Genomic DNA, 144,179 nt, shown 5'->3' on the forward strand with positions numbered 1-144,179 from the left:
AGCTGCCCTGACTGACTGCAGGGGTATCCCACACCATGTGATGTCATGCTCAGCATATGAGCTGGGAGAAGAAGAAAGGGGGATGTTCAAAATTATGGCATTTGTCTTCACAAGTAACTGTCACATGTGATAGAGCCCAGTTTTCCTGGAAATGGCTGAACACTTGCCTGCCCATGAGAAGTGGTGCATGAATTTCCTGTTCCAGTTTGCTTGTGTGTGCAGCTTTTGCTTTATCTGTTAAATTGTCTTTATCTCAATCCATGGGTTTTCTCACTTTTACACCTCCTATTTTCTTCCCCACCTTGCTGAAAGGGTGAGTGAGTGTCTGTGTGGGTTAACCCCAGTGGCTTAGTTGCCAGCTGGGGTTAAACCACAAGAGTTGGAAAAACCTATTTGTACTGTAACTTCCAAGGAGCAGAGGGTTTTGGAAGTGCTGCCCAACAAACATAAGGGACGGCTGTCCAGAGCAAAGAGAGGTTTGTGTGCTGAGCACTGACTGATGTTGGTATTCAGGGCACTGTCCCTCTGAGCTCCACCCTTTGTGCTCGACTTCACTCCTGTAAATTGCAAAAGCTCTGTAGCACAATGTCAGCTATGGTAAAATTTTGCATCTTGTTGGACCTATGTGTAATTGTGGAATTTTTTTCACTTTTTCTCTAAATGCTCCCATTTTGTTTGGAATGCCAAAGATAGTTGTTGGAGTGGATTTATCTAACTTCCTGTCAAATCAGTGTTTATTCACAGAAATGTCTTTTGTTGGCGTGTCACAGAAAGTTACATAGAATAGTTCACTGTGGAAATTTAGCTAATCCGATTTAGCATGAAATGCTTGCCACATTTGCAAGCCATGGGACTTCTTGTTAGACAGTGGGTTTCAAGACCTTGTTTTACTTTGGGGGGCTTAGACTCTTAACAGGATAAAGAGTTTGTCTTCTGAATTCTACCTATTGCCTACCATGGAAAAAATCAAAGGGGCTTTATGTCTATTTATTCAGAAACATTCAAAGCTAAAATTCAGTTAGGAAATGGACTTCAGGAATGATGTGGATGACAGTTTCTAGAACTTAACTCTGATATCAATAAATATGTGCCAATAAAGTCAGCCTATTTCCTTTGCTCAAAACAGAAAATCGATAAAAGGGTTTTCCTATTTCCTCAACAGAGGAAAGAAGAAGTTAAATTAGGGCATACTGCCAGCAGCGTGAAGAAAGGGGATTCCTTGTTTTGATTTTACACTTATTTAATAGTTGTGTTGAGTGGCAGATGTGAGACAAATAGAAGAAAGTAACTGCATACCAAAATAAATAAAAGGCGTTAGAGTAGCATATTTATGCATGTGCACTAAGCTTTGACCCTTTGTTCTGACAGTCAGAATTTAGCAAAACCTCCAGTGTGTTTTTAAGTGGAAATATAAAATAGGTGGTTCGGTAACAAAATCCTTCAATCTGGCATCTCTTATAATAGGTGGAAACTGAGGATACCTTCATGCAATTATAAGTGATATTGCACTTGCCCCAACTTAATGAGAAATTATTAATCACTTTTGTATATATTAAGTTCTTCTGGGTGGATGCATAAGAAAGCTGGAGCCTGGCACATGAGAACCTTTCCTGAACTACCTTTATTCAGAAATGAGGGTGTTACAGCTTACTGAACTGCTTAAACTGAAAGCATGTTTATCTTATGAATTATGTTTCACAGTGGCAGTTAAAGGATTATGTGACTATCTGAGTCTCACTTGTGGCAGGAATGGAACAGAGACTTAAAGGAAGGTGGTTCATGTCTTGAAGAGCTGTTCAATAAATTCAGACGACAGGGCCCAGCGTGGAGAGAGGGAGGAATCACTCTCTACAACTGCCTGAAAGGAGGTTGTAGGCAGGTGGGCGTTGGTCTCTTCTCCCAGGCAATCAGCAGTAGGACAAGAGGGCATGGCCTTAAGCTGTGCCAGGGGAGGTTTAGGTTAGACATTAGAAAGAGATTCTTTACAGAGAGGGTAATCAGGCATTGGAATGGGCTGCCCAGGGAAGTGGTGGATTCTCCATCCCTGGAGGTTTTTAAGATGAGGCTGGACGCAGCACTTAGTGCCATGGTCTAGCAGCTGTGGTGGTAATGGATCAAGGGTTGGACTTGATGATCTCAGAGGTCCTTTCCAACCCATCTGATTCTATGATTCTATGATTCTATGATTCTATGATTCTATGATTCTATGAATAGCATCCCAGCAACATGGCATGTTTCAGTCTCCCTAAGAGCCCCTCAGCAGCTGAGCCAGAGAAGCACCACACCATGTTTGGCCCTTAGTCTGGAACTTTTGATTATATTTGCCTGTAATTAGGGTCATATGATGTGATTGACTTTAAGGGATACTGCCTTGAATATCCTTTGGGAGAACTCCTATACTAACAGGCAATTCTACTTTTAACCATCCGTATTTCTCTCCGGACAAAAATTTTTAATAAAGTCACTTATCTTTTCTGTCTCAGTAACAGGCAAAATAAATTTTATCTTTCTACTCTTCTGGTTGCCTTCTCTCTCATTCCTCTTAATGTCAAGAGGACTTTTAAGAGGAAGGAAAAAGGAAAAAAAACTCCAATGAACAACAAAAGAAAACCTGGACTCAGTAATGGAGAAACATTTAATGGTTCAGCTAACAGAAGGAAGTCTCAGTGGAAGAGAAAAATGTGGGTTGATATTAACATAATCATGGCTGTCAAAAGTGCACTTCTGGAAAATGAAAAATCTTCTTATGTGCAAAGGTTGATAAAATAAAAATAAATTATCCTTGCACCAAAACATTTCTTTCAATCTTTTATTTCCTTGCTTTTGCCTTTGATGTTGTCTGTATTTTAATAGTAATTTGCCTAGGGTTTTGGTTTATTTCCTGGGTTCAATCCAAATCCTGCTGGGCACGCTTAAAAATATCACCATTCTGCAGCCAGTTGTATCTGATCCAGAGCCTGAAATGGTTATTCATGCCTTTGTTACCTCAAGATTAGACTACTTAAACTCCTTGCTGGTTGGTTTCCCTGATAATGCCCTCTATGAACTCCTGCTGTTACAAAATATGTCTGCTGAAGTGATCCACTGACTGCAAAGTCACTGCAGGAACTATTGATTAACTGCTCAATTTATTAAATTTAGATTATTCCATGAACCTGCAAAAAGCATGAATCGCCTCAGCATACCATGTCCCTAAAAATCTGAATTTGTCAGTAGAGGGGTTTTGCCTGCTTCAGCAATACCTTCATCTAAGAATTGCCTCTGTGGTCTTCAGTGGGACACTACAGACTAAGGTCAGCAACAAGAAATATGGTAGATCTGGCCTACAATGAGGTAAATCTGTCAGATGCCACAGAGTTAGCTTTCATGAATTATATAAAGCATTAATTTTAATAGTGTTTTATACTCACTCCAGCTGTTGCAAGCCCACAGGTGGCCTTTAACTACTTACTACAATACAACAGAATGAATTCTTACTTTCAGCATTCAGTGTAGGTTTCAATAGCACCTTTACTAACACAAAATGGAACAAACCAGCACAGATTTTAATGCAGATGCTTTTCTAATTTACAAACCACATACATAAGAATCTGTAAAAAAACCCTTAAATTCATAGAGCTTCTAGCTCTGCATCCGTATGTGTGTGTGCTCATGAGAAACAGAGAAGCAGAGGAAGAAAGAAGTGCAAGGGAGGCAAGCACTGAGACATAGACTCAGAACTACAGATTGAACACTTAAGTGTCATCCAGGCTTAAGCCTGTTGGAAATACAAATCTACATTCTGACCTGAACAAATGCCTAGTGAATTGGATGTTGTAGATATGATCAGAGGGAAAAAAAATCCCAATGTCAACTTTTATTTAACATCTTCTTTTATGGTTACAGGACATTCTGACACTGTCTCACTTCGAACTGCTGACCCTCCACCATATCACAGCATTCATTCTCACCCTGACCTACTGCACTGGCAGCTCCATCTTTCATGGGCTGAAATCTGCCCTCTCTACTCACTGTATGAGCATCTGCAAATTGCCCCTTGATCTGTTATCCAAGCATGAAACTGCATGAGTAACCTATTTTTTTTAAAGCACAACCTACAAAAGGAGCATAAAACTTTCAGATAAGTCTTTTGGACAGTGCCTATGGAACTATGCTTTCCCAGTTTACCATAATCAGAGAGATCCTCTCTCAACACAGAAAGAATAGTGGGAAAGCATCCCTTGCAGCAAAAATTAGCAATGCCATCCTATATGTTCATTAAGTGCTTTTAAATTGTGTACCAAGCTATGTTGCATTGATTGTGTAAATGAAGGTAAAATCAAACCCATTTTAAACTTTTACATCTTTAGAATTTACTTGTATAGTATGGCTAGGGTATAAATGCTTTCATGTGATGTGCTTCATGCACATGTATGAAAAATTAAAGAAGGCTGAATAATTTCATTGAAACCACACAGAGTCCACTACTCTCTCCATAGTGAATGCAGCAGAGCAAAAGTCTGAATGAGTAACAGAGATTTATAATGTGCCCTGGAGGTCAAAACTCTCCAGCTTTGACAGAACAATGAAGGGATCAAATTGCAGTGGAAGTTGGCCTCCCCTGAGCTCTTCTGGCCTCTGGTCTCCCTGGCCATACAATGCAAGGGATTATTCACAAAAATACCTCAGTCATTCTCAAGGGGTTTTTTGTGGTTTACAGAGAAAAAAGCCCAGAACCCAACCATGTGGGAGTACACTTGCTAAATCAACACTTCCATTTTCACTCAAAACCAGGTGGGCAGCAAAAGTCTGAAAAACAATCATTATTCTTTCCATTATTGTGTCAAATTAATTAAAAAAAAAAGAAAAGAGAAAGAAAGATGAGCAAACAGGCAGCTGGACTTTCTGTAAAGGGTGCATTTAAATGTCAGCAATGACTCTCAGGAAAGGTGGTAAATTAGGATGTCATAAATGACTGTGCTGAGGAAGTACTACTGAAGATAGGATATAGGTCTAATTGTAAAAGCATCTTCCAGCTGACAGTGCCAAGTGGGACTTGTGATGAGTGGAAGGTCTGGAGATCCAAAACTAGATCCAGACTGGGCAACTTCTTGGACAAAGATGTTTGTTATCCCATTTATTCTTGACATGTTATTTCTATCATGAATGAAATATATCTTAGCACGTGTTCTTGTCATATACCTATCCTCCTGCCAAGGCATAATGTTACAATACAAAAAAATTGCAAAAATAGAAGTACCAGGAATTACAAATCTAAGAAGTTCTCACTTGAGATCTAACCTAAACTAGGAAAAGAGGTAACAGAGAGATTATCTTTTCTGTGCATCTGTAAAATAGGATACTAGGACCAGCATCTTTACAATAGTTTGGATCAAGCTTCTTTTTTGCCTCCTTTAAGAAAGGCCTTAAATTACTGTGGCAAAAAGCAATGGCTGAGTGACCTTATCCATTCCAGTTAAGACAATAAAATCTCATTTCTCAGTCAGCAATGTCAAAAGGCTGACTGAAAAAAAAAGTGTTTTATACTTACCCTTTCACATCATCTGCAAGGGTTGTGTTTGAAGTTATCCAATCTAACAGAAGCCAGCTAAAGTTCTTTAAATCGTTTTGTTAGTAATCCAGTGTTGAAGGTGGAGAGATTAATTTAGTAAGAAAAAAAGGCAATTGACACAGTCCAAACCCCTGCTGAACATAAACATAAGAAGTGTGACCTCAAATAGACAAAAATTAGTGTTTGGTAAGCAAGGTCTTATCAGTAAACAAAGTCGGGAGACAAAAATCTTGTCCAAATACTGTTCCTGTGACTTGTAAAAAAAAAACCCACAAAAAACAAATAAAAACCCCTTAACTCTGCCTTAGTGTTTAGTAATATCTGATCCTATAGAAGTATGCATAGCATTTAAACAGCAGCATCATGACCACTCATGAGGATTTGATATTTCATCCTTGGTCAACTACATCATACTTGTGTAAATTAACACAGGAGATTACATTCTGAAGCTATTGACAGTGTATTAGGCAGTTAAGCTGATTCATTTTGTCTTGTTCAGAAACCAGAGCAATATGCCTTATTTCCTGTCTAAGAAAATCAGCAGAGAGGACTGTGTCATCAACACGTTCTGGATTCCCAAGAAAAATAGCCATTCTCAGGCTAATGTCATCTGCAAATATATCTTTCCCCGTTAGCAATCAACCAAAAAGGATAGTGTTGAAAAATAGTAATGTAGTGCACTGTGGCTGCAGAAACAAGAGGAAACCATGCTGTGAGCCCTCCTTCAACTCAAATAAAACTTCCTGTCCCACTGAAGAGTTTTCTGGCAGTACTAGCCTTCCTGGGATATTGGCAGTCACTGGGGGCAGCCAGCACTTGGTGAGTGCACTGCATGAAAGGACTGAGGGAAGACAATGCAAAGTATTGTGCACAGCCTATTAATTCTTGCCAATCTCCTCAAATAAAAGTTAACTCAAGACAGAGGTCTGGCTGACAGCTGAACATGAGTCAAAAGTCTCACTAGGCATCTTGGACTTTGTCACGAATTGTGCTATAAATTCACTGAGAGAAACTTGTTCTTCTCTAGCAACATCTTTGGGATTTTTGTACATAGTACGACTTCCTTCCTGCTTACTTAAAATCTGGTGTCTGGCGTAGATTGAGAGTCACTAAATTTGTCTGAAACTTAAGACATGTAGTTCTCCTATGCATTTACTGTATAGGTAGAGATTTTGGAAACATGAGTATTTCTAGATTTTAATTTGACCTGTATTTTTATTTAATATAGGTACAAATCTAATGACATGAAATGGAGTTTGAAAATTGCATTTAAACAAAACATTTATTTGAGGGCTGTTTAGGGTACCTTGAAAGTATCTCTTTGGGTGACATGTAACCCAAATGTACTGACACTAAGAATAAACAAAACAGAGAGAAGAGTCAGCTATTGCTTTACATCTCCTAAGGGGAAAACAATTAAAAAGTAAGGAGTCTATAAATAACAGCACATAGATCAAGGAGGGTATTTAAAATCATTTAGGTATTGACTAAGTGAAATGCAATATTGAATTTATGGAGAAAGAATGTTTTTAAGATGAGCATAGGCCCTTTCTGGAAGCACCATCTTAAGCTGCCGACAGAGTCAGGACATATACACTAGAAATGAAGTCAGTGAAATCATGCTAGAAATGAATGACTGTAACGAGTAAGTGAGGGCTAAGTTCACTTAATGAATAAGTGAAAATTAGTAATTGTAAATGAGACAAACTGAGGTAGGTTATTCGATTAGTGATCTTGAGTTAAGGCTGTTATATAACACTGCTCTTAATTTCCTCTGATGATATGCATTGGGTAAGTCAGAAAGCAAGTATGTTAGAAAATGCTTTCAGCTGTGCAGAAGATAGAATATACTCCTATTGAGCCATACCCCATTGTTACATACAGAAGTGCTCTGCTGATGTATATGATATCTTTAAAGGAGATTTAAACACAGATTTTACTTCTCTAACTATCCCTTACTATTATGCTTATTCTATTTTCAATAAAGAAATAAAATACTTCATACAGGGATTTGTTTATTTTTCAAAATTATTTGGGGACTGTAGGCATTTCAAAAGAGGTAGAGAAAACAACAGGATCTTCTCTTAATCCAGAATATTAGCATTTGGCAAAGATGACTGCTTTTCTTTGCAGCAAATGCAGCATTAATTTTGAGTAAACTGGAAGTAATTTAAGAGAACATTACGAAAACCTCTTTTATTAAACTTCATGGTAATGTAAAAGGGAAGTCCAACTGACTTTATAAAACTTCCTTGAAAGATTGTATTCTGATACCTAGGCACTTAAGTGCGTAGGGAAGATATATCCAGGCACATGTGAGAGACAACACTTGAAGGAGACACAAGCCGTAAAAAATGCCAAAATAGGTTGGAAACAACCTTTCAGATAACTGAGTCCAACCATAAACCAAGCACTTCCAAGTCTACCATGAAACCATTTTCACAAGTGCCATACCTACACATCTTTTAAATACCTTCAAGGATGGTGACTCAACCACTTGCCTGGGCAGCCTGTTCCAATGCTTGACAATCCTTTCAGTGAGAAATATTTCCTAATATCCAATCTAAACAACTCCTTACACAACTTGAGGCCATTTCCTTTCATCCTATTCCTTGTTATTCGGGAGAAGAGACTGACCCTCATCTCACTACAACTTCCTTTAAGGTAGTTGTAGAGAGTGATAAGGTCCCCCCTCAGCCTCCTGTTCTCCAGGCTAAACAATCCCAGCTCCTCAGCAACTCCTCATCAGATCTGTGCTCCAGATCCTTCACTGTTGCCCTTCTCTGGACTCACTCCACACCTCGATATCTTTCTTGGAGTCTGAAGCCCAAAACCGGACAAAGGATTTGAGGTGTGGCCTCACCAATGTCAAGTACAGGGGACAATCACTGCCCTGGTCCTGCTGACCACACTATTTATGATACAGCCCAGCTCGATTTACCTCCATTTACCACCACTCTCTGGGCCTGGCCATCCAGTCAGTTTTATACTTAGTGAATAGTACACTCATGCAAGCCATGAGCAGCCAATTTCTCCAGGAGAATGCTGTGTGAAATGGTGTCAAAGGCTTTGCTGAAGTGTAGGTAAAAAACACCTTTAGTACCAGAATATACTGAGGTCATTTCCATGGTAATAGGCAGAGTCACATTGCAGGGTTCATATCTCTTGATCACCAGCTACATACATAAAATTGGAACTCTACCCAGCTCCTGGCCTGTCCAGGCTTGATTTTTGCAGAAAGGAAGGTGTAAAGAAGAAGAGCAGGCGTGCAGAGGGCAGAAAGCGGACCAGTATGTTCCTGAGTCTCTGCCCTCTTTGTTGCCTGCACAGAGTTGCAATTTGTGCTGTGCACAACCCTGGGGATCTGGAAGCACCCAGGGTTTCCCAAGTCAAGTCACAAACTAAACCTAATCTGCCAGAGAGAAAAAGATACCCATAAAGCTATTTCTGGGAATTCTGGCTTTTATGTGCTTTGTGTATACACAGGAGAGATGCCCTTTGGTTGAGACAAAAAGGTTGCTGGCCTGCCTGCAGGGCTCCAAGTCTACTTAGTAACAGGAGGCTAAATCTTAAAAGGTCCACATGAATGTGAGATAGGTTAGGCAACATTTTTCTGAGTCAATAAGAAAATCCCCAGCATAAAACATCCTTGTGTACAGCTGAAGGCCTGTGTTACATGGGTGGGGGGAGAGGGTGCTTTTTATTAAGGAGATGAGAAAACTAGGTTTATCAGCTTGCAACAGTAGTACACAGGGGCAGCAACAAACCTGGGGCTGCAAATGGCAATTTGTGTCAAACATTGTTGACTGTAACAGCAATGTTCTAGTACAGAAGTCTTACTACATGTGCCTTGTCTCCCTAGCAGTGAAATAATACTTTTGGTGAAGTTTAGTTTAGAATATAAACTACATGGTGCTATGTCTGCCTCATTTTGCAGCTCTTACCTGGTCTACGAAGGGGAGTATGCAGATATATCAAAGACTTTTTATGACAAGTCATTAGTTTTTCTTGTTTGAGGCATGACAGCTAACTCTGACTCAGAGCATTGCACTAAATGTCATGGCTTTAATGCCTAGGACCTCAGGAAAAGAAATTTTTTTGATAGATTGCTCCAGGTTTTGCTTCCATAAATCCACTTATCTACAGTCAGCTTCAATGGTGAAGGTTTTTGACTCATGCTGCATCCTGGATGGTACCAAAACACAGAGTCCCAGGGAAAATCAGTCATCATCAGGAAGTATGTGATGCAAAGAAAGGTGGGTTCTTGGATTTTATTATTGTTGGTTTGGTGCTTTTTGCAGGTGGAACATGGCCATAGCAGAGAGTATGAAAGCAGCTTCAAGTAGTCGATATTCAAAGAAGCAAGACCACCTGTGATGAATCTATTGACTCTGCTGTGTTGGAAGAATTTGCCTATGTGCTGTTTAATTTTTAGGTTAAATTTGAATCAGGCTGTAGGGGATATAATTAAGTTTAGAACAACATGTAGCAGCATTGGCATTGGCACTGTCATAAAACAAACATTTTGTTTTAGTAAAGGAGCATCTTGCTTTGCTTCATCTTCTGCAATAATCTACTGCTCAATCCTGTTGCCTTTGAAGCCAATGGGAAAAACACATGCTGGTCTCTGTGGAAATAAAACTGCATCTTCTATTTCTAGCATACTGACCACATTAGGCTGTTTCTGACACTATTTCTGAAAGTTTTATTGGTTTGTATGAAAAATAAACTGCTTTTTTCCCCACCCAGACATCTCCTTTAACATAGCCACTTAAATACCCAAATGAGCGAATGAGTAGGCCTGAAAAATTCCAAAGAATTACATCTGTATATGCTTCTTGGTTTTAAACTGGCTGTTGAATTTTTCAAATATTTTTTCTTTTAATTTACTGATGTCAAAATATTAGGTTTTACCAAGTTGCATACTATTATTAGTAGTATTATTATTATGAAAGAAGAAGAAGAATTGAGTGCCAAATTAAAAAAAAACAAACCAAACACAATACCCAAAAAACCCCAAACAAAAAAACTCCCACACAATCACTTTAAAGAGACTTCTTTTATTTTGCACCATTTCATTTCTTAGTTCAAAAAATGAGTACAACCTCATGGTTACAATCCTGGGCCAAGACTTAAATTCTGCCTTTAACTTTTTTACATTCTTCTTATGCAGGTTTGATCATTCCACTTAGTGACTCAATTTTTTCTGCATTACGAAGTGAAAAAAAAAGTTCTTTTTTTCACCCTATCAAACTCTTTCAGACAAAGGCTGTTACTTGCCAGTTATCTGTACACCATATAGCACAGTGAGGCCCCTATTTTTGTTGGAATTTAGTAAACGATTTAGCATTAATGTTTTAATCTGAAACAAAACTATTCCTGATGTTTTTATTGTTCTGTGTCTTGCATAATTGTCTCCTTCCTAGAAAACATTAAAGAGCTCATCCAGATTTCCAGGAGAATCTTCAAGCATAATAGCTGCTGACATTTGCTTAAATATGGTAATAATTTGCTCCTTATACAACAGCTATGAACCATATTTTCCAGGGTACATAAAGGGAAGATTCATCGCTTATCTTATCTTGACAACTGGAGGAAAGAGAAGATGCAACAGGGTTTGATGATAAAACACTGAAGGACACTGCAGGGCTAAAGTAATATAGTGCTTTTTTTGTGGATTCATTGCCATCATCAAAGACTCTCATATGCCATTATGGTTTAATGATTCACAATATAATTTGCAGAAACACCTGGGTAGCCCTGAATAGCTTTATTCTCATTATAGATTTTTCTTCCTTTAAATGCCCAAAACTACCTGACAAGCCTGGTTCCTGACAGTTCACTTACTGTGTGGTCTAAAGTGCCTTTTCCAGATCCAGCTCACCAGTTCTATCTAGAAAAGTGGATAAAGATACACATAGGTGAAATACCTCTTTTTGGGTCCAAGTAGGTAAGCTTCAAATACATTGCCATGTATTCAGTCCACTGTCACTGAAATTATGGGACCACCAAAAGACTTCTAACATGCAACCTGCCTTTCAGAGTACCAGATACAGTGAACCAACCTAATGCATTTTATACTCCACTACAGTTATTAGGATGACAGTATATCACCGATCTGCACATCTAATATATAACTACTATAACCACCATGTAACCACTACAATCACTAGCCTAAAGCAAGCATTTAATTGTACATTCAGCCAACTCACCTTGCCTTGCCTTTTATTCTTCTCTTTTTCCTTCTCTCTAGAAAGCAGATGTGAGTCTGAACTCCCAGCTAAGTGGTCCAGTGTTCCTCCACACATAGGAATACGTGATCCAACCAGTGCCACAGATCAGCAATCACAAGCATCATTCTGATTCAGTTTAATAAAAAGAGGGGCAAGAGTTACTGTGAGGTAGTTACTATGGGAGATTTTCCACTAATATCAAAGTGTGGATCAAAATCCATGTGCTTTAGTCGCTGTGGAACACAAAATCTAGAATTCGAGCTACCCTGTATCTGATGCTCTTAGTTGTGCTATTTTCTGTTGATGGTATAATGGTCAAAAGAAGGCTTGGAAGTGCTTTTTAGTGCCTTTGAAACATAAAATGTAGTTTGAAAATGAATTATTGTAAACTCACATTGTAATGGTAGAGGGTTTTTGAACTAATATTTGAGTTTAAGCTCTCCAATCTCCTACTTACAGTGTTGATCAGTGTATGTTCAATATTTTTTTCCCTTAAGGTTTTAACCAAAGAAGCCTAGAGCTAAGAACCTAAATGATTCCCTGTTTGGCTTATTGGAGTTTCAAGACACTGCCAAGGGCTCTCGAAGTCATTCTATGGCTCATTATCATGTCAATGTATAGCTTACTAATTAATGACCTTAGAGTGACTGAGATCTAATTGTATTCAAAATGCTTGTATCTTTTTTTTCCTTTTGAACATGAGGACATTATCAAATTGATTTTCTTTACAGGACTTATTTTTTTAGTTAGTGTTAAATAAACTCAATTCTTCTAGACAGAACATTCCAAGATGTAGAATCCCTTAGCCAAAAATTTGTACTTCATAGTTGAATATATTTACTAGTGGGCTATGTTTTCTGTTGTGCTTGCTACAACTGATACTATTTGTATGTACAACAGCTCTTTTTGTGACATGGTTCAGCTCAGAAGATTTTAATTTGATACTTCAGAGCACCAAGCTGGTTTGTTTAAATAAAGATAAGGACAACATGAAGTGTGTGTGGCATACCAATCCTTTTAAAACTGCTCTGCAGAGAAGATGCCTTTGAATATTTAAGATACAGTTTCAAAAAAAGTGATTGCTTGAAAGTTATGCATTAAATCCTACTTTAAAAATGACTGCAATCCCCATTGAATGCTCTGCTTCTTATTTAGGAAATCTGAAAAGGTTTTCAAGGCTAGGTACTTGGTTTACAGAATCAACCCCATTCCATTTGTTTTGCAGTATGTACTCACCACTTCATTCAGTGATATACCTATTTGCACATAACTTTTGCTAAAATATTGCTATCTGTCAGTATTTTCATGGACTGCAGTTTTAATTATCCATCCTCCTATAAATTATTTACATGGAGCCTTTTCTTGACTTCTCTGAAGTACAAATACTTTGAAGACACAGAGTGAATAAGCCATTTCATACCTCTGTGGCCATTGGAGGGGTAGGTTAGAGCATTTCTCATGCCCAGACATTTGATCTGATAAATCTGAGGGTGAGAGAAGACTTTTGCTTTGTCAAAGAAAAAATTCTTCTTCACTTCAAACTACTTGAGAGAGATTACTAGTGTCCCGTGGCACCGATGAGTTGATAGAAACCCAAAAGGACTCATATACCTTCTTTGAAAAGGAGGAAAAGAAGACTTTTGTAACAAGAAGGAGACATTCAACTTCTCCACATGATACTGACTATGGGAGAAGCACTCTGTGGAAATGAGCAATTTGGGGTGCAATTGGACATCAGCAATGTGTTCACAAAACATGTGATCTTGGTAATGGCTATGCAAAAGCTACTGTTCAAAACAATTTAGTTTAGGTTTTGCAGAATGGTTCAGAAACCTTGGTGATGATAACAAACTAATTTTACATGTTCCAATTTCCAAGGAGCAAGCAATTCTGAAAAAAACCTTTTGATTTCTCTCACTGTAGTCAGATTGCCCGCACTATGGGAGGCTATATATATACATAGATATTATACATGCATATGGTTGTGTTGCTCATGGGGCTTCTCCTGATACAACGCTGTTCAAGTGTGCAAGCTGCTTAGAAAAAACACAAAACCAAAGCAGGTAATGGCAAAAATATATATGCATGTATCTGTCCCTTTGGTGAGGCCCATTTCAGAAACAAAACAACCCTTTGTACCTTCCATGTACAGGAAGCCTGTGATGTAGCGTGGCAGAGAGTCACCAATCTAGTTCCAAAGTTCCCAGAATCTCATAATGACTTCTTTGTCTTAAAATTATGGTCCTGTTGACCCTCCTGAGACCTCTGAAGACAAATGTAGGCTGTTGCTCCCATATTAAGTTGCTTATATTGTTTTATTTCATGTTCATTGTCATTGTTCTCAGTTCTTCATATCAGAACAGCATTTTGCTATTCACAAGACCAAGGATCTCCCTGTTGAGTGAGATTATTCTGTTTACATTTGCCTTATCACTCCTTTTTCTCCCTTTTGTATGGAGTTTCCTAAAGACTTTCGTTGGACGCCTCAACGATTTACTTGCATTATGCACATACCCCCCTTCAAGGGGACCTCTGGTATCCTAGAAATTTTGCAGAGGTTTTGATCAGCTGATAGAAGCATTTGCCATATATCACCCCTCCCAACAATGTCAGATATTTCTAACATGTTTTGTCTTGCGTAACTCTGTCATGAAAGTTTAATAATTCTTTTTATTTAGAGAAGTGAAGAAATATTCTGGGTAAGTCATGAAAATTTGAAATGGAATATCTTTCTTACTGACAGAATTGATATTTTGCCCTATAAAATAGTCAGTAACTTCAATAAGATTCAAACATTATGATTTTTAAGGAAATTGGAAATTATAACAATGATTTACTAATGCTACTATGTATTGTAGCAGCAACTAAAAGTTATTTGACAGTTTTGAATTACTGGAGGGTATAGTTATCTTTGAGAAATACTCTTAAATTTAATTATTTTCAAAATTACTATTATTTAGCACCACATATAACATTTCTCTGTTGGTAAATATGAGCCTTCCTACAGACTGGACATACTATCCAGATCATAGACTTCTAATGTCTATTAGATTTCACAATAATTATTATCTCTGAGCACATAAAATGTAAAAGCGAATTCCCACACAAAATTTATCCACCTCTCTTTCAATGTGACTTCAAGTATTGTTTGTCCCTCCCTTGCGGATCCATGAACATCATGAACATTCCCTCCCATCCTTCATCTTGCTGGGCTAAATGCACACATGCCTCTAATCTCTGCTTACATCTCTCTCCAAAGAAGAGAGATGTTCTCTCAGAAAGCTTTCTGTGGCACCTTCATTCAGAAGTGTTTTCCTGCTGTAGAGACTATATTGTTTGACACAAGATTCTCCTATTTTTTTAGTATTTATTTACAAAAATGGGAAAGATAGATATCTGTTTGCTATAGAGCATTGTTTTACTGACTATCTGGTAAGTTTGTCCATTAGTTTATATGAGGGTAAGAATTTCTCCATCATATTCCACACAGTGTGTTTTGTGTGTAACCTGCTGTGTGCCTTACACCTTCTTATACACAGCTGGTGAGGAACTCCACAGCTTTTACTAAAAGCCATAAGAACATGTCCAAACAATGCAAATGAACCAGAAGATCTTCCATGTGTAAGTCCTTTAATAACTTCCCGAAGGTAGAGGAAACTGACTTCTGAAATTTATCTCTAAATTACAGCTTTTCCCTCCAATCTAGTGGATACTTGACCTTCTAAATTGGACCTGATAAATCTGAATCTAGATCCTCCTTTTTTTTTAGGGGAAAGAAAAACAAATCAACACAATGGTTTTTATTCTCCATCTTACACACAGAGAGGATAGCAAATTTCTACCTCTGTGACTAGCAGAAATCCTTGATGCTTTGTATATTAGCAGCCCAAGGACAAGGAGACCACTAATGGTGGGGTTTTTTCCATATTTGACTATGCCAACAGCTGTTTTCAGCTACAGGATATTTCTACTATCAAAGAGAGGAGTAAATCAAATTGGGCACTCATATTTATAACACACTTTTTCCTGTGGAGTTCTGTGCATACTTCCTTTGAAGTATTTTCCACACTTCTGATAGATTTTTCAGTACATTTTGATATGACGGGAGAGCTGACAGGATATGGAGAGTTTCAGGGTTTAAAACCTGACCAAATGCCCACAGAAGTCTGCGGGAGTCTTTCTGTTGCCTTCTGTGGGGTCTAAATCTGTTCTTTGATAAACTTCCCTGATGAAGCCTGGGATTTGCATACTCTCTGATTATGAGTACATTTGGTTCTTTTTCCTTTCATTTCTCTCTCACATTTTGTCAGCTAGACTTCCTCTCAGCCACCTCCTCATTTTTTCTTCTTTTATGATGTGAAAGAGCTCCTGTGTTGGAAATCCAGATCTCTCAGGTTCACACCAAATGTCAACCAACTCGTTTCGAGGCAAAAGCACACAATGGTGCCTTCAAGAAGAAATGGATAAAAGCTGATGCAGAGGTGAGGACATGCAGAACTAGCAAAGTAAACAGATTAATTCTAAATTACTGAAGTTATGCTTGTGATCCAGCCAGTTTAATAGTCAAACCAAAGAAACATGTCAGAAACTTCTTAAATACAGCACAGGAGGACTCTGTGGTCAGGACTCCATCATAAGTAGTTTTCCAGAGTAGGCGGAGTCTGAAGGGCAAGAACCTGAAGCAACTTCCCTTCTTGAATGTGTCCCTTGGCTGTCTCTGCTCCTGTCTCAGTTCTGCCCTGCCTGCCCAGGTCGTCTTGACTGGGGGGGGGGGCAGCAGCCCTTGATGTGGGGCTGCTGAGCTCTGGGAGGGCTCCTAAGCTGCCATCTCTGAGAAGAACTGACCTGAGAATGATCTGGCAAAAACTTTCCAACTTCATACTTGAGGAGAAAATGAAAAAAAAATTACTTTTTTTTAGTTTTTAATTGCAATGAGTGTGATGCACTTGTGTGTGCATGTATATAGGCATGTATTTTTGTAAACAGCTATCCCTTTGTTTTTCTTCCTTCCTTCCTTCCTTCCTTCCTTCCTTTCTTTCTTTCTTTCCTTCTTTCTTTCTCTCTCTCTTTCTCTCTTTCTTTCTATCTTTCTACCTTTCTTTCTTTCTCTCTTCCTTCCTTCCTTCCTTCTTTCCTTCCTTCCTTCCTTATTTCCTTCCTTCCTTCCTTATTTCCTTCCTTCCTTCCTTCCTTCCTTCCTTTCTTCCTTTCTTTCTCTTTAAAGGTTCTGGATGTTTGGGTTTCTTTCCATTGTTCTAAAAATCAAAACAAGCAAAAAGTGATGAAAGCTCTTCCTCTTTCCTTGTACCAATAGCATAGATTTAAAACTGTGAAGAAAAAAAAAAGAAGAAATTAGAAAATAAAAAGGTGACAATGGTTTCAGTTTTAAAAATGCGAAGTCAGAGGAGACAACTAAACAAGATAGGAAGACCTTTTATAGGAAGGATGTTCAATAGTCTTAGGAAATTCACAGTCTTGATTTTAGGGCAGAAAGTATTACTATCAGTAAAATATTCTAAAATTGCACAACATTTCCAGTTTTACTGTGAACGTAGACATATCCTGAATATATAATATCATGGTAGTAGAGGATGTGCAGGTATTCATTTGGTAAGGTCTATTTGCAGTTTTCTACTTTTGGTAACATGCTGTCCTAAAATTCATATAAAACTTTTATGTCATTTTGCGTATCACTTTATCACTCATGTATTAGTTATGACGATAAATGAGTGAAACACTGATACCCCTGGTAGTGGGAAGAAACATTCAGGACAAAAGTATGAAGCAATTAAGCTTGTTTTTTCTTGAAGTTAGATAGTGGAAACAACAGGAACCAGCAGCAAATCACAAATTTATTCCATGCCTGAGCAGAACTCCAATCTTTATGTGAGGGGAAACTGTGCTGCATATTGTTCTACCAGGGAGACATGTGGCTTGCAGAAAAATGTAGTGAGCACTATACGAAGTCATCCTTCCAGATATTCAAAAGCTTCCTGGGTAACAAGGAAGATGTGGTTGACTAGATGTGGTTGGACCAAATGATCTCCAGAGGTCCCTTCTTATCTCAGTTGTTCTGTGATTCTGTGAATGTCTACAAGAAAAACAAAAGAGCAGTAGGCATTGCTCCCAAAGCAGATACCAGAGCAGAACACTTCTGTCTTTTCCCTAGGAGTACTACCAGAACCCATAGTAGTAGCTCTGAAGGGCTGGGAATGCTCCACTTCAGCCACAATACAATAAAGCACAGCATCAAGACAGAGAACTTGCTTAGACCTCCACCTGTCACTTTCTGCACAACCTTGTAAGTTTTACATTTTTTTGTCCTCCACTTTCCTCATCTCTGATAAGTGATGTCCAACTTCAGAAATGTTTTAAAATCCACAGCTGAAAAATACTACTACTGCTATACTTGTTATTAGTCATTATGCAGTATATCTGACAGCTGTCCTGGGCCAATCAGTAAGCTCTGCAACAAAGGACAGAGTTAGACAAACCATGAGAAAATTGTTCTCTATGGTAGAAGAGTCTTTATGGCTTTGTGAAGGGAACTTGTGCTGCACAAACCTGTCAAACATCTTAGGAGGAATCAGTGGCTGTGAGAGAGGTATAATCTTGCCAAGATATGTCTTGGTATTTTTAAAGAGTTTTTGGCAAGGTTCCTCAACAAATTTAGAGAAAGAAGGATAGGAGTAATGCTCAGCCTTATAGTGGTCAAGGTCACAGGTGGGATGACACAGTGATACGCAGTAAGATTAGTGCTTTTCATATCATCCTGAGAGATCTGAAAGCATGGGCACCTAGTGAATTGACCAATGTTTGCTGGTGTTATAAAATTAGGAGTGATAATAAAAACTAAATCTGATTGGGAAGAATTAAAAGGAGACTTCACTGGTGAGCAAAAAAATGTTTAGTAAAATTCTTAGTTGATGAAAGTGATATACTAAGAAAAATAACTTCACTTGAATAATTATGAACTTTAAATGAGCAATTACAAGCCCACAGGTAGATGAAGGAATCACTGTGATCAGCTTGATGAAAACATCAGCTTGATAGACAGGAGGGGTCAAAACAAAATAGAACATTGGGGAAAAAGCAATTGAAGGGAAAAGCTAGAAATTATGTCCCTGTGTGCCTCCAGTATCACTCACATCTTCAAAGATGTGTAATTTACCTCCTCCTAGCTATAACCAGGTATAGTAGAAGTGGTGTTCACATTTCACAATGAGTGGATAACGCTCTTTTTTGGGGCAGGATGTCATTCTGTGGATTTACTACAGTGAAAGGATTCCCTAGAGCAGTCAGAGGTGATGACAGGAAAAAACCCTCAACTAAAACCCCAAAACTCCACAATACAAAAGACTCTTCTGTTTCAGAGGATTTATATAGAAGAGGAGGAGGTAATAACTATGCATATTTCTGTGAATGAAATGGAGACAGTGAAAAGCAAATTATTATGAAGTATTTCTCACAGAACAAGAACTGAAATCATCAGGCCACAACTTTGAAACAAATCAAAACATTTCTCTCATGTATACACTCCCCACAGTGCCTAATTAAACTTCAGAAACTCATTCTGTCTCTAACAGTGGCACAGTGGAGGCCTGTCACTAGTGTGTCCAACAAGGTTCAATATTGTGCCCAGTATTCTTTAACACATTCATCAATGACTTGGATGAAAGGACAGATGCCTCCTCACCAAGTTTACTGGTGACACGAAGCTTTGAGGAGTGGCCAATACCCCAGAGGGCTGTGCAGCCCTTCAGAAGGACCTCGACAGATTGGAGAGATGGGCAGAGAAGGACTGTCTGAAATTCAACAAAGGCAAATGCAGGGTTCTGCACCTGGGGAAGAATAACCCCAGGCACCAGCACAGGCTGGGAGCTGATCTACTGGGAAGCAACTCTGTGGAGAAGGACCTGGGGGTCCTGGGGGACAACAAGCTGTCCATGAGCCAGCAGTGTGCCCTTGTGGCCAAGAAAGCCAGTGGTATCCTGGGGTGCATTAGGAAGAGAAGTGCCAGCAGGTCAAGGGAGGTGATCCTGTCCCTCTACTCACCCCTGGTGAGCCTGCATCTAGACGACTGTGTCCAGTTCTGGGCTCCTCAGTACAAGAGAGAATGGGAGCTCCAGGAGCAGGTCCAGCAGAAGTTGTGGAGTCTCCTTCACTGGAGGTATTCAAGAACCATCTGGATGTAATCCTGTGTAATGTGCTCTAGGACAGCCCTGCTAGAGCAGAGAGGTTGGACCAGATGATCTGCTGCAGTCCCTTCCAGCCTTACCAATTTTATGATTCCCACAGGATCATGGAGCCTCCAGAACAGAGAATACCCATTGCTAAATATTAAGAGCACTGGCTCAAATACATCCTCTAGTATTGAAATCCTGAAGACACTAATTGCAAGAATCTGAAGCACTATTTCCCATTCTCTTATGTTTCTCCCTCGTATCACATGACAGTCTCAGTCAGCAGGGAAAACCTTTGGCAAAAGCTTTGACATCTTGTATTTTGTACAAAACCTTGGCAGTCCTTAGGTATTCTTTCCTAGATAAACAGCCAGACCCTGTACCCAGGTTAGCTATGAGGCTGTTTTCAAGATGCGTGAGCTTTTTATACATAAAAAAATGTTTTTCAGTACCTCCTGAACAAACATGAACTCCATGCTCCCAGCTATCCAGAAAGACCTCAGACAGCTACTGAAGCCATCTGAAAGACAGTAAAGCTGTAGAATCACAGAACAAAGGAACTCCACTTCCAGGTTGTTTTAACACAAGAAAACAATCTGCCTTAGGGAGCACTGTTGAGTGAGTCCAAGGACTTCACAGGCTTACAAAACTGGACACTTATTGGGACTCATGCCTCCAGGCAGATTTCTTTTTCACTGCTTGGTTTCAGGAAAGCAACCAGATATTGTCTGTTAGGAGAAACTTTGCTTAACAGCTTTAAAGATAAACAGAGTATTGTTATTATTTCAAAAATAATATTGCTACAGCAAGTGTCATGAGAATGGAAAATACCTTCGGCAAGAGCAGCTGCAGTAAACCCAGAAACTAAACAGATAAATTGTTCTTTTTAATTTGTTTAGGTGTAAAAATTGCCTACACATTAGCCAAATCTTTGACAAATAAGCTATGCACTAGTTGGTATTTCATGGATGAATTTCATCATGAATCTAAACTTTCAAAGAAAAAATTTTCACCTTTATCCCATCTACTGAGTGCTCTCATGAGTGAAGGTGAAGTAAAAATATGCAGTTAACAGGGTATTTAGATAACTTCATTATTCCATTTCCTCACCTTCTCCCAGATTCTGACTTTTAGTAATTTCTGCTGAATAAAGTGATGCAGAAGGCTTGCAAACTACTCAGCGTCATGGTTCTTAATGGGTTATGGCCACTACTGTGCTAGAGTTTTTCATAATGCTGCATGATTGATTGTCCTGAACAGGTCAGACTGCTTGTGTTGGATCAGAGACATGTAAAAAGAGCAAAGTTGAGCTGTTGGTGCATGAATTGTCTTGAAGAGAGGGAACTGAGTTTGTGGTGCTAGAGTAAAGCTCTGTATTTCATGGAGTGTTTAAAAGCTTTCCTTTTCTAGTAAAGCCTTTTACAGAATACCACAACGTAGAGGGGGGAGGAGAGGGGGGAACAGCAGCTCCTGTATTAGTATAGGCTGGGATGAGATTCAAATTTGATTGTTGTTGTATCACATTCACGTAAGGTAGTCACAAATGTCATAAGCATGCAAGACCCTATCTGTGTGAAGAGCAATGTAGAGTCATTACTGATTCCTTTTGGGCAAAGTTACAGACAAAAGTTCAATGTCATATAAAAAAATCACTAAATGGTATCAACGAGTTTTCCAATACACTATCCATATAATATTTCTTGGCTTTTTGACTTCAGCAGTATCTGACAAATTCTGAGCTTCTTAGTCATTTTATTACCTCTGTTCATAAAAAGACAAGAAAGAGAACACCTATTAAGATATTTTTTCTTTGCTGCCTTTCACTTAAAATGCCTTTTCACTTTCAATTTAGGTCCTGGGGGGAATGCTGACTCTTTTGTGCCGAAAGACTGTAGTTTTGGTCACAGTACTATTTGACCTTCAGAATTTAAAAACCATCTTTGCAAATTTAATTTGAATTAAATTAATAGATGTGAAATATTTTTATGACACTTTTGTGATCTGCTTAGTAATTCATTACAGAAATTGGTTACCAGGAAAACGATGTCCTGAAAAGCTACATACAGTGTTTCCAACTTCGTGATTTACCCTTCCTCTCCTGCTCTTAAGAAAATGCAAAGGTTGGTGGAAAAAGCTCATTAAAATTTCTAAAATGGATAGTCAGTAAATCATACAATACTGATACTTCAAAAAGGAATGTTTTCATACTTTTATTTTGCACAGTGTTCCATCTTCAACCTTCCTCAACAGCCGTTTTGCTCAGACAGGCCCAGAAGAACAGAAATGAAGACGAGGAACAGTACACCTCCTCCAGGTCCTTTCCTCTCCCCACTGGGCTTGTCCAGGATCAGCACAGCCCTATCCAGCCATCTCTGCCTGCTGCTCAGCCATCATTTCAGCATCTGTGGAAGCACCAAACTTCCAGTGCTCCAGTTGTACTACCAGGGCAGCCACGTCGCTGTGTAGACACAACCTTCATTGCCCACGTTCCTCTGAGCAATTAATATTTTTTTGTCAAAGCTCAGACAGCCCCCTGTATCTCATCCATTCATATAAGGATACCCACTTGCAATGCTAATGAGTAGTTTGTAGAAGGGAAAATGGAGAACATTGCAGTCCTGTTTGGCTGCTTGCAACTTAAGAGTTTGTTTTATTATCTATACCCCTTCCATTTATTTTATTTTTCCCTAAAGTGGGTTTGGATAAATACACACTGGAAATGAAAAGATTTCATAGACTTATCAAATGGTTTGAGTTGGAAGGAACATCAAAGAATGTTCCAATTCCCTGTCACAGGCAGGGACACCGTCCATTAGGCCAGGTTGCTCAAAGCCCCATCCAACCTGGCCTTAAACAGTTACAGGAATCCATATTTTCTATGGCCAACCTGTTCCAGTGCCCAACCACGCTCACAGTAAAGAATTTTTTTCTTATATCCAACCTAAGCTTGGCCTCTTCCAGTTTGTTCTTTGTACTTTTGCAGGGACAGCTGCCTTGTGAATTTTATTATTTACTGGAAAAAAAATATGATCTGTAACCTGAGAAAATAAGCCTTGTGGGAGCTATTGATAGAGCCTGGTCTAACTTTGAAGACTGGTCACGGGGAAAGAAAGAGGAGAAAAAGAAAGAAAGAGAGAGAGAAAGAAGAAAGAAAGAGAGAAAGAAAGAAAGAGAGAGTAAAAGAAAGAAAGAAAGAAAGAAAGAAAGAAAGAAAGAAAGAAAGAAAGAAAGAAAAAGAAAATTCATATTGCTGAAGATATTTCTACACAAATCTAAAACAAATTAAAAGAGGCTTCAGACTTGGACTGTTGGATTCAGCCTCATAACTCTTAAATTTTTATATGAAAGTGGTAAAATTTTTCAGCTGTTTTTTACATTAAAATGGATTGAGTAAGTTTCAGATACCTGCAAACTACTGATAGCCAATATACCATATTTTGATATTTTCTCAGAAATACTATCTTTTATAACAAGTAAATAAATGATACTCCTATTTCTTATAGTAGGAAAACAGAACTTCTGAACAAAGTCAAGTGCAATGCTCTTTCCCTGTATCCCAGACAAAAGTCAGGTAAAATACAAGTTTGAAGATGCAAATTCAATATGTTTTTGCTCTGGGACATAGTATTTTCATTTACCTTCTAGAATATTTCACAGCTCCTCGTTTTGTCAATTTCTTCCAGCCCAGACTGGACTTTGGTGAAGAACCAGCATCCTGTCACAACCTGATACTTGACTGCCACCAGAAAGGAAACAAATGCAGTAATAAAACAATTTATCTGCCCTTTTCACCCGTTGTTTCCTCTGTTATTTTGTCATAATTTCTATTTCTACAAAAAATACGTAACTTGGTGTCACTAGAGCAGTGTTTTCCCCCCTGTGGTCCATTAGCTGGTAATACTCCATATAACAGGGAAAACTCCAAATCAACACGCATATAGATATGCCTAAAATTTGGCTGTCATTCACCAGTAGCAGATGAAAGGGACTCCATCTTTTACTATTAATTTTTTCCTGTTCTATCAGTGAACATAAAACATCTTGGCACCCTTGCACTGTCCTATTAAATAACAAGGGTTTCTCCTAGAAAGGAAGCCCTTCAAACAGAATAGGCTGAAACTACTTATAAATACAATAATAAATTATAGGCCTAAGTATAAAAAGTTTGTCATACAAATTTAAGCACCTATTTTCCCCACCACTTAACATCTTCCAATGTAATAGACCATCCATGGTTCCTTTTCTCTCACATATACAGCAGATAATTTGTTTTTCTGTTCCACTTTTTCTAGAGACTATTAAGGAAATCAAAGCAAAAGCTTTGCAGTACATCGAACCCTTAAACTGCAGCAGTTACAGTGGAAGGGACAGGCATAAAAATCAATATGCTTTTCACTTATGTAAGCATTTTAACGTACTGTGAAAATTTGCTCATTTGGAGATTTTATGTTGCCATTTACATTGGTATGTTGCAACTCCAGAAAGAAAACCAAGAATAGACCAAGCTCTAAATTGTAGAGCATGGCACCATTAAAGATTTATCTACTGCTGCAACTACATTACACTTTTCCATTATGCAAAAGGTGGGTTGAGTCACAATAAAATTGAATGAAGTCTGGCTGTTCTGGTTGTGATGTCTAATGCTGCCCACTTGCCTCAGCACTGGACTTAGAGAAATCTTAATTTATTTAATGAAACCTTGGAAAATTCTCACCTGTGATCAAATTTCTGTCCTCCAAAAGCCCTAAAAGCCATATATTTATGGAGCATTCAACTAAGGGAATTTGTACATTATGTTAAAAAGCAGTCTTATTTGCTTTGGTTCTTCATCCTGTCACTTCTGTACCTGTGAAGATTTATAGATGTATATTAAAATGAGGAAGTTAAAACATGCTGTAATGTCTCTCCTGGTTGGAGAAATCTTCTGATTCCCATTTCAGCCAAGAATATGTAATTTGATCTCTCCAAGGGAAACCCAGAAGCCACTGAGCCATTCATCAGCAGAGATGGTCCATAATCCTGTGTCACGTGCCTTGTCTCAGAAGCACTTTGCCAGATGATTTTGTGAACTCTGTTCTCTGAACTGCAAGGAATAATTAACAGTTCATCAAGATGTGAAAGGAATATCGCATAAAAGATTACCTCTGTCACAAGTTATGTATCAGTATCCAGTGGCCATTAAAACATTTTTAAATAACATTTACACTGAAACTGAATGGCTGAAAGTATGGGAAAGCACCATGGTGACACTGACCCCTCAGTATCATTTTCTAATGGGATGTAGGCATGTATATACCTGAATCTCTTTGGAGTCAGAAAGCAAGCCCCAAATTCAGACTGGAAAGGAGAAACACAGCAATGTCTTGGAATATTTTAGCTAATGCTCCCAAGAGGCTTGGAGAACTGCTGTAAATAGAAAACTAACCTCCCTGTTGCACTGATGGAAGTACACAGTCATCTGGGGCAGAAGCAATGGGGCACATGGAAGAAATCAGGCTTTTGCAGGGAAGTTTACAGCACTGTGGTCTTGTTTGTTCTTACGCTCAAGACCACGCCGCTGTCAGTCAGTGACACAAGAAATGTCCTAACAACAGGCATCGGGAATATCCGTAGTCCCCAGCTGTGCTATGGAAAGGTTATCTATTGATCATTGTCAACTGATGTAGGAGCGTGGGGAAAATGAAGTCTAAAAGGGACATTTTGTTTTAACAACTTATTTATGAGGTAGTGCTTGCTGTTGCAGTAAGGTAAACATTAAAAGCACTAACTAAATTAAATTCTCAGATCCTGAAAGGTTTTTCTGAGTTATTCTGCATCCGTGAGCAGATGACTGCTTTTATTCTCAGTCACTTGGACAGTATGTTTTTACAGGCACAAGAAATGTGCGGATACAAGCTAGGGGAAATAGATTAACTATTCCCAGATCTGGTACTTTAAACTTTGTTTATTTAGTTTGGATGATGTGGCGTGTAATTACTTGCTTTTAAGATGGGACACAGTGTCCAATATGAAAGAACCAGAGAAAAGTTAAAGATGTTGGTTAAACAGTTTAAAAACGCACTTGAGGATATATTAAAGAAGTCAGAACACTTTGATATTTGCTAAAGGATTTTTTTACATTGTTTATCTTTTGTAAATGCAGCAAAAGCACATTATGATCCCACATTAACTGTTACCTGTGCAAGGTTTAAGTAAAATAATTTGCTTGTGCCAAGTGTTTTCTTGTCTGCAAATACTGGACTAATGAACAGCTTTCAGTATAGTGCAGTGAAATCATTGAATGGATTAATCATGCACTTGCTCCATTTTCAGAATGCATTGAGTTTGAGCTGTACTGGAAGCAATATTGAAATTCATGAAATACATACTGTAACTGTGTGAAAGGCTTGAGGAGCAGTTCAGAAACCTATTTGTCCAAAAATTATAAGATAGAAGCTGGAAATTTGAAGCCTTGGCAATTCAGTAGCATCTCCCTCTTGAAGGCTTCATCACTGGTAGTACTTGCTAGTGCACCCTTACTTTAAAAGCATGTGATTTCTATGGGAACTGCATGGAGTCTGTACACAAAGTAGCACATATTGACTGAAAATGCTAAGCATTGCTTCAAGAATTCCTTTTTTTTTTTAGAAAAAATGGGTATTTAAACAGTTAATAGAATTGTTAATAGAAGTGACAATACAAAGAAATGAACTCTTGTTTATTGAGGGAGGAAAAGGGAGGTGACAATACAAAGAAATGAACTCTTGTTTATTGAGGGAGGAAAAGAGAGACACTTCACATGCTTTTAAAGTCAACACAGGGATTTCTAGGTGATTACTTTTCTGACACACACATACAACAATTGGAAGAAAACAGTCACTCTGGTGACGGCTAGAAGAGCTTCAGTTCTCTTAACTAAAGTGCTCCGGAAAAAGAGATGACTGAAAGGCTGGATCTACATCAGCCAGCATCTGTGTTTTGTTAATAATACTGATATTTTCATAACTGTGTGCTATATGCAGCTTGCAGTCACCAGGTGGTTTCCCCTTCTGTACACCATACTTGGAAGACTGCTAGTGGTTTTGGTATTTTTGCTGACAGAGGTCTAAAGCTACTATGACAAATGGCTGCCCACTTCAATGGTTATTCAGTATTACTGAGTGTATAAACCCTTTCTCTAGTCTGCCATGTATTGAGTGTTGCCTTTTGCAAAGAACAACTTTGCTATTTACTCATAGAGCTACTTTCTGCCTTTTAAATATTTTACTAGAAGAGACAATGTTTTTTAAAGGTATATGGGATGTACATTTATTTCTTAAAGAGAATATTCCCTCAATGAACTTTCCTTACAGGTTTTGGGTTTTTTTAGTAGCTGTAGTAAGTCACTGCCTTATCTGAGTATTTCTTGGCACTTTTAATCCACAGTCGAGTTCACTGAGCAGCTAAGTTTGACTTATGACTAGTAATTAAAAAGAAAAATATTCAATTCCACTTGAGCTACAACTGAAAAGATATATAAAATGATTTAATTTATGTGATTGCCACTTTGAATTCCCATTTGGTGCAGACTTTCTGCAGCACAGACATGCAGCCAGCAAACTGAAGAGCCACTCACCTTTCCTGTCCCATTCCTGACCTACATTTGCAGCTATGAGATTCACCACGGGTCTGAAGAGAGAGATATCTTGACCGACACAGATGTTGCAGTGAATTTCTCCATTTCCTGTCACAATGTTTTATTTGATTAAAATTAATGAAAAAATGCTACCAGAAAAATCATTAAATACCCAAAACCAAACCAAACCAAAACCCAAAGGAAAACAGTTTTCAGCATGTAAAACCAAACCAAGAATTAAGGTCAATATATTATGATACAGTTTATAATATCTAGATGTCAAAGGATTAACCACACATTGGAATTTATGGAAACTTACAGGCAGAAGGAACTTTCTTCTTTCCCTGTGTCTCTACCAATGGAGACAAAAGAAATGAGAAACTTTTTTTAATCTAGAAATGTTCTAGGCAAAGCAGGCTTGGGGAGAACATAACTTGTAATTTGCAGCTTTAAGCAAGAAGTAATCTATACTACTAGCCAAACTGTAACTGGTATAGGAGAAAACAGTTTAATAAAAGGCCAGACAGTAATGACTTTTCAAAGTCAGCAAGTTATGAAATTAAAATAGAGTTGGTCACACATTGCATACTTCTGTCATTGAAGGCAACTGAAATGACAGTGCTGACAGCTTTGGTATGAAAGAGTTTCCTATTAACACAGATTTAATACTCTGACCAATGCACTATGTCAGTGGGGTAAAAACTTCTGTTGAATATCCAGGATATTCTTTGGGATATACTTAGGGTCTATAGCTTCATAGGCTTTGGGTTGCTGATCTCTGAAGGACATGTCCAAGGACTCCATAACTGGTGTAAATCCATCTTTTATTGCAGGACTGTACTGATTCAAATAAGCCAGAACAGAAAATGGGGGCCATAACACTGATAGGATGAAAACAGCTTGCCTAAACAATGGCAACCCTGAAAGCCCATCTCCTATAGCAGAGAAGATGAAGAATTCCACATACTCACTTTCCTGATCTCCTCTCTGATCTTTGCAGACATAAGATTTCATCTGCCCTGTGTCTGTACAACATGTGTCATTTGATCAAAGAATGCTGCTGGACAGCTGTCGCTTAAGTTGGTAGAGAAATCAAGATATAGTCCTGGAGATCTGGACAGAAAACTTCAGGCATCATCAGAATCTGGTTGGATACAGAGAACTTAGATTTATCTAGCCACATTATTGATAATTTCCTTGTTTTCAGCACTGGCATGTAAACTCTTCTTATTAAACCACTGTACCACATGGCATAAAAGTTAAAAAAAAAGCATATCAGAAATGTAACTGGCAGAATTACTGAAAGATGTGATACACTTGTGGGAACAGGGGTTGGATTTTTAATTCTACATGAAAAGGAGAGTTGTTGGCAAGTAAATGAGGTTTATGCATATGAAGCTGGAAACTGTTCTTTAAAATGGAATAGTTTAATGACTCCCTGTATTTGATGTTGATGGCAAGGTTTTGGCAGCAGGGGGACTGCAGCTGTGGCCTCTATGGGGGGAGGTCAGGTGCTGCCCTGTGCCAGACACAGAGAGTTCCTGCAGACTCTGCAACAAAATAGTAAGTAATATATCTGCCATTATCTCCACCCAGGAGCTTTTAATTCTTTTTTTTCTCTCCCTGTCCTGTTAAGGAATGAGAGGGATTGAGCAGCTGGGTGGGTAACTGGCAGCCAGCCAAGCTCAGCCCACCACACTGGTATCAAGGTGAAGTGATAAATATTGCAAAAGTAAGGTATATCCTTATTCTGGTTAGTACTTATATAACACTGTAGGGAAACTTCATTGAAGTGCTGTAGTGTCTGACTTCTCTTCCTTCCCCAGGGCCCATTCCTCTCCCTCTTACTGCTCTCAGCAGTACCTTTCCCTGTGAGTGTTTTATTTTCAGTTTTCTCTCAGAAATTGATAGGAGTGGTGCAGAGACAATATCAAACACAACCCAGCATGGCAAGCCCCCAAACAATATTGCTTGCTCACCATATGAATGCTATCCTGTCAATTTGAAGCTGGCTCTTTAGGCCCTTCAGTCTGCTGGGCTGTACTATCGCAGCCACTGCTGGCAGTCTTTTCCCAGAACCACTACAATCCCAGGATCGATTACTGCAAGGTAGAAATCCTGCATAAAGCTACTTTCTGCATTGAGGAGTGGGAGAGATCTATTACCATTTTTACATCAGACCAATGAGACCAAGGAATGGAGAAAGCCAACAAATTTGTGAGAGGCATCATGGCTGGCTTTATCCAACCATCCAGCCATTCCTCAGCCTTCCTCAGCAGGCACAAACCACTACCAGCCACCAAGGCTGATGAAACTATAGATTTCACGTTGCAAAAAGCAACATGTAATGATGTAGCCAAACACTTTATGTCACTAAAATGACTGTAGATGAGTGACACGAGCATCCTGTCTTTCAAGCATCTCCAGAATCTTCTGCTTTGTTTGCTGTGTATTTAGCAGCCACCAGTTTCACGATAACCTATTAAAACAGGTGAACACTGAACAAGTTAAAATCCATCCTTGGAAGGGAATGATAGTTATGGCCAGGGGGCTAGTGTTGCCAAGTCTGACAGCCAGGCTAATCTGCCTGCCCTCCTGGCTAGCTAAATGGACAAGCTGCTATAGCATTTCATCAGGCAGAGCCAGCAACAGAGTGATAGCGATTCAACCCCCATTGTAGAGCAAACTAGTTTTCCACTATGGGACCCCCTGATGGCCACCAGTTTCTGCACACCCACCAACTAACCAGTAAGAACATTGTTGCAAATAACAGCCAAATGATTCTTAGACAATTGTACTTTGCTATGATCCCATTTCATCTCTACAATCAAAGATGGTCTCTAAGACACAAGAATTTGTGTGTCTGTAGGGTATATAATAGGGTGGGCTTTTTTCATAAATATATAACTATTTTTGTTTTCAGAAAGACATAAGTAGTTCCTGAATTTACAAGTCTTCATTAAAAAGTCAATTTCCTGGCAAGATACAAGTTTATTTTAATATCTCCTTCTATATTCAGAACAAGATTCAAACCAAGATAGAAGATGCTAAAAGTGGTTGTCTAAAATGATGCCATTTATTCCCTGTTAGGCACTCGAATAATTGCTTTAATTTTCTAAAGCATTAAATACCTATCAGCTCAAATAAAGCAAATATCATCAACTTTGTTGCTAAAGTGCCAGTTTTGAAAAAGAGATGTCTCTGGAAGTATCTGACTATAGACTTAGAAGTCTGTCTCCAAACACATGTATTTTTCAGTCCGTACTTTTTTAATGGAGACAACTATGGATGTGTTGGCTGCAGTTAAATGAGAAGATTGTATGCTTAGCAAGGCAGAAAAAAAAAAAAAAGGTGTCTTAAACTCTCAAACTAACACATTTGGACTGCTATATGAGACAATTTATAAGTGTACATAGATACAACTGCTATATGAGACTGTTACATAATATCTCTTGTATGAGACTTACATGAGACTGTTATATCAGACTAAATACTAAATTAAACAGTTACTAGCAACAATAAAATTCCAAGGACCCTAGTATATCCACAAAACTAATTATCTTATGGAAGTATCTGTTTCTTTACAAGGGCTTCCTCAGCAACTATGGTTTTAAATAACTTCCTTTCCCTCCTCAGTGATTAAAAAGCATCACTAACTGTATAAAACATACCTTTTAGCTATAATTATTTGAACATAGAACCAACCTCATTCCTGACTCGCCCAGTAATTTCTGTCCCATGGAAAAAAAATAACAACATATATCTGTGTCATGTCCCTAACTGTCTCCAGGGATGTGAGCAAGGACTTGGACTTCAACAGACTGATAGGGTCTTCATGCTGAATTTAGAAAGTAGGGCCTCATGAACATCAAATTAATAATTTTATTGTCATGAAAATAAGGATTAGAATTTAAGTTGCTATGGAAACCCTGGCTCTAATTTTTCTGAGTTTGGAAGAACTAAATTGAAGGCATGTTGAAACGTGGGGAAAAGGGTATGTCCAAAAAGAAGGAAAAAATCACATGGGAACAATATATAATTCCAGTGGGCAGGAGGAAATTATTTAAATTTGTTAGCAGAAGTGAAACTTGTGGAGGACATAAAACTCCCTGTATTTGGCCAGTGCACAAGTATGAACATGATGCTACAGTGCTATCTCACTGGTCCCTTTCTGTAAGGCTGTTGTGCCATGATAACCCTTCAGACATATCTGGATCTTGCCATGCTGCCATGTAAGAAAGGACATTGCAAAACAGCAACACAACCAAAGCATGTTCTGGTCCCTCTCTGTAGAGGGAAACAGGTTGATCTGCCTGAAGTGGAACCCCAGCAGAAAGGTTTATGATGGAGCTGTACACCTGGAGTGGCCAGTGTCCAGCAGGGTCCAGAGACTCTGTGGGCTCCATTTTCTGTTGCAGTGCTGCTACAATTTTCTTCCTGTGCGTATTGTTTGCTTGAGAGATGAGCGAGACACATCTCTTGACTTCAACCTTTCCTTCCAAAAGAAGGAAAGTTACTGCATTCATTAACAAGTTATGGGAACTTGACCTCTTTGCAATGTCACATTTGTATGAAGCCAACCATTGACTCCAAATGGAGGAAGAGGTATATGTGGGAATGCACATGTGTGCACATCCACTTAGTACAATCTTAGAAACCACTTTTCCTTAAGTGTCTGCAGGTTAATGTCAGTCAGCCAAACCTGGGTCTCCTTTCTACATTCCCTGACAGTTCAAAGAAACTGATATAGAGGGACCCTGGGCTGTGCTTTTCACCACAAGCTCACCCTGCTCAGACAGGCGTGAGAACAGAGCCGCAGGGGGCTAGGAGGTGTTCATGAACCCTGTGCATATTCTTCACGGGTAGAATTTCAAAATTAGATAAAATCACTCTGACTCAGGGTTGCTTTCCAATCTGAAATCCCAAAGAGATCGATCTGTGAGGCATCTTTCCATATAAGATCTGTGGAAGGCAAAGGTTAGATGCTGAGCACACAAGGACTGGGAACTTTCCTTTTTTTTCCTTATAGGCTACTCTTCTTAACTCTGCTTTGTTTTTATCAGTATGATTCCCCTTCCTTCACTTAGATACCTTCTGTGTGCAGAATATGTTTTTTCTATTATACAAGCATTGTTTTCTTCCCCTTCCATATTACACCTGTAGCAGCCAGCAAAACAGTGTATATAATTTGTAAAAGTCCTATCTCCATCTTTACCAGTTTTAAAAGTGGTGTGTCTGCTTTGAATTTAAAATATATTACTTCCAAACTGTACACATACAGCTTTTACTTTCCACCTGCCCTTGGCATCTCCATTTCCACCTCCATAGTTTGCAACTACAAAGGACTGCAGAAAGCCCTTTCAGATGATAAGAATAAACCGGTGTATCAGAAACACTCACCTTTAGAGGTCATTCATTACTTGGGTTTTTAGACTGACAATGCAACAGGATTTATTAACCAGAAGTCTCATTTTGTCCAGTCAAAGGAAAATATGGACCAAGAAAATGTCATGAACAGGATCACACCCAAGCTCTGACTTAGGCGAGATGCATCCAGCCAGTCTTTTAGGTGAGGTGTTACACAGCTCTAGCAATGCCAGTGTTTTGTTAAAGCCACAGCTTCTGGAGGTTCCTCATCTGCAAGAATCTCACTTTTTAAAGTAGGTTTTGGTTCTTAGGTTTGTGGGGAAAAGCTTGAAGTCATAACCCAATTCAATGACTCAACTACAGAAAACAAGTAAACCTCTTTTTATTCTGGTGTAAGTATAATGGTCTCTTGTTATGGCTCCCCATGGTATAAATCCCCCACTCAGCCCAGCTGCAAGTGTGCAGCCATAGATTAATAGATGGATATTCAAACCAAGGGGACAAAGGTGGCCAAGTAGGAATTTTACCTGCCTCCTCTTTGTGAAACTACTTTTGTAAACCTGACAGAAGGACTGCCAGCTGAAGATAGGATGCATGTTCCAACAGACAAGTGCTCAATGCTTCAGGCAGGAACTGCACTTGTACCATAAAAAACACCGCAGTGCAAGGACAATATGAAGAGTACTGTAGACAACACAGTTCTTTCAAAACAATCTATTTTTAAAAATTTTATAATTGCAGTATTTTGTTTGAAATAGATCATGTCTGAATTTACTTTATTATTTTTAGCCACAAAATTTATTTCATCTCTTTCAGTAGAATTTTTCCATTAATGGCATAAACCACAAGAAAAAAAATGGGGTTTGCAGGTTTATTCAAACTCGTGTCAGATATGATGAATTCAGCAACAACAAATATTTTTCCCTTTAAAAGAAGGGGAAGGTTTTAAGGGAAGCATGTGTCAAAATACCTCAGACCTTTCCTACATGAAACTTCAAAATACAGTTTCCCTCACTGAACTGAAGGACTCTCATTTATAGCCTCCACTGTGAAAATAAGAACAGCTTATCTTCACTTCATCATAAGCTACACCAATCTCAAAAAGTGTGCACATACACGTGTCTGCTTTTTTACATACCTAGGAACTTTTACACAGAAACACATTCTCCACCAAAACTGGAGAAAGGCTTTTCCCTTTGGAATTTGCAACTTGGGTAAAAGAAACCTCTCGAGGCAAGAAATTCTGCATTTTTAAATTATTATTCTTTGTTCTTTAGAATAAACTAAAATAAGCCACAACACAGTAGCAGGCCATCAGGACTAACAGTCAGAATGACCACATCTTTAGTCTTCCTCCTTCCTTTCATGCCCTGCCCTCACCCATTCCCTCCATATCTCCCAGCACTAACAGGTCTCCCCTCAGGCTTGCCGATGTCTCAGACATCCTTGGGCCATCCACTGCGATGCTCACTCTTCATTGAACCTTTTCTAGGAAATAGCAACTTTTTCTTCTTCCTCCTCCCTGCCCACCATAAAGCCTGTCTTTGGCAATGTTCAGGCTGTTGCTTTGAAGAACTACAACTCTACCCAGGATGCTGTCCTGCCATCCAAGCCACATGCCCAAGAGAAGTTGAAATTACTGTTGGAATTACCATCCTTTGTGGGAAAGGAGCAATGCATGTGAATTCAGCTCAGCCTTGTTGCTGATTCCTATCTGATTAGCTGCCCATTAACTTCTTCTTTGTCATTATTCCTGCAAAACATAAGTCTCTCCTAGCACTGACTACCCTTGTTTGTGATTACACTTGCTCAGACTCATTAAGATTCCTGTTGTAAAAATGAATTTAATTTTGTTACATCCTGGAAGTACCATCTAAACTCTGATCTCACTGCTGCTGCATTTTGAGACCATGGCAGTCCTCTGCAGCAGTGTTTGACTTACTACCTTCTGAGAATTTAATTACAGAATCACAGATTCAAAAAATATGCTGAATTGGAAGGGAACCACAAGGATCATCCAGTCTAACTCTTAGACCTGCACAGGATCATCCCCAAAAGTCACACCATGTGCCTGAGAGTATCATCCAAACACTTCTTGAGCTCTGTCAGGCTTGATGCTGTGACCACTTCCCTGGGAAGCCTGTTCCAGTCCCCAACCAACCTTCTTCTAATATCCAATCTAAACTTCTCCTGACACAACTTCAGGAACTATCACACTACCACCATCTTTGCTTGAGATGACTGAAATAATCAAAACATGGAATAACTGAGTATTTTTGTTTACCTGTCTCTCTGCCCATGGAGGATTTCATGGGACCATGTAGTACCTCCAGTAATGGCAATTATACAATGGGGAATGATGATGGTCGGGTCAGGTGGGAACAATGTCATAGTGATCGGAACTAAGACCCACCTACTGCCCTGCACTAGGGCTGTGAAACCTCTTGGGAGAAAGAAAAAGCAGGATAACTGCAAAGTAGCTTGTTCTTTTTCAGATTAAGTTACCTTTCCCCTCATCCACATATTCTTAGCTTGCATCACCAAAACGTGTGTTCAGTCCTCTAAAACACCTACCATATTTATCAACAAAGTATCAGTAAGTAATATGACATGGGTAAGGGTTATCTGACCCTTGATTAAATGTTCAACATGAATCATGGGAATGATATTTCACTTGTATTATTTATAGGAGGGGATATTGCAAGACATGGCCTTGCTACTTTCTATTTCTTCATTCTCTGATGGACATTACATACTGTGTACACATCCAATAATAGTCAATGCACTAGTGCTCAGAAATGAAAAGCTCACATTAGGGAGAAGTTTGGGAATGGAGCTTTTGAAAGAGCAATGTATTTTTGCACTGAAACACAAAATAAAAAAAGAGAAGAGCAGGGCTTCAAGGCAAAAGAGAGAGTGTGTGTTTATGACCTAGTTACTATGAGGTACCTTTCTCTTCTGCTAAGTGCATTGATTTCTTGGTCACACTCTTGTTGTGTAAATAGGGCATCTGAAGATAGACTATTCCTCTTCTCAGGTTCAAGCTGGTTTTCACAAAGTCAAGGAGAAGAAAGAAAATGCAGTTCACATCTAGGCAGTCTATGAGTTTGCTTATTTAGATTTTCCCTGCTCTCCCCAAAAGAAGCTCTTGTACGCCTCTAAGTTTAATAGGATATGGGGACACAAAATTCAGGGCAGTAATTCTCATGGATTGTAGCTTTCTTTTATGAGTTGATATCTGCTTTTTAAAAGCATATAAATGTGAGAGCCCTAGTATTTCTTATGTCTGGAAGGCAAAGGATTCTTAGCTACTGTTGACACTTTTATATACAAAGAAGCAACCTGGAGAAAGATGGCTCCTTTATGAAATTCAGCTTTATCAAAGCAGACAGCTGTCAGCTTCTTACCCGCAGCACACATGAGGAGCCATGACCCAGCCCCCTCACACTGCACCAGGGATTATTCCAGCATTGCTGGTTGGCCTCGATCCTTCCATCCCACGAAGCAGAGACATGAGGGGCAGATGACCAAGACCCCTCTGCTGCTTCTTAAGGCAGAGGCAACCTTTTCAGGGTGGGGACTGTGCCCCATCCTAGCTTTGTGGGTCCCTTGCCAATCTTGGGTCCACTGCTCAGAGGTCTTTGCACCTTAGAGACATTGAGGGTGCAAGGGTCTGTCAGCACTCTCAGGACAGGGCTCAGCCTCCTGCCCATCCTGGGCCTCTCCACAGGCAAGAGCACATTAACTGTGGTTCTTTGACTTCTGCTCATGAGAAAGGGGGCCAAGGGTGACTATACCAGCCCCCCAGGAGGTGTCCTGGTCCCCTGTCCTCCCAAGCACAGTGCAGATTCTTGGGTCTAAATCACAGCTGGAGCACTGCTGGCTCTTCACCCCCAGCACAGAGAAAGGGCCCTGAAGTCCCTTGCTGTGTAAGGTATAGTCATAAATCTGTGAGGGATTAAGGACTTGGCTGACTCATGGAAACATACGTCTGCTTGTCTTCCCCATGAGCACCAAGGGTAGCAAGGATAGCACTCTCCCACTGCTTAGGATCAGCAGGAACAATTCAAACACCACAACCGCAACATGCACTGGGCACTGGCTTGATAAAACGAGAGAGCCATGAGACAGCAGTTTCACTTCTCCTGTGCTTTGCTGCTGCTTCTTCTCATGATATTTAAAGAGCATTATGGGATTCTCTGCACTTAATAACTGCTCTCTCAGAGGGATTTGGTTGCTGAATACAAATAAGAAGCTATGTTATTAGGTTTCATGCATTTTGATACATTTTATTACATTACCTTTTTTTTTTTTTTTTTAAGAGAAAGGAGAACTCAAGCAGGGAGGAAATGTTTTCTCTGCAGTCTCATTGCCGACTTCATATCTTGTAGACTCTCAGGATAATGCTTGCCCCTCAAGATGTGTGGATGATTTTTAAATTGCAAAGAGTTATATTTCATAAATGTACTAATATTCAAGGAAGCCTGTAACCATCATCTCCAATTATCTTAGGTTGAAAAGGCAGGTGCCTACGCAGATTCTGGCTGCTCAGATGTTAGTAGCATTTAATTCCTGCTTACAACTGGGTGTAAACAGAAAGCTGTCACTCTTTTACCTCACTCTTACCTGATAACCTCTCTCCACCCAAACTCCTTGCTCCTTCAGCTTCACTTCTACCTAATCTCCTAATCTTGCTCCTTATCCTATGCCACCTTTCCTCTATCACTTGCACGGAGGCTTTTCTTACCTTGCCCTCATCATCTCCTTTTCATCCTGCTGTGTTCCTAGTAGACTCCATCTCATATCTCACTTTTTTTGACTTGTTTCATCTGTGCTCTGCACTCTCAGGGCTCACTGCCTCTCTCCTGTCGTTACTCACCATTCTGACTTACCCCTACTCTTACCACACCTCCCCTTCTGCCTCAGTTGCTTCTCTGCTGCTACCTCCCCTCTCTTCCTTGCCTCACTGCTTTCCACTTCTTTTCATACTGATCCACAGTTTGAGGAAAACACTACCATGGCAATGTAATTGGTGAATAAGCAAGCATAGGTTTCTGCTGCAGAGGATCTGCCTGTGTAGCACATATAATACATCTCAGGCGTGGGTGCTTCATATCCATCAGTACATCTGCAGTCTGAAATTAGAAATCTGAAATCTTAATTGTATGCTCAGTAATGGGACCAAAATGTTGCCATGGTGAAATAACAAGAGGAAGGATAAATGATAAGACATTGAAAAATGAGATTTCAGCACAGTATCATGTCCCACATGAAAAAAAGCTCAGTCTACCCCTGTACTGTAGTGTCTCTCATTTTGACCAGAATAAAGAAGATTTTGTTCCCATGTCATCAAATTAACTTCAGCTGTTGGGTCTGAGGTGCTCCAGAATAGGAGGTTCTGCAGTGTTTTTCACCAATCTGCAGAGCTTTGTGCCCCTGTGATGATATATTTTTTCTGAACTCCATGCTCAACCCTCCTCCTGACAGCGTGCCGGTGAAAAGCACAGCGCTGACAGCTACTGTAGGGGCTGGTAGCTGTATCCAGCCCAAATTGCTCTTCATGTCTGCTGGGGCTGGGACTGAAAGCAGTGGGCTGAAATTACTGAAAGTTTTCACTGTTCCTGAGGAAAACATCTACAACATTAGAGTTGGTGAAGCAGAGCAGTTAATTGCTGGGGGATCCCATAGAGACCCCATAGTGGGAGGGTTTTGGGAAGACGTCAGACTAACATCTCTCAGAACAGATTTTGATAGAGATCCTGCCCCAAGGCAGAGGATGATCTGACCTACCAGGCCCTGACAGGACTATTTTCTGTGAGTCTGCTTAAGGGTTTTCTTGTGGCCATTTCTGTGGCTCCACAAAATGTCAAGGAGTTTCCTTCTACTTATCTTTGCTTAACTCTCCATCCTCCATTAAAAGCACATGCATTATAATGTGATTAGGTATGTTTTTAGAAGTGCTTAGATTTAATGGCAAAATATTTATTTATACTCTTAAAGCTCACTTAGTTTAATATCTATATTCTTTCTATTTTATCTAATCAAGAAGTTGGACATTTTCTGTTGTCCCTCTCACAAAGCTGGATTTTGCATAGAATCTCAGAAATGCATTAATTTCACTATAACGTCTTTAAATTTTTAATGTTCTTGTCAGATTGTCTGTCTGATAGCTTAATTACTCTTTCACTCTTCCCAACAGGCTGCAACAGAGTACAGCTTCTGATTATTTCCTGACCTTTCCTTACCTTTTTTCTAATTCATTCCAGTTACACTGGGAAGTTTTGGGTTTTTTTCTGAAACTTTTCTTCACATGCAAATGGACCTTTCCAGTTTTTTTTTTTTTTTTTGCTTCTGATTATACGCTACAAGTATCTTTTTTTTTTCTTCTTTCTAGAAGGAAGGCAGAGTAAAAACTCTTGCCCTTGCTCAAAAGCTATTACTGTGTCTTTTCTGCAGAAGCCCTATTGAACTGTCCCCTACAGAGAGACAGAGACCCCTTTGTTTGTGGATATACACAGTATGCAAATATGTTAGCTACAGAAATTAGAAAGATGTTTGCCCTTGCAATCTGGTCCTTACCATAGCAGGCTGGATCCCCTCATTGAACCATAGGTCCTTAAGGGTCAGGCAAGTGTATCAGGTACATCACTCATATCAGGGATGGGAGAATAAAGGTTATAAAGGTGTGATAAATGAGGCAAGCCCTGACTCCATCCCATCCTGCATGTTACTAGCCTGATACCTGCAGAAAAAGTAAACTGAGTCACAACCAGTGGTCAAAAAAGTATCTCCCTTTCTGCACCGAGATCAGGGCTGTGTTGCTGTGGGTACACCTGTGTCACACCTGTGTCACAACAGAGTATCAACCCAAGTCATGGCTAGGCTTTGCAAACGAAGATTTGGGAAGGCTCTATCCACATTTGTTACAGGCACGTTGGTGACTTATGAGGCCAGTACGAGACAGACATGTCCAATTGCAAAAGGTACAGCAGAAAGACTCCTTAGATGGTGTATTCTGCAAAACACGGTTCTTTCTGCATTGCCTTTTCTCCTCAAGAGTGATCCTGCGTGTGTTCTCGAAGGAGACAGCTGCGTTATAGATGATGTGTCTCCAGGTCTCCCGATTTGAGGCCAGAGTAGACCAGTTATGTTGACCAATATGGCCAAGGCTGAGATGTTGTTTCAGGGAGTCCTTGTATCTTTTCTTCGGGGCTCCTCTCATGCGGCAGCCAGTGGCAAGTTCACTATAAAGCAGGATCTTAGGGAGGCGGTGGTCCTTCATCCTGGAGACATGCCCTGCCCATCGCAGCTGTGTTCTCAGCAACATGGCCTCAATACTTGTGACTGCTGCTTGCTCTAGAACAGATGTATTGGTCACAAAATCTGACCAGTGGATGTTTAAGATTGTACGGAGGCAGCATTGATGGAAGCGTTCTTCAGCCTAAGTGCAGTGCTGCAGAAATGTCACTCCTGGAACATATCTTTGCACAGCAGGATGTTGAGTGTGGCAGCCATGGGCTTCACCACTCTGTTTTCTTTGTGGTATTTCTGGTGCTGCAAAGGTGAGTTGTGATTTCCTTGGACTGGTTTGTTGGCACCAGTCATTTTTGGTCCCTTGCTATCCTTCCAAAGGGTTGCCAGGGCTAGGACACCTCCAGTGTGGGGTCAGCATTGCCAAACCCTCTGGGCTGCTGCCTCCCTTGTGGTCCCCATGGCATGGTGCAGCCTGGCTGGGGTCGGCAGTCACACCCTCACACACAAGACATTTGCACATGGATGTCTGAAGCAAGCACACTCTTAAAGTGTCCTTCTGTAAAGTCCTTTTAGAGGACAATAATATGGTAGGAAAAGGCTAGGAGGTTCCACAAGGACAAACGATGTCACACTGGTCTGATTTCCTTCCTTGATGGGATAACAGACCAAACTAAAGCACAGATGTAGTATTGAAGTTGTTAAAGCTTCTTGACCATTTTGCATGATGTTTTCATAAGAATATTGGAAAATACAGTACAGATAATAATGGTTTAAAATGGATACAGGACTAGTTGAAAAGCCCTCCTGAAAGAGGTTCCACATAGATGTTCCACTGTCAATATGGGAGGGCATTTCCAGTGGGGTCAGTCTGAATATGAACCTGTGAAATATTTTCAGTGACGATCTGCATGCTAAAATAGACTATATGCTTATAAAAGCTGAGCATGCTACCAAGCTATCAGGGGTTGTAAGCACTTAAAAGGACAGGATCAGAATTCAAAATGATCTTGATAAATTGAAGGACCTAAAATCAATAAGATGAAATTCAATAAAGACAAGTGCAAAGTGATACACTTAACAAGGAGAAATCAAATGCACAAATACAAAATGAGGAATAACTGGTGAAGCAGCAACTCTGCCAGAAAAGGTCCTGGCGGCATTGTATATCGTGAGCTGAATATAAATTAGCAACATGATCCTGTCTTAAAAATGGCTGATGACATTCCCAGATGTACTAATATATAAGTTATTGCAGAAAGTAGTTGCTTTCATTTATTTATTTACTCGATACTGGTTAGGTCAGTGATGAACCACTGAGTGCTTGCTATCTGCTCTGGATAGCAAATTTAGCAAAAGAGCAAAACAACCTAGAAGTCAGAAACAATGAAGTCTAAAGAACAGCAGAATGTAACCTATAAAGCAAGAAAGAAAAAAATCTATCATTTTTAGTGAGAACAGAGACCATTTTCAAATATATTAAAAAAGCCCTTTTGCAAAAACCACAATAAAATTCATTGTTTTGCCAATTGAAGGAGACAGAAAAAGTTGCGGTTGGTTTAATTTTGCAGAAAGAGAGAATCAAATTTGATATTAATAGAAATGAAGGTACAACAGTTCAGCACTGTTTTGTAGAATATCCTCATTTGGGTAGGTGGCATCGAAGGAAGCTTTTAAGACCGATTGCAGAATTAACTTCTAGTGCTGGCCTAGGTATACCTATCTTAATTCACAGTAGGAAAATTAATTGAATAACGTGTCTTTTGTTCTTTAACACAATATGAGGCAGCACTATAGAACTCCATTTTTAAATCTTGCTTTAGTAGTTGTCTTACTCAGTTATTAATTTCAACAAAAACCCCTGAAGATGGAGGATGGACTGAAAGCGCTCTTTTTAGAATTGCGTTGATAAGATGCTGACATAAGGGTCAATTACTTTCTGAGCACACATTGCAGTACTAGACAAACAGAATAAAGCCATAATTCCTAACCCACTGGACCTACAATTTGAAAAACCAAGTGAATGCAGGTCTGTAGAGGTGCAGAAGGACTTCAGGAGATAATATGAATCAGCATTGCAGTGGTACAAGCATGAGAGCAGCATATTTGTCACTTTTTGTAGGTGTTGCAGCCGAGGAAAATGTTCAAGCAGGATGTGAAGGGAAATAACAAAGTACTTTTGCAGGCTAGTCTTTTCCAAGCACTAGATTAGGGGAAGAAAAGTAAAATATTTGTTTGAAAATGTGAAAGACTGGTGAGAGGTTGGTATTTGGGCCAAAGAAGAGTGTTTACTTTTATAGAGGATGGGTCGCACAGAAGGAGACCCTGAGAAGAAAGCAGTTGTTGGTACGCTGGAGGGTTAACGTGGGTTTACAAAGACAAGGTTGCTTTTGTTAATGTGGCAGGTTGGGAAGTTCAAACATACAGCATGATTCTGAATGGATGAGAGTTAGAAAGACTACTTTATATTGAGGTGCTAGGTGACAGCTTAGACCCAGGACAAGAATTTCAGTTGCATGATTGGATAAGAAAGGCTATATCTTTGACACGTTGTGTGGAAGAATCTCGTATAGTCTTGATGTGAGAACTGAGAGACAGTTCAGGTAACACCCAGGTAATCTGAATAAGTGACAGGCCAAATGGAATTGCCAAAAGCAAGAGAGAGAACAGCAATTGAGAGGACTTAGGAAGAGAGCTAAGAAATTTTCTTTTAAAATACTGAACTTGGATTGGCAGTGGAAAATCCCAAACTGGATGCCAGGAAGACAGGCCAGATCTGGGACAGAGAATCACACTTGTAGGTCATATGCCCTGACCTCTCTAATATACAAACCTTTCTGCCCATCCACACAACCAAGACAATTCTTCATCTGCAGGAACATTTCTGGAGAGTATGATGCACACAGAAAACGCAGAAGGACCCCCTACCCAGAACCTGGAGGGAACACAAAACTATTCCCTGGAGAGTAGAGAGAAATTGTAATAGGCATGAGAGAGGAAAGATTCGAAGGAGACAGTTGAAATGAAGGAAGGTATATGACATATTAACTTAGCAACAACTCAGTACTATTTCTTAGAAGGGACAAGAGGGAGACAGCCCTCTTCCCAGAAACTGAAACCTTAACCTGCTGGGACCATGAATTTCTTGTCATCCAAACTGAATAAGTGCATTTCAAATTCTCTTCTCAAGGCTGGGGGAGGCTTTATAAATCTTTCAAGTGGCCATCTGTTACTGAATGCTATAATTTTTCCACATCTTTTCCAGGTCTGTACATAGCCTCTTTCATATTTAACCAGTGCATAAACTCTGTAATGCATTTCTAGTGCTCCTCAACTCATGACAAATGATATCTGCCTAGAGATGTCAACTCCTATACTCTCCAGGACCACTTCACTAAACAAAACCATGGCCTAGCACCGAACACACCCCTCTGCTGCAGATGTTGGGTGAGCTCTGGGACATGAGCTGTATGCAAAGCCCCATGCTGGAGTCTCAGCAAGGCTTTCTGCTCCCACCTGAGCAAATGTCCACATTGCTCAGCAGTCAAGGCACCTTGGCTCTATGTAACATTCTGTGATCAGGTAGAATGACAAGAAGACACTCACCCAGAGAGCTCCTTATCTAGGCAGGAAAGATGCTGATAAGGGAAGAGGATTGGCTGTGACAAAATGTCCAGCGACAACATGGTGAATTTAATCACAGATTGCTTGGGTTATGTGACTTTTTTTAACTGCCTTTATTATTTTCAGACTGCTACTTAACATTTCTTGGGGAAAAGACTAATATTTACTATCTGAAGTGTTATGAAATTATCCTGATTTTATGGCTTGAGCAATGAAATTGTACAGTGGGTAATATTTATTCTCTCAGAGAGACCTGGAATTCATCTGTAGAATAACCATTCTCTTTGTCCATTATTGATAGACCACTTGTATTCCTAATCTTTTTTAAGTTTATATGATTTCTTGATTGAAAATCTACTTTTTTATTTCTTTTGGCAATCTCAGATGTCTCTTGCAATGATTAATGAAAAATTTAAAAGTGTGACTGTAGCAAGAGGACACTTAGAACAGGAAGATGAGCTGAGTCATGGGCTGAGCACAGCCTTTTTCCCTCTGTCGTGCATTCCACAAGGCCTCCCAGCATCACCAGCCCTGGCTCTGCTCCACAGAGAACTCAGCATAGCGATTGCCTACATGCAGATAGAAATCTTATAAGGTCTCTCCTTTTCAGATTGGTGCTACTACTTTTAGAGTTCACTATACGCTTTAATTTTTTTTAAAATTGATCTAGCAATTTATACTAAAATGCTGCTATGAATTTTTATAAATTGATGTCCAAGTCATGAAATGAGATGACTACCAGAAAGGGAACGAAGAACTGCCTGTTCCAGCTTGAGAGTCTCTTTTCTAGGTGTAATTTTCTCTATTTCGTTACTTATCATTTGAAGATCATAAAATATCTTTTCATGACCCTTATGTAATGTGCTCTGTTACACTGAATTTAAGAATTGGGATTACAAATATAGAAAAAGGAGAAAGAAAGAGACTCAGTTTCAGCTCCAGTGAACAGGCTTTATGTCCTCTCACTTTTTGCTGCTTTTATACACTAGTCTAGCTCCAATGACACTGGAGATTTATATCTGCAGCCATCGCAGAAGAATTGGCCCATGCACTGAAGGAGATGAATACTCCAGAAACAATGGATAAATAGTTCAAAACCTCACCACCATTTATTTCTCCACAGCTGTAGAAGATTTTCATTCCTGTCAAGAACAAAATGCATGGAAATATATCCAATATATATTCAAGAAATATCAGTCAATATTTGCAACTTCTCGGAAGTTTCAGAGGAAACTGAAAGAAAAGCTTTATGTTCTCAGTCCTGGAAAAATATCACCAGAGCTTTAAACAGAGAATTAGGCTGCCTTCCTCCTTATGTTTTGGGCTCAATCTAATTTAATAGTTTTCTATGAGTGTTTGTCTCAGGGGAAAATGTACACAAGCCCATCCTTTTTCCAAGCAACTGTTGCATCCCTGGGAAACAAACAAACACAGACCCACTCTGTATCACAGCAGCCAGTGCAGCAGCCCTCTCACCGAATGCTCCTTGCCCTGTGGGGACTTCCGTGCCTAAAAGATTCAGGCTTGCTGCATTTTTCCCATTTCTCACTCTGTGGATTCATCCTAGATCCCAGGTGTAAACAGGTGTAAAAGTGTGAAAAGCAGAAGGAGCCAAAGCCATCATAGTAGGACCGAAGCCTCATAAAAAATATCTGCAGTGACCTTGGCACACATGAGAAGGGACAAGGCCTGCTGGTGCAGAATCCTGCATGGGACACCTCTCCTTGTGGAAATGGCAGGTCCCCAGAGAAGTCAGGAAGGCACACCAGCCCCAACACCTGTGGGCTGGTTTGCACCTTGCTGGGTTGCCCAGTGGGTGCTGCCTGTCACCAGACATGCTGCCATAAGCACAGCATTAGGGGCCTCCAAGTGCTCTTTTACTCCTCATCTCAGATAGGAGTGAGACAGAACAAGTAAAATGTGAAAAAATAAGGTAATTAGGTGAAATTTGTTAATTGCAATGTTGGATTGCTAAGACAATTGTCATTAATTGTCTGTACTAGCAGAAAATTAGAGTCATGGCCCTTTAGTCATTTTTCACAAGATACCAAAAAATACACTTACGCTCATTCTGTAGTTTCTGAAAAACCTTTGAGGTGCAAGTTTTATTTGTTTTTCCTATTAGCCAAATTTCCAGGATGCATACTAGCAATCTACCTAGCCTGTTTTTACCACAGTTACAAAATTCTCAACACCATTTTCAAAAATTCAATTTTTATAGACAGGAATTTGTAAGACCTTTAATGTTATTCAATTTTTAAGTAAATATGTGGCACTATATGACAAGCATTAATGACACAAACGTCAGTAAGATGTTAAGTGCTAAGGCAACGCTGACTCCGAAAAAATTAAAATTTTAAAAATAAAAATGAGACAAAGAAAAATTCATCGGGGAAGTCAGAATGCTGTTGTGTGGGATGTTGCTTGTACAAAAACATAGCTGCATATTGTTCATATAAAAGGGAGATAGAGCTTGCACTGAGACATGTACATATACCTTAGATAATACCAACAGTATTTTGCAATGTACTGTTTCTCTTACTACAATATCTGAGCATCATCAAATTGCATAAACCTCAACAATTCACATAAAAAGGGGTATTTGGGATGATTCTCATCATAGTAAAGGAGGTTGCCATTATCTTTTTCACTACATGGAGCACAGATTTTATGTGTATTTTTAACACTTTTTCTCTGTTCATAAATGCACAATTCTTGAAGCATAAACTTCCATCCAGGATTTGTTCCTGAACCCATTGAGCAAGAACACAAGCACAGAAAGTAAAATCAAAGAACTTGGTTGTTACCCTGGCACGTTTCTAGCCTGCTCCCAGCCTCCTGTTGCCATGGCTACCTGAAGCTGCAAGTGCTGCTGCAGTGTTTTGCATCTCCTGAGTGTCTTCAGATAGATAAGAATTAAGTCATAATCTTTCTGTATTGAAAATAGGTAAAAAATAGGGTTAGAACTTGAGGAGAGTGGATAACTCCAATTCATAAATGCACACCTTCCTGGCCTTGGCCCCAGGAGGCGGGAGGTAAACCACAGGGCCAGCTTTTCTGGTTCAGATCCAGTGGAAAACAGTGATATAGCTTGTCAGATTTTCTTCAGTGACAAATCCAAGATATAAACCCTTAATGTACTGTATGGATTTATCTTGACTTTTAATTGAAATCTAGCCCTGATGGGTTTGCATCTAGCCTCTTCTTGATCTGTGGGGCTACAGCCTCAAAACATGAAAGGAAGGTTAATGGACACAAAAGGAAGACCCAAAACTTCTCCCAGGCAATAGAGTGACTTTTGGACAGAAAGGAAAACAACGTTCATTTCAACGGGACAGGAGGGAGAGAATGCCAGACTTACTTTCAGGGGGCAACACACCTGAATTTCTGACTTCATCTCAGGGACTTGACTGCCAGAGTCAAATGTCATCCAGGGGCTGGCAGGGCTCTCCTTTTGTGCCACTGACAGCTCTGGCTACACTGTCTCTGGGCTACCTCTCTGTATGGGAAGGGCAACAGCTGCTTTGCTGAGGTTCTTCTCTCCCCACACCTCCCTGAGCCAGGACAAGGGGAGCATTTGTGGCAGTACAACAAAAAAAAAGCACCTTATGCAGCCTGGGTGAGCTGAGTTGCCTCAAACGAATCATCATGCTTAATGTGAGCTGAACAGGGAAAGGGGTTCTCTGTAATCCAGTTCAGATGACAAATGGTTAGCTATCAAAGGTGAACAAACAAAGAAATTTAACTGAAAAACAAAACAAGCCACCCTTTTAGCAGTGTGCTTTGCTTTGGGCATTCCAGAGCTTGTCACCTGTTCTGGGAAGAGGTTCCAGGTGCTTTTTTAGAAATATTTACCTCTTATTTGTAAATGGTTGGTAGATAATTGTGAGATTTATGGAAGTGTTTATTTCTCTTAACAGAAATTTATAACCTGTGAGCATTTACCTCTGAGCTGGAGTGACTTCTTTATGGTCTACGAGGAGTGATGGACATGCTGCAGGTCTCATCTCTCTCATCCAAAGGCAGAGGATCTGAAATACATTGGATGGATCCTGAAGCAGAATTTTTCCACTGACTCTAATGGGAGACCTACACAGTGAGGTCAGACTAGTGGCCTACAATGTAGACATCTCTGTTTGTACAGATCAGTCCTCCATCAAGAGGAGGACTGCTGACCTTTTTCCTGTTACAACAAATTTGATTCCTCTATCCCATCTCTCTCTTGACAAACAAAGCAGCTTGTCAAAGGAAAGGTTGAGCTAGAAGGTAAAAACACAGGTGGAAATTACTTTGGTACAAAGATTAATTTGACTGCAAGATAGTGGCATGAAATTGCTCCTTACAGCATCGTACTAAACACAGTATTTTTCATACAATTCTGAAATATGGTACTGATTTTGCTGATGACTACCATAGATCTTGGCTGGATTTTCCGTTTCATAATCATGACTCCTTGACTTTTTTACATTCTGCCATTGCTCAGATATTAATGTAACCTTAGTGACAAGTGTTCAGTAGCCCCGACGAGATGCCAGAGGTTAGTAATGACTTTTGAACAAACACTGCTGAAGTGGCAGCGCATACTTGAAAAGGTACAATTTCTCCCAGCAGTACAATATTGTATTTTAACTTTGTATGCAGAGAACCTGTGGGTGTCTTTTTATTTGTCAACAGCATGCAGCAGAGCACTGCCATTTTGCACTCTGGTGGGAAAGTGTTACTTCAACCTAATTGACTCTTTTTTTCTGCATGGAAGTTATTTACCTAGAAATACTACAGTAGAGGGCCAAATTGCTTTCAAAAAAATCCAATTACTTGGGATCTTTTACAGGATGAAGGCATTGCATTGTGACAGTAGCTACCCTCTATTGTTAAGGTTAAAATGATGCCGTACTGAACAAACTCTCCTTAGGCTCTTACTTTCTCCTGGTTGTTGCATTTGTACAGCAAGACAGGAGGGCTGTTCACCAAAAGACAAGGAAAGAGAATGATATTCAAAACTGGTCCATTTATCTGTATTTGTATTATGCTCCAATCAGACAAATTGAGGAACGAAAACTACACAAGTAATGAATTTCTTTTGAATAAATTGAGTTTATTTTGTGTGTTGTCTTGACATTTAAAAGCTAAGCTGGAAGGCTGAGTCTGTGATACCTTTACTATAATTCATTCTGCTTTTAGAAGTCCATAGGAGAACAGATCAGGTACTACATGTTCATAGAAAAGAAAAAAACGGGACTTAGCTCTAAACCAGGGGCAGGAGGGGAAAGGGGGGGCAGGGGAAAAGAGGACGGAAAAGTTTCACAGACAAATCAGATTAATGTCAATTTTCATAAATATGGTGATATAATTCATCAATTATTTTATTTGTAAACAAGTAGGAAATACCAAGGAGATAAACAACAGTCAGCATGGGTATGTGAGGAACAGATTACAAACTTCTCTTCCACGGTATCATGACAGGTTTTGTGGTTAGAAGAAAAACATACAGGATTTACATTTTGACTTTCACTGCCCTTTTGACTCTACCAGATGATGGTTTTGTAACCAAGACTGGGGAACATGGAGACGATGAAACCACAATAGGCAATAAAACAGGTTGGAAAACAAAAATGTGGAAATAGCTGCTGGCAGCTCATGCGAAACCAGAGGGAGTTTGGAGGGGGGTTTAACAATGTCCTGCCTAGAGTCTGCACAGAATTTATGTGCAGGAAGAGGGACAAAAAAGTCCCAGTTAAGGACCTTGAAGTCACTGGGGAGCTCAGAGGAGGTGCTGAACAGAAGCACAGGAGTGCTGTGTGTGGGATGGTGGTGCAGTACAGGAGCATCAAGAGTAAGGCACGGCAATAAACACACCACTTACGCCAGTGCCCATGATACGACATTCAACAGGGGTACTATGCCCAGAAAGTGTGCTACAGGACAGATGTAGAAAACCACAGCCTGTGACTGCAAGGCAGAAAATAGTCAGGAAACTCTCAGAGGTGTATTACAAAGCAAAATCTGCTCTATTGGTTCTTTGTGCTCTGTCAGTACATACTGCTAAATGGAAGGAAACCAAAGAGGAGACCTGAATGTTGAATCTCTGCTCCTCCATTTTCCCAAAGGTCACCAGATAGCTCTTGCTGAGGCACTACCCAAGCACAGTTTGAGTGAGAGGTCACTCAGACCTCCCTCAAGAAGCAGCAGGGATGTGACTATGCCCAGCTTGGCTCTCTGCCAGAGTTGTCTTTCAGGAGTCCTGTTACAGCCTTCGAGCTCTCAAGTACCTCTCCCAACTATCCAAATGAAATGCCACATGTGGCTCTCTGTCCTGCAATATGGAAACCACTGTGGTGGATCACACCACAGCTTTCACAGTATCGTAGAGACTCCAGACTGGGAAAATGCACAAAAACGGCACAGGAATGACACTGGGGCCTCACAGACGGTTCTGAGGACACCACTGAGAGCCAAGGGCTGCATCAGCCAATCATCTCAGCCTTAAGCAGCCAGTTCCACAACCCGTGGAAGTGACCAGTGACCAATACCAAACTCTCTTGTGTTTAGCAGTGTGACCACAATCTGTCTCTCTCAAAGTTGTCTTACACAGAAGTATGACTAATTCAGAAGGTTCATTTGTATCTCCTGAATGTAAATCCCCAAAAAACAACAGTCTTATACTTACATTAGGATATTTGTAATGACTTCCTAATTTACTATACAAGATCTGAAGACACTTGTTTTTTTAATTCTTCTCTACAATGTAGACTTATTAGTTCATACTTATGATGTGATGGATACATTGTTAAAAAATAGTTTTCTCTCCCTAAAAGTGTTTCATAATTTATTTCATACACTAATATACCTTAGACATGGCTAAACAAATGAAGTTCACGCACTTTCACAGTCTCAATCTGAAAATCATAAGTATTTGGAAGACATTATAATATATGGTGGAGGAATCTGTGTCCTTTCTAGCAATCATTTCTAACTGAGGCATCAGTGAAGATTTCTTTGTTGTTAACAGCAGCTACTCCAGCAAACAACCAAGACTGTTTTCAAGTTGTAAGCAGCAAACAATCATATCCTTCTGAAAATTTTCTGATGTTTTTTAATTAACAAGAGAAATGCAGCTAATAACTCCCTCTTTTTTTTTACATTGTTAATACATCACTAGCAACAAATTAATGTTGCTTCCAAGTACTTTAAGTTTGTGTAGAAATACAAAAATTCTGGTGTTTTGTGAAAATGATGAGGTGTCAGAAATACTTTTCCTCATAAATACGAAAAGTGGAGTTTTCATGAATAGCAGTGAAAAAAGAAGGGATATTTCAAAGAAAGAAGAGTAGAAGGTAGACTTCCTGATACACTTGCTTGAAATACCTGCTTGAGATTATCAGGATATCAGCTCTCTTCAGTGTAAATTCTATCCTCAAACTATAAAAATTTTGTCATAATAGATACATATCCGAAAAGATTTTAATTTCAACAAACATACATGCATACATTGAGGAGTAATGGCCAAAAACTAAAACACAAGTTCCACCTCAACAGGAGAAAGAACTTCTTTACATTGAGGGTGACAGAGCTCTGGCACAGGTTGCCCAGGAAGGAAGTGGTATCTCCCTCTCTGGAGATATTCAAAACTCACCTGGGCACGTTCCTGTGTAACCTACTCTAGGTGACCCTGCTTTGGCAGGGAGGTTGGACTAAATGATGTCCCTTCCAACCCTAACTTTTCTGTGATTCTGTGATTTTTAAGAAAGGAAATTAAACACCATTCCTAACTCTTTCTAGGGCTGGGACACCTACACATAGCAGTCATTAATTTATAGCACATTCTATTTTGAAAATAGTCTGCAGAATGCAAGTTGAATGTCCCTGTTTTGTGTCTTTATGCTAGTTATAATTCACATTGCAATAATGTAGATTACTTTCTCTTTGGTGCTTAATCACAATTTTCCTTCCTAATTACAACTTTAAAAGTTCATACAGTGTCTTTAAAAGTCCACACAGTGCATGTCCTTTCATTTTGGCCCATAAATGACATTATTTTGAGTTCATTTTAGGACCACACTCTTTGCTTACCAGATGGTACTATTTTGGGCTAAATTAACTCCTGACCTAACTCCACTGACCTCTTTGTACTTACTCAAGAAACGTCTATGAGGCCTCTTCTGGTATTATCAGCTATTTGTATGATTGTAGAAAATAATGAGTGTAAATGCAACTAAATTTTTCCCTGGTGCTTATATAATGCGGGCTTCCCCTCCATCTTTCTATCACATTAATTCCCATGGGCCGATCCCCCTGTGTTAACAATCTAAACTATGAGCCAGGAATCCTCCAGCTGCTCACCCCATGAGATGATGACGACAGGAGCAGATGCGTCTCCTTTTTTGGGCTCTTAGTAACCTGATGAGTTTCTTTCCTCTCATTCTGTAAGGAGCAGACAGCCCTTTTTAATTGCTTTATACCCTTAAGAATTTGTGCTCCCAGGCTGTGTGAAGGTCAATGCAGAAGAGTACTAATACGTTCATGAGGGGAGCACTCTTCTTCTGGGCAGACTGCTGGTCCCATGAGAAGGCCAGCAGGATGTTTATGTGTGTCTCTCCAGTTCACAGTGTACTGGATCCCAATGAATATCTCACAGCATAGTGAGATGTGTCACATGCCATGTGTCTTCCTGGGCCAAGGACAATCCTCAACCCTGTGAGTGTAAACATTGCTTGCTTGGCAGGTAGCTGGGAGAATTGTTTGTAGATTGTCATTGCCTTAGGCAATATTTGTGACCAGATCTTTGCCTTTTTGTGGGCAAAATGTTGTGCCACCCTCCAGGTGAACTGAGTTCTTTGGTAAAGCACTCAGGCACCTAAACAGAGCTGGCCAGAATGGGTTTAGTGGCTTTTGAAAGGTCTATTTTATATTCAAAACAAGGCAAATTCACCAAAATGAAAGTGTTTTGTAGGGCTGCTATAAATTCCACTCATTACTTTTGTAACGGCAACTATGCAAACACTTGAAGCTAGGGAATAGCTGTTTAAGAGACACAGTAAACAAGCAACAATTTGAAATTCTCTGCTTTATTTTGAATAAAGTCAAATTTAGTTGCAGATCTACACATCTAGGCATATAGCTGCATTATCATAAAAGCATAGGATCATAGAGAACATTTTGTGCATTTTTATCTGTGTCTTTGATTGAAAGATGGATACAAGCGAAATCAACAAGGAATGAAACAGATATTTTATTTCAGTTGGTCTTTGATATTGAATAAGCTCAAATCACCACCTCTTTCAATATTAATATGGTGTCTGAGCTCGCAGTGTGTTACCAAGAGTGTGCTTAGAAGTCCTACAAGTAGCCATCTCCAGCTAATTGGCTAATTCCAGGTTGGGGTTCTGCTTGTGCTAAAAGCGTAGACATGTTACATTTATTTATAAGTATCACCCTGCTAATACAACTTAGAGAGTTCATAAGCTTTTGCATCCACCTGCATCTCTTCAGGTGGGCACACGCTTCGTTGTACACTACTGCTACCTTTCTCAGTCAGGTATGTCTTGACAGAGCCATTTATCCATCTCAGTGACACAGGCCAAGAAAGAAGTTTAAATACATTCATTATGGTGCAGGATGAGTAACAGAACATAGTTTATGCTTCATTTGTCAGTCACATTTCTGGAAATCTAGTCTGTTCCAGAAAGTTAGACATGAATCCAGCTGCAGCAGGTGGAGCCTCATTTTACGTGCCAGCAACTGGCACCCCAAGAACAATTTAGTAGGCCTAAATGCCATCATACAGAAGTGTCACATAAGTTCTTCTGCATTACTAACAAATGTTCACCTTTTGCTCAAAGTGATTCCATTGAATTGCCGTCAGTGAGAAACTAAAGCTAACTTTCCCCAAAGGGATAATGATTGCTTCATAAAACAAAGTGTGAAACCTTGAAATAAAAATATTAGACAATATACTCTCTTACTGCAAAATACATAAAAAGGAATTACTCCTCAAAGTAATATTATCTCATCTCTGCATATATCTATTTCACCTGGAGGAGGTGTTTCCCTCTTTTAGGCTCTATTATTCAAATTTGATGTGGAATTGAGCCAGTTTTCTTCCAAGTCCTTTTTTAACAGAAGCATTTTCTGTGGCCTTTTATGGCTAGTCATGTGCCCTCAGGGTTGCAAGAATATCTACTGCATTTTTTAAAGGAAATTAGAATTATGCTACATTTGAGATTAAAAAAAGGGAGAAAGAAAAGATAAAAAGAAACTAGGAACATCAGACTGGTGGTGGAAATAGGTCCAGTATGTTAAATGAAAACACATTTTTTTGCAAGACAATCAAGTTAAGGGACAACACCTTGTTGAAGACCACAGGCCTTCTGTCAGCCAACAATTTAATCTTCAGCAGCTTATGGCACCTGCCACCCAGGGAACTATCATGCATATGTATACTTCATGTTTCCTGATCCTTTCTTCTTTTATATTTAAGCCTCATCTTCACATGAAACAAATTCGATGCTTGTGGCTTGTTACGGAAATGTGAAGGGCAAAGGCTGATGACCAAATATCTCTTTTTATGCAAGTGTCCTACGTAATCAGAAGCAGAGCATGAGAAATACATATTTGTATGAAAAGTTCTTACATAATTGGTTTTTAAACTGTTTTCCAAACATATTTCTGAGACACCAGTCGGTCCTAAAAAGGCCTCTCCAAAATGTGGTCTGGCATATTCTCACTCTAAGTGATAGTTACTGTTCATCATTTTTGGTGTAGCGTGACTGGTAGACAAAAGTTTGCAACTTTAGAGATTTGGAGAAAGACAAGCTTTTAAACATTTCTTTAAATAAGGTATGTTAGATAAAAGTTGCTATGGTGTTGAGATGTAAAAACGTACTTCCCTCCTGTACATCTTTGTTTTCATGTGACAAAGCAGCCTAGCAGAGATATTGAAGTAGGAGGGGACCAACAGCTTTTGGATTTCTCCTACCAGCTCCACTACCAGCCACCTCATCACTCTCATACTGCTCGTGCAGTAGTTTCAGTTAGCTATCTTCTAAAATGATCCAAAGTAAATACAGCCCTGCTTTTTTTTCCCCATGGACAATATCAAACTTTTTATATGCAAGAAGGATGTGTATCAAAACTGTGAATATTACAATACAATCTGGATTTGGATTAATATGTTATACAACAAGCAATTCATCAGTAATTCAAGCACTCTAACAAAGTGCTGTAAATTTCTTTTCCCAAAAGAAGTTGACAGTTGACAGTATCTGGGATGGAAGAGTGGAAGAGAGGGGATCTCCACCATCAACATTGTAAGAGGAGGACCAGCACATTTTTTTCTTGGTTGCACACACTTTCACAACAGCAAATTTTTATTGGTTACTGGACTTCAGCTTTTCCAATTCAATTCCCAAACCACAGTTTATTCACGGTGTGCTTGCAGGAACTCTTTTGGATTTACATAAACTTGTGCTTATTGTTATCCGAGTTTTAGAGTTTCTCTGCTATTCTGTTACTTGAGGGTAATTTTACCTACAGTTTTGTACTAAAATAATTTAGCCAACTTGAAACAGAGAGTTTTAAACTAATATCTACAATTTCTTTCTACTTAGGTTCTCAAATCCCTTACACTCCATGAATCTTCTGTACCAACAGCTGCAATTAGTTATGCTTTTCTCATCAGTGAGCTATGGACATACAAATTTGCCATTTCCTTGTTCTCCTTACAAGTCTAATTTATAAACATGAAATAATATTCCCATAACCTGTAACTGTTTCCAAAAGGTACCTGTTCACATACAGCTAATACCACAGATTGCAAGCAGCTATCAGAATATGAAAACAAAGCAAAAAACCATTTAGCATACACTTTGCATCTCTAGCCCATCACTCCCTCTCCACCTTCTTGCTACCCATCCAACTACCCAAATAGGGAAATTCAATATATGACTTCACAGATTTTAAGTTGAAAATATTTTTCCTGAGGAACGGAACATTCTGTATTTCATAGCATAAGCAAAGTGCAAAAACATTTGGACTGGAATATTTGATGAAATCTCTCTATAAACATTCCTGTAAAAGTCTTATTGCTTAAGGACAACAACTTTTAATGTCCTTCCTCTGAATATTTCTCTTTAGTTGTAGGTGTCATTTTTTTAAGGAGATATTCCACATAATTTCAAATTTGCTTACTATACTTCCTTCAAAGAGGAAAGTGGTTTTTCATAAAAACTGTATTATACAATCACAGAATCTCTGAATGGCAGAACGGCTGAGGTTGTAAGGTACCTCTGAAGATCATCTGGTCCAACCCTCCTGAAAGCAGGATCACCCACAACCAGTTTCCCAGGACCATGACCAGATGACCTTTGAGTATCTCCAAGGATGGAGACCCCACAACCTCCCTGGACAGGCAGGGCTTGGTCAGTGAAAAAGTGTTTCCTGATGTGCAGACAGAGCCTCCTATATTCCAGTCTGTGCCCATTGCCTCTGGTCCTGCCTGAGGACACCACTGAAAAGAGCCTGGCTCCATCCTCTTTGTAGCCTCCCTCTAGGCACTTTACACATATTGATGAGATACCCCCTGAGCCTTCTGTGGGCTAAACTCAGCTCTCAGCCCTTTATTATAGGAGAAATGCACCAGTCCCTTCGTCATTTTGTGTCCCTTCACAAGATGTTCTCCAGTATGTCCATGTCTCTTTTGTACTGGGAAGCCCAGATCTGGACACAGCATTCCAGGTGTGGCCTTACCAGTGCTGAGCAGAGTGGAAGGATCACCTCCATCAACCTGCAGGGAACACTTTGCTTAACACAGCACAAATCATTGCTGTTGACCAGAATGCTTCAAAGACATATTTAGTAGGTGGTGCTGACATCTCTTTGATACTTCAACAAATTTGATACCACAGTTTCCTAGTCATACATTCTTTTCCCCTTGAGTGCTGTTGACTATGATTTTGCATACAGAAGTGAAGTGACATAGCAATCGCTTAGGAGTTTTGTGAGCAAAAATCACAAGTACATGTAAATGAGATGTAGAATTGAGCTGCCTTCATACAATACAGAATAAGGTGCGACAATCCATTCAAAGAAAAAAACTATACCAACTGTGGCTCAAATTTTAAGGAAACAGTCATTTTATAAAACTGTATTTGGCTTTAAGTCTCAAACACAGAGCAAGACTCTAACTGAAAAAAAAATATGAGGTCATATAAGATATTCTGCTGTACCTTTGGGCTCCCAAATGGGAAATGACAGACAGGGTCCTGAATATACCAGGTGATCACCAGTGATTATGATTCACTGAGGTAACCCACCAACAAAGAGTGAGATTCGATCTCAGAGTCAAATACACGTGGTATTTCCAGTGGAAACAGGAAAATATCAAGACTGCTCTAAAAGGTAGAGATCTCTCCTAAGAGGTCATACCAAATTCTGGATAGTTGAGCTCAAGAAAAAGTTGCAGAGATCTAACACTGCAAGTATGTTCAGGAGTATGGAAACTCAGAAGCATACAACAGAAAAACTTTATTTATGTCAGTAAAATGAAAGTGGAAAGGACATGTAACTGCTGTTTATAAATAAGTATGGGAGAAGAGAGAGGGGGTCTGCAGGAATGAAAAAAACCTACAAACACACAAAAAAAAAATCAGGTTTGAGAGTAATTTTTGAGTATTGGCCCAAGAACAAATTGCTGGAAATCAGAAATAGGATACTAATGTAAAAGGTATTAGAGCAATCTGCCAGTGATTGCAAAAGAACTGCTTCTGGTTTTGTATGTAACCTCTCAAATGCATGAAAGGCTCTCCATAAGAGCAAATGATCCAGGAAGTCTCTTCCAGGTCTGTAATACCATGGCTACACCTCAATTCCAGAACTGCCCTGGATGAGTAACTGCACACAGGCTGAAATAGCTCATGAAGTGCTAGATGAGATATATCTGTAGCAATACAGTTTCTTCCTAAGTTGGTAGCAGTTCCATTCTTAGCATGAACAGATTTTTATTTCTAGGCTGCAAGTGTTTCAACTAACTGGATATCTGCTAACTATCTCTAAGTGCCAGCAGCAGCTCAGCTTAACCAGAGTGAGCAAATGGGCGTCAGTACTAGCAGCCAGTAATCCCAGCCAATTCCCACTATCTTTCCTTGAGACAAGCAGTTGCCAACAAAAAGGGGTGAACAGGCACGAGCCAAAAGCAGGTTACACTTCCAAAATGCTTGAGAAATGCCACTCTGGAAAGATGAATTGAAACAAGATGCTAATTAACTTATCCTCACCACTGGAATGCTCAGTGACATAAACCCCACACCTGACACCCCAAGTAAACTGCAGAGAGAAATCAGCTTTCCTCTCTCATCAGCTTGTACAGCAGAAGAATTACTTCAGAGGCTTTCAGCATATTTGTGTTTCAGCTTGCAGCACTGATAACAGCTTTGACCCTGACATTGCTTAAATCAAGATGAGCAAGAAATGAAGAACTTCCTCTGCTCAGTTCCCTTATAAGTTATGGTTACATTTTCAAACACTCCACTCAAAGATATAGCAATAAATGGTGACCTATGTGACAGACATGCTATGCCCATACTTTTTCTCCTTTTATTTGGCAGCACTTTGTAAAGGCAGTCATTTTTTGACATTTTTTATGTTCTTCACATCCTGCACAATGGCTGATTTCACTGTCAAGCTACATCTAGACTGGCATATATCTGTGTATGGTTTAACCATAGGTTTATTGAAGCGATCATGGTCATTATCTTCTTTTCCTTGAATGTGTATCATCTCACACAGAGTTCTACTATTATAGCTGACATGAACATATCTGAGCAGGGTCATTTTAAAGACTAATTCAAAATATCACATAATATTTCATCTAATAGCACAAAACTGATTTGCAATTTTGTAGAAAAGTTATTTGCACTGTTATATAGCATGGTTAATAGCTGAGGTCCATAACGACTGCAATCAAGACATTCCATCATATTTTATATCTGGCTGCCTTTTAATGATAGGCTTCTTCTGTTCTATATATGCCCTTTTACATGAATTATCTCTTCATTTCTATTGAGTTAATTCACCCTATCTCTGTTGTTACAGCTACTAGTGGATCTTTCACATGTTTAATATAGGGTGGCATAATTTTTCCAAACACCGAATTTCCTTTATTTCCATAAATGTGAAATTCTTGATTATGTATTTGCTGTACATTAAACTAAAGTAAATAAATGAGATATGACAAGATGGAGATGACAGTCTTAAGCCATGCCATCTGTGAACAGTGGGATTTGTTTACAGTTTCATTTCTCACTCCTAATCCTACTGTGTCCCAGCATGTAAAGATCTGTTAAGGAACAGTGCCATCAGCTAAAACATGTTGGATACCCTAGAGTGGCCAGCTGAACTGGACAGAGGGTTTTTGCAGTGTTTAAAAAACTACAGTTAATTTACAAGCTCTCAGAGAGCCCGGAATTGGAACTGCCACAAATTGCATTGATTCTGCATCCTTTGAATGTGACAGCAACGTCAAATGAAGAGTGGCATAATTTTTGTTTCAAAATTCAAAACTTCAGAAGAACTCAAAACTGCTGGCAGTCCTGCAATAAAAAGGGGCTCAGGTTTGACTTCAGCTTATATTCTTCCTCGTAAAGGAAGAAGAGTTTGTGTATAAGAAGGAAGAGCACATAAGATGGAAGAAAAAAGAAACACAATGACACATGAGGTAGAGGTGAAGCCCAGGCTCGAGAGTTGATTCCTGTTGCTGGACAAATGAGTTGGTTTCTATATGTACAACAGAGGTGACAATGTCTCCTGGAGTGGAGACAACTTTTTAAAGGAGGTGTTCTCCTTCTCTTCTTAAATACATGAAGCTTAGCAACAAAGGGCCATGACTATCAGGCAACTATCAGCAAGACAAGAGGGCACAGTCTCAGGTTGTTCCAGGGGAGGTTTAGGTTAGATATTAGAAAGAATTTCTTTACAGAGAGGGTGGTCAGACATTGGAATGGGCTGCCCAGGGAAGTAGTGGATTCTCCGTCCCTGGAGATTTTTAAAAAGAGACTGGATGTGGCACTTAGTGCCATGGTCTAGTAACCACAGCGGTAGTGGATCAAGAGTTGGACTTGATGATCTCAGAGGTCCCTTCCAACCCAGCTGATTCTATGATTCTATTCTATGACTTTGGTGGAGGCACCTACACTCTCCTAGAAGGAGATAGCATTTGCATGGAATTTGCTTTGAAAAGAAGTCATATACTAATACCTTTAGTCCTGTCATTCTGCTCTTTTCTGAGCTATACTAATGCTCTGAATTTTCTTTGAGTCCTTGAAAAGCCTCTCATTTAGCTATTTAATTTATATAATGCATATGATCTTGGCAGTTGGATACTTTGCAGGAAAGAAAAAATTTAACATTACATAAGCCACCCACAACAGGTAACAGAAGCTAAATTACTGCTGTTGATGCTGTTGAAAACCTTGACAGTCAAATTAACTAAACAAAAAACAAATCCATCAAAAGCTAAATACAGCACATCCAATTTGCTTTATACTCTCCAAGCCGCAAAACTTGGTTGGATCCAAGTGACAAACTGGAAAATCCTTCTGCTGGAAAAAGCCCTACCCTGGTTTTGCTTGCATATATGACCAGGCTGCCTGGTGGAGAACCCTCAGTGCCAGGCAGCAGGTATAAGGAATACAGACCTGCTTCACAGTTTTCTTGGCTATTTGTTTTTGAATAGTGTAAGCATTTTCCTTCTCTGGAATGTGAGAGTAATGTTGGTACCACCCATTACAAGGAAGAAGTGGATAAGGTTCAATTCCCTCAGGAAAATGGACACAAGGGAGTCATGAGCCTGCACTATGCCAAGCTGCTGTTCCACTCATCCCAGGCAAGATGAGCGCCCTCCCTTAATCTGTTTCACATGGACCACATGGCTCCACAGTTCCTGAATGCTGGTTTTATGTGATTAGAAAAACCTCTGGGATGTAAGGGATATTCAGCTCTCGCCTATGTGCAGAGAACAGTATATTAACTGATTTAACTAGGCTTACGTTCAGAACTCTTTAGCAAAACAAAATCTTGCTTTGAGAGGCAATGTGATCCTATGAATTAGCGCTGAGACGAGAAGTAATTTGTTCAACAGACTGTTGCTGAAATGTCATATGTACTCGGACGACATTGGGAAAATCATGAGCTTCAGCAAGATGCAACTTGCCACCCCACCTCAAACACTTCCCCCTCCCAATTAGTCAACCATGCAGCTGGCCTGATCTTCAGGGGTGTTGAGCACCTGCAACTCATTCTGACTTCCACATCTAAAAAACAAATTCCGTGGGAGGTGTGAATGACTATTATCTCTGAAAATCAAGCTATTTGGGTAAAAAGGTAGCAATTTTATGCCCCTTTTTTTTTTTTTTTTAAGGTTCTGGCTGCATTATGCTTTGGTTTTCTCATTTCAGAGATCATAACAGTTTTACCAGCTTCATAAAAGTATAGTGTTTGTTACTTAGGAAAACACTAAATAAATGTTAGAGGTTATTAAGTTCTCGTTGCTTCTGCAAGGAATATGTTTCTGACAGCTGCTGGCTCCAGAAGGCACTGGACAAGTTTGGCTTCACAGGCTGTTCTGAGGGCAAAGACTCCCAGCCTGCAACCAGTTACCAATTTCATCTGGCAGAGCTGCACTGTGGCCCAAAGGCTGTACATCACTACCCCAGGCAAAGATCTGCCTCTGAAACATTCAAGTTCCTATGTGCGCTAAACCCAAATAACACAGGCAGTGATCACAGAATCTCACAAGTCCAGCAGTAATTCCATAAATAATCCAGTTTAGGAGTTCAATCTCCATGACAGGCATGCAGTTGAAATGTAAGAATATTAGGAATACAGATATCTAGCATTTTTTGTGCGTGTGAATATTGCAAAAGTAGGATAGTCACGATAGTCTAAGAGCAGAAGTAAATCAAAGTTTGTGGGGAAAAGTGAAATGTTTCATTAGACCAGTGTGCTAAAGCTGGAATCAACAAAGAAGTGATTGGACACACAGCCCCTCTTGAGGTCTGAAATAGAAACAGCAGCTGTGAAAGCTGAAATTAACCCATCAGGCTGCCTGAAACAAACAAAAAAAATAATAAGTACCTGTGGAGACAAAAAGCTTATTAAATATTCTGGACAAGAGTGAGAAATATATTTATCCCTCTTCAAGATTAGAGTGGTTAGCTTGGGGTGGAATGTGTCAAACAAGGACAGGTCTCAAAAGAGGTTTTAATCTCTTATTATTTGTAAGAGAGATGATTTCTAGTACCTGTTAACCTGTTTCAGTGTTTCATTGTGTCACTCTGTGAGTAACAACAAAAATTTCAGAGATCGTGTGTTTGCATTGAGAGAATTATCCCCCATTGGAAGATGGAAGTTTCTGTCCATCATAAAAGAGTTTTGAATAATTAAAGTGATCTCCATAAGTGATCTTTTCAGAGTAAATGAGGTGAGGTTTGAAAACCTGAACAGTGATTGATTTTCTTCAGGTAAGCATATTTATCTGTGAGTGTCTTACCACAAGTGGTAAAACATAGTTTGATATTCATCACATTATCTAAGGTGATTTTCAAGAGAGTTTGATAGAGAGACAATTGTTATTGAATTTGATAAAAATCAGTGAGGAATTCCATGTTTTTCAGTGCAAATGATAAAGCTTTCACTTAAATATATAAAATAGAGTACAACCTTAGTGATAAAAAAAAATTAATCTCTTTTATTTCCCTCTATATTTCCCCTATTCTTTTTTTTGTTTTTCAAGGTAGATCATAATAAATTAAAAATGTTATAGAATTATCTTCATGCTTATAATGTCCCATTTTTTGAAGACAATTGACTTAAATGAATCTGCATGGAGTAAGGATGAACTAGATGACTTTTGATTTGCATGAGCTGGAGTTATACTGAGGACAAAGCAGGATGCTTTTAGAGAGAGGAACATGGTGGACAGGCTAGGGACATTCCCAGTTGGCATGACAGTACTGTAGTAGGAAGTTAGGGTCATTAACTGATTAACTGGGGAGAAAATATTTCATTTTCTGCACAGTCTTACTTTACTTCATTAGCCGTAGTGGCATCTAGTCGCATGTTTGCACTACTTGTGATTTAGGACATTCTTTTTCAGAGAGGGAAAAATTGTAATGATGACTGGTTTGTTATTTCTCTTCTGGCTCTTTTCCTTAATAGAGCAGTCCAAGAGAGATTTTGTCTTGAGGCTTCAAACACAACATGTTTCCTCATCTTCTTCCTGAAATTTGCTATAGGAGAAGGGGTACCAGACTTAACTTCTGGCTTGTTAAAGTATGAAGGAGAATCAGCAGAGTAACTCTAATTCCCCATACACAAGCATTTAATCTGGTTGTCCCTCTTAGGTAGACATTTTGGCTTTTGGAGCTAACAGATCACCTTAGGTAAGCAGATTCTTCATTGACTGAAGATGTTTGAATGGTTCTTTATCAGGTAGAGGCTGGGGCAGCTGCTGTTGTGTTAGTCATGATTATTTTTATAGCATTTTGGAGTCTTGCAAAATGGTTAGGGAAACTTAAGAAGCATTTCATTTTAGCCTGCTTCTTGTTTTAGTTCATAATTTTGGAGTGGTTAGATGAGGGAAATAATTTTCCAGGTTTTTCTAGCATTCTCATACATATTCCTACAGTGAATTTGGAAGGGTGAATCTTAGTCAAATTGTTACTGATGGTCATGTTCTCTAGGAAGCTACTATGCTCCTGGAATAACCTCGAAAAGTAGAAGAAAATTTCTTGAACTAGCAATTTATCACCCATCCCTCTGCTAAGACACTGTCTCTATTTCACAGATACCAGCTGCCTTTTCTGTTTGGTAATCTAACTTGTTCATATAAAGAAATTAAGCACAGAGTAATTGCCCTATACGTGCATTTATCTTTGAAGTCTGCAGCTTTCATTTCAGATGTGCACAAGGCTTTGCATTCCTGAAAGGTATCTATTTTCTCCATCCACAGTAATTGGGCCAATTAAAAAAATATATTACCTCTGTCTACAAACCCCGCTTTGCCCTAAGCCACCACAGCTCCTGCTTGAAATGCAATGGCACACTTCCAGGTTCTCAGCTAAGGCAGAAGGTCAAAAGGATTATAAACAATCAAAAACATCTTAATCCCCATTAAATGGTGGTGAATCACTGAGGAAGGTCCAGGGCAGATCAAAAGCTGTTGCAAGGAGACAAACTGATAGAGGGAGCCTCTGTGGGAACACCAGGAGGATGCTGGTCTTTCCAAGGTCCCCATGTAAAGAGTAGACAGCACCTTAAAAATGGAGATGATAAATTTTGGTTTTAAAGAGGTATTTTCTTACCAGTAGTGATTTTTCTCTGAAAAAAAATACTTTAAAGGGACTGCGTACTCACTGCATTACTCACTACCCTTGCCCTCAGAGGGAATGGCACTTCACTATGGGACCTGCTGCCAAGCATGCACAATTAATAGGTAAAGCCTACAGGCCAGGAATGACAGCTTCCAGGTCATGCCTCCATGTGGGAAAGCACACAGCCAGAGTCTGAGCCAGAAAGTAGCTAAAACCTACAAGGAAGAGAAGGAGAAAACTATTTACAAGGTTGGACTGCTATGGGATACTTTTCATATGTCAGCTATGATAACACCTATGAATTAGACATCTAGAAGTATCAAAGAACTGATGCGTTTATGCATCATGGAAACATCCAGAACTCTCTTACTCAGGAGAAAACAAACACTAGGGCTTTGGCATTACTGTTGCCTTGATCTGCCATCCCACAAACTAGGCAAAAATCTTCTGAAACCCTCAAGGGTGGATTGTTTCTCCACTGCACAATCCCCTCTTTAAGTTTCCTTAGAGTACTTGATAACTAGCTACTGCCAGATAAAAGAAGTTAAGAGTATCTGGCCTGTGGTTTCCTTAGGAAAACAAATCTTCCAGTCTCCAGAATCTATGATTGCCTGAAAGAAATGAGAATGTAATGCCTTTGAAATGGTTAGCAAATGAAGTGAGGAAAACCATTGTCTCAAATTGATCTTTAGCCTGTAATTCTGCCATGGGTAGGTATAAAAGAACATCTTTTATTCTACCTATAGCTATCATAAAATCAAATTATTTTTGTGTTGTCCAAGCTTTGTTTCAAATAAAGTAATAAAGGAAGAATTGATGGAGCTGAGGAAGAATTTGTGCATCTTTTCTTTTCCAAACTCCTGGATGAATCATAATCACACATGTCTGAGTAATCAATTTCACTAGTACATTGTCCAAACTCCCCAGCTGTAACTACGACAACGCAGTTACAGATTGATGTCTTTAGAAAAAGAAAAGAACTTAATTCATCCATCTCCTTTACACCCTCTTAAGAGTAATTAGGTGTCTTTTAAGCAAAGTACTAGTAGACAACCTTCCAGCACATGAATGACCCCTGCAAAGTAAACATGAGACCACAGGAGCAAGCTGTGTGTTCTCTCTCCACCTTATTGTTTTGTAATAATTCTATAATTAAGGAATTCCGTCAAAAATTAGAATCATAGAATCATAGAATCATAGAATCATAGAATAGATTGAGTTGGAAAAGACCTCCAAGATCATCAGGTCCAACCCCTGATCCAACTCCAATTACTATATCATGGCACTAAGGGCCACGTCCAATCTCTCTTTAAAAACCTCCAGGGATGGTGAATCCACCACCTCTCTGGGTAGGCCGTTCCAATGCCTGATAACCCTCTCTGTAAAGAATTTCTTCCTAACATCTAACCTAAACCTCCCCTGGCAGAGCTTGAGCCCATGTCCCCTTGTCCTATTGTTGGTTGCCTGGGAGAAGAGACCAACCCCCACCTGGCTATAACCTCCCTTCAGGTAGCTGAAGAGAGTGATGAGGTCACCTCTAAGCCTTCTCTTCTCCAGACTAAACAACCCCGGCTCCCTCAGCCTCTCCTCATAGGACTTGTGCTCAAGTCCCTTCACCAACCTCATTGCTCTTCTCTGGACCCGCTCCAGCACCTCAACATCCTTCCTGAACTGAGGGGCCCAGAGCTGAACACAATACTCAAGGTGTGGCCTCACCAATGCAGAGTACACAGTGCTGGCCACACTGTTCCTGATGCAGGCCAGGATGCCATTGGCCTTCTTGGCCACCTGGGCACACTGCTGGCTCATGTTCAGCCTCCTGTCGATCAGCACCCCCAGGTCCCTTTCCGCCTGACTGCTCTCCAGCCACTCTGTGCCCAGCCTGTAGCGCTGCATGGGGTTGTTGTGGCCAAAGTGCAGGACCCGGCACTTGGCTTTATTGAACTTCATCCCATTGGAGTCAGCCCATCTCTCCAGTCTATCCAGGTCCCTCTGCAGAGCCCTCCTGCCTTCTGGCAGGTCGACACTCCCTCCCAACTTGGTGTCATCTGCAAATTTGCTGATGATGGACTCAATCCCCTCATCTAAATCATCGATAAAGATGTTAAAAAGGACTGGGCCCAGCACTGATCCCTGGGGGACACCACTAGTGACCGTCCGCCAACTGGATGCAGCACCGTTCACCAGCACTCTCTGGGCCCGGCCCTCGAGCCAGTTCCTGACCCAGTACAGAGTGCCCCTGTCCAAGCCGTGGGCTGCCAGCTTTTCCAGGAGTATGCTATGGGAGACAGTGTCAAAGGCTTTGCTGAAGTCCAGATAGACCACATCCACAGCCTTTCCCTCATTCACCAGGTGAGTCACCTGATCGTAAAAGGAGATCAGGTTGGTCAAACAGGATCTACCCCTCCTAAACCCATGTTGGCTGGGTCTGATCCCTTGTCCATCCTGTAGCTGCTGTGTGATTTCACACAGGAAAATCTGCTCCATAACTCTGTCAGGCACCGAGGTCAGGCTGACAGGCCTGTAGTTACCAGGGTCAGCCTTGTAGCCTTTTTTATGGATTGGGGTGACATTTCCCAACTTCCGGTCATATGGGACCTCCCCAGTGAACCAGGATTGTTGGAAAATGATGGAGAGTGGCTTGGCAAGCTCTTCTGCCAGCTGCCTCATTACCCTAGGATGGATCCCGTCTGGTCCCATAGACTTGCGAGGATCCAGATGACTCAGTAAGTCACTAACTATTTCCTCCTGGAATACAAGAGGACTATTTGGTTTCCTATCTCTGTCTACCAGCTCCAGAGGCCAGTTGCCTTGAGGGCCACCTGTCCTACTGGTAAAAACTGAGGCAAAGTAGGTGTTAAGTACCTCAGCCTTCTCCTCATCTCTATTATGTGTTACATTGTAATTAAAGACAGCACTACAGCATAAATACAAACATACACATATATGTGTGTAGATGAGTGAATAGTACAGATACATGCACATCCAATTCTACCGGCAAAGGATACCTTCATTCTGGCATTACATCAGGTCTGGATGACCTGAGCAACAGGTGATGCGAGAGGACGGCATGGACATGACAGACAGAACATTTAACTCTGCTGCTGACTCCACTATCACTTTCTACTGTGATCTTGGGTCACATCACCACTGTCCTGGCAAATGCACCTCTAAAATAAGGGTGACACATATTGGGTCTCTTTGAGCTCATGTCAACCACCTGAGTCTCTTTGACCATGGAGGGAGCCGCTCTTCTTCCAGAGTGTGCCCAGTGTCCATTGTTAATCTGGAGAGATGTTTAGGCCTGACTGGTGAATAATGCAGAGTGAAAACAGGAAACAGAAAATGAGGCAGTAAGATACTCAGTTTCGAATTAAAAAAGGGGAAAAACACTAGAGAACTTAGTTTGCTTCCATACAAAAATAAGTCTAGAAAATATGAGGAAGTTCTATAACAGACTGAACATTTGAAAGTATACTACTTGTGACTATTGGTTTCTGTGATTTGCTGGAAGTGATCCATAGCTGCTGAGGATAGTTAACGGCTGTTACTTAACATCTTCTGCCATACAGAGAATTATTCGTGGGACCCAAGCTAATGCAGGCACTAAACAGACCTGATTCTTTGTGACTGGCATTTGTGCTCTCCTGAATTCATCATTAAGCAGTCATTTAACCATGTATCTCAAGTAAAACACCGAAATCACATTAAAGGTATCATGCAGAAAGCTGATTAATTGCTTACCAGTACCAAACTGACATTTTGCTACAGCAACAAATGATTTTACACGTTGCTATCAGGAGAATTTCAAAGTGATACAATTAGTAACCAATTAATTTTTTCCTTTTCCTGTTTCTCTTGAGTATAAATTTACTACTGTGACAACTAACAGCCACTGATGTTTTCTATTACCTGCTGAAAGAATTTTGGTATAACAATCGTTACTTGCAAAAAAGAAACCCTTTCCTAAAGAGTTTAGCTTCTTCCTTCTTCTGTAAATTACAGTTGAAATGAAAACTCTACTGTATGTCCAAACTTCTTTATTGTTATACTGACCAGTCACAATCTTTTCTGATGTCATATTTTGTCAGTCCAGAATGAATTTAATGGCTCCCATGAATTCTTTTGGAGAACGTGAACTTGCCTTGGGGAAGGAAAAATCTTATTTTACTGGCAACCATTTAAGCCAAAAGACATAACTAGATAACCAATAGAATTTGAACAATTTCTCTTTTAACTGCAGTTATATCTTCCTCTTAGTCCTGAACAGGCATGGAGAGAGATCATCAGCTTAGCATGGGAAGAGGAAGAGGCAGAAATGCAGTGCATGTTTGCATGTGAGAGTTTACAATCCTATCTTTATATGTCTCCCTCTGTCAAAAGTGCCCGTACCAGAACAGAACAGGGCAAATTGAACTACAAGATGGGCAGCAGAATTCTTCTCTGGTATTGTCTTCTATTACTGTATACGTCAGGTAATCATTTTCACAGCAAGAATACAGTTTTCAGAAATGAAAGAAAGGAACCTAATTTTTTCACTTAGGAAGTCCTCTTATTTACTATACTTGCTTTTTCCATATTTATTTTTGTTAAAAATGGGGGAAAATCCTTTTTTTAAAAAAAACCCCTCTATACAGCATGGTCCAAAGCCCACAAAAAACAGGCAATGTTAATAACTGCTTAGGATGATTTTGTGTCCGGATTATACTTTAAATGCTGAATTTTACTCTAAAATTTTACCTTCCATACACCTTTTCTATAACAGATACACAAAGGACATTTATGATAGAGCCATTGGAAACACTACAGAGATAAAGAGAAGATAAAAAAAATTAAAAAGCAGAATAACAACCTATTTCAGAAATAGAGATTTCATGTTAGATGCACAATATACCATTCTCATTATCACCATTATTCATAAGATGACTCACACTGACAACTGATGTCTGTTTATTTTAAATCTTTTTTCCATTTATTGTTTTCTACAGAATCAGAGATGATAAGGTGACAATATGTCTGCTTTTTTATATACATTGATTATAAAAGGAAAATAGAATTTCCTTCATTTCCATGAGCAAGTAAGCATAAAATGCTTGCCTATGTTTTTTTTGTTTCTTATGCACTAAAGAATCTGCATAGGGTCATGAGCAGTCACCATTTATCCAAGCACACTGATACGTGGGTGTTTCCAGAAGAACTCACATTAAGCTTATGGTAAATTATAGACATACATTTCTGGATATGCTGAATAGAACATTAGGCACCTATTGTCAAAGAAGTACGAACAAAAATTTGACCAAACCATACCAGGCATAGCCTTTTACTGGTTGTACTTCAGAACTTACTTCTATATATTGGGAGGATTTGTGGTTGTTTGTTCCTCAATTCATATTACAAGAATTCAAGATTTGTTCAGCTAATAGCATTGTGTCAGAAAGAGAAAAATTACTATGGTTTGTTAATTCTTTATTCAGATGTGATCTGTAAATTTTTTAAAATTAAATTATAAGCAGTTATTTTATGCATCTGACTCCTTGCCATAGATCAGAAATTTTCATATAGAACTTAAACCTTGCATGTGCACCCACTCTGCTAAAGGAGGTCATAAGGGAGGTCAAAAGGGAGGTCTGGCTCAGGTGGAAGAGATTATTTTTCTTTTATTTCCCACAGACAGAAACTCAAATGTTAAGTTCCAGCTTCTTACATACATTTTGAATATTTTGAACATTTTACCTAGAAACCACATCTGTTCTCTCCATGTGATGGGTTTGATTACACTTCTGTGTTTGGTTTTTTATTTTGCTAATGCACTGTCAATCTGGCAATACAATCCATCTTGTAAGAAGCTGGTACTGTATTATGAGTTTTCCCTGAAAATGAGAAAGAGGTAAAGCATCCAGGATGCTTTCATTTGGTCATTATCTGAATGACTAATTAATGTTACAAGGAAACAGAAGTCCTAGTCTGGCACAGACAGCTCCATCTTCAATGTGGCTGCTTTTCAGAAAGCCAGTTATTGATTTCCCTCGTGCACTGCAGAGCAAACAAGACTTTGAGGTTCTGGACACTACTCTGAGAGCTGGACACTAAAAAAACCCTCTGCTAGCACGCATTGGCTAAATACATTATGGGATCTACATCTTGGAATGTTCATTTACATTCAGATTTGAAAAGAAGCAGGTAGAAAGAAAAGTGATGGTGAAAGATGGAGAAATGAAGTTCGTAACATTTTTTTAATTCCTGTTGAAAGTGTATATATGGACATGTAACAGGGCTTTTGTGCTGCAGGGCAACCATACTAAACCATCTGAGCCCTAGCCAAGGATTAAAACAGACAGCTATCAAAGTCAGCGAGTTACTACCAAGTTACTCATAGCTTAGTCCAGTCATCAGACAGACATGATAGAAAATGAATCTACACAAGTCCTAAAGTAAGGTGGAAAACTGCTGATTCACTATTTAATTAAAAGTATTGAGTGCTTATTTTCAGAACCAGTTTGAAAGCTCTGTGTGGGGCAGGGAAATTATCTATGTCATAAGAATATCTTACTTTGGAAATCAAATTGTTCCATACTTAAAAGCTACAGCCTGAAAGCTATTAACATCCCATCATTCAGACAGCTATTTTCTGTGGTTGCCAGTCTCCCCTCTTCTTCTCCATCTCCACCGTGAGTACAGATGAGACCTGAGCAGAAACATTCAAGTGAGGCACAACACTTGGGTGGTGGCTCAGCCTCTCAGGAGTCTTTCAGAAAACAGAGAACTAACTATTCAGTAGTTTTGCAGGACAGAGTTCAAGCTCAATCTAGCTTTGGGACTCTATTCTCATACATTTTCATGTTTTTATATACTCATGCATACACACATTTTTTTTCACACTGTACAATAATAAAAATATGTTACTTCTCTGTGGAAATGCAAAGGTAAAATGTGAAAGAGAAGATTGTTTGAAGGCTTTGAATTCCTTAATACATTTAGTTCTGGGTTTTGTAGGGGTTAAGAATGAACTTCTGCAATCAGATGAAAAATTCACAGCAAAACTCTGTGTTTCAAGACAGCAGGGATATATAAATGCAGGGGAACGGCAAATGCTGGTATGAACTGCATTTATATCGCAACTCATGTTGTCAGAGGGATTCAATTGCTTAGATGCTTGCTCTTTATGAGATAGTTTGCTGAATTTAAAGGCAAGACCCATATCCCTCCTCTTGTCTCAAGTGCTGTAATTTGAGCCTACTCCACCTGTGAGCTCTCTCTTTCCAGTTTTTATTAACTACCCACTCGGTATATCAAGACTCCCTGTCAGTACCTTCAGGATAACATTAATTTAGGAAACCCATGCCTAAAGTTCTAGCATTTTCTAAAATACCAGCTATTATATGTCTTCTGAACACACAACACAACACTACAAGTCTGAAGTGATTGTGGACTTCTAGAGAATGGTATTCTTGCATCCATCAACATCTTAAACCATGTTTCACACCTCAGTGTAAAAAAAAAAATTCATGTGTTCATCTTTTCAAACTGAGTTGAACAGTTTGGTACAACCTAAGTAGAAGGTCAAAGGTTTATCCTTTCAGTAAAGCAAAGCACAAAGGTACTCCCTAACTTTATCGTGAAATTGAAGTCTACCATAAAACTCAAGTTTATGCTAGGCCTATCTTTTCACGTAAACTTTTTCTTTCTGATAGTCAGCTTGAAGTCACACACTTTCACAGCATCAGTTTTACCAAAACCACTTCCCCCAACATGTGAAGATTTCGTTTATTCAGTGAGTGATTTCAGAAAAAACCGGAGCTAAACCACAAAGAGTTCATAACAATTTATAAGTAACTATGTAAGTAACTATGAACATACAACTATGCTGTATGTTCATAATACAGCAGTTCAGAAAATTGGTGATGAAACAGCAAGAATTTAGTTCCATATAGGCATCTAGTTCTTATTTGATAACTGTAATGAGCTACAGCCACCTGGAACCACTACCTACAACAATATCATGACTAAATGTAGCTATTTTATGTATTTATCTGTCCTAGCTATAACACAAAAAATGGCTTCTCAGAAGTTTTCTGAGACAGATTTTCTGTAGTCTATAGTATTTTTTATAGTTGTGGTGTGGGTTTTGGGACAGAGAGAGTCCAGCATGAGAAAACAACAATAGAGTCAGAGGTTATATGTTTGAGAACTGATTTAGTTATATGTTCTCTCAAGTCAAAAGAGGATGGAGGAGTAAGTCATTACTAGATAGGATGGTAACTGTGGTGTATCAGCTACCTAGTTTACAGGCAGTTTTGGCTGGGAAACACTGTTATTTTCTCTTCCATTACTCCACTTCTATCCTCCTTGCTCTTGGCTAGATGCAACCTATAAAATGGATCTTCTTTCCCCATCTGGCACGGCATTACAAATATATGACTCCATCGACAAATATGCAGATAAAAAGGAAAAGAATTTGTACACTTTTGTGAAAAGCCTCTCCATGTAAACTGCTTCCTTTTCTTTGAGTTGCCACTGACTGCCTCCAGCACTGATTAATCTGATTACTCATAGCAGTTTGATGTTACATTTTCGATGGCACTCCTTTCTAATCTTTGAGACAAAGACTTGCCCACGTTTAATGAGGAGACAATTTGAATTGCACAGCCTTGTATTGTGAGGATGTACTCAGCCTCAGTTTGATTCCCTGCTTGAATTCCCAGAGCTGGCAACTAGAACTTAAAAGAAAAAGAAGCAAAAATAAGCATCATTTATATATACAAATATAAAAAAATCCTATTCTGTGTAAGTTCTATTCCTGATCTTATCAACATCAGAGCAAAGCATATTCCAGTCTGATTAAAATAAAAAAATTATACCCATCACATGTGGTTCCATTTTCCTTCCAAGGTAGACAATATACTTTGAGTTCCACTCTATTAGTTTTTTATTTACTTCCCAGGAAATTAACTTCAGCCATTTCTGAGAAAGAAATGAGGGGAGAATACACGGTGTTGCTGTGCCAGAATATTATGGGGATGGGGTTTTTCTGACTTCTGCCTGACATGCCTTTGGAAAAGGACTGCACCTGAAAACAGTGGATCAGATGTTTCCACAGCTGACATCCTCTTCTTCCTCCAAATCTCTGTCAGCAATTAGACCCCATCTCCTTAGATACTGGACTAGTTTGAATTTTACCTCTTAGCCACTTGCACATTCTATTGCTTACTGACATCTGATATACAACTGGACTGTGAGCCATGCCCAAGCAGAACCCGGCTTACTGGCATGTTGAAACTGATGCCCATTTAGTATCAGCTGCACATATATTTGAATTAAAACCATTATCTGTAAAGTACTGCTATCCTGAGGAGCCTTTTCACGTTAGTTACAACTGTGTTAACACCAACTGCATTGTTGCAGAAAGCTTCTGGATCTCAGTCTTTCCTCAGGTAACGTCTGTCGCTGCTAGAGAAGCTTTGCACCTACAGCACAGAGGGATGTGTAGAAAGAAAAAGTAGAAGTGAAGCTTCACAATCAAGAGATATATCTCAGTGAAACAATACCTGTAGCAGTTTTCCTTGATTACAAAATTGCTTTTGTAATACCCTTTTTATTTTTAGTGGCAGTCTATCTTTTGTAAGAATAGGATGTACTACCACTTGCTATGTTTATTGAACTTAATTCAAATACTGAAACACACAGCTCCTTATCTGGCAAACTACCAAGTATAATAGCTAATGCTTGCAAAACTTATTCAGATATTCAAGTTTTTAATAATATTATGTTAACAAGAATAACCTAAAATAGATCACTTCTTAATTTTAGATCTAGCATGAAAACTAAAGAAAAAATTCACATTTATATGTCAGTGTCAGTAAACATTTGACTTAGCTAATACTTCAAGCTTTCTTGTGTTCAAGTTCAAACAGAGTTCTGATTGCCTTCAAAAATTCTGGACCCACCAGAAACAGCATATATATCCAGCCTACATCTCCTCATTTTCTAATGTGAATACATTAACTTGTCCAGCAGGATTTCTGTCTGTATCTTTCTCTGTGTACTGTTAAATAAGGTCTGAATGATATTAAACCTAAACATGTACTTAAAGAGTTGAAAGCTTGGCTTCTCATCTTCTTTTTAAATGTACCATAGCTACACAATATAAATAAATTAAGAAAATAGAAGAAAAACACTTTTTTTTAAAATTAAGTAATATGGGGAAGACTTACTAGTTATCTGCAAACCTGAAATTTCCCCTTTCACTTGCTTCCCACTATAACACTATGATGGACATAACACAAGAACTTGTACTGAAAAAAATAGGATTTTTAGGTGTGAAATATTCTTTGCATAGAAATTCTGATTAATCTTCTGCCTTTCACTACCTCAGACTTTCTCCTCTGAGTAATCAATATTTTTCTAAGAGTCTTTATTAATATGGCTGCAGGGAAATCACCATTATATTTGTTTGCAATATGAGATAAATAATACCTTCTGGTTTTCAGGCATAGTATTCCAAAACAAAATTGGAATTTCCTCTTTTTTTTTCAGTCAATGTCTTTCAATAGCATGCAAGTGAAGTGATCTACTCTGTTATGATGGAGTGCTGTCCTTACCTGCCCTTGCTCCTCTCTCCTCCTCTCTCCTCATCTTCTATAGCTGAGAGTCATTTCAGGCTCTGTAACTTCCAGAATCACCCCAAATCACTCAATTTTTTCCTTCTGTTTCTAAGAAACATGCAGGTCTTCAGTTAATCTATTATTTAAACATTTAAAAGCCCAAGACTTTTCAACAGTGGAACAGCTTCACCTAAGGGCAAAGTTTCAAGTTTAAGGCATTTTCCTTTCAGATAGTGACTTATCTTTTTACAGAGGGAAAAAAAAAGGCAAGAAATAAAATAAAAAGAAAGAAAGATCTTCTTGTTTGGCTGGAGTCCCAGAAAAAAAGATTTTGAGATACATGACTCATACGCATTGCAACAGAAGTTCTGAATGTTGCAAGTGCTAAAAGTACAAATACTTAAATTATGCGCAACCTGAAGCACCACTTGAATTGGAAATAGGGAGATTTGGGCTTCTTGGGAAAGCTGATGGAGACAAAAATTGGTGTTTCATTGATTATGACAAATATGATCTTGAAAGGCTACATCAGCAAAAGAAGAGCTTTGCTAAGGTTTTAGAGTATGTAACTGATCCTGCAGCTGAGGTCAGACTACATTGACTGTAGCTTCACCTGAAATACAGGAATGTGATAACTGCACCGGGTGTTACTAGAAACTTGTTGAGAGGCAGTGGATTTTTTAGGATACTTTTGAGATAGTTCAAAAATATTTAGTCAAAACAGGTTGCCAAATGCTTACTCTAGAGGTACGTTTCCTAGAGAGTCTTTAAACTCCTTTGAACCCCAAAGACCACTGGTTTCTTCTAGAGGAAAAACGTTTAAAAACCCCCAATGTTCATCTTTTGTACAAGATTATGTAACAGCTGGAAACAGTGAAGGTGAATCAGTTACTTCTGTTTTTCCCTACTTAATGTTTGCCTCTTTCTGGAAAGTGTAGGAGTAAGAGTGGGGGTGAAGCATTCAAAATGTTTCAGTCCTTTGCAGTCCGCTGTTTAGATATTAATTTGAGAAATATTGCCCTAAAGGCTGAGACAGGTGGCAAAACCCTGCACAGCCTGGCATGAAAACCTTGCCTGTGTATTTTCTAGCTCATTTTCTGCTCTTAGTTGTGGTGATGGTTGTGAGCAGGTATGGTTACCCTGCAGGAACCTTTCAGGGTCTGACTGACTCATCACTCTGCTCCGCATGACTGCTGGTGTACGATACGTTGGAGCAACTCACCTCCAGCTGCTAACAAAAGCCCCCAGCAAACAAAGAAAGAAAGAAATGGTGACAACATTTCTGACAAAACTGCTGTCCATATTTGTGCTGCATTATTAGACAATTAATGCTTTTGTGTGCTGCAGAAATCAATAGGAACTATTTGTACATGATTTGCCATGTAACAGAGATGCTCAAGAAATTAAGAGAATGTTCTGTTCACAGACCGTTGTCATTAAAGATCATAAACTGATCAGATGTTTGCCTTCAGTGAAAAAAAATGTAAAAACCAAACCCTGCTACCAAAGAACCTACAACTAAAGCCAAAAAGCTTACACTCTTTTGAGCTGAAGAAGAGTTTGGCAACTGCTCAAAATGCAAAATATTTTGTTTAAATGCCCACCCAAAATAAAGATCCCATGGTTATCTTTGCAATACATATTTAGTTCCTTGACAAGAAGGTGGTGTGCATTTAACTCAATGCACAGTGGCTTAGCTATGTATTCTTCATTCAGCATTTTAATTACTTCCTTAGTGCCAAACATGTATCCAGCTCCACAGATTGCAGCAGATTACAAATGACTTCAGGTCAAGCTCCATGTCAATAGGGCCTAAATATATAGGGCTTCTTCAGAGTAATCTAAAGGAACATACAGAAGGAGTTAAAGAGTGGCAAATCTGAATCCTTCAGCAAAGATTAGGCCTCTCAACAGAGAAGCTGAGGAACAGGACAGTTTGCATAAGCAGTTCCAAATCCCTACGGCATGTGTTGCTGAATGCTGTTTGAGCATGATTTAGTGTACTCTTATTAAAACACTTCAGACTGTTTGCATTTTTATTGACTAATTTGTTTTAATCCGTAGTAATTTCAAACATGTTCTAGTCTGTCAACTTCATCATATATTTGTGAACACTCTCTGCTCAAGTGGCTCTGCTATGGAGCTGAAGTGTAGACAGTCTTGTTGATAGGCCCTTGAAATCAGTTTAATTATTAAATTCTCTTCGAACATTCCTTACATTCACAACAGTTAATGTAACCAACACCATGAATCTAATTTTCCTTCAGTGCAATGTAAAAATTAAAATCTACTTGTGCAAAAAGCACAGGGATTTCTGCCTCAGAGCATTACACTACCTCATTTTGCCACAAAAGGCAAAATAAAGTGTGATTGTGGTATGCAGTATGTTTAAGGCAGGTATGCCTTAGTAAAGGGTATCAGATTAGGGCAAAATTGTCTTAAAATAAGAGCAAGAGTTCCTCCTATTCTCATGAGATTTAACATGGTTCAAACTCTAGCCTAAAAGGCAGCACCACATACCACTTGAGGAGTCAGCTTTCGAGACACCCCAGTTAAGAGAGAGCCCATCAACAAATCCATGTTTTTCCTCCACCAGAAGAAAGCTAAGTGAGCAGTGGCAGATGAGAGGAACAGGAGAGAAGAAACTGATGACTTCCCAGCTTGTCTTCCAGTCAGTGAATCAGCAGTACAGGCAATCAGCAAAGCTCCCAGAACAAGAGTGTTTGATCATTGTCTGTACTCTGAACCTCTGCGCCACCACTGACTTTTGTCCAAAATTCAGAGCAGCCTTAGCCTGGCACTGCATCCCTTCACCATCAGCTAAGCAGCATGTGCAGCAACAGTGGTGAGATAAAGTGGCACAGGCTTGTGTCTGGGCTGGCATCCAGGAGAGGGATGCCATGGAGCCCCAGGATGTGTTCCCGGTAAAGGGTAAGCCTGGACACTGTTTGTGTCATTGCATCTGCATTGCTACTGTTGCTCATGTTACCTACATTCACTCAGAGAAGCCAGTTAGCTTATGCTGCCATTCTATGCACAAATGTTGGATGCACCTTGGAAACAATCTTTGGATATTTTTGATGTGCCCATCACTACCATATCTGTACAGCCATAAAATTGTGCAGAAATTGAAGAACTGCTGATGCAGGAGTGAGAAATAGTTTGATTTTTTTTCTGATTTGATAAGGTAGACTTATCCTAGGGAACAACAATGTGGATAATAGGAATTCCACTGCAGTAATCTTTTATGGGGGAAAGGAGACCACAATTAGGCATTGGAAGATTTTACAAAGGACTGTATGGCATTTTTCACACTCAAAATCTTCAACCTATTAGAGGATGCCTTTTATGCTTTAGCTTGACTTTGTGTTACCTGACCCGACAAAGGACTGCATGGTTGTGTTCTGCAGCTGTGTTATTTGAGAGTTCATACAGCTGAATCCTGATTATTATGGTCTCTTTCCCAAAAATTATTAATCTATTCTCAACACTTCAGTGCATAACACATAAATTGCTTGAGTTCAAGAATTCTGTTATTTCACTGGAGTTTATGGTGATAAAGGTAAAAAACCTACAGTACAGAAAGTTGTTATTCATTAGGCTGTCCTGAATAAGAAGGTAATGCAATTCTCATTCTTTCAATATCAGCCAAAAATTGGAAATCGTGGTGACGCTTTCAATTTGAAAAATTGGATATGTCCAGAGAAGGTGACACTTTTTCTGAGAAGAGTTTCTGGGAAGTAAAAGGGATTTAAATGGAAAAAGCTTGGAGGACTTGCAAACAGCCACGCCATGTGGTTCTGTCTCTCAAGCTCTTACACCCCCACACACTTTCGATGCACATAATTGCATTTTCCAAAAGACTAGTAATTTTCAGCACTCAGTTTCAAATGCATGCCAATGTTTTTTTGTCTTTAGGTGTAAGTAGATTTTTTTGTTTTGAGGCATAGAAGACATGGAGTGTTATGTTTCTGCATGTAACACCCATAGAGCTTTAGATTTTGTCAAAAGGCCAAACGTTTAGTAAACGTGGGTGTTTAACCATCTGGAAGAGATGTCTGTCTGTCTTTAACTACACAGTTACAATCTAGTGGGGCTCCAGTTTGACCACTCTCACTGTAATATCTCAGTGCACCTAGTTAGACATAACTAAATATTTCTCATGGCCTAACTCTTCCTTTCCTGTTACTGAGAAGAATATATATTTTGTTATAGGTAGTTGAGCTTTTTTATTTCTGATGTGTGTGTAAAAGGGGAGAATATTACAGAAATGTCCTTTGTATTAGTCATTTCTATGTTTAAAAACATTTTTTATGAGAATCTGTATGTTAGATCTATATACTCAATAAGAATATATAAACTAGACCTGCTCCAGGACAAATCATGTTCCATACACATGCTTCCTTACTGCTAATCCACAAAATGTTTGCCAAAAGCTTTAAAGTCAGAGAAATTAAATAGCAAGAAAAATATTGTAGAACATTTGTAGTTTAAAAACTCTTCCTTTTAAAAATGGCATTTGTGTATGTATGAGTCTCCTCGAAGTTTCTACTAAATTTTGCGGCCTTCACAGGATATAGGACCCACTGATTTTACCACTTTTAGCAGAAGTTCTAAAAAGACATTTCTGCTAGATCTTTGGTGCGGATGCAGCTTTTGCCATTCAATTCGGATAAAAAACTAGAATAGATATGATCCACCAAGCCACAAAGAACCCAAAGAATAGTCTGGATGGTCTGCAGCACACTCACTATATTCTCACCAAGTATCCAAGAACACCCAATGAAAAATTTGGCTTTTTACAACGTCCCCAACCAGTATGTACAGCACAGTTCCAACATGCATCTTTTTATAAGTCATTTATGGCATACTATTCTCAATTCCCTGCCAGACTAAATTTCAGAAAGAGGAAGGTTTTACTTCATCTTTTCCCCCTCCAAAAAATTATAGCCACTCATTAGGAAATACATTAGGAAGTGTATTTACGGAAGCTGTGAGTTTGCCAGACAATTCCACATTATTTTCAATAATATTCTGGTAGGTAAGTTCAGGTTCCATACTTCCCTTCACATGAAGTACAATTACTTTCACTGAGATAAATAGCTGTTAATATGAAATATATGCTGTTCATTATACCTCATATACATAAATACACAGACTAGAGTTAAATTTGATTCTGAATTATTTAATTCCAAAGCCTAAATAAGTACAAAAAATATTCAAAATATATGTAACAGATATTTAGCTGCTGAAAATCAGCACAAATGCCAAATTATCAAATTAGGAGTAAGAGTATACCCCAGCAACAGGACACTTTACCTGAGTTAATGCTGCCTGCATCTCAGCAGAACTCATTAGCCTTGATGGAGTTCTCAGCTAACATAGTTACAAAGCAGCTGGTACCCCAGCTAATTTGTTTAGAGCTGGTTTGGGTAACCCTGCACCACACATACTCTTTGAATATAGACTTACCACACAAGGAACATTTCAATTCAATTTATGAGGAAAACTCCACGGCTTGTGCATCCAAAATGCCAGATTATCTCATTAGAAGAGTCTTTCACAAAGAAAGGTTTAAAGTTCTGCAAAGACAAGGAGAATACTTTAAAATCACTTTGTACTATGAGTTTGGGAGAGGTTTTGGAGGATGCCATCATTAGACTCTTTATTTTTGGGCTCTCCAGTACAAGAGAGACAAGGACATACTGAAGAGAATCCATTGAAGGGCCACAAAGATGATTAAGGGATTGGAGCACCTCTCATATGGGAGCAGCTAAGAAAGTTGGAGTAGTTCAACCTGTAGACGACAAGGCTCACGAGGATCTCATAAGTGCAGAGAAGAGGATGGGGAAAGTCTCTTCTCAGTAGTGTCCAGTGGCAGAACAACAGGTAATGGGTACAAACTGAAACACAGGAGATTCCCTCTAAACATCAGGAAACCCTTTTATTACTGCAAGGGTTGCTTGGAGTGCAAGCTGCCTAAACATGGTCTTGGACAACCTAGGTAGTGCTGCTCAAACAGGATCTTGGATCAGATGACCTCCAGAGATCCCTTTAAATCTCCACTGTTCTGTGATTCTGTAATACCAGATGAGATGAGAATACACAGCACAGGAGGGATATACCATATCACTGATATATCATTGATATATCCCAGTTGAAGTTGTTTCCCATGTCACAAAGGAATATGGGAAGAATACAGACAGATTCACACATCTCAGTCTCCAAAATTCTTCAGTAGTTCTCCTTGTACTCCAATGTTTAGGTGAAGAATGTAGAAAAAAGGGAACAGAAAATCTTGAAAGGAGAGAAGCCAAATATTCACAAAGTTTGGGTTCAGTAGGATTACTTTTCAATCTTCCCACTCATTAAGCTCCGTCTCAAAACTCTCCCTTCCTGTACCAGGTATTGAAGATTAAAAAAATGTATTAGTTCTCTCTTAGAGCCTATAAACAAAGCACTGAAGTAGGTATTATCTTCTTTTCCAAATACTTTCCACTCTATTGCATGATTTTGAAAGATTAGATTGCTTCTTCCCTTTGCTTTCTTGTTCATCTAAATTATAGGGGTAACACTCCTGACTGTACTGCAGTTGGGATTCACTGATAAAAAATACTACATGGACTCCGTCCTTATATATATTTCAAACACAAGGCACTTTACTGGCGCCATGTACATACATCATGTATAATAGTCTTACTGCTTGTACTAATCATGTTTTTTAATTATCCCCTGGATGCAGAAACACCTGAAACACATGTCTTTGTGCTCTTTCCTGTCCCTCTACAGTAGAGATAGACAGTGAAAAGTAGTGATGAAAATTGCCTTGAAGACTTATTTTCTACAAATTTGGGTAAGAGAAAGAATTTGACTGCTGTGGTCTGCGTGAGATGCCTTTTAGACCTCTGAAACAGAATTCTGCCCTGACTCATTACTGTAATAAGTACCTGTAGTTTCCTGCAATTGCTGCTGATGTTCCATATCACAGTTACATGGCTGCAAACAGGTCTCTGTTAAGTCATAATCAGGCACTAATTTGTCTGCTGTGGCTGCAGGAGACACATTTCTGGTTATGTAATAGGGAAGTTGCTATGACATTGCTAGATCTCCTTCTCTCTTATTCCCTGGCAACACCATGGCATGTCTCCATCTTCTTCCAGGAGCCTTGTTCAAATTTCAAAGCAAAGCAGATTTTAAAAATAAGTCTCATATATCTGGCTTTGCAACTGCTTCGTTGTGCCTTTTTAACGTATGAGAAAATCATTCTTTTCCATAAGTGGAGCATGTTCGATTTTGCCTCTTACAGCACCTTCTGGTTTCACTCTCTCATACATGCTAACTTTCACAGCCTGACAATAGCAAAGTAAAGAAAAATCATTATTCAGCAACTCAAAATCTCTACAAGTAAGAACACTCCTGTGAACTTGGTACACTGTATGGTTGAATCTGACCCATGCTTCTTAAACCATAAGCCATCTGTTCTTGAGCCATCTGGATTTGCTCTGATTCCTGACGGGCAGATAGCATTGCTGAAAGGAAGCATGTGTTAAAACAGAGAAAAATAAATGTCACCAGTGTGGAACTTTAAACAGACAGATTAAATTTAAGATACTGGAGGCTTCAAAGTTTCTGTTTTTTCTGTATAATGAGGGTTTTCTATTATTTTTCAAAGACATATCTTTTTACAATAAAAAACCCCACCTCACATGAAGTGTTCGTTTAAACAATTTACTATAACAGTCAGACATTTTCCAGTTCAACACTATGACCATCTATCTTTATTACGGAAAAAACTGTCAAGGGAAACACATCAGTAGTCCTTTGATCTTTTATCATGTCACTAGTAAGGAAGAAGTTTATAGTGAATTGATGTCGGTCTTTCTGTGAATTGAATGTTCTTCCCTACCATTCATTCAGTAAAAAACAGGTTTGATTTTTACTCTAGAGGAATGTACACATTAGTTAATCAAGCCCAAAACAGCACCCGAACCTCAAAACCACTGAGATCTGTGACCTCTGAAATGTGAACACAGCATCTGTAAGAGACAAGCACATCTTTAAACACAGTTTCCATGTGTGGCTATTTTAGAGGCTACACGAGCCACGCACTTCACCACCAGTGCTTTGCAGCAAAGTCCAAAAGATGCTCAGGGTCATTTCACAGTAGTCTTTGATTCAACAACAAAAAAGTACTCAGCCATCATTGTCTGTGAAAAAAAATAATGTTATATTTTCATTTGGATATGCCCAGCATATTATACTATACATATAGCATCCAAGTAATGGCAAGGAGAAGGGCTACAAAGCTTCACACCTGTAGCCAGATATTTGTAGCCACACATAGCCAGATATTTGACTGTCACATCCAGCCATTGCAGGTGAATGCTTCCTTGAAATACCTGAGTGTCCCTTTGACAAAGGAGTGCCTCATGAGTCATGCACCATGAACAACTAACTGAATGCAAAGAGACGCTGATACGACTTTAAAGTGATAACAGCCACTTCTGTTTCATAAATCACACATTTGAAATGAGAGAAATAGTTAAAAGGCAGGTTTTGAGTGGTAAACAGAGAATGTACTAAGTTGCAGTGTCCTGGTTTGGCTTTCCCAGAATTTGTCTCTGTCCTCATGCCATGTAATGTTTTTATTGATGACTCAGTATGAAAGTGTTACTGATAAAGCTTGTGGGTGTACAGATACCAGAGGAATTTCAGATGAAGCAGGGAATAGATCATATACAAGAAGCTGGTAAAAAAAAGGTGAAGGCAAAATCTGTGCAACTTAAAATGGTTTAAAGTAGAAACAGGGCAAGAAACCAGATGCCATCCTTATAGGATAGAAAACTAAGTCTTAGAAAATGATAATTCTGAAATCAATTTGCAAACCATAGTGCATAATCTGTTGAATATAAGCTATAGTTAAATATTGTAGCCAAGAGGGATAACATACTGGGGAAGTTCTATCATCTGCATAATTGGCACTACGATACAGTCCAGTGACAGTATTCATATTTTGACAAGGAATCCGACTAGAACCATGATAAATATAAAAGGATTGGAAAACAAATCCTAAAATGAATGATTCGACGACCTGAATTGATTAAGCTTATCAAAAAAGGACTATGAGCTGAGCTGAATGCAGTCAAAGCATCTATAATGGAAACCAAGCCGATGATTGAGGGATATCTGAACCAACAGACAAAGATTTGGAAAGATAGTACAGCTGGAAGCTGAGACTCAAACCATTCAGGTAAAAAATATCAGATGCATTTTATTAACATTGTTATTAACTCAAGTTTGGGTAGTTGTTTTTTTTTCAAAAGATGTGATCTAGTTTTTCAACAAATTCGTCTGGCAAAGTCCCGCATCCTTCCTGTAAAGGACGCCACGGTTGATCACGTTGTTCCACTCTTGCTATAGATTACTAGCGGTAAAGGAGGAATTAAGCATCTTATGAAAAATATTCAGTCAAAATTCTTCCCTGCTCCACTGGAATAGCAAAACGCCAATGAGTAGATGGAATATGATTTGTACATTAAAGTGGAGTTTATCTTTCCTAACTGAATTGGCAGAAGATAGCCTAAATTAGCTGGCTCCTCCAGTTTTCTCTATTGTCATTTGAAAAAAGATGACTGCCCCCAGAAGACTATTCATCCCATCTATCTCTTTCCTTGATTGTAGAGTAAGCATAGACAACCAGATAACCAAGGTCGTCCCACCATAAAGGCAAAGGAACAATAGGTCACATGTGAATGATTGTTGTTTCTTGATAAATTTAATTATACAAAACTGCATTGCATGAAATCATTCATAAAGGCTAAATCATTCATAAATCACAAATTCACAAATCATTCATAAAGGCCAAAGCATTGAAATAAGCTAAAAAATATTTTTCATGGACTGAGAATTTGGGGGTTGGACTATATGACCTCTGGAGGTCCCTTCCAAACCTAGTGGTTCTGCGATTCTCTGACCATTAGTCATTAATTCTGTCATTTTATAATCTCTTCTTTATTTTATCTTCATGTCATCAAACTCTGCTGAAGCAGTGTCCACAGGACTTTGATCCCACTCAAAATTTCATTAGGAAAAAAAAAGTGTTTAAAAGATGTCATTAGTCTAGTTCAATCACAAGAACAATAGTAATGTTCATCGTTATGGCAACAGCAATTGTTGCTCACATCCTGTAACTTCACCTACATAAGTGGTTTTATACCCTTTCAGCCTGTGTGTAAAGCCTTTGAGTGAGATCAAGTGGCAAAATTTTGCTGAGATCACTGCTATTTCATGCAAGATAATAGGATGATGAATACAATTATAAACCAGCTAATAAATAAAGTTTCAAGTTTGTATATTTAATTTATAATTTATATAATCATATTTTTAACAAAAATGCTTTCTCCAATCAAAATTCCATCAAATATGTACGATGTTAATTCAGTACAAAATGTCAGTGGGATATTTCCATGTATTTTCATTTTTAGTAGTGTTGAGTAACGGCCAAACCCCCAAATCTGAAGGAATTTTGACTCAGCCCTGAATATACTGTGTAACATTTGTAGAACATGAATTAAATGGTCATGGGCTAGGAGCCAGACTTGCAGAAGTTTTCAGCTTCAAAGTGGAGGCTAATAGGACTTATCAGCTGTAATACATGTATCGTTAATAATGCGCAAGCTATTTTGAGCAATACACAAGCTGACACAGAACCAGATCTGCCCTTAATATTACTCTTACTGCTGTTCCCAATTCCTGCCATCCCCACTACCATGTTATCCTATAAAAATAGTTTGTAAATCTCTGCTTTAAATTATTTAGGCCGTATTTGATACAAACAGACTGGGTGTGGGAAGTAAATGCTCTCCTCCTTCATGGACAAGCACAGCCTTGTCCAGAAGTGGTCATCAATCAGGGATACCCCAACTGCACTGGAATGCACACTGATGCTCACAGCCCCAAAAGACCACTAAAACAAATGAGGATAGCTGAAATTCCCCGAGACATTTCCAGGCTCCACAGGTTTCCTTCTGCAGAAGAAATATCAGGGAGCTGCATCTGATGATTTTCCTTCTGACTTGCATCAGCAAAGCAGTTCAAGTCAGCCACAAAGTAGCATTTGGCACCAGATCCAATCACTCAGCCTTCTAACGAAGTTCAGATCTAAATCCCAGTTACATTGCCCAGGCTCATTTCTACCTTTAAAATCATGTTCTAGTTAAATGAACCCTTTCTATAAACTTAAGAAGGGAAATGTAATATAGAAAAGTGGAAAGTATTATTTTAAGGTTGATTAATTGTGTATGCACCATGGTGAATGCCACTTCCAGAAGCAAGGGATGCACAGTGTTACCAAATGATTATTTAATGACCCATAATCCCTGTGCATGAGATGTCACTCCTGAGGAATTAGTTTTAAATGGGGTAGTGATGTCTACTCAAGATGTGGAGCCTGATGTCAAACCACTATAATAGCTACATTTTTGCATCAGCCAACATCGAATTTCAGCCATTTGTGGCTGAAATCACTAATGCATGGACTGATTCATGACTGCAGAGTAAGAAAAATGATTTACAAAAAGCTTTTTGTGCCAAATGGTATACTTCAATAAATTAAACTTTGAACCAAAATATTTATATTCCTGCTTTTGGATATCCTATTCAATTTAGCGCTTGCCAACTGAGTTGGCCAGCTGCCCTCCTGTAATTGTTATCCAGTCGCTATCTACATGTAAAACACATGCAGTATCTCACGGCAGGGCATTGTTCACAAATTTAGCAGAAGCATGAACAAATGGAAGGGATCCAGAGGTAGCAAATTTTGTATGCCTGATTTGCAGGATTCATCATTTCATCTGCCTTCAAGAACCCCGTCTGTAAAAGACTACTTAATGCAAACTTCTAGAGAAAAAAAGAAAATTACAAAACAATGAATAGAAGTGTTTCTTCTAAGAGAAGCAGCCATTGTACTCCTTTGTTGGTATTCACTAAATAAGAATTTCGAGGCATTAATAATGGGTCCATATGGCCTTTATAAAGTGCATTTCATTGTCCTGATTTAGAAAAGTACTCAAGAATATATGAATGGATGTACTGGATTGGTTAAAAAGTCCAGCTAGACCCAGCAACATCTTTCTGACAGATACTGAGTTCCCAACAAATGTATTCAACTGAACTTAAGCATGGGTTTATAATAAACACTGCTAAACAGAGAGGGCATGAGATACTGAATTAGAGTCTACTTCTGAGGTTATAAATATGTGGCTTATCATTATACTGCCGTGGAAAACCAAAATAATCATAGATTAATATATAGAAGTTTCAATATCTGCCTTGCATAGATTTAGTAATCTTGATCTAAAGTGGCAGTCAATGGACAAAGGAAAAAGCCTCAGAAATACAATCATTGGTCTCCTAATTTCATCCTACAGTTTCTTTAAGTAACATATTGCACATGCCTCTTTCATGTGGATCATTGCTATGGCATGGGCTTTTCACTATCTCCTTTGTAATTGGACTTACCATTAGTACAATAAATGTTAGTGATTGTGTTATTGCATTATCATTCATAAAGGCAGGTGGAGGACTGCCCAAAGCCGTAAGCAATCAAAATGAATCAATTCATGAACACCGACAAATTCTGCCTTATTTCTAACGGTATATGCTGGGGTGGGGAGCAGTGGCTATCACGGCTTTAATTCTAGAATTTGGGTCAAACATGGACACATACCACATCTGAGCACCTAGAGAAGCAGCACGATCTTTCAAAATGCTGAGCTGCCTTCATTCCTGCTGACTTTACTGATCACTGAAGAAATTGTTTGGAACTAATAAGACTTGAGACCACAGGCACATGCTGTCGTAGGTTCAGATAGATGGAGATCAGACAGCTCTTTCCGTTTGTTATCTTTTACAGCTGCTAATTAGACAGGCCATTTTGGATAAATGTGTGATGTGTTCATCACTCAGCATCTAATGGACTATGTGGGATGTAGATTTTAAGCAGTTTGTAACAAACTGCTTTAAAGACATATCCTCAGTTGTTCAGATTAAAGAACCAAATATAAAAGAGGTATTTAGGCAAAATGATGTGCAGTATCTTCACTCATTCTTTCAGGATATCAAATCCAGGAGGATAGCATCATGAAAAAACAAATTGGAGACCTAAGCATGTTACAGTGAGTGGGAAAAATACCTAAAAAATTAAAGGGAAACCAGGATTCAGACAAAAATCCAATCAGGAGTTCTATGAAAATCTGCCCACCTCTTGATAGAGGATACATGTTTGTATGTTGATATGATATGCTTTTGTGAGACTTTGGTGCTAGCTGAAAATAATAGTGTGAGCTGAGGTGCTTTAGAGGCCCATTTCAGGAGACTTCCAAAAGTGTTGGTGACTTCTGTCCTATTGGATAGTGACCTACTGGTTGAACCATTCACCTGGTATACATGAAACAGAGGTCCAATTAGTCTTCAGCTTAAGGGCATTCAAATACGCAGTTCCTGTAGAGTAAATTCAGACAGAAATCAACATTGAGGGTTTCTTTGAAGATGTGCATTCAAGAATGCAAGATTCATTAAACCAGGAGACCAAGAGTGAGTCTAACCCTGTAGCTGAATGTACCACGAGCATCAGGGACCACAGTCTGCACCTCCCATTCATTGGGTGTTCATACTCTGAAACTAGTAGGCAGCTAGACTTTACCCCTGGGACATGAGTTTTGCATGGTGTATGAGATTGTGACAACCTTGAATTATTTTTAGGGGAGTCACAAGATTAGGTCGCTCAAAGGTCACTCAAAGGACTCAGATTGCAGGTCCCATCTGGAACTCACATGTAAGTCAGTGGATAAGGTGCATTGTCTGGAGCAGAACTGCAGGTTCTTCTGAGGCTAAAAGCTCTCTGAAGCTTAAGTGATTTAGTCCATTTGTTTTTGAATTATGTCCTTGACTTAGGCACCTAAATTCCACCTTAATTGTTCAGAAATGCCTTTTTTTTTTTTTTGGACCTCACCCTATGTTCCCATATATCCAGCCAGGAATCAAGAGTACAAATGGTGCTGTTTGAGAGAGTAGGGTTAAATCAAAATGAAAGAAAAGCAGAAGGATCCCATTAAGCAATATTTAACCTGCTTTTAGTGGTTTTGCCACACAAATTTGTTATAAGAAAATACCCAATCCTCAGTACATTGAAACCATTGCTTAGTGCATCAACTCTTTGCTGTACCCTCAGTTCTTCAGTGCAGTTCAATGTCTGACACTGATATGAAACAGGATCACCTTTTTCTTAATGTTAGTCAGTTGGAGTCTGTATCTAGGTCATTCACATCTATCTCATTGGATTAGAAGCTTACCACTCACTATATGAGAAAGAATTCAATTGGCATCATTATTCCAAATATCCTGCATGTGTTTCATTGTTTCCTAACTGCTCACAAAAAGGATTCTCAGAATAAAAGCTTGGCTGACCAGTGAACAGGTTTCGTAGCTGACATCTGAATATTAACTCTGTACCTTAAAAGCAAAGTATCAGAAAGGTAGTCCTTCCTTTAACCCTTTAGATTTGTATTGTGAAAGATACGCCTCATAATAACAAGTTGCTCTTGGTTGATAATCTTGCATGTACTTTTAGGATGTTGAAATACACATTAGTTTAACTAGAAGGAGCCAAAGGGCAAAATTAGACTTCATAAACAATAATAATAGTAATAATAACAACAATAATAATAATTACAACCAGATTGTGCATAGAGTTTTCCATCCATAAATCACAAACACATTACATATTATTAAAGCCATTTTAGAGATGAAACAACAAAGAGAGATGACTTGCCTGAGGTGACCAAACAAGTTATAGAATTTAGTCACTGTTGCTGACATCTTACACCAGCATTTGCAATCTGGCTTTGCATGTGAGGTCACTAGGTGCTCTGTATTCTGGATCTGAACACTAAGCTGGTTCTGTGGGCATGGCATCCTGGAAAGAAGCATAGGTATCCAGGGAAATGTGTCTGTGTGAGAGAAAAGGGAGACTGAAAATAAACAGTGATTTTTTTTTATTCAGAAACATACACTATGACATGGAGGAAGAGAAGAATAAATAACTGAGAATCTAAGTATATATTTTCCAGAATGAAAAAATGTTGAAAAGAATTAAAAAAAAAAAAGAAAATAATATAAACCCATACAGATTTCAGAAGGAAGAAGTGGAAAGAGAAAATGAAAGACAAAGAGCAACAAGGGGAGAAATGACAGAACTTTCTTTGCGAGAAAAAGCAGGACCATTTGCATTGGCAGGAGTTGAGCCATCCAGGGGCTCAAAAGTGAGAGGAACCTGATAGAGAGTCTTGGTCAGCTGCAACTTCAGGCAGTCACCTGGGAGCCTCCCATCTATCAGTTGCTCTAACATACTAACCAGCCATGTCTTGCTCCACAGCATGGGCCCTAGGGCTTTCAGCAGCACCTGAGTTTGCTCAGACGGATGATGATGGGGGTAATCACTGGGGAGCAAAGGCACCCACTTGGATTCCCAGTCCAGAGATAGCTGGGAAGACTTCTCAGAAGGTAACTGGTGCTGGAAACAGATTCCTTCATTATATTCTAAGGAAGCAGTAAATTGGCTAGAAGGGAGCCAATTTGAGTTTTCCTTCAAATATTCACACACTATTCTGAAAAGACAAAACCCAAGGGTCAAGCATTATTTCAGCTGTTTAAGGCCCTGGGGAAATGATGAGTCAGCCTGGATTTTATTTGCCAGTTATAGGGCTGAGAAAGTAAATGGCATGTGGCACGTAGAACTGGGAATATACTTACTAAACTTATAAAGGTTTCAAAAAATACAGACCAGGTAAAATCTGTCCCAGGTAGGAGGAAACAGTCATTTCCAAGGAGGATGCCTGTGGATGAGTAGAATGAAATTGATTTCCTTGACTGACTTGTCTTTTGAGCGACAAACAGATAAAAAGTTTCACCTGTGAATGGCTGGCAGAGGTCAGCAACTGCTGCAGCACAGATTACACTAATTAAGATACCAGTGCACTGTATAAATTTCAGTAATTCCAAAATTACCGAATTTTATAATACCCAAACTTTCCCATACTCATTGATTCCCAATAAGAAGTTTTCCCAGGCTTCTTCAGAAAAAAGAAATAAACCAACTTGAGTTACAGATGACATTAAAATAGTATTTGGTGAATACCAGGCACAAAATTTCTGCCAAGTGACAATGCTCTTTGTGTGGCTCCAAGAGGCTGGAAGAGAGAAACAGTGTTTTTCTCAAATGCTTTCATCACAAAATTCTGGGCACATACATGCATTTTACACAGCACAACACATCTAATACTCTTTTCTGTTTCTAGTTACTTTTCCCTCTTTATATTTTTTTCTTAAATAAAGTGAAAATTAAATGTCAACATTTTCCGTAATTCAAGAGTAAGACTGTTCTAAATATTCAAAAGTTAGAGCGTTTGCACAAAAGCATATGTGCACATGAGCCCAAAAAACTGAAAAGCCTGTGAGAAGGTTTGATTTTACATCTAATGAGTCACTGGAAGCTTAAGATTCTAATCTACATGAATATGATTCTGAAGCTGAGATTTCCTCAAAACACAGAATTTCAAGTCAATGAACGTCTTACCAGTCTAATATATACACAGATGTTAGAACATGGAATAAGAATTAACGTTTGGAAGTACCTGTCAGATACTTTCATGAAACTGTCAATCACAGAAAAATGATAATCTAAGTATTTCCTGGAACAGACCAAAAGAAAGGCCATAAATAATTCATCCTTAGCATCCTACATACTATTTTTGAGTACCTGAGACAGTATTTCACCATAAATATATACTAGGGCATGAACTGAAGGCTTTACAAGTCTCATATTAAAAATGAAAATAGAATTGTCCTTATTACAATTTGGGCCATTCTTCTATTTATAATAATTCTGGTCTGTAAAGAAGCTCCAAATTACAGTCTGGTCTGATTTTGGATCAACCTGGAAAAATCTTTTCTCAATGGTAATCACCTTCTTTTCAGGTTGGATCTGCTTCAGAAAACTCTTAATGGACAAACCAGGGAGCCTGTGTTCATCCCACAAGTGAGGATCCAGACTCCTTCCTTAAGCATTGTCAGCATTCTGAAGGCAACTTCTGCTGCTTCATTGTCAGTCCATTCATTTAGTAGATTACTTAGTGCAGAGGTCCCTATTTCACACATTTCTCATATATATGTTGGCCTCCTCTTGTTTCCAGGACTGAATACAAGAATCACACCACCCTTTAAGACAAAAATTACTTGTTGATGTACTCTCTTTGGTGGTAGGTAAGCAATCTTAGAATAACACAAGAAAGTTAAGAACAGGGGTTTTTTCTTATTTTCAGTCTTCCATGGAGGTCTGATCCACCCTCTGATTTGAATTTGGCTCAAAATGGGAGTTGAAATTTCCTGAAGTCACTTATGCAGCGGCAATGCACAACTGAAAGCACAAATTCTTATCTCAACAGATGGATTAGTGTAGAAGTGATCTGTAGTCTTGTGATGTTGACTGTCAAATGAATGGATCAAGAACACCTGTTATTGCCTGCACTGTGAATTCCTCAGCTTGAAAGAACAGAAGTTACCGGAGCAGGATTTGTCTATAATTTGCTTAACTAAGAAAAGATTTTTCCATAATGGTCAATGCTCCCCAACTACCTTACCATGGGCAGTAACTGTTTTCTTGGGGGTGTCTCTTGCCAGGTCACACGGAAGATCCGAATACTTGACACAGAAATCTGCTATGGCCTACTTACATCCTGTGTGTGCTTAGTTTGAGCATTCATTGCTACCTGGTTATTTTTTTCCAACCATTAGCTTATTTAGCAAAATCATTTTTCAAGGAAACATTAGCATAACAAAATGTTCCTTTATACATTGTGGATAATTGTCCTCTACCTATCAGCAATTCTTTCTTCAACTTGTTCCAGTATATTTTCTTCAGCTTGTTTTGCTGTAATGCTTACTAGCATCAATCAAGGAGCAGTACAATGCAAAACTTTCTACAGCTCCTGAAATGATTTAAAACTATTCAGATGCTTATCACTTAATACTTTACGTGTTATCCTTTCCTTGTCATCCTTACAACTCACAGCTAATTAACTCACAGTTAATTAAAATGCAAGACTTTATTTTTTTAATATGTCTGTACCTCATCCAGCATCACCAGATGTCAAACTTCATGGTACTTTGCAACACAAGTGGGTTGTTGACAAGGTAAGCCAGTGCTGTTGTCTCAGTGCCCTTGTTTGTGGTAGATTTGTATGGAGAAAGGCTGATGTACAACAAAGGCTCAAGGCCACAGCCCTGGAAAGAGTAAACACACACAAATTATTTCTTTTCATGAAAGTACGCAGTATTAATGTGATAGAACTGCCTTTTGTGTGTATTTGTGTGTGTGTGTCTGTACATAACTTATTGCCTCCCTAATGCAATAGTTAATGAATATATATGTTTTGCCACTGAAATCATCTCAAAGTCCAAATCAGAAAGTCTTCATATCCTTCAGCTGAAATGGTCTTCTCAGGATAGTGTAGAGATGGACTAGTACAAGTGTGAAATAGCATGAACTGATTTCTTGAATAGGTACAGTGGATGGCACCCAAACTGTAGTTCTAGAATAACAAACTCAAAGAAACTACTTTTTCCTGCTCAAATGTCTCTGCAAAAAATATTTTAATGTTTAGCAAGAAACACCAACAGGAAATACACGAGATACTTACACCAGCTCCAAAAAAGGAAAAAATGCTTTTCATTTGCTTGTTTAATAAAAGAAACCCAAGTAAAACTAAAATTTCCAAATAACTTCACATTCATGCGAATCACTGGAAATCAGTTCCATGCCAAAAAGTGGGAGAAATGGCATTTAAATCCCAGATTTATATGTCAGACTTAGACACAGAAGTAGAACAGCTCATCTCTTTTTCTACAAAGGGTGCTCTTCAACTGTTTTAGCAGCATTATGACTAAGACCAGGAATCTCACAGCCAACCAGTTCATCACTATTTTGCTTGTGAATAATTTTTCATCAAACAAAATTAAATATTTCTACACATAATCAATTTACTTAACTTCATTAGTGTTGCTTGTCTAATTATTTTTAATGAAGTAGGTAACAAGGTGTTGAGGAATATGTAAGTAATAAATTAAAGATGTAAACCATTGTAGATCATTTGTTAAATGAACGTATTTTCATCACTGGAACATATATAAAGTAGACCCAATTAAAGGGTATTCTAGTTTTATCTCTTACCCATGGACTGTATATCAATCCTTTGACTGTTTTCTTTCTATCATTCTAATAACTTTGCAAATTCCTGAACATCTGACATTATACTATCTGTTACTACTATTGTGAAATATCCTGTTGTAGATGACCTATTTGAATAAGCTTCTTTTGTAAAGACAAATTTTCCATGGTGGAATTTCAGTTGACAAGTGTCAACACTCATTAAAGGATCTAAAGCGAAAGTGCTCCTTTCATTGATATTCCAATCCAACCACTCATGACTAAATCCTTAAATTTCATTACAACTTAAAATATGTATGTACTTTAATCCTGTTTTTCCCACTTTAGCTTGGAATGAGTGATAAGTGAAATCTTGGATCTCCTCAGCTAACTGGGCATTTTGCTAAGGATCTTAGTGGATCCAACCCAGTATCTTTCCATGAATGTGGATAGCATCAAAAGTGTTGTAAACAAAATAAACAAATGTAATTTTACACTGGTTTGCATTAAAACAATTTTTTCTTTATTTTATATTTGTAGTGTTTGATAGATACGAATGTCTAGTTGTTGTCATTATAGCTAAAAATAATCTGCATTTGCTGTGATGATATAGCACTTCTTTGTTAGACCCTGTAGACCAAAATAGAACAAAGTCAGTTTGTACAACAGAGAATTGAAAACTAACACTCTTTCAAGACAGAAAGAGAGATAACAAGAAAAGGGATGGCATTGTGGCAGGAAGATGGGAGTCGGGCTTCATTCACGTAAGCTGTCATATGAACAGAACAGAATAAAACTGTGGAGGCAAGTTCTCTTAAAATGGAAGCTGAATAGAATGTAACTATCTTAAGAAATTAAGATATACCATGGTAGCTTTTGTACAGATACAGGAAAGCATCTGGCTTCTTCCTAGAACTGCAGGCAGCCTTCAGAAACTCCTTCAGACATATGGGTTTTTCATATGCTGTCCCACTGTAATGCTTCCCAAAGAACCTTGGTGACTGACCTCTTTATTTCTCCTGCTGTCTGGCCTCAGAAATCATGCAAAGGGAACCACAAATAAGTCCAAGAGAAGCAGAAGGAACTTCAGAATCATCATGGATTTTCTTGGTCCTCTAGTAACCCTTCTACTCTGTACCTGAGTTTGTTGCTCTTCTGTCATGTTCCATAAGTACAGATGGCAGGTCACAGTTGTGCTTCCACTTTGAACTGCTAAGTAGCACAGCATGTCTCTTGAAAAACCTCATGCAGGAATGTAGCCATTTCATTCATAGAATCATAGAATGTTAAGGGTTGGAAGGGATCTTAAAGATCATACAATCCCAATCTCACCTGCCATGGACAGGGACACTTCCCACTAGACCAGGTTGCTCAAAGCCTTATGCAACCTGGCTTTGAACACTGCCAGGACTGGGACAACCACAACCTCCCTGGGCAGCCTGTTCCAGTGTCTCACCACCCTCACAGTAAAGAATTTCTTCTTAATATCTAACCTAAATTTCCCCTCTTTCAATTTGTACCCATTATTCATTATCCTATTGCTACAGTTCCTGACAAAGAGCCCCTCTCTGGCTTCCCTGTAGGCACCCTTCAGATACTGGAGGGTTGCTATGAGGTCTCCACATAACCTTCACTTCTCCGAGCTGAATAACCCCAATTCTCTCAGCCTGTCTTCATAGGAGAGGTGCTCCAGCCCCCTGATCAACTTTGTTGCCCTCCTCTGGACTTGCTCCAACAGTTCCAGGTACTTCTTATTTGGGGGCACATGAACTGTACACAGTACTCCAGGCGGGGTCTCACAAGAGCAGAGTAGAGGGGGAGAATCACCTCCTTCAACCTGCTGGCTATGCTCCTTTGCATGCAGTTGACTTTCAGAGGTGTGAGCACACACTGCTGGCCCATGTTGAGTTTTCATCACCCCCAAGTCCTTCTCCTCAGGGCTGCTCTCAGTCATTCCTCTGCCCAACCTGTAGGTGTGCCTGGGATTGCTGCAACCCAGGTGTAGGACTTTGCACTTCACTTGGTTGAACTTCATGAGGTTTGCATCAGGCCACCTCTCAATAGTGTCAGTGTCCCTCTGGATGGCATCCCTTCCCTCCACTGTGTCAACTGCAACACACAGCTTAGTGTCATCAGTCAACTTGCCAAGGTGCACTGGATTCCACTGTCCATGTTGCCAACAAAAATGTTGAACAGTATCAGCCCCAATACCAACCCCTGAGGGACACAACTCATCACTGGCTCCATCACACATTCACCAAAACTGATCCTGCTATCAGAGGACAACAAGAAGTCAGGCACCATCCCCATACACAGATCCATGAAAGCCCTATTACAGAATCATAACTTTGGAAATGTTAACCCTAACAGCTATATCTGAGCAAAGATGAGCAGAGGACCAACAGAAGGACCTTGAGAGTCAAGCCAAGGACAGAAAAACTAACAAATATTTGCAGCAGAAACAAACACCTCAGATACAGAGAAACACTCTTGATAGATACTTAATGTGAAGGGTTATTGATGCAGAACATCACTGTGCCTCCCTAGAGTCACCTAAAGATTAAGAGGCTAAAAGTGATGCCTCATGCAAATGAGAAATGTTTTTGTCAAAGAAGCAGACATCCTTTCTTTGCTAGATAAAACTTAGCGGATTTTGTGATCAATGGGATGCAGTTCAATACTTGCTGCCACACTTTTAGGAGATCCAGTTTACATAATACACAATTACACCTGAGATACTGTACAGGTGTAACCTCTGGGTGTACCGAAAAAGCAGAGGGATCCTTTTCTCTTCAGTTGTGTTTGTCTTAGTATAATTACAAAGCATTCAAAATCTTCTCCTTCAGCTGGAAACAGTCAATAAAATCTCATGTCTTTTATCTAATTTTAAGATTATTTCTAACCAGCCAAAATTCTCCAAGACAGAAGTAGCCTTAAATTTCAGGTTTGCAACAACCTCTGACTCAATCTCTTAACACAACTACAATATGGGTAAGAAAGAATTACAGCTTTCTGGTGTTGACAATTTCAGTTTTATATCCTAACTTAAAGACATACAGAAGTATGAACTTGTCCTGAAAGTTCTTCTAACAAACATTTCCTTTGCAATACAGCTCTTCTAGGCAGATTTTCTCTCCTTTCTGATTTCTGAATAGCTCTTCTTTGATGGTGACCTTAGCCTTATTCAATACAGGGGAATTGCTTCTTAGTTGGTTTGTTTGTTTTTCATTATTTTCTATTCCAGAATAGTGGTAGCAAAAAACCTCATGCTGTTTCAGACCTCTTTCCTTTGCCTCCCAGCTTGAACACAAACATTTGAAAACAAATAATTTGTCTCTCAAAAGCACAACGGAGCTGGCGAAGGGTCTGAAGCACATGTCTTATGAGTGGCTGAAGGAACTGGAGTTGTTTAGTCTGGAGAAAAGGAGGGGGACCTCATTGCTCTCTACAATTACCTGAAAGGAGGCTGTAGTGAGGTGGTGGTCAGTCTGTTCCACCATGTCTCATTAAGGAAATGGCCTTAAGGTGCACCAGGGAAGGTTCAGATTAGATATTAGAAAAAATTTACACTGAAAGAGTGGTCAGACATTGGAATAAGTTCCCCAGGGAGGTGGTGCAGTAACCATCTCTGGAAGTGTTCAAGAGGCATTTGGCCTCCTGAAGAGGCACTTGGATGTGGCACTTGAGGATATGGTATGGGGGTGAGTATAGTGGTGCTGGGCTGATGGTTAGACTGGATGATCTTGAAGGTCTCTTCCAAAAATGATAATTCTGTGATTCTGTGTGTGATTTGTCACAGGATAACATTCTCATAAAGTTCAGTTGTGGGGTCTTTTTGGTGCACTCTTAGACTGTTCCAACAGTAACACAGAATCAAGTGCGCTTATCAGGGTTCATACTGAAACTAAAATGAAAATATCGAGAGGTCAAGACAAAGCTTTACAGCTGTTCACAAACAGAGCTTCCAGAGAAATTAGACAAGCCTAGTCTCACCATCAGTAAGCTTGCTCATAATCTTTGTACTGGGAATTTTTTTAAAGATACACCAAATGACATCTAGTGAAATCCACTTTGCAAATATTTTACTCCTACCTGCAAAGGAAAAAACAGACAGCCTGAGCCAAACAGGGATGGAAACTCTAACCAGCCCTCCTAGACAGTGGCTGCAAGTCTGTAGATCAAGGATCCTTAAGAGTTTAGGAATTTCATCTAAAAGAGTAGTGAGGAGTTACTTAAAGAAAGTTTCTGTCTGTAATGCAACAATCTACAAATGTTCCTGTTCCCAGGAATTTATTCCCTGTTATTGTCTGGAAACTACTCAGATACTATGATGACTGGTGGTAACATAAAACCATGGGCAAATTTAGTAGAGCTAAACCACCAAGCTGCAAATAGAAGCATAAATCCCATCATTACAGAAGCAGTTGGTTCTTTGAGAACGTACCTTATCCACAGGTATATTTGATACATATTTTGGAAGGAAGTTGATCAGTCTGTATTTGTCATCAGCTGTTGGAGAAATCAGCTGTCTTTCATATATTGTTTCTAAAGTAATCCATAACCCAGCAAACAACGCAGCACCACATATGGCTGGTGTTTGGACCACTAATCTAGCTGTGAATTATTACAAATACTGTCTCTGTGGATAATGAAGAACAAATTTAGTCTTTGGATTCCTCAGCTGCATATGAACAACAGGAAAACTGTACTAATATTTACATCTGCCTGGGTATGTGTTAGGGACATAAAATCTACACTGTCACAACTGCAAGGAAAATATCTGCTATTACAATAATTCAAATAATAAATGACTATATGCTTTATTGTTAAAGCTATATAAAATTCGCATCTTCTAATGATAACTTAAAATACAAAAATGCATTTTAGAAAGCAATGTAAATTGTAAGATGTTGCTATAAAACACTGAGTGCCATTTCCTGGGAACCTTAAATCTTCATGCCTCAATGAAAATACCTCATGAACATGTCACAGAAGTACCTAGGATTCTCACCTCACCAAGGTTTAGATAACAGCTGAGGATCTGCCTTCCTTATGCCCCTTTAAAATGTTATACCATGGAGTTAGTTCTTTTTTAACTGCCTGTGATAATGATTAGGGAGGAGAAACACTGGCCTCAGATAAGCAGCCAGTTTGACTTTAACTTCAGAGATCCCTGAAGCTCCCCAGCATTCCTGAAGCTCTCCAACATTGAAACTGCCTTGTACTCCAACTCTGTTAACACCTCCATGAAATGCTCCCACTTAAATTCAGGTTCCTAGAAGAGGAGGCTCTGCACCCTCATTGCATTTCATTAATGAAGCCCATGAGTTCATGGACAGTAAAAAAACCACTGCTAGCTTGTTCCTAACCTCACTTTACCTTCAGCTGGTGCAAACTCACCCTGTTCAAATTCACTACCTTGAACAGTACTTATTGAGGAGACACAGTGCTGGGACAGTGCCACACATCTCCACACATTTCTACATACATATGGAGGAGAGGAATGCTTTCTACACAGAGATTTTGAGGAAGTCCACAGACCACAGAACCTCCCCAGGGTTTAGCATCTTAAGCTTATAGAAATTGCAATCTCTGTCTAACACAGAGAACTAGGTATAAAAAAAGCCTGATGATTACTTTGATTTAGATTCTACTTGACACTTAACCACAACTCCCTGTACATAACATCATACAAGCAGATTCTTCACTCAAGCAAAGTCCAGCAGGGGAGTATGTAATTAGATCTCAGCTGAAATTAAGATAAGTAAACCAGACTAATACTGCTAATACACCATTGCCTCACGATTTAACTAATCCCAATTAGAAAAAGGAAACAAAGCACAAAACACACAAACAAATAAACAAACAAAAAACCCTCATGTTATTTTGCAGTAAAATACACTTGAAAATAAACCCACAGAAAATATCATCCTGTACTACACACACAGGCATAATATTTTCTAGCTTATCTTTGACATAGACTTCATTTTCTGCACACAGGTCTTTTTATGTTTTAAATTATATCTCCTGCTGGTGGAATTCTGGATAGCCTGTATCCAGAGATATTTTCCAATAGGAAAAGAGATATTTTCCAATAGGAGATATCAAAATATTATAGTCATATTTTTAGAATCTTCACCATTTCCATTCAGCATTCCCTGTGCCATGTACCTAGGACCAAGCATACTCTATTTTCGGTCATTTCTGCTGCAAGACAGCAGACATCTTGATATCCTTTACAACTAGAGTTGATATCCTTTACAGCAGAGTCCGTGTGTCATCAGATACCCTATGGCGTTGTATTTGGCTGTAGATATTTGATCATGACTGGGCTTGCAGGTCTATCATGTAACAAGCAGACCGTGTACTGCCGTCAGGAGATGCAGGGTCAATCCTGCCTCACCCCAGCATCACAGACCATTACATCACTCTGTTCATTTTGGCTTCACTTGCTATCCTCAGAAGGCTGTATGGGTTTGTGTGTAGGAAAAAATGAGAGAATGTGCAGAAACCCTTGACGAATTTCCCTGCTATTTCTGGAAGGCAGCACAGTGAAACCGCGATCTTCCCCACGCAGAAACAGGTCCTGGTTCCCTACTGGCAGGATGAACATGTTCCAGCTGAATCCCCATGAAGAGCAGTTGCTAAAAAGAAGCACTAAATAATACCTAGCTTGTCTTTTATCATTATATTCATCAGAAATGTAACAAAAAGGGTGTTTCATAACACAGTATCTAACAAGATGGCTTGTGCAATATCAAAATGCAAGGGCCAGGCTCCCTGTCAAAGCTTTATTCAGATGTTAGACTGTCTTGGTTAATCCTTCCTAATCTTATCATCAGCTGCCATTGTGTCAAGATATGTCAGCCTTACAAATGAAGAGATATCTTAAGGAAATGATGCCTTGCAAGGGGTAATGCTGAATTTGGATTTAGAAGGAAGATAAGGACGTATTTTTTGTTGAAGAACCATCTTATGCAACTGGTACTAGTTCCCCAATACATTCATTGTTTTTCACAGCTGCTCAGGAACTATTTTTTCTCTTTAAGGTGTTTTACCTGAGATGTGTCACCTAAATTGTGCTTCAAGATAAAAGAACAAAAAGCCTGACAGAGAGATCCAGCAGAGGAAATTGACTTGCTGCTGAATCTCCTGAGGTCAGGGAACTGACTGTGAATGAAACACAAGCTTGGATTTGAAAGTGTACCCTCTTAGACTTACAATATACTGTCTCAGACGAACCTTAGCTAAACCTGATCTACAACTGACAAGGATTGGTATGCTAGAGTTATTGCTTGCTGTTGATGCTAATTGCCATGGTACTCACAGTTTTAACTATACCAGTTCTGAAAATAGGGACAATTTCAAATAATTGGTGCAAGCTGATTGTTAGTTGTTAAAACAGTTCTCCCAGAGAACTGTGAGAAGATTGTTTTCATTCCGTTTTGGAGAACTATTGCTGAGCAATCATTAATTTGAAAGTATAGCTAAATAAATATTAACAATAGAATCTGTAGGGTAAAATCATAGAACCAACCCCACCAACTTTGCCAGAACCTGCATTAAAAATCACACCAAAGAGGAAGGACTTTGTTTTTCTGTAAATGAATTTTATATCACCAGGAAGATGAAGGATCTTGAGGATCTTTGGTGTATAGATGCTCAGAATTATCAACTATACTGTCACATTCCCATTATCATAGAGAACTAGGAAAACCCAGGTTAAAGATTAGTCCTATAATACTTCTCTACTTATTTAATGAAACATTGCAAACCATCGTTTATTCCATTTCCTCGTGTTTCATTTACCAAAACAGCTAAAAATAAGTACAATTCTTCTATGAACTCTACACCTCTTTACAGAAAAGTAGTACATGGCATTTTGCTTCTCCTAAATTGCCTTTTTCTCCATTAAGTGTTTTAGCTATTAGATGTTTAGTTCCATAAGACTAAAGAAAAACTTTGTTCAAGAAATCCTCTAAACTTTTTTGTATCTCTGTGCAAAAAGAAGCAGATGGTTATTCCCTGTCAGCTCTCCAGGTGCAATAGGTGAATCACTGTCAATCTCAGAGTTGTTTAGGCACATCAATACGTGATCATCTCTGCTGCTAAGTCTTGTCTCTTATGTTACCATAATGGTCTGACATATCCAAGCTGCGTGATTCCACCAGGGATCTCAGAAGAAAATAATCTCTCATCAGATGCTTCATAATTCACAGGGTCATTTATGAATATCAAAGGAAATACAGAAACATTTAGCCAGTTTGGGCTTGTTGTTTTTTTCTTACTCAAAACATTAAAAGGATGACAAAATGCAAAAGTCAAACCTTTCAATTTCAACCCACTGTTTTTAATTTTGGAGACAAACTTGGGTGCAGTCCTACTTCTCACTGAACTAGTTCACATAAATTTGGAACTGAGTAAATAGGTAAATTTCATTAGGTAGGTATAGAGTATTTTGATAAAGAAGCAGACAATGGCATAAAGAACAGATCTCAGTGAGTTAGAAAACATCAGAGTAGTAATTTAGAAATACATATAATGCAAAGGGGGACCAAGCGGAGGAAGGTGTTGATACCGTATAAATATATGAAAAATAAAACAAAGAAAAACCTCAAAAAGTGTTTCTTTTCCCTCATAGTAGACCATCATTACCTAAATTTCCTTAATATGACTTTCCTGACAAATTTAAAATGTTCTCTGACTTGAAAGCTGTTTGGTAACAGAGAGTTTTCTTGCAACAAGAAAATAGCAATATTGTTTACAATATGCCTCTATATATACTCTTTCAGCTGCTTTCTGTCTAACAATTAATCATAAGCTTTAATTGTTATCAACCTCAGAACACACTACAGGTAGTCTTCAGTACACAAGACTGATGAAAGCCATGGTAGGAAATTCAACTAGATATCAGATAATTTGTTCCAAGATAATTTGCTTACTGTAACTTGCTCAGACTCCTGAAGTATTTTGGTAAAGATCTTAAATGTTACAGACTTTTTCTGCACGTATCACAGATCTGATTATCTCCTCTCTCCTTTGTACAGACAGAGTCTCTCTTGCAAGTCCCATGCATACGGAAATCATGAGTCAGACCTAAGCCATTAAATTATGAGTTTGGATGGAGGAAAGAAACTGCAGCATTTTAAAAGAGTAAGAAGAGATATTTATCTTGTTTCTGATAAGATCTTTTTTATAATGTTTTATCTAGTTAACAACTAGATAAAACAAATGTTTTCTTTCCCATTTATTGTCAGAATTATTTGGGAAAAAATAAAGACGTTATATAATGCAGTCAAAGCTGCAAAGAACTAAACGATACCAAGACCTGCATGGCCCATAGGCTCACACCAACAGCTGTCAAATAGGGGAAGGACAAAAGGAGAGATTTATACTGCAGTCCTGTCATTATACTGTTGAACCTAAACATTATCAAAAGAAACCTCCCTAATTACCCTGAAATGGGTTGCAGCGCAGCTAAACGCAGACAGAAATAAATAATAATAACAGCAACAACAAAGCTAAACAGGCTGTAAACCTCCATAATTGGATTCATAAATCTGAATGTTTTAGAAGGCTAGAGCAGGGGCTAATGCAGCTTGACCCAGAGTGATTGTTGATGCCGCACCAGTTATAAGACTCCTGCCAGAAAGCAGTGAAGGGGAAAATAAATAAATAAATAAATTAGGCTCTCAGGAGCACTTTAGGAATCACCCTTTCAGTCTACCATAGTTATCATTCAGCCTGCAGCATCTCACTGACAGCTGGCTGGAGATAGCAATCTAATCTTTAAACTGCAGCAAGCTGGGAAAACAGCACCCCAGCTTCTGGAATAGGGGAAGACAGCAGAGAGCTGATAACTGCTGATGTCAAACAAGCTTATTTCATCAAGGATTTCACCCCCTCCACTCTACCCTCCCAGCAGCCACACCCCGTACAGCAACATGATAGTAGTCCTCAGCAATGATCTGAGACAATTGCAGTTTACAACACCATGACCAACCTGAGGCTCGATCCTGCAAAGACCTAAGCTGGAACCATCCCTGAGAATACCTGTGTACAGGTCTCTGAGCATCTCTGGATGGTTTTGCTCTGTTTCTTACAGTCATAACACTGGAAAACAAACACTAGTTTCCAACCGGCAACAACATGGTCTGAACAGTGTCTGTGTCATACCTCCACATAATTCCTTACATTTCCAATAAAACTTTTGTGATATGTAGATTATAGTTTATGGTATAGAGAGAAGTTGGCTGTGGCACAATCCCACTAATGCCCTTAGCCTGTGAAGACAGTTTTCAACCTGAATAAAAGACCGGAAACAGGTAAAATGCCATTTTCCTCCTCATCCCTCAATATTTAACGTTTCTATTTAATCTGATCAGAGTACATGTTATAGATCAGAATAAACTTTCCAAGCCCTAGGACAAATTAATTTTACTCATACTTCCACAGCAAAGCTCCCCCAAATGCTAGGAATTGTTCAATAGTTCATTACAGAAGCTTCTCCAGAGAAGATAAAAGACACTTTTTTTACCCATTTCCTGTCTCAACCTCTAATGCAAAGTTAGTTTCTAGTATTTACTAAGAGCATTAAATAGCATTTCCAAATACTGATAGCATTCATAGTGAGTTCCACAATACTTTGGTATTTGTTGGTTGGATATGCTTTTTTCCTATGCTCTGAATGTGATCTATCACCCTCATACTTTCTATATCCATTTCCTACACAACACCCAAAAAAATGATTTCCAGAGTTACCATTTTTGTTTCCTTAATGCAACTATCACCTCATTAAAATATTGTGTTAATTTACATTAATTTGTATACCAGAGCTGGGTTTAAGGGTTTTAAACTCTCACTTGGAAAGCTCTCATATTTTAATGCATTGAAGCTCTGAGTTACCTCCAGGATAGTGATTTTTTTAATCAGTCACTGTTATGTCAGTTTTGCTTTTGCCTTTGTTTATACCTGGAAATTCTTCACATGTCAAACTTTAGCACGAGTACCCCAAACTCCAGAGACAGAGACAAGACAAAATGCAAATCAGTCACGACTTTGGGAATCATGCAAAACATGCATCTGATGAATAAAATGCCTCATACTCAGACTCAAAATTTTCTCCAACTTGTGTGTTACCCACTAAACAACTCCTGCAGAACTAGTATCTATTACTGAATAAATCAGTACTGTAGAAAACAGGATGACAAACACCACCCTAGGTCACCATTGTCAACTTTTAGAAAGTTCTTAGGCAATATTTTAACAATAAGCTACAGTTTCTATCTTTGGTTGCATCTGTCTCAGGCCCACAAATATGTTAGATGGCTCTCATCAAATAAGAGGTACCTGTAGATGTTTCTCCACAGATATAAGTCAGATGCAAATGCTGCCAGTAGAAACAAAAGAATCTCTACACTAAATTTTACTAGAAATACAGTGTGCCTTTGTTATATGAGCAATATGCCAGTATGCCAAAGATGGTGTCATCACAAACGGTTGTGGGTAACAATAGAGCTCATTTTGACACATGGGGAGAAGACCCATTCTTAGTCTCCATGGAAACGTTTAAGCCTACAAATAATTTATAAAGGAGAGGATTTTGTACACTGAAAGTTGGTTTATTTGCTTTTATAAGTAAAGTCTCAGAGGGCCTGTGTTTGGAAATGCTAGGCAGTACTGAGAGCTTTATCCAAAAATTAAAAGCAGATGATGTGCAGTCAGTTTTGCTCTATAAAACATTTCTCTGTATACATAAAAAGTTGGTTACTTTATTTTCTAAACATCTTTTTTAATTTCACAGGCAGAGACTTCTGACCTCTTCATCTACAGCAAGCATGGCAATATCTCATCATTATCCTTACTCTATCCCAAAACTGTGGGGTCTGGTACATGAAGAGGCAAAGAAGAAAACAGGAGACCTTTTATCTCTGGCCATCCATGGAACATGACATGAGTTCTCTGTGTTAAGGAGATGATCAGAGCAAATATTTTCAAAAAAGAAAGGAGACTCCTAGGATCATGGTTACCTACTAAAACTCCTGCCTCTCTAACAGGATTTGAAACAGTTCCTCTGCTTTGTACGGGCAGTCCTAGATCCTACAATGCTATATCACTCAAAATGGTGGATTGTAACTAGATCATAAGCTTGCCTGTCTCCTTTATGGTATTTCACTAGACAGGTCAAACTATCAGACCTCTGTGTTGAGTGTGAGATGTATTTAGCAAGGTCAACCAGTCCATGCAAAGATGATTATGTGAAAGACTCCCAAGTCAGACAGAGATCTGAGCAGGACCTATGTAGATCATCTCCTAAAAGTGAGCTTCCCAAACTGTTTTTTATCCATAAACAACCTCGAAGCCACTATCTCAGAGTACAAATGAAGGTTTATAATTCAGTCTTTCTCTGCTTATAGGACTAGTTTCAGCAAATGCAGTGACTCTCTGAGGTGCCCCAAGCACTGCACAGTCCCTTGGTCACTAGCAAGCTTCCTTCCTGTTATTACTGAGGTCTGACTGCTCATTATATCTCTCCACTGTTCTGGCCTCCCTGCAGGAGCCCAGACCTGGGCTCTGGTCCTCTTGGTCCCACATCCCTTCTCACTACTTTCTAGGTAGTTCTATAGGAAGCTAATAATCTAATTTAATCATTAAAACTTAGAATGAAAAACTATGAAGAAATAAATTAAGTGCACTGGCTACCACAAATCCATATTCCACACAGAATCACTGTGCTGGTTTAAAGGTAAACTGGCAGGGGAAATGAACCCAACTCAAAAGAGAGATTATAAGTCAGAATAACAATTTAATAAAATTATATAATAAGTACGATTATACAGACAAACAACTGGTTTTAATCTACAAAACCCAAACGTATAACCCAGCACCCTGGGGCATGAACAGAGTGGTGTTCGTTGGGCCCCCTGAGTCCAAAGTAAAAGGAGAGGGGAAAACCCATTGGTGAGAGTGATGTTGCAGTCTGGTCAAGAGTGGTGATTGCAGTCCGGTTGAGGGTGGTGATTGCAGTCTGGTTGAAAAGCAGTGGATGCAGTCCAGTTGAGAGTGGTGGTCTGCAGTCTTCCTCTGGATCCCACAAGTGGTTAAAAAGTTCCAAGACTCCAGGATTATATATTCTCCAGTTCAGGCAGGAATGCCCAGTACCTCCCTCAGGGTGGGGGGTTCCTTAATGGGTGTGAGGACCCTCCTATCTCACAGGCCTCTTAACACCTAGTTTATAGCCTGAGGAGTCAGGCTGCTCTGGGTAGAGGGTGTAAATAATCTATTGATAACAGTTTCTGGGAAATGGCATGGAAGGCTATAGAATACATAGTTTCAGGTTACACCCATACAGTGATGAACTGGTCCCAGCTGTTCTAACTAGGACAATCACACAAAGAGAATATTTCCCTTCAAAGGACTCCTGGAAAGATAAGGAAAATACACCTGGTTTCCCTCAGACACTCACTCTCAACATGGAGTCCACACCTCCACCTGAAAACAGTTGGGGGTAGCAAATCAAAAAGAAAAAACTTCTTCCTAAAGATTACTAATGCATGATGACAAGGTGGTGTTATCATGGTTTATGCTTTATCCTTCATCGTAGTCTGCCTTTTAACTTGCCTCTGTTCTTCTGTGAGCAGTGGTCAAGCTTAGTGTCTTTATCTTACCACACTCAAGTCAGAAAAAATGCATTCCTTTAGTAAAGTCATCACTTGGGGTTAGTATAAGATACAGTAAGCAACAGAAATCAGTTAGATTTTTCTACCAAATAATAGAGATCAGTTAAATATTTCCATCAAATAACCCTGTCTTACTTAGGAAACCTTCTGTTAAACATATATAGCAACTGTAATTTCTCAGGAGGGATGAACAGACTCACCTTTTTTCTTTTTCTTTTTCCTTTTCTTTTTTCCCCCACCTTTTTTGTCACAGTACTCTCAAGATCATTTAAAGTAGCAGGAAAATTAAATTATGAGTTTTATTTAGAACAATAAATACCTTACACTGAACCATTAATCACGCAAAAAAAAAAAAAACCTGAATGTTTGAATTTATCTGTCTGACTTTTACATGTATCATGTATCCTCTGGAAGCCACAAAGCTGTCAATCTATTATTTATGGAAACAAGAGCCCAGAAATAGGTGCACATGGTTTCAGACAAACCTAGTGGCCTCTGCAAACACTCATTTCCTCTCTCATTCTGTTTAAAGCCTCTCTATTCTTGAAAAATAGATGACTATTGCACCGAATACCCCACAATGATTCAAAACTATGATTTTCCAAAGATTGGGAAAGTAATACGTTGGCTCTAACTCAGAGAAAGTACTAATGTTGATCTTAAACCACTGTATTTCATGCAAAGCACCAGTATTTCCTCTAGGAATTGTCAGCCTTTCCAAAAAGATCATAATACTCAAGTTATACCAATTTTCATTTAACCCTTTGATTTATTTAATTTTGATGAGTATACATATACGCATATTATACATGCACATACACATACTTTGATTACATCAAGTATAACTATTTATTAGTATATTTAACAGTGAATACCTCAGCACAGATGCCTTGTCCCTTGTGAAATATGAGTATTTATTCCTACTCTACATTTCTTACCTTTTGAAAAGTTATTAATATGCAGTTATAAATATTCTCTCCAACATACCACAACTTGATTTCTTTAAGAGCCTTCAGCAATGGACCTTGTAGTAAAGTTTTTTTGTAGAGTATCAGCTGGAACACTTCTTCTGTATATTCAGTGATGATCAAACAATTCTAATAGATTTGAAAGATAGTAATCCCCTTTCAAAAGCTGTGTCAGTTCTCCCTCCTTATATTGTTCTTATCATTTTGCCTATTAATCCTAGGATGTCTTCTAACAGTTCACACACCATCAAATTTACAGATTGTCTCAATTCCCTAGTCCACTTTAATGCTTTTTAAAAGTTAAAGTTATATTTGCCATTTCACTCTCATCTAGTATCATAACTGATTTAATCAATAGACTACACGGTGTAGCTGAAAGCTTTCATTTTCATATTTATTTTCCCTTAGGGCTCCCAAATAAATAGCACCCAGTTCTGATAATTTGTTTGCATTCACTCCATCTATGTCTTCTAAATTTTATTCTTTTGACACCTTCATTTGAGAAAGTTCTGTTTCAAACTCCAGTCTATGTAATACAAAGCCCTCTGGTTTCAATGTCTTCTTGGTAGTGACGTTCACTGAAAAGAATTGGTTTAATTTTTCTGCATTTTTGCCCTGTGAGAACTGCTATTAAACCAGGATTGTCTATTGGCCCCACAGTCTTTCTGGCAGGCTTTCTAATATGTTTGACAAATAAGTATATTTTTAATTTTTATGTCTTTAGAAAATTGTTCCCCAAAGTCTTTTTTCCCCCTGCCTTAATAATTTTACATTTAACTTGTTTATGTTCTTTTTCCATTTGAATGTGGTGTTCATTTTAGGCCTCTTAAGTCCTAGTAATCCCCTTTACTTTAACTTTGAAGACTTACTTGGAGTTCTTTTCCAAGTTTTCTTTTTCCATAAATAGAACACATTTATTCTGACATTCCAGTATATTATATTTAAGCAATCTGCATGTTATGCCACAAATATTTTGTTTTCTTTTGGCAATTCTTTTTAATTTCTTGGAAGTAGCTGCTTGATTTTTATGTAGTTCTGCAGGGAAAGGGCTAAATCTGAGCCTGTTGTGATAATTATTTTATCACAGGTATTTAGCAGTAATATTCTGACTCAGTCCCGGATCAGAATAATTCAAGACTTGTTTCTCCTGATGTTGTTCCAATGACTGCTTTAAGAAGTAGGCATTTTCAGGGCCAAAAAACTTTTCTCTGCACTACACATCTCATCATGACATTCATCCTTCCCTCCTGGGGCTACACATGAGAAGAATCATTCCTGTCAGTGTGATCTCTGCCATCTCTGTGCGGATGTCTTTGTCACTGACACAAAATCCAGTAAAATTCAGAGGATAATTTCAATTCATAGAGACTTTGTGTAAATTCTCAATGGACATAGCTTGTTTACCTTATTTGATTATAAGTAGTCTATGGCCAGGACTAAAACCACATCTTTCAACATTTTTTCTTTAATCGGCATGTTTCTGTTCATATTCATTTCTGTCCCTAACAATTTGCATGTCAAACAACTGCACACAGATTAATAATCAGCAGTGCGAATTTCTTCTTCAGCTGAAGGGGTTCTCTGCCAGAAAGTGGGATTTCAGAAGGAGAGATCTTTACCAATCTTGTGGTAACTCCCTCAGAAATGCCCCTGAATGATTCTGTGTCAGTAGAACACTTGCAAAACAATGAAGCAGAACTTTCACAGTGTGATCTTCAGCCACCATCTTAGTGCTGGTTTGAGGTCCTAGTACTGCAGGCTGAAGGACCGTGGGGGTCAGACATCTGACATGATGCTTTCTAGTGTAAAGCTTAGTCCTTTCTTTTGTCCTCAGTACAGCCAGAAGTGCCTGACCTTACTCTGTGCTGCTTTTATACCTCACCCTCTCAGAGGCAGCTCTGCTGTGTCAGCCACTGAGCTCCTCTAAATACAGAGACCTCAGTACTTAGGAAGGAAGGGAGGAAGTTTGGTTACTTGCTTTTTCAGATTTTAAAGGAAGCTCAAAGTTGGGAGTCTTTTCACTGCAAGAGTTAGCTTGTAATTTCCTGCAGGATAGCACACAGAGAGCTGATCCCAAGAAAGGCACTACCACTAGCTGCATCTGGCACAAAGATTTCTGAAGGGATTGCACACAACTTTCTTTGCTGCAATAAACTGAGACACAACCTTTTCTTTTCCAAGAGAGAACTGTGGGGGAAACTGATTGTCTGTTTTATTGTATGGGGAAGGGGGAATAACAGCAAACCAACATATCACTTGCAGCACTACCACAGTCCACAGCCACACAGTCTGCTAGGCTGCACTAACTTTGAGGCAAGATCAGTTTGGGTGACTCAGGTTAACAGCTCAATGCAGAAGTGCTAACACATTAAAGTTAAGGCATTTTCCCTTCATACGGAATTTGAGTTAAAAATGGAGTTAACACCACAGAGAAAATAAGCCCTGGGCCATTTTCCTATGAAACAATGAAAAATATGAAAAACAACTTCAAATGGTTATTTTATTCTAGCACCTGCATAGCCATGCTATGCACTCAATGTTGCTGATTAATTAATGAAGTCTATCTGATGATGTCTCCCTGTGAAGGATGTACAATCTATATTTCAAATTACTTTTGAAAATTTAATCATCAGAAAGTAGAATTTGCTCATTAGTTAGTAATAATATATTAAGTTCCTCTGTCTGTCCCCAAATCAGATGGATAAAGCCTAATTAATTAAAGGCATGCCACAGAATATGTGTAGTCCCACTGGTGGCACAAAAAGGAGCAAAGGAAGCTATAAATACTGGATGTTAAATGTGCAGCAATGTGTTAATGGAGTACTGGAACAGATTGCCCAGGGAGGTTGTGGATTATCCCTCACTGGAGATATTCAAGAACGGTCTGGACACAATCCTGTTCCACGTGCTCTAGGCTGATCCTGCTTGAGCAGGTAGGTTGGACCAGATCACCCACTGTGATCCCTTCCAAACTCACCCATTCTGTGATTCTGTGACAGCCCATCACTAAAAGAGATGCTTTATAAAAAATTATAAGAAATTACTTCAAAATATACAGTCTAAATGCACATGTTCCTTCCTCATCCTAGCTCCAACATGAAATTTCTCAGTGACAGGTTTTTTCTAGGGCAATATGGCGCTCAAGCCTTTAAAAGCTTTGAAAGAGATATTTCTGATCTCACCCGACAACCAATGAAGGCAATTTTTACTGACTAATAGAAAAATCTCATGAAAAGTACAACATATTCTTCATTGCCCACAAACATCTGTGGATTATCCTAACTGGAATCATCCCTCTGACTGTAGCAGTCACCAAAGCCTGGCAAATGTGCAAAGCACTTTCTCAGGAATAGGCTGTGGTATTTAGCCACAAACAGCAATAAGCATCATAGTCACAGTGTCCTGCAGGAGGGAATAGAAGTGCTCTTCTCACCTGGAGTTGATGTCTGTGTCCTTGACTTTTACTGGAAGAGGAAATCAAGTCTGCCCTATGCAAGTGGCACGTTTGTTGAAAACAGGGCACTGCCATCTCAGTGACCTGCTCCTAGGAAGCACAGGCTTTGCAACCCAGAATGTAGTCTCTGCTCTGCTTCTAGAAGAGTGAAAGCTAACCATGATTCAAGTTAATGAAGGTGAATTAAAACCTGTACAGAATATAGATGCTTTACATAATTCAATCATCATGTCATAAAATACATTTACATATATTTACTTAAAATTCTTCAACATAATTTCAGTTAGTAGCACAGAAAGAACATAATTTCTGATATTTCTACTTTTTTAGATACTTGAAAGCAACCAAATTTAATTTCACTTTACATCAATTCACATTTGGCAACCTTATAGGGCAGCATAATAAATTCAGATCATCATAGAAAATATATCTAAATTCTAACAGGAACCAATAGCATTTATGTGAATAGTTACAGTACATAAATCATAAAATTAAAAGACTTTTTTTTCCAGTGTGTTTTATTCTGTTACTTGAATACTAATTTCTATAGAATGTAAGGAGGCTACAGATACTAAACTTACTTACTTCACAGACCAATATAATGTATGCTAGTCAAAAGACAACAATTCTTACATTTTTCTTCTTGTATTCACTCCATACCTTGTTCCTCTTCGAAAAACACAGCATACATGTTTCTTCTTCATTTATGCTCTTCACGCATTTCTGTGAGCCATACCTGTCACTGAGGGCAGAATACCTTTCCTTTCCTTCCCAACCACAGTATGGGGTTTTTAATCATTGCTGATTTTCATTTTCATTCTTCTCCCCTGACACTAAACACGTGTCCCCTTAATTTGCATATTAAAATCAATGACACACTTAATCATTAGGTGTTTAATGAACTCATATTTTTTGATATGGGTATTTTTCTGTCTCCTGATTGCTGTGCAACATAAATGATCTTGTAAACTCTGCATTTGCTCCTCATAGCATATCCCCTTCCTGCAGAGCAATTTAACTGCATTTTAAGAAAGTGGGTTCCAGAAGATTGATTTCCAAAGGAAGACAGAATGTGTGTCTAAAACACATCTATAGGAGTAGGTGGATGTCAGTCAAGTCATGACAGAGTTCTCCCTGATTCCCACACAGTTCTGTGTCTTCACATTTCAAGGTCAAAGCCAGCTGCATGCTGACTAATCTTCTCCCAGAGTTCAGTAATGATTATTCATTTTTGATTCTTCATAATAATAATTTTTAACTAAGAGGTTGCTCTCCTACCCCTTGGCTCTGAATGCCAAAATAAATTTACTGAACACAGCAAGAATACAATCAAGTCCAGAAGAAACTTCAAATTCAGAGGTCTCAAAAAATCTTCAGTCACATGTTCACTAGTGCTCCTTCATTAAAATTTCTTCTTTTGGAAATGCATAGTGATTTTGAAACACCTCTCTTAACCAGTTCAGTTATCATCTTTTCTTATTTTTCTGCGAAAATTCATGTCTAGCATTTTTATTCTTCATCATCGAATATTTGCCAGTTTTTCATTTGCCTTTTATAATAAAAATTATAATATCCAAAATTAGGAGAGAGACATCAATTTTGACCTCTTTTACTGATTAGCCTTATATACTGCCAGGTAAGGGGCATACAGCTCACTCTCAGAACCACCTACACACATTTTCTACTAAGGTGAATTGATTTTAAATGTAAGATAGGGATGGTATCTGCAGGTATTTTGGCCAACACTTCCACCTCTTTGGAACTGCTACTTACAATTCCTACATTTTCTAATAGACTACTGCTTACTAACCAAGTACTTGTTCTTCTCTCCATACCCAGTGTTCAAAATAATTACTTCTCTATTTTGTGATTTTGCTGTATAGATCTTAAATGGTGTCTCTTTTTCACTTTCTAGTTGATTAAAAGAGCTGGTTCTAGGTAACGCTACATACATAGAACCACAGAGTTGTTAGGGTTGGAAGGGACCTCTGGAGACCATCTAGTCCAACATCCTGTCAAATCTTTTACTGTCCCTTCTTTTGCTGATTCTCTGGGCTGGCATCCTGGTATTTTAAGCTGCCCTTGTAACAAGACTTGCACACACCTCTCCTGACTGCTTTCTGAACTCATTAGTGTACTCTTAGAGGGTCAAATACAGAAAGCATCAACTTGCTCTCTAACAGCACACATGCAATACTCCAAATGCAAAGACTTTTTACTCACAGAACTGGGTTGCGTGAGAAGAAGTTCTGCTTGCCAGGATGAGTTCTGTAGCTTCACTTGATCTCCCTGTAACTACCTCTTCCAGCAAGTGAGCTTTCCTCTGCTCACTTCTGCTATAGCACAATCTACTCCCACTCTCTTGCCTGCCCATTAAAAACAGAAAGGTAAAAAATAATTGCTTTTACAAAAAACCTACCTGAATATGCCATATAACATAAAAAATTATTAAAATATCCATTTCTTTTAATAATATTGCTTTCAAAAGTGCTTACCACAATCACCCCATCTTATCTAACATGGCCTATTGTCAGTATTCATACTGTTGCTGGTCTAATTTATATAGTAAATTTCGTAAAGCAGAAATTTTTCTTCTTATTACATTTATCTACTATGCCATGGGCTACTTTGTGCTTGGTTTATACAAGCACCTGAAGAGATGGGGATAAAAGGCTGGTCTGCTTTCATGCATCTCCAAATTCTGCATGAAACTATTTTCTTTGGTGTTTTCTTTAGCAGGTCCTAACTAGAAGGAGAGACCTGGCCAGTTACCATATGGCTGAGGAGAATACTTGATGCCTTTTAATAAGATATCAGCATTTTCAGTCCTTCTTCATGTAATCAGATAATTTTGTGAGGTACCAGCAAAAGTGATGCCACCAGAAGAGCTGACAGTAAGTCCTTTCAGTCCCACAAAGATTGAACTATTTTTCAGCATTTTAAAAGTGCCAAGGATTGCAAAGCTATTATATTTACATAATGCTTTCATAAAAATGAGAACTAACTAAAAAATACAGCCACAATTTAAAATAACAAAGCAAAACAGCAGATAAACTGTTTTATCTCACATGCAACATGGGCCACATGTTCACCAGTGCAGGTTTTCTTATTGCTTCCCCTGTAACTGTGCTGACTGTTGTGCTGGAGATGCGGTGTGAGCAGGGAAGCTCATAAGAGTTTTATCAAGCAGCTGTGGAATCCTGCTTGATTGCACAGAGGACGCAGGTATTGAAGATTCCAGAAGGTTCTTAAATCACGGTTTCCCAAAACTGACTGGAAGAATTCCCTCACCTATCTCAGGCGTCACAGTCCCATCTTCCCATGGCAGGCTGTAGAGCTTGGCTGACCAAGCAGGCTTGACATCATTCCTGCTGGCCTCAGCATTTTGATGGGTACCTGACTGTCCATTGCCCCGAGAGGCAGGAAATACAGGAATTTCTACAATTACTCTTTCAATTCTCCCTATGTGGAGGCGGTAAGGATTCACCTTGCAACGAAATCTTCTGTAAATAGCATGGGGGAGAGGAGTGGGTTTTCTTTTTTTTTTTTTCTTTTTAATATTCCTGATTATTTCCAAAGTAAACAATAAATCAATACTTCTCTTGGAACTTAAAATCCTTTCTCAGTCAGTTCTATTTTTAAATTCTTATATGACTTTCAAAAATGTCATTTATATTCCTAGGCTAGTAATTTGCTTATAAAAACTACCTGAAGTCGAGAGAATCCACCCAGCTAGCCACTTCTCTAACACTGGCAAATTAATGTACCAGAATACATGAAAGAAGAAAACGTGGCAGAGCAATACTTTTTTCCTCCTATTTCTGTGCTTGCTAAAGCACTTGAAGTAAAACATCTATTAATCTTTAAAAACATTGAATTTAATTACCCTGACTAATGTTATCTTGTACCAAATGTTACAGATATGTTTTCCTGCATACAGTACAAAATGTTCTTCTAATTTTAAATTTGTGTAACTAAATTCCAGTCCTCTGAGCAATTTCTTAGCTAATTTCAACTGTCAATTGGCACAAAAGCAGCTTCTCTGCAGTGATCCAATCACTTAATTCACTTTTCTTCACCCAGACAAATGTATGAAATGCAGGAGTTTAATGTTTCCCTTTGAAAGTCCAACAGAATAAATTGTATTGGCTCCCATGAGATCATTACAAGTTTTATTAGAAACTTCACAAAATGTGCTCTTCCTCACTAATAATCCTGGATCTGACTTGCCTTATATTGTCAGGTGATCTAGATTGGCTGGGAAAGGACTGCAGAATACAACACTTGTGTTCTGACAAGGTGTTGCAAGGTTGAGCTGTAGGCAACTTCAGCTCTTGCATAGGGTAATAGGTTGTAAAAGGTGAAAATAGATCGTCATTGGTCCTACACTGCCTCTAGCAGACCTCCAGAAAGCCAGGCTGGCTGCTGGTTTGAGTGGTAAATACTGGGTGACAACTAATCCTGAAGAGGTGCTTTTTGCAGACATCATCCTTCAGAAAGAGGAATCAGCAGCGTCCACCTTGACCCTTCCTATTCCTCTTTCAACAGTGGCAAAGTGAACCTAGTCTCACAGGCACTCTCCTCTTCCCTCACCCTATTGCACAAAGGTGCAAATTAAGCTGGACTGCAAAGCAAAAACAGCAATCCTTTCCTGAGAGAAGAAGGTGAAAAAATGTTTTCTACTATTTAAGCTCTTGAGCAAAAAGAAGAACCAAAAATACAGACACGCACACATACACGCCCCCATGACATTTTATTTTGAAGCCCATTCAAACCCTGTGGTTACAGAATAGAGTAAAAACATAAATCAGTTTGCAGAGCTAAGCCCAAATACAGGAAACTTTTTTGAAGCAGAGATATAGGCAAAGTGGAAGGGATAAAGATTGGGTTTACTGTGTATAATCTTGGCCCTATGATACCATGTCCAGCTGGGATTCTGAGGCTGTCCTATAGAGGGCCGACACATTTTCTCCTCAAAGAACATGAAAGTCCTTTTAATCCAGTAGTGAGATATGTAATGCAAAATGTTAATGAAGTCCCTGGTTCATTAAACTTATCTTTGATCCAGTCTGAGTTATGATTATTCTGTAACAATTATTCCAAACCAGAAAACAGAAACAAAGTTAAATATTGTTGTTAAGTCCCTCTCCCGGCTAAGAAGTGATTATTCGATATCTGCTGGGCACTTACCCGGTTGCTAATGCATATCCATCAGGGTTTTTTTCAGGAACAAGCTTCTTTGCCTGCACAGTGAAGTTATGTAATTTTATAGTATTTCTATCTTCCATTTTACATTTGTTTCTTTCTAAGGTATTCAATGGACCATTTTTAACTCCAGCTTAAAAGTGTTGATTATGGCTTACACACACACTGAAAGTAATACTAAACCCTGGCTCAGCATTGGTGGATTCAAACATAAAAACAGCTTGAAAAAAGAGTCACAGAAAAGGGAGAAGATTCTTTTTCTCAAAAATGCCACAGTAATCTGCCAAGAACTATTATAGGTACAAATAAACCAAACAGAAAATAAAAACAGTTATAAATGGTAGAAAAAATTAAAATTCAAACTTACTCATGTAAAATGCATGACAGCCACAAAGGGAGAGGGAAAGCACTCGTCAGTCTGGAGACGAATCTCTTCATGTATGAATGAGAAATATTTGTTCAAGCAGCAATCTCTCATCACAACAATATGCTGTTTCCAGGAACGTACAATAGAACAAAGTACTGACAAGGACGCAGAGAAGAGCAACACCACTCAAGGCAGAAACAGCATCTGGACAAGAAAACAGTATATAGACCGGAAGTTTTCAGCGTGGAAGAACAAAATCAAAGGAGGATGAAGTAAAAGTCTACAAAATCATAACTTAGAAACTAGGAGCATTGAATAAAATTTTCAGAGATCCGAGAAAAAGGAGGTAATTTTTTGAATGATTGTATTTTAACTTCAGAACTCATTGTGCTTGGGTATTGTGTACAGGAAAGTTTACATAGGTTAAATAAACTTTTAGACTTGTTTTTGGATGGAAAAAAAATGCACAAAAGGCTGCTGGGCATGAAAAGACTGTCTCAAGGAGTGCCTCAGCCATGGGTGTCTGGAAGATCAGCAGACACACCCAGGGGAAACAGGCCTGAGTTGTATTCTTTCTCTGTTTTGTATTGGTTGTTCTTAGATACAGAGTACTTGGCTAGGTGGACCTCTGGTCTGAATCCTTCAATGATTTCATGCACTTCACAGTTCAAAGAACTAAATGCTTACCTTCCTTCCTGTTGTTCAGACCTAAATACTCAGCTCTTATTTTCTACAGGTTTTATCATTGTTTAACTGTCAAAATACTAGATTAACACCATTTCCACATTATCTTGATAAAAAATGAATATTCAGTATTGTGTTTTATCAAGGGAAAGACCTAGTTGCAGAACTCAACAGCTGACTTTTAAAATTTTAAATCCACTGGTGGAATAAGTAAGATCCCAGAATTTCTAAAAATACACTTAGCTTCTTTAGTGGATTAGCAGCTGAAGGATTTTCACATGAGGGGACAGATTTCAGAGATTAATTAGCTGGTGTGCAGGAAAGAAAGAGGATGGTAAGCACCAACCATAGTTAGGATAAGAGAGAGGCAGACAAGAGTGAAAAATGCTGCCCCATTACCACAATTGTGGTAAGGATTTTGGAGGCCATAAACACACTCCCCAACCACACAGCAAGAAACTGTATCCAAAAAGAGGCTTCACATCCCTTGCTCAGTGAGCGAGGCCAGTCAGACACATGGCAATGTCGCAGAAAACCACTGCACAACAGCAAACCAACTGCACAGGTATGGTAACTTAATGTGTAATTAGTGGATTTTTGCAGCATCCAGGCACCCTGAGCATCTCAGCATCCAAGCAGTACATGACCAAAGTTGGGCTTGGGGGAAAAAATGTGACGTTCCATATGCTTTTCACATAGGAAAATATCATACGTTAGTCATACTTCATAAGACACTTGGTAATGCTTTCACTGGCTGCTACTGGGGGTCCTGTACTGAAGCCCCTGCCTTACCTGTACTGTTGTCAGACACATATACACACACAGGGTACCATCAGTGCAATGTCTCTGGCAACATACTGTCAAGCAATTGTGGTGGAGAGTCTGACTGCAGCTTGAACAAATAACCAAGGAGGAAAATAACGTTAAAAAACCTTCTGACCCTGCACAGAGACCTGCTGGGTTATGACGGTCCAGTTCTCTTCTGAAAGTTTTAGAAGGGGAGCTAAAAGAAGATAAAAACTTAAAATAACTAGAAGAATCTGAAACCTGAAAAGGGCAGAATTAGAAAAAATCTGAAATCTGGCACTCACTGAAGTTAGAAGATTGAATAATAACAACATAAATATGGAAAAATAAAATTAATAATGGAGAGCAAAGTCGGCATTAAAAGTATTCAGCAGAAGAGAAGGATGAAAGTGATCTATCACTCTTTCCTGACCCAAAAGACAGCACAAAATTGTTATACCAGACATCTTAAAATAATTTGTTTCTCACTGTTACATCCTTGCTTCTTTTCACATTTACATGAAAATATAAATATATTTCAGTATAAAGCCATGGTTTAAATGACACTAACTTCCTTCCCATTAACATTTTCCACCGTTGGTATCAATCACTTGCAGATGGTCCATTACCAGCTTCTGAGATGAAATGTAGTGTCTCAGTACTGCCAGGCATGCACCGTGCTATGGGATAGTAACCGATTAGACCTTAAAACATACATTAGAAAAGCCCAGCATAATTTTCAGAAGCAACTATCAGTCCCTAATGTATGAAAGGATCCAGTTAGCAACTTCAGAGTTACATTTTGATGTAAGCATTTTCCACCTCTACGGGAAGTTCACTTTTATTTTGATAATTTTGCTAAGAGCCTTTCACAAACTGCATAAACCTTGCTGAGATTTCAGTTCCCATTAGCTGCCACAAGCTAGCCAAAATGTTTTTCCCCCTCTGGTGAAAATGAGGTTGTACATGGCTACATTCACATTTTTCATCAAGATCCTGATGGTAAGCAAATGTGCCATAGGGGTCATTGGGTTTTATCTCATGGCTTTGTCCCAAACCTCAGGTGTTCTTAGGCTTCTGCCACACCGTGGGACCAGAGCAAGCCATGCTTGAGCTCACTCCTGCCATTCCTCATGTGTCAGATGGATGCTCCTCCTTCTGTGCTCAGGGACCCTAACAGGTGTGTGTATGCACAGCCACACACAGAGTCACAGAATTATAGAATATGCTGAGGTGGAAGGGACCCACAAGGATCATCAAGTCCAGCTCCTGGCCCTGGACAGGACCATCCCCAAGAGTCACACCACGTGCCTGAGAGTATTGTCCAAAAGCTTCTTGAACTCTGTCAGGCTTGGTGCTGTGACCACTTCCCCGAGGAGCCTGTTCCAGTGCCCAACTTCACTATGGGTGAAGTACCTTTTTCTAATATCCAACCTAAACCTCCCCTGATGCAACTTCAGGCCATTCCCTCAGGTTCTGTCACTGGTCTCTCACACCCACAGGCAGTGTCACCTTTGTAAGAGCCAACAGCAACACACGCTCAGTTTGCAATAAATATGTGGACAGCATGCGGAGTGGCCTTTTCAGACAGAGGCATAAGCTGAAAACAACTGCCAACTGGTTTTTCAATTATTAAATTAACTAAATAAAAACTAGCCCTAAATTTTTATAAGGATAATCCCAGAAACAGTGAGCCAAAACATTAATGACAACTTGCTGCTAACCAACCCACCTGACCTCTCTCACATTTTCTGTAAAAATTTCCTTTGTCCTCTAGTTTAGGCTTCATACTATGTATGGGCTTCATCACAACAACGTATTTCTTATTTTTTAAACAAAACATTGGAAACTGGAAGAAAAACCTGAGAAAGCTTTTCAAGAATTCAGAAGCATTCTGTAGTGCTGTCTTTATTCTTAAAGTGCCTACACAGAACAAAAATAATGTGCTTTAAATTACTGCATGAATGAAAGGAGTGTCTCCACTTACAAAAATAAATAGCAGTTGCAGTACTTTTGGCCTTTAAGTTTGGAGAAATCAGAGACTTTGTATTTCTAAAGAAATCAACATTTCTCTTCATTGTTGGGCACAGTCATACAAAATTATACCCTCAGCACAGGGCCAACTTACAGTAAGACTTCACTGTAATTTATTAATACAATCTGCCAAGCCGTTGAGGTGGGGTAGGCTGTCCTAAACAAACAAACAAACCTGGTTATAGTATGACCACACTCCTTTTCTCATAGGAACATCCCATGATATGTAAGCTGACAGCAGGGCCTTGTAAAACTACTCAGTCAGTTTTGTCATCAAGAGACAGCTCTTAGGAAGTGGAATTGCTGGTGGTCAGTTGAAAGGGTCATGAAGGTGATTTTCATCATTGGGCTGGTCATTGCAGAGAGATTATTAAGAGAACCCAGCCCCCAAAGACTACCAAGGTTTTTGATTGCTGCAGGAGATCAACCTGCCCCAGTGACTCTGCCCTGTTCAGATGCAATTTTACTAGATGAGCTTGAGGGGCTCTAACTCTCCCCCTATCAGCACTCTTTAGAGAGCAGGATACAAAGGCTGTCATTGCCCACAGCTGCCCCACTTCCTCCCAACTGCAGCTGGCCACATCCATGCTTGTCCCACACACCCAGCTGCTACCATTAATGCAATTTCAATTACTATTGCTATTTAAGTCTAAGATCGAAGGGTAAAGTCTAATGTAGGCAAGAATTAACAATCTTACAACCTAATGTAAGCAAATAATGAGTCTCTGAACTAATTTTTCTACTCGGTGGGGTAAGGGGGGTGTTGTTTAACATACCCAAGTATCTATGTTCCCATTTCTTCTGTAGGAAAGAATTTGAGTAGCGTGCCATGGAACGGGTAGGGAACTTGAGGTATGTCATGCAAATTTATGCAGAGCTGGTTTAAAAGAATAGAAGCAGAATTTCTATATATATATGGATGCCAATTACACCACGATTCCATTTTTATTTCCTCTTGTGTGACACTTTCCCTTCAGTTGCCTGCTTATCATTTCACACAAGCACATATGGGGGACCACACCTTCCAGTTGCACAAATAAAACAAAACAAAATAGCTATTTTTAAGAATCCATCGACAACTATTCATTCAAAAACTGTTCAGAGCACTCATCTGAGGTTGCTAGGTGACAAACTATGTAGTCACCTATCTCCTTATTAGCAAAAGAATTTAGCAAGAAGTTAAGAGTAAAGGATGCAACTGATTTAAGTACTGTCCACATGAAGGGCTGTTAACTTGCTCATACTTCTGTGAAACTTTATCCTCCTCAGCTGCAGGAAAGTACAAGTGTCAATTAGACAGAAGCTCCATCACACTTCTGAAAATGTTTTTTCATTATTCTGATTTGGAGTCTAAATATTTGTTTGTAAGTGACACTGCTTAAATGAGACGTCAATTAATAAGTTGTAGTTGCAAATGCTTTTTTCTTTTTTTTTTCTTTTTTTTTCTTTTTGCTTTTGACAAATTCATTGTTGTTGCCAATACCCTGATCACGAAAACATGAATGAATGCAAATGCTTATAAGACTGGTAACTTGCAGGAAGGCAGCAGTGCTGTGTGTCACAGATCTATATGTAAGGCATTCACATCACTGCTAGAGACACCCCTTAAAAGAGTGCACTGCTATACAGCAGATTTTACTGGACATTCAACCACCTTAAACTTTGTGATAAATGCCCTAGACATTTCACAACCTAGTAGTATCCACACAGCTTGGTGTTTAATGTCCCAAATTATCTTGATAGCTAGCAAACAGTCACAGGTGTTTTACTAGGTTTTTATGAGGTTTACTTCCAAGGCTGCAAGGTTCTACTACAAAAACACAGATGGTCTGAGGATGGCTCACTCAATAAGTAAAAAGGACAGGCAAGATAATGAGCACATGGTAATGGAATTGTACAGCAGAATAGTCATCATTCATCCAAAACTCCCATTGCACCCAGTGCAGAGTGAAATTACACAGTTAAGTCCTCAACACTGAGCCTGTCACCTCAGCTGCTTTCCTTTTTCACAGTGCACTGAGGCGTTGTACAAGGTGCAGTGCAGCATTTATTTACCTTTCTTCTGGGTCTGTGTGGTGCTAAATCCTTACTAAAATACCAAGAAACACAGTGTGCAGTACATGATACTGTATACAGGCAAACTGGGTACACTCACACTACAGATATTTGTTTCTGGAGTAAAAACAGCTTGAAAAAGAACAAGTCACATACTGCCCAAGCCATTGCTTTGCATGTAAGGGCCCCACAAACCTTGTACAAACTCAAGGACAGATTTGGTGTGTTTGTTTCCAAATGACTGCAGGTCAGATGCTGTTAGGTGCACCAGGCAGGAGAGGGGAAAGGGACAACAGCTTTTCTTGTTCTCTCTGGACTGCAAGTAATGGTTGCCTCAACTTTTGGGGGTAACTGGCACCTTAAGGACAGTGGGAGGGGAAAGGGATGTTGGCCTCCATTCCATTCACCAAGAAGGCACCACTGTATCAGTCTGTAATTGTGTGCTTCTGTGTACCCTAGGGGTACATTTAGAGGCACTCTTCAAGTGTAGGTATTGGAAAGTGACTCATGAGAAACAACATAAAAAATTAAAATCTAAATATTGGTCACCCTTTTCTCTCACCTCACCCACATCCTAAAAGTAGGATTTTAAAGTCTTTTATGTAGTTATTCTGTGGATCATGCTTCCAATCCTTCCACCTACTCCACACAGTTTTACTTGAGCTCTTTTACAAGCTCTAGTTTAATAAATGTATTCATAAAATTATTCATCTTCTTCCCTGCTCTGCTCCTCCTCTTTACCTGCAGATTTTTGTGACAGCATTCCTTCATTTCTCTGTTAAAGTCATGTCATTCAGAATTGCAAATAATTGATTGTTTGAGTCTTCTAAAATTAAACTGTGTTAGGTTTGGCTCAGATTGATTTGGTTTGATTTTGTTTCCAGAAAACTCCCAGATTCCATGTCTCCTAATAGAGAATATTATTGGTCTCAGTGCATAGCCTGGCTGAATCAGAAAACTCAGCACAGAAAACCAAGCAAGCAAGATGTCAAAATTCTCAGCCTGAAAGAAAAACAGCAGCACCAACCATTGATTTTCATGTGTCACATCTTCCTGCTCACTGACATATTCTGATTAAAGGCTTACAAGTATAAACCCAGAATGACTTCATTGACTCTGGCAGAAAAACTTCAAATTTACACAGCTGAAATCAAGATCTCAGTCCAACTCTCATTTTGTAGAAAACAGCTCAATATATAGCTTTTGCTAGATAGAAGTAGAATTTATGAGCGCAAAACCAGAAAACAAACAAAAATAATCCCAGGGAGTAAAACACTTTGAGGCCTGTATCCACTCCTGTAGAGTTCTTTTTCATAGCATCAGGGATGAATTTGTCCCTTCTTGCTGGCTGCAGCAACTCACGGTGCTATTTTACATCGCTACATTTCTTTTTTTGTTTTCTTTCATGCCAACAAGACCATGAGTAGGCGTTATATAAGATAAATCTCACTAATTTTAAAAAAGAAAAGCTAGTGAACAGGAGGTGATAAATGCTGTGCTGCCTACTCAGGTTCTGTCACATAAGATGTCACTTCTTTATTTTAATTATATTTTCTGCCAACTCACAAAAGCAAGCAATTTGTACTGCATGTGATCCCACCTTTTGCTATGGAATGTTTCTGCATAGCCAATTGCAAAAAGCATCTACTTGTTTCTGTCCAAGTTTTTTCCCATATTCACTTTTATGGCTGCTTCCTGATGTTCTATAGAAACTGTCTCTTCAGGAAATGTTAAAACATAAATAACAGCTTGTTCATTGCAAAATGACTCAGACTGCATAGAGAATTAATTTTTCCAAGCATTAATAAAATACATAGGAAGTCTAAAAAATCATCTGCATTTTAGATACAGTTTTGCTACTGCACACTCACAGCTAGCTAGTTCTGATAAAAAATTCTACTGGATTAAAAAATTGAAAGCTAAAGAACTCTGAGATCTAGAATGTACTAACAGTAAGTCCTTATCTGTTTGCATGGCAGGTAAGAATTCTTGTCATCCTAGAGGGTGAATTAAAATGAGCTTCTAGCAACACCAGCTGTTTGATTGACTGACACCAGCTGACATTGGCAGATGCTTTGAGCAGAAGAGCTACCTGGTCTGATCAATGCATGTAGCTGGAACAGCAGCACGTGTAGATGGGCCACAGACGGTGGAATAAAATCCCAAATTTCGCCAAAATAACATTCACTTTGCAAATAGGAATTTAAAAAAAAAAAAAAAAAAAAAAAAAACAACCCACTTGCTAAACTAAATAAATCCAAAGCCTGAGGAGCATAAACCAGGACTCGAGTGTAAGAGCTGTGTCCTAGAGGAGTTGTGAACACAGGGTTCACACCAGGTTTAGTGCTCCCGTGAGTGAAGGAGATGGAACAGGGGCTTTGATCAACTTTATTTGAAGTAACACTTCTCAAGGATTATTTTCAGAAATAGAAGGAGAAGCAATGAAAGAAATTTTTTATTATTACCATACTAAACTGGAAATCATAACCAGGAATGAGAAAATGGATTGTGGGATAGAACCTACTCTAACTAAGAGCAGAATAAATAAGAACAGCACAGGAAGATCAGATAGCTTAATCACAACATGGGAGGCAATCATATAGCTGAATTGTGCTGCAGACAACTTCAGATCAAAGCTTCAACTAAACCAAAATCCATCAGATCACAGCCTGAATGCTAAATTACATTTCTGAAGTAATCAATATTGTGATTTTTGTACTACAATTGTCCCATTAGGTCAGTAGTAATTCTGATCATGTTCAACCTTGAACAAAGGAAGAATATAACTGCCTTTTCATTTGGCCATTTATATTTCATTAATCACAATATCCTTATTATGCAGAAAATTAGATTCAATTAGAGATTGAACATAAAATTGAATTACATCTCAAGTAAAAATATAGATTCCCTAATAGTTTATCCTTGCCAAATGAAACAATCAGCAATTCAATGATCTCTTCTCTGTGATGGGCTTTCTATGGACCCTTTGTTCAAGGATAAGTGAAGTTCTCCGCCTCTTAAGTGCCAGGAGCACCTCTCCATAGAAATACTGATCAATTTTAAACCCAGCTCTGCCTAGCAGGGAAGCTTAGGGTGTTCCAAACCATAACTTTACTTGGCTTTCTGGTTCTATCTCTATTGCTAGATCCAACATAGCACTACTTGCACACCTGCAGAGACAAGTATAACTTAGGCAAAAATTACTAAGAAACCTCAGCATTTTCTTGGTTGACACATCAAGCCTCTACATGGGGAGGGAGCATCTGCTTTACCTGACTATAAACCCAGGCCTTTCTTCTTCCTTTAGGAAAAAAGTTTATTGGAACATCACTTACCTCGCAGGACTCTTTAATAAATGTTTGCTTAAATTTAGAACAGACATTCTTATGTTCTTCTTTACACTTGCACATTTTAAAATTATAAATATATCACCCATATTATCTATGTGAAATCTATATTTATTGACAGTATAGCATGTAGGCACTAAATCATTGTTTTCACAAATCATTTTTATTTCACTAAAGAAAACTTCTTTTTTTGCTATGGATTTATACTAATTATAAATAAATCTTCTTGGCCTGTAAGTTCTCTGTTTGCATGAGACAAACACTGGGTCTGTGCATAACTGTGGGCTGTTTTGCAGATACACTTTCTCACCAGAGGGGATCTGGTTTCTCTGTCCCCCAGGAATCTTGCATTTGGGAAAATATAGAGCCTTGATTTTCCCCATCTCTGCTTGGATTTGGAAGCCTTTTCTTAGCTCTTTGGCTCTTTGGCTCACTGCATGGCAAGCCTGGTGGGGAGATTTTCATTGCTTTACAAGTCTTGTGCTCACAGCTCTACATTATAATTACATGGCAGTGGTGGGTTAAATGGTTGGAGGTCATGATCTTAGAGGTCTTTTCCAACCTTACTGAATTCATAGAATAATGCTTCTGTTATTCTTCACTATAAATGGCCTTCACGCAGTTCACTCTGCCACAATATTCTGTAAAACTGTATATCGCAGGGAATATTCTATGCACATCTTACCCAACATAAAACCCCCCATTCCTTTTGGTTCTCTGTAGGGATTCTTCCCAAAGTAATGCCATGAATGACAGTTTTGCTATCAGAGAGCTTTGAGTACCCTTCATCAGTTTAAGAGGCTATACATACTTTAACTGTACACAACTCTCATAAGTGCTCGTTAAGTGAACATGTCAGCATTGTGTACAATGCGAATATAATCTTTATTTGGGGATTTGTAGAAGCGTCAGGAAGTCAATGTGAAGTTGAAACATATTTACTTTCGTGTGCTAGGAAACCACCACAATATTGGGAATGAACCAAGAGTTTCACAGTATGTCAGAAAGTCTTCATGACGTACATGTTCTCTCAAGTGGTTTGCTACACTTATTCAGTACGTGACTCTGACATGGCTCACTCCTCTCAAAAGCATTTGTAGAGTATAAAATATATCTATACTTTCTATACTCTATACTTTCCAGAAGTCTTCATCAGAGCAAGTCCTTTTATACAGAAGTATTAATTTCTTTTCACCTTGAAAAACCTGACTTTGGGAGACAGCTCTTCTCCAAGTCAAATGCTGTTTGCATTGCTGCTCTCAGGAGCCCAGCTTGGAAGCTCAGGCACTTCCAACAGCATTCCAGCAGTAGCACAGAGTGCAGGGCAGTTATGAATCCTTTCTGAGCATATACTCCAGCTCCTGACTTATTCTGTGCTCCAAGTTTCCTCTGCTCCACTACTAACAGGATACGAGCCAGGTCAACAGCTCTGATTTGAAAGTCTGGAGCTACAGAAACATGTAAGCCATCTGTAATGCCAATAGTGAGTGTGCAACGATTACCCGGTATGACAGGGCATCAAAATGGCATCTTTCAACTCGGGATCTCAACAGCAGCAATTCAGCAAGTGATTCATGAGCAGCTCAGTCGTCTCGCCAGGGCCCTCTGGGGGCAAAGTGGTGAAGAACAGCAGACAGGTTGGGTGGTATTGCTGCTATGTAAAGACAAACCTATTCTACTTACTAATTAAAAGACTTGGGCTGCTTGTCTACACTCATGGCTTCATACACAGGATTTGAACAGTTCCACACATTGAGATGATGCTACTGTCTCTCCTTTTTTTTTTTTTTTTTTTTTTTTTTTTTTTTAAGGTTTGCAATCAAACAAAATGGCCACAGTCACAGAATATGTTCAAAGGAGAGGTTGGCCAGAAAAGGGCCAAATCCCAGAACAACCATGCCCTTCCTCTCCAATGACAAAACTACAAAACTTAAAGGAAGCAAAAAGGAAGATCTGACCCAAGAAGATCTGATCCAGCACCCAAAATGGAAACACATTGCTGCCAGATGTATAACTACATGCATGCTCTAGGCCAGATCTTGTCCTACGCAGACATGTCATGGGATGAGATTGATGCCCTCATGACTCACTTTTCTTGAAATCCCTTCTAACACAGATGAAGCCTAGCAGGGAAGACACAACCGTGCTTGGTATACAGGATTTTATTGTCACCATGAGAAAAAAGTCCACTTCCTGCTCACCAGTAGCCATCAGGACCACTATTAGCTATACAGTGTGCACCTTGAAGAAACAAGGTTTGTGGCTGGTGTATTATCCTAGTTTATTCTCTTCAACAGTCTTCTGTGTTAATGAGGACTCTAACTGGCAAGTGAAAACAATTCTCACATCAAATATTCTCCTACCTTTGTATAGCAAGACTGTTGCCCCTCTTCAGTGCTGCCTGCCTATCTTGTTTGTCTGAACTAAAACTAGATGAGCAAATAGGGTTCTACTGAACTGTAACATCTTCAGGACAGAAGAGAAGAGACAGTGAAGTGCCTAGCACAAGAACTGCTCAGAAGTCAGCACTGCCATATGGTGGAAAATTATCTCTCTTTTTGCATTCTGAGTAAGAAAAATTAAATCAAAATGTTAACGTTGCCCTAGAAAGATATATATTTTTAATCAGCCCATTTAATTTCAAAGAAATTGATCTATTTTTTCAAAAGATAGAAATATTTTTGTGATTTCCATGTCTCTGTTCTGTAAAATAAATATTTTTACTACACAACTCTTAAATGAGTTTGCAATAATATAGCAATATTGAAAGAGAACAAGAATATTGAATAAGAACACTGAATATGTTGATATCTTAATTAGTATTCATTATAGAAATGAGTCATTCTCAGTGATGTGGCAACTGCTGCTTGGTTTACTTATTAACAGGTGGTACAGCAGCCAGTGGAATACACACTTGGAATTCATAATTCATAGCTGGAAATTTTCTATTAACTTCTCTTGGATTTGTAGTGTAAAAATACAATATAATTCTAAAAATTAAGCAGGTAAGGCATTTTAGTTTTAATTGAAATTACCAAGGCAGTCAACACACTTCAGTGAACACTCTTGAGTCTGTAAGATTCTTTTTTTTCCAACAGAAATTATGTACAATATTATTACATGTTGTATCTAACTTAGATAATGTTTAATTTACATGTTTAAAGTGTGAGGAGTAAACTCCCACAGAATTTCTCTAGCATCTAGAAAACAAGGCCCTTTTTCTGTACCAGGATATCTCAAAAAGACATTACTTGCAAATGAGACAAATACCCACCCTTTTTGAAGATAATGAGCAGGACTTGAACTGTTTCTTGAGACAGATTTCCCAGCTGTTCTGAAACATCTAATTAGGGAACATATCAGATGACCGCAGAAGTATATAGATATTTGGACATTTATACATAGCAGACTTCTGAGTCAATAAGGACTTACTTGAGAGTCATTCACATTGTTCAGCGTTTCACTGTTCTCATTTCTCTGTCTGTTCCTTTTACTTTCTTATCTATTTAACATCATTGTAAGCTGTGGACTTTTAGCACATACCTATGAAATTTTTCCAAGACTGCTTCTTGTGTTTCTTTCTCTTTCTGTTTTACTTATCTGCTAATAAATTCTGTTATTGGTAAAAGGAAGGTTAAACAGATTGAAATTTACTATATGGAGTCAGATTCTCTTTAATGTAATTACATTTCATGGCCCAACAGAAAACACTTTTTCTAATAAAAATACTGATAAAATTTTATTTAAAGAAGTCACTGCAAGTACTACTTATAAGCAGACTATCAGTGTAGAGCTGGGTTTGTTAAGTTACCTAAATGTAGGGAAACAATAGGAATCTTCCACTGAATTTTCTGGTAGCTGGTAGAAAGTAACTAAAGGTGGTCCAATTCCTATTTCCAAGTTTTTTCAGAGAGATTTGTGTCTAATTCTTTTTCTAATGATCCATCTAGGTTTTCTCAGTTCCTTTTATGTCTGTCATTTCTAAGGACCCTTTAGCAAGAAAATTTTCAAAAATCACATTTTCTGTTTATGGTGAGAGTCTTCCTTTTAAAGGGAACATCTGTCAGTAGTTTGCAGGGGAATTAGGACTTAGAGACTATGGTCCTATGCCTGGTCCTTCCTGCTGCTTCCTGGATGAATTTACACAAGTCACAGCATGTCCTTGTTACCTTAGTTACCCCTTTTTGTCTTCTCATACTAAACTGTGCTGTCATTGTGGCAAGGACTGTGACACACAATCCATTCCTATGGTGCCTCACACAATGGGAACTTGATCACAGCTGGGGTCTATAGACACACAGTGAGGCAACACAAGTAACAAAAGAGACCTCAAGTATGGGGGTGGAGCAGCAGAGCAAACTGCCCCCACATTCTTGGATAACTTATTATCATTTGCTACTGAAAATACAATAGAAACTGTATTAGTAAAGCATCAGAGCATCTTTATCTCTATTCCAAGCAGTACTTTCTAAGCACACATCCCTGTATGATATACTAAGAAGCTTCTGGCCACATCTACAAAGAGTTCACTGAGAAGGAAATGAAGAAGAGCAAGTTCTGAATTTGTATGAAAGATCCCTTTTCCTCCAGATTTTATGCCAAGGACACAAAGAAGAATATCTGAAAACTAACGATTAGACGGCCAATGGTTAAAGATGATGGTTGTACATAATGGTTGGACTCAATAATCTTAGAGGTGTTTTTGAACCGCAACAGTTCCATGATTCTATGTTAATATTTCACTCACCTCAACAAAGTCACCTGCCAGTGCCAATGCAAGCTGGAACACAGCTCTTGACAAATGTTATGTGGCCCCTTGCACAGGACTCCCGCTGTTCAAGTGATCTTCCTTCAAGGAGGAAGATGTACAAAAATAAGCATGCAACAAATTGGCAGTAAGGAAAAAGGAACCATAGAACCATGATGACATCATCAATAGCAGTAAGGAAAGAGCTGCTTTTCTAGGAAATATGAGATAATGTTGTACCTGTGGATCATGTGAAACCTTTCAAGATACAGGAGGTCTCTTAGTGTACATCTGGTCCTGTTTATGGAACAAAGACACTCTTAGCTTACAGCATGTCTGAAATATCATGAATGCAAAGTCTTTTCCTTCTAACTTATATTTAAATTATTGTTTAAACTCATTGGAAGCTGTTCAGTCTACACAGATCACAAAGTCCATTTCAACTGAAGTGAGAGGACTGATGTGACAAGTAGAGAGCCATAACACCACCAATAACATGTCTCTTTATATTATTTGAATGGTCTTTTGACACATTTAGATAATTTATGTACTGAATTTCATATGTATTAAGTAAGTGAACCCTCTATTGCAATTATCTTTCTCCACCACACTAAAAAAAAGTTTAAGGGCTGTGTAATGAAACAGATTTGGAAATAATCTTTCCTTTGTCACTTTTTCCATTATTAGAAATGCTTCAAGCCCCATATAGTTTTCTTTCTGCAAGTGAATCACCTCAGCCATTTCTAAGTGCTGTAAAGTATGAGAAGAACAGCAATACCATAACATAGACACATTTTACCAAAAACAGCTTTTATGACATGAACCCAAGATTCACGTGCAGCAAAGTACATGTGCTTCAGCATTTCTATTTCTGCACAAAACTATAGCAGTTGTGCACCCACGAATATTTTAGCTTTATGAACCACAGGAGGCTTACTTTTATAATTATAGACTCACATGTCCTAATGTGAATGCATTTTCCACCAAAGCCAAATCTTTTGTTATAATTTGGCTACAGAAACCACAATAATATTTTTATGAGCTAAAAGTGAAGGTTTTTCTCAGAAATCCACTATTGTTTTTTAAAATTTCTTACATTTTACACTGGCATATGATATAAAGCAAATGCTAAAAAGCACGGAACAGTGCATCAGTGCTTCACATATCAGTGTTTCACTGCAACTAAGCTACTCATACTACAGCTTTCCTAGCTAAAAGAATCATCTAAACCTAAGAAAATACAAGCAACTTTACCTACAGATAATGCTTCTAATTTTATTTGCCATATATATGGAAAAGCAGCTCAGCAACCCTGATAGTCGCTGAATTTAAGGCCTTGTTTGTGACGCAGTGAACACAGACAACTTCATTTCACACCTTTAGATAATTGCAGTGCACTTAAAATATTTTTAAAACACTTCTGTATGTGTAACTGTTGGTAAACATATTTTTGTTGAGAGGTCCCCCTTACATTGCAAAGTAACAGCAAATTGTTTTCATTTAACTGACAGCAAGATGTCAGTGGCTTTAAATACACAATGGAAGATCTCCAATAACAAGACCTTTTAAAATAGGCTTTAGCAATCTAGAAAGAACAAACTGAATCTGTCACCATGCAAGCCTGTACTGCTCCGACTGTATGCAGTCCTATCTTAATATTCAGCTAGAATTCAGATTGCAAAGAGGGGATGTACATCCCATCTGTGAAAGAAGAAGCCTCCCAGATGCCTGGCCTTTCTTTTTTTCCCCATGGTGGAAGGGAAAAGGCTCCTCTATATGTATTGAGCCTGGCATGCAGCCTGGCAGAGGTACTACTGCCTGCATTTCCTCATGAGAAGATATGGGGGTTGGAAGTCCATTTCTTCTGAGACCATGCACACTATGTCCTCCCCACAAGGGTTTCTCTCTGCTATGTATACATATGCTCTCTCCAGTACAATTCTCTCTGAAGATGGTGCCTAAATAAGCAACGCTAACTTTGAGAGCTCCCTTTTCACAAAACAAATACACTTTTTTTTTTTCTGATGGAGCAGATAATTTTAATGGTTTTTCAGATGGGAAAATGGAGTTGAGTTTGTAAACACCAAAAAACAGAGCTCCCGCCTATTGCATGTCTCTTTCCCTTGCTGCCCAAATAAAATTCACACCCATTACCACAAAGAAGGGAAGACGCAGTTAAAAGAGAGAGATGAAACAGCACCTGCGCCTCCCCAGTGATGGTTCTGACTCTTTGTCAACCAAGGAGTCCTTCCCTCTCACAAGGCTTGGAGACGTTTCCTGGCCACAACCCCTTTGCATTTCTGGGCAAAGCCACCAAGAACATCAGTTTCTCCTTCTCTAACACCCTCCTCCGCACAGCCCTCCTGCCCAAGTTTCCCTGCCAAGGAGGAGCAAGGACCCAGCTCACCAGGTCAGGCTGCTGATCTGGACAGCATAAGCCCCAGCACTGGTCATGCCAGCACAGACCCCCACTGACCCGCTACTGCCTGCTGTTCTCCTCTGAGCGGTGGCATGCTCCCTTTTTCAACATAACTTGGTTTTAAGGTTTTCTGTTCTATGCTGACCAGTGAACCCAAATGGTGTAAGGTACAAACCAGTTAGAAGAGCTGGTCTGACTCACAGGGACTAGTTATAATTACTAGTGACAATTACACGGTTTTACACACAACATGTAAAGGCTCAAGAATTGTAACGTAAGAAGAGGTATTGGAGGAGATCTGAAAGATAACAGATATATCCATAGGTAGCAATAACATTTTGCATATTTTAATTTTGCATTTTTTTACAGATTAAAAAAGTTAGGCAGTTCCTCGCTGAATCAGAATAAACTAATTAAAATGTAATGGGAGCAATGACAGGAAGTTAATATATTGGAATCTCTGGTTTGGAAATGCAACCTTTGAGAGTATCACCTAAAATATCTCTCATGAATTTGAAAAACTGTGCAAAAACAGCTAAAAAACAAAGCCTAACTTAGTCACCAAGCTACAGCTTTTCAGCAGCCAGGAAAAGGCTTCTCTAAATTAATATTTTGTGTACATCTCAATGAAAGTTAGACACCCATGTGCCAGTATGTGTGCAAGAGGAGTTGACAGCAATGAAGATAACATCAAATTGGCAATACTGTGAACCTTCCTAAACCCTAATAGTAGTTCTGTCACAGTTATACCAGGTGGAATAGGACTAATGCAGCCTCTGCCTGAATAATCCTGGGAGTCCTGCAGAAGGAAGAAGCACTACCAGGCATGCAGAGGCAGAAACGAGTGTGGAGGTGAGAGCTGTTCACCCATGAGGGGCAGGCACTGTGGTGGGTGATAATTTCAGCTGACTCAGAGACATTCATCCAGGCAGCCTCAAAACAATTCTATTTCCTTCTTTCTTTGACACTGGGAATGCAGGTGGCCCCATTCACTTATAGGATGTGTTTTCACAGTAGTGTTCGATGTTAAGTTGGCAGGGAATTGACTTTACTCAGGTACAATACCCTAATGTGATTCCTTCCTAAAATATTAACTTCAGAAAGAGGGGTTAGAAAGCAGAGTCAACAACATGATTTCAGGTAAGCACACAGACATGCGGCTTTAAAAAACCTTATGAAAAAAGTCCCAAAACCAACCAGCTTTTCTCTCCCTAGAGCAATATTGCACACACACAAGCATTGCTTTAAACTCTGTCGCTACTTACCATCTCATCCACACTGCTAGTGCTATCTAACACCTCCCTCTCAAATAAACTCCAGTATTTTTCCACTTCAAAAAAGAAGCTAAGGAAGGGAACTCCAGTTTCACAGTGTTGTTATAGAAACAAACTTTCCTCACAATGTCCCTTCCACACTCTATATCCAACTACTGTTCCAAACTATAGAATAAAAATAATAATAAAATCCCCAGAAGTTTAGTGTTCAACAGCCATCTCATTCTCAGGTGTTTTGTTTTTATCATTTCCATCAGACTCTGAAGAGAAAGCACTAAGCACTGGATTTGTAAAATATCCCTAAGTTGTTTCTCTACCAGTAACAAAAGATTTGCTATTGATCTAATTTTTATATGGATTGCTAATTTACAGGCTGGTTTAATAGGATGAACAGAATGTAACACACAGTGGTGACAGGGCCTTGTTTGCCTGTGACAGCTTGCACCAGCTGCAATCTTAAGTTGTGTATTATGGTGTTATTTATGTTCTCTTAAGTGTCAATTAGTCTGCCTAGAAATGGAACAGAAGCACTAGCATGATAACAATCCTTTCTCTCAGAGAGGTGATAAAGACAATCCACAAACTAATGAGAATGCTATACTAAAGCATGTGATGGTCAGATCTGGGAAGCTGCTTAGTAAGTTCAAATGTCAGCAGGGAAAGATAAGGGCCTGGAAAGGAGGCAAGGTGGGCAAATGGGTTGTGGCATTTGGACAGGGAGGAGGGAGAACAGGAACTCTAGTGCTCTGAATAGATCTTCAGCAGCAATATTAAGGAAACAGTCTCTGGGTCACAGGAAAAAAAATTAAGAGATGAGATTGAAGACAGCAGAAGTAGCACAGCATGGGACATCATGTAATTGCAAGACCTTCTAAGCAAAGTCCTGTTCTCCTTCAAAGAAAAGGTAATTTTGTTCTGCTGCCCTGTATTTAGAACTTCTATATGGTGTAACAGCAATTTTGTCAATAAATAGCATCAAAGGCATCTCAATTACCCACTCCCTTAATCTTCTGATGCAGGTACAGAGAAAATGGCTCCCCCAAAAATGCGCTCACCAAGGAAGCAGAACAAGGCCACATTCACTACTGGGTTGCCACACAACTATTTCCAATCATCAATATTTTTCTGAACTAACATTTTACCTGAAGAACATATTTTTGCCATCATCTATACAAGTGCTCCTTGGCCTGGCAATAATAATGCAGATACAAAAGTAGTTTTACAGGTATTCCCACTAATCCATGATTTCACATTGTAGTATTAATTCTGTTTTTAGTAAAGGGGGAGTTCCTGAATCCTGACCCTGAAAGGGGGTAATCTCAGGTAAGGAAAATAGTTACTTGCAGGAAAGTAATGTTTACTTATCAATACCAAATAAATGTGCTTTCTTTCACTATCTGACATTGTTCTTTCTCGCTAGAATCAAGGAAACACTTATGTAGAACATTCATTATATTCAAGGACCGGTAAGTAGTTGGTATCTTTATCCAAGCTTAAAGGAAAAAACGTGTTTGATAGCATCTGGGGAAAAAATTGAAATGCTTCTAAAAAGCCAAGATTTCCTGCTGTTCTACTACTGAATGTATTCATGCTCCTTAAAATAGATATGAACCTCAGTTTTGGTTGGTGTCCATATCTCCCAGTCATTAGACAGTACTGTGAGAAGCCTGAATTATTTGTAGACATAGAGAGAGTTTTAAAAGCCTATCCAAAAAGATGTGTAATTTTGCTGCAGTTTTGATTCAGATATAAAGATGGACAAGATTCAGGCATGCTTGAGATCACATGAATAGAGTAGCTTGAAAATAATTATCAATACCAGTACCTTTTGATAAGTGCAGACTTGTGTGTTTTAAGAAAAAAGAGAATTGTATATCAAAAGAGAAAGAATCAAAAAAGAGAAGTCACTGATTTCAATAAACTTTGCATCAAGTTTTGATGTTTAGTTTTGATGGTCATCTTTACATAAATTGAAGCCTACCTTACTCCACCAATAGTTTTACTGAATCTAGTGGAATTAGCACAAATGTATTTCATATTCTGAATAAGTTCTGAAATTTAGCTGCTGTTTGAGGTCTCCCACAAATCCTGACCTTTTTTCGTCTGTCTAGCTTTCTTCCCAAGCTTGCAGGTGCCTTCGAAAAGAATAGTTCAGCTTACCACATCAGTAAGAGGAGGAACCACATGCTATGCCAGAATTCAAGTTATAGTCACTTTGAACTTTAAATCTGTACCTATTATAAGTCTTATCAGAGACCACTTTCTAGTAATCAATTGCCTTTGCTTATTTTCAGTTTAACTGTCTTTTCTTATTGCCAATGTATTCATTTAAGATGGTCCTAGAAAGAGTTACCTTTAAAATGCAAATGAAAAATTTACTCTCCCTGGGGTTCTGGAGATTATCATTCATGTAGATTACTGTGCTGATAGAAATTTAAATTTTGTAGGGACTTAAATGCAACAGACTTGAAATTCATTGGATAAAGGCAGTTTATCACTGATCAAGTAACTAAGAATTAATTTCTACTATGTTATATAGGAAAAAAAGAGAATGAAAGAGAAAAAGATACACTCAGATGTGTGGTAGGTGCAATATATTGAAGGTTTGATAGTGTCAGTGCACGTTAGTGCAAAACATTTGGCATACCCAGGAAAACTGAGTGTAGGAATCCCAGGACATTAAAATTTCAAATTTCATATTTTTGTTAAGGGAGGTCTTTATTAAGAAAATTAAAAACAGCTTATGGAGGTAGACCAAAACATTATAGCCACAGTTCACAGAATGTTCTCTTTACTGACAAACATCTGCAAGAGCAGAATTACCCTGAGTTATTCACAAAGCACAGAGCCACAGTGTGTCCATCTGTTATTCTAATACATCTGGGGGCTGATTAATCTCACCAAATACAAAAAGGTTGTAATGTTGCATCCATATTGCTCACATTCCTCTCTGCCAGGAACTTCATCACAGCAGTTTCCCATGGCTACAACATAGTTTCCCAACAAATCAAACTAGAGAAGCAGACACAGCTCTTCTGGTTTTTGGTATTAACATACAAAGTCAACAGGACTCCATTATCACAGATGATTTGTTCACTGTTTGTATAGAACCTGTTCCTGTGAACAAAATAGCAGTTTACCATCATCTTGAGAAGATGTGAGTGCACAATAAAGAAGAAACAGTCCAGTATGATCGTTTGCTGGTCTCATCACTTGTTGGAAAAGAAGAAACTATTAAAAGAAATAAAAAAAGAGTTTGTGGATGAGGAACCATAAAAAAAGCAAGATGATCTTCTCTTTGATGGTGTATTATGTCTTTAAAGTTAACTATCATGGCTAGTTGACTCTATTATCAACAATTACCTTTTTTAGAACTTAGTAAAACCCTAAGAAAAAAAAATAATCAGACCTCATGCTTTGTCTAATGATAGGAAGCCAGATGGAAAAAAGCTATGATAACAGCTCATAATTTCATTACAAAGAACAAACCCTCTGTTGAATGTCTGTGCTCCTTAGTCAAATGGACTTATGAGTCAAATGAGTTCAGGAACAGACACTGAATGTCATCAAACCTTTCCCTTCCAGTTCTCATAGACAGTCAGATCATTTTTCAACGTCTCTTAAAATAAATCTTTTATCTCTCAGGAAAGTTCTTGGCAGTAATTTCGGCTGATGATAAACAAACGTCCACTAACTGCATTTAAAGACAGAAGGAATGTCTTCGTATACTAAATTAGATATGCTTAAATGGGATGAAGGAACAAAGCAATAAAAACATGACTACACTACTTCATTCTTACAAATGAGTTCAAAAACACAGTTTCTTTGTATGCAGAAGCTTGTTGACCTTCTATATAGAAACTAGTAGGTGAGTCAATTTTTAATTATTTATGAAAACCTCATCAACAGTTTTCCAGAAGAAACCATGCTTGGACTGAATATATCACTCACACTCATCACACTCACACACAGAATGGCAATAACCAGCACTCAGCCTTCTCAATCCACCTGGAAAGAATTACTTTATCTGCTGCTCTGTGGAGTTATTACTGGCAAAAGAAACACCAATGACAAAACAGTCTTTAAGAGCCCTTAAATACACAAAAGCCTTGGTAGGCTTGGTAGGCTTGGTAGGAGAAAAGTAATGGACCACATGAAGAAATTCAGTTTACCTACAGGCTTGTTTGAATTCTCACCAGTGTGAAGTATTCATAGTCATAAACACAGATTTTACTGAGATGTTTGACTTTCTATGAACTTGCTGAATTTCTAAAGAGAAGGGAAGCTGACACTGCATATGGCAAATGAAGCTGTAAATTCAGTATAACCTTGTTTTCATAGCTAAAGAAAAATAAACACTAATTTTTTTCACTTGAGCAAACAACTATGAGAACAAGACAGGCAAGATTTATGGTGACATAAATCAACAAAGGGTAGCCCCAAGTAAAATACAAGTTGTGAGTCCTAATTTTCTTCCTGTGCACAGGTATTTGGAGAAGCTGAAGGAACAGCGAGATGAGACTCAGTGAGCACACTATTGGCCCCTTCAGATCAATTTATACCATATTTTATTTTAGTCTTATTTTTACAATCAAGAAACTTACAAAGTGTAGTGAACTTTGGCCTCTAGCCTATCACAAATAAAGTCTAGTTAAGATCTTGCATCCCAGTTTCAAATACTACATTCCACTAAGCAACATACTACCTGGAGACAAAGCTGTCGTGATCAAACAGGGACAGAATTGATCAGTCTTAGCCTTATGAATAATAACCTTTAGTATCATTCTAGGAACGATGATAATACAGCTTAGTTACAGTCCATCCACAGCTATTGGCAAAATTTTAACGAGAAAGAAAAAATTTGCACTACCTTCCACTTCACAATTATACAAAGTCCATCTGTATTTTGCAACATCACTGCTTAAAACATTGTAAGAGTTTCATTCCCAATCTAACCTAGCACAGGGGAGCAAATGGCCAATCTAAGATGAAAACATATAACTAAGAAAGAGAAAACTTTTTCTGTAGGAATCAGAGAACAATATTCAGCAGATGAATGGGGACCTCTTCTCCTTATCACCACAGCTGTCAGTTTTAACACAAACTAAACACAAAAAATGACCAAGAGCATCTTTGTCAGCATACTTCTTTTACATTTACTGCTGACCTATTCTGCAGCAACCCCCTTGCACTTGCACCATTGCTCTGGGATCTAACTTGATGCAGAAAAGCAGAAAGGTCACAGGTTTCTGACACTTGTACCTTTTCTTTGTATACAGTACCTAAATTCCATATGCTTGAAATCAAGATTCAAATACGTTGTGTGATTTATAGATATGCAAAATTCAAGTCATAATCTGGCCCTCGAACACTATTAAGTAGTCTCTGAAGCAGAACTCCTTTATATAAGACATTTAAAATTGAATGAGACATATCACTGGAGACAGTATTGTAGAACAAACTTGTGTCCTGATCAGGTTGGGGAAGAAGGAAGAAAGAAAAAAGAATGTCCCAGTTAGCAAGAATGCATAATGTTTTGCAGTTACAAATAAATTTGGCATTTCATGAACAAAAGGAAGATATTCACAAGGGAATTGTGGGGAGGCAAAGATTCCAGCAGTGCCCCAGCAGAGAGAAGGTAGTGGCTGTCACGCAAATTGCATGAAGGGCACATAATACTCCAGTGAATTACAGTGTAATGTGTTTTGTTTCTGCTCAGCACATTTCATGTGCCCTTCATGAAAACAAAAGGAGAACTGCTCAGTCCACCCCTGGAAGCCAATGAAAACAGGCGAAAGTTGAATCCTGTCATCCGTGTAGAGATGCATTACAACATGACAAGCATCCACAAGCAGTAAATTTGTAATGCAAAAAGGAATCATAATTCAAGGCCTGCCCCAACATATTTCAGGTTAGAGCTTGAAACTGTCAGAAAGCCAGTGATTCAAAATTTCTCAATGCAGAAGAAAAAACCAATTTTGAAATGGAGTCATAGGCATAGACAAGGTTGAGATGATGTGCTGCTCAGCGGTAAGAAGCACTTTTCACCTTAGTTTGAGATTTAATGAGTGTCAAAAATGAGAAGCAAATGTAAGAAAAGGGATCTGTGAATGAAAATAGAAAGAATGAATAAAGGTTACTTGTGACAATCCTCTCAGATTAAAGCCCTTTTCAAAGATGAAGTAGTGTGGTGTTGAACAAAACATTCTGGGCTGAAAGACAGGCGAAATATTGTCTGTGATTTGCTGTGCAAGCATCGTGCACAACTCTGCACTCTCTTTTGATCCATGAAGAGCTCACCTGAAGTGAAATGACTTGCAAAAGAAAATCAGAGATTTTTGTCTTGGTAACTTTCATTCTGTCTTGGTTGTTTTGAATTATTGTTATATCCTTTGTGCGGTACCATAATACAGTGAACCTTGACACCGAATGTTAGTAAGTCACAGTTTTATAACATCATATTTCAATAAAACCATTTTTGCCGATACCTTTGACAGTAGTTCTTTAAATTGTCTATTCACAGCAAATTGACATAGTCAGCAGGATCTTAAATAAGGATTCACAACTGAAACCCATACAAAGATGTTCTTAGAATCTTTTCTTCAGAAAAGATGAATTTTAGGTATCAGAGCTTCATCGTAGTCCTATGTGTTTATCTTGGTTTTTTGTTGCTTGAAAGATGTGTAAGCAATGGACATTTTCTGTTCATCACTTCAAGAGCTCTTTACAGAATAATTAAATTATGAGTATGTATAATAATATATGATCAATATTATGAAATATTATCTGAACTAAAAATGTGATACTTTCTAAAACCAGTAATCATTCTAAAGAAGACACTTTTTATGAGTCTTCAATTTCAATTTCATTGGAAATACCTCAGTGACCATTCTGTTATAACAGTGTTTAATTGGAAATTGGAGGGACTTGTTTCTAGTCTACTTTTATATGTTTCTATTATACTTTTATTTTTTCTTGCTCTAATTTCTGATCAGAACAAATTTTAATGGTTTTACAAAATGTCAAAGAACTTTTTCTTTTTGCTTTATGCGCTTCCTGACAATAGTGTTTTCATTTGGATAAGAAGGGCAATTATGGAACTGTTACCAAGACAGAATCTTTGTGCACTATAGTATATGGTTATGCATCATAGCAGTCACCTGCCAAAGATCTGGACTTGGTAAGAGGTTGGTGTAGGCCTTGAAGAGCAACCTTAAGAGGAGTCCCAGCCCAAGGGGAGATCACTGCCATGCAGCCAGGATGCTTAGCAGGGAGAGTTCAAAGGTGGCTCCCTTAGGCTGTCATATTTATGGGATAAAGTGGGTGACTCATAGTCAAATTACATGCCATGGGAAAGGCATGACACTCCTTGAACCCACAACTTTCTTTGTTCCTTGATAAATGAGTCTTGGAAGAGACTATCCATGTGTTAATGACACGATCCATGTTCCAAGCTCATGTGAACTGATGCTCACTGGGCCACCCTGCCCCTTTGTGGGTTTCCAGAGAACACATTGGAACAAGAGGAGTTTTTAGCCCATTTAGGGCTCAGGCCTTTACCTCCTTTGGAGAGTGAACCAAACTACTGCTAGTTTGGTTAAGGAGTCAAGTTCATCCACCACATTTCTAGGCTTATTCTTCCAATACATTTCAGACCAGGTACAAACCTCTCCCTCCCTCCCAACTTCTGATAAAAAGGAAGTTTTCATAAGACTTATTTTATCACCATTTTGCTGACAATGGAAGAAGCAAAAAAGAGACCATTTAACTCTCTTGGATACCAGAGTGCTACAGATTGTAAAGTACTAAAAACCTGGGAGTATGGGGGGGGGGGGGGGGGGGGGGCAGGCAAGACTAGGTTACACTAAGGAAGTTAAATGTTGAATCCTCATAAAAGTAATTTTTTGAGAAAAAAGCTGTTAATTTTTCACCAAAACTTTTTCTAGTAGATTATGAAAATGTCTTTTTCCTCAGAACTCATGTAAAATATAGCTGCATTTGAACCTGGGGAAATATACTATATCTGTTGAAAACAATTATCATAACTACATTCAGAAAGAATAATGCTCCTGTCCACTGCTACAAGAGGATATTCTTATGGCTCCAGAGTTATTGGTGAACATGTAATTATTTAATCTGTGTATATTTTAATACATACATTAATAACTTCATACTACAAACCTTTTTACCCACAGAAAGCAAAATGTTTTGTCCATGCTAGATAAGATCACCTTATCCTCCTTTTGCCCCAGCCCACTGTTTCATTATCTGTAGAGAGCAGAGACAGAGGGTCAGATCTGCTCTACTGGTACAAGAATCCTCTTCTTTCTTTGCTGATTTTCCTTTCACCATCCTCCTTTCTCCCTAATGCCTCTCTCCTTTGTTTTGTTTTCTAAGGGTTCATAGATCCTCAGGAGGATCCAAAAGCACAACTGATGGTACAAAAATGTAAAACAACCCTCCATCCCTTTTTCTGATCCCAAAGATCTTGCAATACAACAGAGCTACAAAGGGCTCACTTCAAAGAGGGCCAGCCACCACAAAGGAGCCAGTCTCCTGCCTCCTGACTTGAATAGAAGATTGAGACCAAGCAGGAAACGACCTGGCAAAGCCACAAACCTGAGCAGAGATGAGGAACTGTGAAGGTGCTCCTTCATATACATCTTACATCATATGCCTGGCCAAGGGAACTCCAGCCCTTTTTGCGGCCCTGGTAAAACTGTACCCACAGGGAGACAGGAATAGCAGCACACACAGTTGTTCAGCAAATGGTACCAAGAAACCAAAATAGAAATGTAAGGCAGCTGGGAAGGTTGTCTCCTTAAAAAAAAAAAAAGACTCCTTTTGAAGGATATTCTTGGGTGGTGAAGAATGTTTTCACCAACAGATTTCTGGCAGCCTTCAAAGCTAGAGTATGTAAGTGGGGCATGGGCTGAAGCACTCTTGTGTCCCAGTAACTACAGCTATATGAGGCCCCTGGGCAATGGGCAGCTGGATCTAACACACAACAGATTCAGTCTTCACTATTCCCTCATAATCAGAAGAACCTCACTAAACCACCATTTATCCTTTCATTCCGTAGCCTGTCTATTATTGTCCCGATATAGGGACATCCTTTTTTACCTTTGAAAT

The sequence above is a fragment of the Corapipo altera genome, unplaced genomic scaffold (genome assembly GCF_003945725.1).
Source record: "Corapipo altera isolate COAL_440 unplaced genomic scaffold, ASM394572v1 0, whole genome shotgun sequence".
Lineage (NCBI taxonomy): Eukaryota > Metazoa > Chordata > Aves > Passeriformes > Pipridae > Corapipo > Corapipo altera.